At 42.4% G+C, this 144,179-nt stretch overlaps 5 protein-coding genes and 2 long non-coding RNA genes across 14 annotated transcripts in view; 5 read left to right on the forward strand and 2 right to left on the reverse strand.

Moving 5' to 3' along the window:
• adarb2 (adenosine deaminase RNA specific B2 (inactive)) overlaps nucleotides 1-16,974 on the forward strand; it is a 245,050-nt gene extending 228,076 nt beyond the window's left edge. For both annotated transcript variants that reach the window (XM_079489974.1, XM_079489975.1), the window contains 3 exons: nucleotides 828-1,009; nucleotides 12,011-12,192; nucleotides 15,058-16,974. In XM_079489974.1, coding sequence (XP_079346100.1) covers nucleotides 828-1,009; nucleotides 12,011-12,192; nucleotides 15,058-15,234 — 541 coding nt within the window. In that variant the 3' untranslated portion in view covers nucleotides 15,235-16,974. The remainder of the gene's footprint in view (nucleotides 1-827; nucleotides 1,010-12,010; nucleotides 12,193-15,057) is intronic.
• Nucleotides 16,975-32,557: 15,583 nt separating this feature from the next.
• On the reverse strand, nucleotides 32,558-65,064 carry wdr37 (WD repeat domain 37). 3 transcript variants are annotated; one of them, XR_013788455.1, is made up of 16 exons: nucleotides 64,757-65,064; nucleotides 62,771-62,986; nucleotides 56,876-57,001; nucleotides 56,690-56,786; nucleotides 55,752-55,847; nucleotides 52,448-52,512; nucleotides 50,290-50,428; nucleotides 49,504-49,575; nucleotides 48,695-48,739; nucleotides 48,520-48,596; nucleotides 47,607-47,841; nucleotides 44,913-45,054; nucleotides 36,960-37,094; nucleotides 36,321-36,435; nucleotides 34,351-35,855; nucleotides 32,558-34,279 (listed from the first exon to the last, which is right to left on the reverse strand). XR_013788455.1 is itself a non-coding variant. In XM_079489410.1 (15 exons), exons 2-15 carry the CDS (start codon nucleotides 62,912-62,914, stop codon nucleotides 35,724-35,726), a joined length of 1,620 nt encoding a protein of 539 aa, XP_079345536.1. In that variant the 5' UTR covers nucleotides 62,915-62,986; nucleotides 64,757-65,064; the 3' UTR covers nucleotides 32,558-35,723. The 3 variants fall into 3 exon arrangements, 2 of the variants coding, with proteins under 2 accessions (XP_079345536.1, XP_079345537.1); XM_079489410.1 differs by having other exon boundaries at nucleotides 32,558-35,855; XM_079489411.1 differs by lacking the exon at nucleotides 56,876-57,001 and having other exon boundaries at nucleotides 32,558-35,855.
• Nucleotides 65,065-65,202: 138 nt separating this feature from the next.
• Nucleotides 65,203-74,267, forward strand: idi1 (isopentenyl-diphosphate delta isomerase 1). 2 transcript variants are annotated; one of them, XM_079489412.1, is made up of 7 exons: nucleotides 65,203-65,318; nucleotides 66,102-66,253; nucleotides 67,278-67,450; nucleotides 68,421-68,513; nucleotides 71,362-71,492; nucleotides 72,014-72,118; nucleotides 72,655-74,267. In XM_079489412.1, exons 2-7 carry the CDS (start codon nucleotides 66,105-66,107, stop codon nucleotides 72,865-72,867), a joined length of 864 nt encoding a protein of 287 aa, XP_079345538.1. In that variant the 5' UTR covers nucleotides 65,203-65,318; nucleotides 66,102-66,104; the 3' UTR covers nucleotides 72,868-74,267. The 2 variants fall into 2 exon arrangements, with proteins under 2 accessions (XP_079345538.1, XP_079345539.1); XM_079489413.1 differs by having other exon boundaries at nucleotides 65,211-65,318; nucleotides 66,056-66,253.
• Nucleotides 74,268-75,423: 1,156 nt separating this feature from the next.
• Nucleotides 75,424-103,048, forward strand: LOC306913376 (sorting nexin-16-like). Of its 4 annotated transcripts, XM_079489979.1 has the most exons (11): nucleotides 75,430-75,569; nucleotides 77,064-77,249; nucleotides 79,159-79,311; nucleotides 80,075-80,351; nucleotides 82,735-82,821; nucleotides 89,609-89,757; nucleotides 90,354-90,423; nucleotides 90,614-90,750; nucleotides 91,148-91,270; nucleotides 94,881-94,923; nucleotides 97,601-103,048. In XM_079489979.1, the coding sequence occupies exons 3-10, from the start codon at nucleotides 79,175-79,177 to the stop codon at nucleotides 94,897-94,899; spliced, it is 999 nt and encodes a 332-aa protein (XP_079346105.1). In that variant the 5' UTR covers nucleotides 75,430-75,569; nucleotides 77,064-77,249; nucleotides 79,159-79,174; the 3' UTR covers nucleotides 94,900-94,923; nucleotides 97,601-103,048. The 4 variants fall into 4 exon arrangements, with proteins under 4 accessions (XP_079346102.1, XP_079346105.1, XP_079346103.1 ...); XM_079489976.1 differs by lacking the exon at nucleotides 94,881-94,923 and having other exon boundaries at nucleotides 75,424-75,552; XM_079489977.1 differs by lacking the exon at nucleotides 94,881-94,923 and having other exon boundaries at nucleotides 77,066-77,249.
• Nucleotides 103,049-109,603: 6,555 nt separating this feature from the next.
• On the forward strand, nucleotides 109,604-119,077 carry LOC306913109. Its single transcript, XR_013788483.1, has 3 exons — nucleotides 109,604-109,733; nucleotides 110,914-111,031; nucleotides 119,027-119,077. It is a non-coding gene; the product is annotated as an uncharacterized lncRNA (long non-coding RNA).
• A 9,250-nt stretch (nucleotides 119,078-128,327) lies between these two features.
• The window catches only part of LOC306913378, a 131,612-nt gene continuing 115,760 nt past the window's right edge, over nucleotides 128,328-144,179 (forward strand). Inside the window, exon 1 of the long non-coding RNA XR_013788527.1 lies at nucleotides 128,328-128,391. This is a non-coding gene — a long non-coding RNA (uncharacterized lncRNA). The remainder of the gene's footprint in view (nucleotides 128,392-144,179) is intronic.
• LOC306912795 (beta-1,4-galactosyltransferase 1-like) lies at nucleotides 133,886-136,840 on the reverse strand (the record flags this gene model as incomplete). Its single annotated transcript, XM_079489251.1, has 2 exons — nucleotides 133,886-134,551; nucleotides 136,751-136,840. The coding sequence occupies 2 exons, from the start codon at nucleotides 136,838-136,840 to the stop codon at nucleotides 133,886-133,888; spliced, it is 756 nt and encodes a 251-aa protein (XP_079345377.1).

Genomic DNA, 144,179 nt, shown 5'->3' on the forward strand with positions numbered 1-144,179 from the left:
GGCACACAGCTGAGTATGAATCAGGCATATCCAACGCCATCACGACCCGCCAGAAGCCCACCAGCGCTTCTTTACAATAGAAATATATGGAAGACTGGCACTGCCAACTCAAAGCGTGTTCTCTGTGGACTCACAGCCCAGCATTCCCATGGTGCATGCGTCCTGAACTAAACGTGGAGGTTATATTGCAATGCATTGGTCCTGGAAGCCACTGTAGTGCCTTAACCTCACTGACAAATAATGACACGTACACATGATGATGTGTCCTCCTGTGTCCATGAGAGACCTGCATGCTTCGACCTTGTTGTTGTCAGAGGGGGAGGGGTGTGTGTGTGTGTGTGTGTGTGTGTGTGTGTGTGTGTGTGTGTGTGTGTGTGTGTGTGTGTGTGTGTGTGTGTGTGTGTGTGTGTGTGTGTGTGTGTGTGTGTGTGTGTGTGTGTGTGTGCGCGTGCGCGTGTGCGCGTATTCTTGTCAATCCAGCGCTGGTTGCTAACTCATCACGTCCCATTCTGAGATAGTGATCAAATTGTCTCCACCACCTGTCATTGACGCTCTGCTGTCTCCTCTCTCCTCCCCCACAATCTCTTCCCTGGTTTCTCCTCTCTCTCTCCCCCTCCTCTTCTCCTCCTCCTCCTCCTCCTCTCCATTCCGTCGTTCTTTCTTCCTGTCCCTCCCTCCCTCTTCCTTCCTCTGTCGTCCCATCATCCCACCTCTCCTTTCACCACCTGTTCCGTCTTCCTTCTCACAAATCCTCCTCTCTCTCTCTCTCTCTCTCCTCCTGCCTCCCTGCATGTCATTCCTGCATGTCATTCCTGTCGGTCGGTCAGATGGAACATCCTGGGAGTGCAGGGGGCGCTGCTGAGCCACTTTGTGGGGCCGGTATACCTGCACAGCGTGACGGTGGGCAGCCTGCGCCACACGGGTCACCTGGCCAGGGTGCTGAGTCAGAGGCAGGAACGCCTGGGTCCTCTGCCCGCCTCCTACCGACGGCACCAGCCTCTCCTGAGCGGTAAGCTGTCACACACTAACACTATAGACTAGAGCACTGGTTCCCAAGCATCCGGTCGGGACCCATTTGTGGGTCGCGGACACATTTCTATGGGTCCCTTTATGTATTTATTTTTGTTTCTACACTTTGTTTTTAAGTATTATTTCAAAACATTTTAAAAAAACATTCCCCCGAAAAAAAGCTAAATCTTTCATGAATTTAAGACAAATTCTTTTTTTCCAGAAATGTCATTGTGAAATAAAAGAAAAATCTAAGAAATTCCATAAATTAGAAAACAAATGTTTAAGTAGTAGTAAAAAATTAGCGATGTGAGTTCAATGTTTGTTTTGTAAACGCCATCGACAATGAAGGGAAAATGTACGTCATAATTTAACTCATTACGTCATATTGTCTTTATTGTTAATGGCGTTTAATGTTCGTGTTGGCAATTTTGTTTTACATCACCATTACATCACCTAATCAACATGAGTTATTGGCCCCCCTCACTTCACATGGGTGTGATTTATTTTACCCTCATTAGCTCTGAGAGTGTACAAATGGAACCAAATGAACATGTACCGTAAGGGTCCATTTGGGTCCATTCTCAAAGTTACAGACACATATAAGGGTCCATTTGGGTCCATTCTCAAAGTTACAGACACATATAAGGGTCCATTGGGTCCATTCTCAAAGTTACAGACACATATAAGGGTCCATTTGGGATACCTTCAAGGAACACTGAGGGTCCCTGGACCTCGCTTTGAGAACCACTGCACTAGAGGTTCAAACACAAGACATGCATGAAAAACACATATTGTACCGCATTCGGCAGACATTGTGTGCATGCACTCACGCAGGAACGTGCACAGATCTGCGTAGATGCTCAGCATTCCATAAGCACTTTTTCAATTTACTGAAAACTGTGGCTGATGGCATGTATGGTCCAGACGTGACTAAAAGCTTTTTCCCAAATGACGCTATATGAGTTCCTTAAACGAGGTCTGGGAGGACTGGCAAAATGACTGAATCCTACTATGAAGAAAATCACAAAAACAATCTGTCTAGCACTCCTTCTACTCCTACTAGTCTTGTACTTTCGACTGTGGTTGTGATATGGCGATGAATAATGGAACATCTGAATAACCAATATATCCAACCATGTGATAATCTGAGAGCTACAGTATAGCTGATCAAGCAGCAGAGCTGTGATAACACGTACAGTACGCACAACATCGATCTGGAGAACACAGTATATGGAAGGAAGGAAGAAGAAACTCCACGAAAACAAACAAGACTTTTCTTTTCACATTTTGTCCAACATTGCTATAGACTTGAGGATGATGCAACACAGCAACGGAAACTTAGAACTTTGGTCTATTATTTCTCCACTTTAATAATACCAATTGGTATTGTATTTTATATCAAGCTAATCATTGATTAGTCACCTTTACAACGAGGTATAGCTTGTAAGGATCGGGTATTCGTGGGATGAGCAATACAGCTAAACGTGTGGGTAGCGCCTTCAAAACATTTGCCAAAATGTCACCTTTGCTTTGTGTTGCTTAGTTGATTGGATGATTGCACTCTCACACAGTAATAAGGTAAAAAACAACACACATTGGCAATTTTTACACTTTATTAATTTTACACTCAGTAGCGGGTGGAAGATCCAAACGCAGCCGCAGCAGCTTGGCACCACCTCATGCTGGTCATCAACCTAGCCACATTTTGCTGTGGGATGGCATCCCATTCCTCAACCAGGATTTGTTGCAAGTCAGCCAATGTGGTTCTGTTGCTCACTCTAGCACGTACAGCACGCCCAAGCTGATCTCACAAGTGTTCAATTGGGTTGAGGACATGAGGTCTGGACTCAAGGCATACCAACACTCCCACATTCTGGAGTTACGTGATGATCCTGGCTCCGTGGGGGCATGCGTTGTCATCCTGGTGGATGACGTTAGGTTCCAGATTATGAAGATATGGGATCATCACCACTGGTTCCAGAATCTCATCCCAATATCTCCCTGCATTGAGATTGCCTTCAATGATGACAAGTTCTGTCTTGCCTGTGAGAGAGATACTGCCCCATACCAAGCTGCTGTGGCTGCATATATGGATCTTCCAGATGCTACTGAGTTCCCTAACACTGAATGATGCTGTGACGATGGTGGACGTTGGTCGTAAAATCCGCTCATTTCCAAGTCAGCTGGGAGGGTGCCGTATGGTGATCAAGCCATGCGTATATGTATTTAGAATGCTTTAGTCTTCATGCTGAATCAATTAATAGTCCCCGAACCTCAAATAAAATATGTAGGCTATGTCCGCAACATTGGTCAGTACATAAAAAAATGATATATATATAGTCGAAATAGATCATGTATTGCGCAGCTTGCGCTTGTATGCCTATAGAGCGTCGCAGTCCCGCCCTCTACCATGGACCAGGAAATGATTCACACACACACACAGAATGTGTGTGTGTGTGTGTGTGTGTGTGTGTGTGTGTGCTGTCGGGAAGACACCACCTAACTTCAAAATCTTCATTTTTCAGGAATACATTTTTTTCAAGAAGAAAACCATATATATTTTTTAAACAAAGCAGTACTGCCTCATCAAAGTTGGTATTTTAGGCTACTACTTTTCATTGGTTCAATATATTTTTTAACCAACACACAGGTGTAAAGGGTGCACGTCCAATAGCACAGATTTATGAAAAAGAAAACTCAGAAATGGAGTTAGGTGGTTTCCTCCTGACAGCAATATGTCATCATGTGACTGAACACTATTATGCCTCCAATTCTCAGTGACACTGTGAAGGGCATATAGGTTCTCTGTGGGACTGAGTTGCAGGGGACTGCTCTGGGTAATTGGGTGCCATGAGGATGAATATTTTGTGAGGCTTCTCCTCATCAAGATTGATAATTGTGCTGAATTGTCCTCTGGGCAAAATGATAGCCACAAGGAATCTATCATCGAGCGCTATGAGGCCGGCCGCGGTTTCTGCAAACACCACCGGAGGCATTTTTCATGATGTACTCACTGGCTTTGAGGACAGAGTCGTTTAATTTGACTTGTACAGATCGGTTTAAATCAAATGAAGTAGATAATATAGAATGCAGTTAATATGAGATCTTGTGCAAACAGGCCACTTCCATTATTCATGTACAAAAAGCATGCACAGCACAGTAGATGTCACTGTTTGTTTCTAGATAAATGTTACATGAGAGAAAGTAAACCGTTTGTTTCATTGTTCCGGGCAACTTAGTCGGTAGAGCACTCACCTTTGTGGACCGCAAGATCATAGGTTTGATCCCAGGCAGGCACCGCCAACTCAGCCTATGAGTAGCACGGCTTGGGTGTGGCAAGTTGTGCGCTATAAGTATTGGGAGCTGATGGTAGGTGTTGCCCTCCATTCCACCTCAGCAATCCATCTCCCAGGGATGTTTTGTACAGATACGACTTGGCAGGATGTTACCTTATCTTATTTAGCTGAATGTTTGTGCTACTAAAGGAACAGGCCGCTAGGTGGCCCTCACATCTAGAGTTTGGGCTGCTGGGTGGAGCTCACACCTATACGCCACGCCGCCAATCTGACCGATATATCCGAGTCATAATGTGGTGGGCTTTGCCAGAGTAGCCGCTGTAATCGTCTGTCTCTCGAGTCCTATTGCCGATGGGAGGTCCCATATATGCACGACATGACCATAAGAGCATAGCGGATCAATTCTGTGGCTCTGGACAACCCATCTCCATATATGCCTGCACTATGGGCATATTGGGTTTGGTCACGGTTATGTCTGAGTCATAGTGACATACCTATGTATGGGCGTACCGTGTGTACCGTGTGTACCGTGCGTGCATGTGTGCATGTGTGTGTGTGTGTGTGTGTGTGTGTGAGAGAGAGAGGGAGAGAGAGAGAGAGAGAGAGAGAGAGAGAGAGAGAGAGAGAGCACGTGTGACTGTACAAGCAGTACATATTTGTGTGTGCGTGTGCGCGTGTGCGTGCATGCGTGTGTGTGCGTGTGTGTGTGTGTGTGGTGACGTGGGGGGGGGGGGGGGGGGGGGCATGGCCCTACAGTATATATATAATCACTGCCCTTATCAGACAGCCATTCAATGTGAAAGTCCCAGAGAGAGAGAGAGAGAGAGAGAGAGAGAGAGAGAGAGAGAGCATATAGAGGCAGATTGCCTTTCCTTGCATTCTTGTTTGCGTATCTGTCCCTCTCTCACATTTTGATCTCTACCTCATCTCTTTTATTGGCTGTGATGAGATCCTGGTGCTATATTGTGTGACCTATCCTCCTGTTCAAGGGGGCTTATTTAAAAGGGACGCCCAGGGAGGGCTCTGAGTTCCACAGCAGCACGGAGCCCCCTCTCTCTCTCTCTCTTCTCTCTCTCTCTCTCTCTCTCTCTCTCTCTCTCTCTCGCTCTCTCTCTTATCACATGCAACCAAGCCAGCTCCACCTGCCACCGGAGGGCTAAACACATCGATGGCCTTGTCCTTCACTCTCACCCCGCAGTTTGGTGACAGCAAAATGCTGGAGGGAGCAGGAATTAGAACCGTGTGCAAGAATTGTTAATTAGTAATGACCTAATTGTGATTTCTGCCATGTCAAACAGTTTGATGTTATTTTGTGTAGTCCACTGAATGCAGTCACCTTGTGTGGACACGGACAAACATAATACAGGCTTTGATTGGGAGCCAGTGAAGGTGACTTTTGTGATGTGGTCTCTTGAGCGGGTACTGGTGAGTAGGCGGGCAGCAGAGTTTAGTACAGTATATACATGTATACAGGGTGATCTGGTTGACATGGGGCAGGAGGTTAGTGTAGTGGGTGACGACACGACAATGTTGAGGGACAAGGTTTGGAATGAAGCGGGTAAGGGGATCTGGAGTTCAATGTATTGCAGCGTTAGGGTTGAGTGAGGAGCCAGGCCTTGAGGAGGGTGGTGGGGAGCGAATCCAGGGAACAAGCTGAGAAGGTCATACCTGCAACAATGGAGGATATGTCCTCCATTGTTGTCCAGGAAAGAGAAGGAGTGGCTATAGTCAGTATCAAGGAATCAAGTCCAAGTCCCGTGGGTGAGGAGGGGGCAAGCTGGTTGTGGGTTGTATTTATTTTGTTACTTTGAGGAAGAAGTCATATGATGTCAAAACGTATAGGCTATTGATATTTTTCTGGAATACTTCTCCACAAGATAACCGTTGTGGGGGAATTTCAGCAGTGCTGCTGGCTAATCCAAGATTGATATAAAAGTGAAATGCCATAGCCGTCAGTGTACACACAAACGTACATGCGTGCATGTTATGCTATAACACGATAGCACAGCGTACACATTGTAGACTTGATATGAATGTGTGCAACATGTTCCTCCATTTATGACTCTCATAAGGGATTCAAAACTTGAGTCACGCTCCCTCATATCTGCCATATAACAGAATAAAGAATAGAAAGTGATCAAGACTTCAGTAGGGGGAAAAAAATCAAATTGGCTATTACGGAGACAGAGCAGTCAGGTCTATTGAAGGCAAGAAATGAGCCGTGAATGGAGAGAGAGAAAGGAAATGTAGGAGAGGATGAGAGAACGAAGGAAAGGGAGGGGGACAGACAGTAGAGAGAGGGGTCTTTTGTTCACAGAGGTGTACAAGAGAAGAGCGGACAGGCAATAAGAGACTCTGAGGATTGTTATTGTGGCAGACGATTCATTCCAGCGCCGAGCGGCTATAGAAAGGAAGGAATTTGGACAGGGAGAATGGAAGAGTGAGGCTGGGTTAGAATGAATCTGGCAGGCAGCAGACCATCTCATGTATAATAGTATTGTACATCGGCTATAACAAGTTGTCTGTCAGATGGGTGAGATCAAAGGGTGGCTGTTGTTCGCGGCGCATCTTGAAATAATCTCTCTGTCTGATATACCTGCGAAGGTTGCCGTCGCTCATGGCTGATGTCATAAATAAACAGCTTAAACTAAAGGGAAGGTTGAAGCTCAAGAGTCTGATTCTGGTTTTAAATGGCGCAATGAAAAGCTGGTCTGTGGCGATTACAAGTTGGTGTTCGGGATCCTTGAGGGGGGTATCAGGTTAGCCTGGCGCAGCCACACTTCACCCGCCCCTATTGCATATGCTGCATCCATGTAGCCCAGCGCAGTGGTATATTAGTATCGCAACGTGAGGCTAGTATCAGGTCACCAGCAAAATTATTGATTGTTAAGAACCAAATGGGCCCTTATAGGTCTGTAACTCTGGATTGATAAATGAGGGACACAGTCAAATTCGAAACCACCACATTTTAACCATGTGTCTCTGGTTCCACTGGACAAATGGGTCCAAACATGTGAGAATGTGACACACTGTCATTCCCAACTTGCCATAATGGATTATGAGCAGGAACCATTGGTCGCCCCATGTGGTTGTACTGTGTAAACTAGTTATTAGGAATGACTTCTCTTGTGCTGTCTGCATCTCAAATGAGGTGAGACATGTCTCTCTGAATAGCTTAGCTAAGGAGACTTTATTTACTTACTCAGCTGAAGTTATAATTGATTAATTCCTCCCTTTCTTGGGCTTAAGATCAAAAATTGCAGATCCACAATCTCACAACATGGTGAGCAGGTAGATCGGCTATATTCACTACTTCTGTGTTGTTATTCTTGCACTATGAAGGAGAGCATTATGTTAAGAAACAAAACAAAAAGTTGAAATATGGAGATATCATACAAGGTTAGGTTTCTGCTCAATCAGTGAACAACATCGATATAGATTATGAAGCAGGAGCAGCAACAGCAGTCCCAAGTTTTCTTGGAGAAAGTTGGGACTGCTATACACTTCTGCACGAGCAGCAGACACCTTTAATAATCGCTCGTAGACCTCTCGCGCTAACTTGAGGTAGCATCTCAACCCGTGAACTCCTGTCATCTGCACCTCAACGGTGTTACCTCATCCATATGGAGCGACGTGCGCAGGCATCGACAGCGAGGCACACTATAGACGATGACGCTAGCTATAGCTGGTGATACCACGGGGGAGGATGGTGCTGCCCCAGGACACACACACACACACACACACACACACACACACACACACACACACACACACACACACACACACACACACACACACAATCTACGCATGTAGATTCGTGCAACACCTGCCAATACACTGTACCCGCCGTCAGTCAATCTTTTTCTCTGTTGTGCACTATTCATATTTCACTTTCTTTTGCTTCCCCCTCAAGCTCTTTCTGTCTGTCTGTCTGTCTGTCTGTCTGTCTGTCTGTCTGTCTGTCTGTCTGTCTGTCTGTCTGTCTGTCTGTCTGTCTGTCTGTCTGTCTGTCTGTCTGTCTGTCTGTCTGTCTGTCTGTCTGTCTGCCTGCCTCTCAATTTCTATTGCACACACACACACACACACACACACACACACACACACACACACACACACACACACACACACACACACACACACACACACACACACACACACACACACACCGTATGACCTGGCTGTCTTTGCACCTTGCAAAACCTCACGTGTGTTAAGCCCCAAGGAATGCCACATTGGAAGGGCCGATATGGCCGATGTACCCCCCCTTAATACTAAGGGGGGTAGTATTAGTTAAATGTAAGAAGGTAGTGTGGGTCTGCTATCTGAGAAGGAAACAACAACCCTCCGTTCAGTTCTGTAATCAGGGTCATTTGTTTGTGTATTATAAAACGTCTCCCTTCTAAACTGACTGACTTTAATTTGCATGCAGAGACTCAGGTTCTGTTTCCCCAAAGCAACTTGCTCGATTGTTCAGTGGGACCGCTGGGGCGAATGTGACCTTCACGCAAAGATTACTTTGGGAAACCTGTCCTACATTTTAGCCCTGGGAAACCAGAGCTCTTTCCGAGGCACAGCATATTGCATCATATGATACAGCATTTAGGGTGAGGTGGTTTTCAGGTTGGTCCGCACTGCCACACAATACTGTTGTCAAGGTTACTTGTATATTAGGAACCCTCCGGAGAAGCCGAGATGGTCAGGCCATGACAAAATATGCCACGACATGCCATCAAAAAACAGGTCTCCTACAAATAAGTACAGGCCAACGACCTTATATTTTATAAAAAGCGATCAGAAAAAAACATCAGGAACAACCTAAAAAAAAAGTCCACATTTAAGAGTTCTAGCTGGAAAGACCTGGAAACAACCGCATGGTGAAGTAGTCCATGAAGACGACCTACACCAGGGTCAAGCAGTAGCAAAGAAAAGAGGCGAAAACGTCCAATGCATTCTCTCCATGCGCCAGACGTTTGACAGGCTTTCCCGTCAAACGTCAGACTTTCCCAATACCCTGAAGAAGGCAGTTGTATCTGTCCGGAATGCTGCTCTTTTTATCTCTCCGTTGGCACTTAGGCTATGTGTGTGCGGCCACATTGATGTTTTCAGGCTTTCCTATCGTGTCACATGGTGACGAGGCGGAGGAACACATAATTCATGCTTCCAATTGGCTATCGGTATGCAACTCGGACATCGCTGAGTCACCAGCGGACATTGCACAACTCTTCTTCAACGCTTCTCGGCGGTGGCACATCCTTATCATTATTAACAAGGACCAGTCGGAATGGTCATTTTGAAATGTCTTCACAACATTCGGTTGGTTTCAGGTGTATTGTCCAAGATGACTTTTCCATCCTATCTGCCATAGTGTACTGTAGGGGTTTCTGAGACCCAGATACCTTTAGCAGAGAAGAAAGAAGAAGAATCCTAACTGATACAATAACATCTTTGGAAGGAGCATGGCTGCTTGGATACCTAATTATTATAGCTACAGTATGTGAGTGAGCAGAACAGAATGGGCATCAATGGATTGGAAATAGTAAGGATCAGTGAAAGTCTGACACTGAAAGAATATTGCTCTTTTCACAGTCAACCTCTGCCAATCTCGCACGTTACGCACGCACGCACGCACGCACGCACGCACACACGCACGCACGCACGCACGCACACCCTTAGATAGTGTCAGTCCAGCAACAACAACTATAGTGGCTCTGAAGTTTATTTTGAGGTAGAAAAAGATTGCATTTCAAATTGCATTTTTTTTTTTTGCTCAGAGGGGATCAAGTATATAAGATCTAGTATATAACGCTGGGTGACTCCGGTCAGTGGAAAGTAACTACCCGATTTCACCCATTTTCAACCTATATTCATATAATTGGTCCTCACTCATTATAAAATGGTAAAAACCCAACTACCAGTGACATCATCAATGGGGAATCCAAGCTTCCCCGGCGGCAGTGGCTAAGGGGTAGAGTTGCCGGATAACCGCAAGGTCGCCAGTTCGAACCCAGGCTCCCCCAGAGTTAGTGTCGAAGTGTCCTTGCACTGAACCCCTAATTGCTCCTGATGTGCTGGTTGGTGCCTTGCATGGTTTCTGCCGCCATTGGTGTGTGAAAGTGTGTGGGAATGCACAATCTATGTAAAGCGCCTTGGATAAAGAAAGGCGCTATATAAATGCACCATTTACCATTTAAGCTAATATAGTCCAGGGGCCGAGCCAGATTTTGGTACCACCTAAGGTGACCGTAAAAGTGTTGTATTTCTGTATTCCTACATGTCTCTGGTTTATATTATGGTATGGTATAACTCTTAATGTCAGTTATCATCAGTTATATGTGACCACACCATAGACAACTTAAACATTTAAAAGAAATCTCTGAAAAAATTCATCACATCTTGATGTCATCATCAAGATGTGATTCACAATGTTAATGATTTTTTCAGACCTCAAATGTATATTAATGACATAGTAAAATGTTAACTTGAAAATTAGTTGTATGCCCCTTTGAGGCAAAATTATCTAAAATTCATCATAGTTTAAGTAGCATGTGATATGTCAAACTAGGGGGTTTTCATGATTCTGAATCCATTCCAAGTGTTTTGCACAAAAAACACTCCTTGGCCTAAATTCGGCCATAGCCACTTGCCCAGATGTAATGACCTCATCACATTTGTGATGATGGCTGTGGCCGACGGCAAGCCACTGAGGCACCAAGCCACTGAGGCACCAAGCCACTGAGGCACCAAGCCACTGAGGCACCAAGCCACTGAGGCACCAAGCCACTGAGGCACCAAGCCGAAGATTAGTTGTTATCTGTGGATAGACCATAGAGTAATAAAAGGATAGGGACTGAACCGGAGCGATAGCCCCGCCCCCCCGCTATTCATTTCAGTGGAAGTTGCTCAGTGGCGTTTTGAAGCACCCGGAAGAACCGTCTACTTCCGCATTTGCCAAACAAATTTTGGTTGGCAAATGTGGAAGTGCATCCGAGCGCTCAATGTTAAACCCCAGCTGCACAGGGTTTCCTCGTCATGAATCCACGGGTCCCCTGCAGTTCACGCTCCAACCACTAGGGCCGAGTGCTTCAACGCTGGAGAGCCTCACTGGGGGCTTGGGATAGACAAGCGAGGAGACTCGGTGTATGGATCATGGAGGTCCCCCCATACTGGTCAGGGAATATTATCAGTATAATGTCAAATCTTGGAATACATTTCTCACCAAGAATTTCCTCACCAATGCGTTTGTAAAGGTGTCTATACATATCCCACATTGGTTTCTATTCAACCACCCTAGGGGAAGTTTTGACAGCTGCTGAAAGTTGGGGTACCATACAACCATTATAAGGCAAAATGTTCTAAATTTCATTATGCTTTTAAGTAGCATGTGACGTGTCAAACTGGGTTTTCATGCCTTTTTTGGCCCCTTTCATGACGACGACAACAAGCCCAGGAAATAATTCCCCATGCATTTTTCCCATAGACATTTCAAAAAGTAATTAATTTAAAGACCTTTAAAGCCTCTGACAAAGCCTACTCGGATCGTGACAAATCACGACAACAAACACAATATTTTGGGCCGAACAAAATATTATTTCTAGTCCTCTGGGTGTTTGTTGACAGCTGGCTTTTCAAGCCCACCTGAAAAAAGAATACAGTATGTACTTCTTCTGACCACTGCTTCTCTGTGCGTCTCTTTCTGGCTGTAGGTCTGAGCAGCTCTGAGTGCCTGCAGCCGGGGAAGGCAGCGTGTGTGAGCGTGAACTGGACACTAGGCGACAGCCAGCTGGAGGTGGTCAACACGGCCACGGGACGGAGGAGGGACTCCGGGACGCCCTCGCGTCTCTGCAAGCACATCCTCTTCACACGCTGGACCAGGCTGTACCGCAAGGTGAGCCCAGATTTAACCACAGGTGAGGTGACAGATGCTTTTACTGCACCCTATAGAGCGTCGCAGTCCCGCCCCCTAACCATGGCCCAGGAAATGATTCTCCGTTCATTTTCCTCATAGACATTTCAGAAAGTATTTATTTAAAGACGTTTACGCCGTGGACAAAGCCAACTCTTGTCGTGACAAATCATGACAACAAACAAAAACATTCGGGCCAAACAAAGAATTAGAACGGCAGGTTACAACACTTTTGTTGTTGTTTTTCTTCTATGTAATTATTTGTTTGGTCCAAAATATTGTGTGTGTTGTCATGATTTGTCACGACTCGAGTTGGCTTCGTACGACGCTTAAAAGGTCTTTAAATAAATACTTTTTGAAAAATGCATTGTGATTCATTTCCTGGGCCATGGTAGAGGGCGGGACTGCGACGCTCTATAGCACAAGGCTCTTCCTCATAGTGTTTGTCGCTCAGCACCTGCCCAAAACTTGGCTTAGGGATGTGCATGTCATTGCTCTATTTTCCTGAGTCTGAGGAAGAGCCTTGTGCTCGAAACGTCACAGTCACTTATGGTGCAATAAAAGCATCTGTCGCAGTGTGCGAGCGTTTCCTTCATTTTATTCTGTATACTGTTCGTCGCTCTGAAACCACAGGTATACTGAATGCACTGACTTACTAGAGCCATTATGCTCTACACTACAACGCCTATTGAAATTCCCATAAAAACCTCAGCTCAGAACTGCAATCACATCAACAACAACAACAACAACAAAAAGACAGCTATTGCATTATATATATTTTTTACTGTTTACCACCACAGTCTGTCACAGTTACACTAGGTTCAGGCTAATTGAGAAGCTTGTGAACATTTAGGTAAATCAAAGGATCACACTTGTTTTTTCCTTATTACCCCCTTTTCTCTCCAGTCGTTATGCCAATTCATTCCTCCCCACACACATCTCTGTATTGTAAACTGTTGTTGTATCCAACTGACTAACCTGCCAGTGAGGACGTGGAGCCTCTGACAGGGGCCTGCACCAGTACCCTGCACGCGATACACGTGAAGTTCGTGAACTGTGAACTATTCAACTGACGAGTGCTCGCCTTTCTCTTTTTTAAGTTATCCTATAACACTAAAATTAGGTTAATTGGACGGATTTGGAGGTGTGCGTGCATGCACAGTTTCAGTTCCAGTGGTGCCTGATATTAGCTTATTTGTGAGACAAAAACATCTCCCTCCCGCAGCCAGTCCGTTCTGGTGGAGATAACTAGTGCAAGCAGGGTGTCAATTATGCCATCACAGTTTTAATGGGAGCAGACGTCACAGGAAGAACGAAAGGCCAAGCTAACAAGCAAGTGTGATCTACCTCCATGTTCACAAGCGTCTCAATCATCCAAACTCACAGTGGTGGACAGTAACGCAGTACGCTTGAATATAAGCAGACGTCACAGGAAGAACGAAAGGCCAAGCTAACAAGCAATAATAAGGCAGTGTGATCTACCTCCATGTTCACAAGCTTCTCAATCATCCAAACTCACAGTGGTGGACAGTAACGCAGTACGCTTGAGTATAAGTATCCATGTCTTCGGAGTATCAACAGCTGACTTAAACAAATACTATGCTTAAAAGTAACGACAACCTTCACCCAGAGATATGTAGTTGTAGTGGAGTCAGAAGTACACGATTTGTCTTTGTACACACAATTTACTCAAATGCACTCAAGTACTCTGTAGTCTCCCTCTAGCTTGTTCCATTGTTCCACTGTTACTTTTGACCCCAGTCTCCGAGTCCATACTGCTTGTGAGACTACTCTGCACTTAGCTAGCCAGTTTAGAGAGAATATGGAAAGCCTTTTTCATATCCTACAAGCTTGTGAGCTTAGGCTATTTTCAAATAGCCGATGTATATGAATAAAGTGCTCATCATGTGGCCTATATAGCTTATTTTGGGTTTATTTTCACAGACCTGGTTGCGTATTTCTCTCGCACAAAATCTGGCAACACTGGATGAATGTCCTATCCTGCAGATAAGGCTGTGGGCCGTCAGTGCGACAGCAGCTGTCTGCTGCATCTCATCAAAGAGCGGCGGCTCACTCGCTAGCTTTAACGGCGGCACGCAGACCCCGCTGCACTTTCATTTTCATTACCAAACTTTATGTAACAGACACTGGCTGCATCGCCAAATGGCGGCCGTTAAAGCATAATGACTGTGAAACCATAATTATTTGGAGAAGCACTCGAGAAGCCCCCCCGCCCCGCCCAGACACCCCTCCCCCCCGGCCCAAAGTGCTCCCCGCACGCCGCGCAGAGGGGCCACGCTAGAGCAATCGCAGTAATCTGCAAAAGAAACTTCTGCCCTCTCTCTCTCTCTCTCTCTTTCTCTCTCTCTCTCTCTCTCTCAGTATCTCTCTCTCTCTGTATAACTCGTCTCTCCGCCTATCGTCATTCTCCTCCCCCCCACCCCCCACCCCCCCGACTCTCTCGACAATAGGAATGCACAAAAAAAGCACAGAGAATGTTCAATTGCTTGTGAAATTTAAATGGGAAGATTACACAGCTGTTGAAGTTTCCTCCTTGCGTTTGTGCCGGCTCATTCGTTTTGTTTTGCTCCCTCTCTCTCTCTCTCCCTTTATCTTTCTCTCATGTGTTGGGAAACCTTTACCCTCTCTCTGCCCCCCAAATCTGTTTCTTCCCGTCCGGTTTCTTTGTTGCCTTCCTTATCTTTCGTCTGTCTCTGCATTTGTTTTATCTGTCAATCGATTGCCTTCTCTCACTCTCTCTCTCTCTCTCTCTCTCTCTCTCTCTCTCTCTCTCTCTCGTTCTCTCTCTCTCTCTCTCGTTCTCTCTCTCGTTCTCTCCGTCTCCAGTTGGGTGTCCGCGGGTCGGATCCAGTGGACAGACCGCTCATATACAGCGAAGCCAAGATGGCGGCACGTTCCTATCAGGCAGCCAAGCAGCAGTGGTTCAAATCTCTGCAGGAAACCGGCCTGGGCACCTGGATCAAGAAACCTCCTGAGCAGGAGCAATTCCTACTGTTGGACTGAGCGTGTGTGTGTGACTGTGTATGTGTGTGTGTGTGTGTGTGTGTGTGTGTGTGTGTGTGTGTGTGTGTGTGTGTGTGTGTGTGTGTGTGTGTGTGTGTGTGTGTGTGTGTGTGTGTGTGTGTGTGTGTGTGTGTGTGTGTGTGTGTGTGTGTGTGTGTGTGTGTGTGTGTGTGTGTGTGTGTGTGTGTGTGTGCGTGTGTGTGCTCGTGCGTAGGGACTGTTCCCTGGTTTGTTTGTGGTTTTGGATGCTTCTCAGTTTGCCCTCCTCTCCCTCAGCGCTCTGTCAATATAAGTGTGTACACCAATGAAATGCCTGAAGGTGAAGCGCTAAATGGAAACCAGAAGAAACTCACCTTCATATCAACGCTTTGATCGCACGCACGCACGCACACACACATGCGCACACACACACACACACACACTCAGACAAATTACATAAAGAGATCATACTTATTTTAACGTACAAATTTTATCGTAGCAACTCGAGCATATTACAGAGAGAGAGAGGGAGAGGGAGAGGGAGGGGGACCGCATGTGATTCCGACGGAGCATTAGTCCGACATGCGTCCGCATGTCGGACATGCGCTGCTCCTGTGCTTGCGGTTATGGTTAGGTTAGGGTTTGAGGTGGGTTGTCGTTTGTCGGACCAATGACTTGTCTGAACTACGTACTGCACCCGAGAGGGAGAGGGAGATTATAGACACATCTAAAGGTGACACAGAAACATACAGTGAAGTCACTTACGGAGACGTACAGGCACAGACAGACATAGTGAAGTGACATTCTATACATACCGACACATCATGTATACGGGAACACAAAACCCGTGATCTTTCTCCAGGTGTGTCTTGGGCTGTCAGAGAAGATGGCTGGGGTTAACCTTGAGCGGAGTGAAAGGCAGACACTATCTTGTCATCAGCTATTTCCGAGGCCCCGGGGGCCCCCGCAGAGGAGCAGAGCCATGGGGGAGAGGGAGGGAGACAAAGAAAAGAAAAGGGCTGCGTCCAATTACTGGCCCTGTCAGTGTGACGCGCTGATAGAGGGGAGTGAGGGGAGAGAAAGAGAGAATTCGACATGTAATGTACCCTCTTTGCACCGATCATTTCACCTCCCTCTCTGCCTTCTGTCTATTATATGACCAGATCTCTCTCTCTCTCTCCGTTCATCTTTACATATTTCCGGCTCTCACACATCTGACTAACCTTTTGTTATTTCTTCATGACCTGTTCTTTTGTCCCTGCTCTCTCTCTCCCTGCCTTCCTCTCTCGCTCTCTCTCTCTCTCTCTCTCTCTCTCTCTCTCTCTCTCTCTCTCTCTCTCTCTCTCTCCCTCCGTCTCCACCTTCTCTCAGTCTCCACCTCTCCCTCCTCCTCCTCTCTTTTCTGCCCTTGCTAGTTGCTACCTATTTTTATCCCCCTCCCTTCCTCCTCCGCATGTTTCCTCATATCTCTCCCTCCCCCTCTCTCCCTTGAGTTTGACATTGCAGCAATAAGTTAATTCACCCCCTATTTTACCCCTTTCAACCCGATAGTGGGGAGGGAGAGAGAGAGAGAGCGAGGGGGGACGACAACAAGGCAGTGTAACTGCCACAATATGAGCAGTTGAGACGAATAACAGTCTAAGACCATACTAAATATCCATAATGTATGGATTATGGATAAGGGTTCAGGACAGATATAGGCCTTTTCAGGGAGGGGTCAGAAAGAATAAATTATAGACTTAGATGGTTATTCGTCATAAGTGGCTGATGCAGAAAGGGTGGGATATGGGGAGGGGGTGGGGGGCTGGGCTGTGCTGTCCTCCATTTATTCCCTATTTCATGAATCAAACCTTTGCCCCGTCTTAAGCTGTCCCTGGATAGATGCACTGTAATGAAGCTGGCCATTATGCATTGTCTCGATCTGCATGATGAGAGAAGATGTTTAGCGCAGTGGTTCTCAAAGTGAGGTCCAAGGGCCCCCAGGGGTCCTTGAAGGGGTTCCAGGGGGTCCCCACTCAGCAGAATTATATGGAATCAAACTGAATTTGAACCACTTTAACCCTATATATACATTGGCTATTTGAAAAGCTTATCTACAGTGCAAGCTCTGTCAACGTGTAGATATGTATTTTGTTTAATCTAGAAGATTTTGGAATATTTTAGGAAAATACGTTTATTTATTTATTTTAACAACAGAAATCTTGTATGCATGGCGGCTCCCTGGCACAATATATGGCACAATATATTTTCAGATGGGGGTTGGTATGGAGTTCACAAGTTCAAGACACGAAACAAATGGGAAGCAAGCGTCTTCCATCATGGCGGAGTGAGGTTATAGGTCTGTGGCCACATGCATATTCATTTTGGGGGTCCTTGACATGAAACAGTTTGAGAATCACTGCTTTAGCAGGCTGGTGGGACAGTGTTCCTCATGACCACTCTAGTGGCTAATGGACAGATCGACCCCCATGGTCGTGACCACCAAACGCCTTGATGCTGCACTTTTACACCAATACACACAACCTGCACAAGCACTCACATGGAATCGTGGGCAGGCACGTGCACAAACATGCATGTACGCACACACGCACGCACGCACTCTCACCTCATTATGTCATCATAGTTTATTTGCAGAGCAGGACCTTTACCTTGTGCATTTTTACCACATGCCCTGTTTGTTGTTGTTTTTCTTTCATGTGTGTTACTACATTACACAATGTAAACATAGATTATCTGCAGGTGTGTGTGTGTGTGTGTGTGTGTGTGTGTGTGTGTGTGTGTGCGCGTGTGTGCGTGCGTGTGTGTGCGTGCTAAGTATGATATCTGATTCTGAGCAGAACGGGTTACCTCAATGTTATATTCATAAAACTCTTAACTACTCATAACTTTAAAAAGAAGAAAAACAAAACAAAAAACCCACACACAATCCTTTGTGTGTTTCTTAAAAGCATTGAGACAAAATACCCAAATCACCAACGGCATGGGTCAGGTTCCAGAACAGGAAATACATTTTTAAAATTCAAATAAAAAGCACACTGTGAGAGTGACATCTAGTGGTCATGTTGTGCAACTGTTCCTGCTATATTCTGTATTTCTCCCTACTCCCTATCCACCTTTTTCCTGTCTTTGCGTTTGTGTGTGCATAAGTTCCTCTTTTTCTTGCTGTGTTGCCAGTTTTGCAAGAGAAACAAGTGGCCAGGTCTATGGAAACGAGCACAAATGAAAATAGCTGATCTACAAGCTCACAGCCACACATTGTGAGGTTGTACATCTGTTATTTAAAAACACATTGAGAAAAATCAAAATATTTTTAATATTTTTTAAACATTTTAATAAAAAAAGGCACACAATATTTTCAGATGGATGTCTGTGGACAATTAGGCCTACATATTAATCTGGGGTTCCTTGACATGAAGAAATGTGGGAACCACTGTTTTAAACAACATTAGGAAGCAAGCCCAAATAAGAAACTACTGTACACTTTAGTTTAGAATCAAGCCCAAAAAAACACCAACCAGCTCTACCAATAATTTATTTGCAAGTGACTTTACAGAAAAAACAAGTCAAAGGTTGCTTATAATAAGCAGACATGGCAACATTGCCTGAAGGAAGCAAAGCACACACTCAAGGTGCCCCAGTACCTTGGTGGTGAAAAAGGTCACTCCACCTGGCTAGTCTAGGCCGGGTTGCCAACCGTACCCTGAAATATTGAATTGCACCTCATTTGGAAACTAAAATGTCCATTTATTGAATTGATCAAGGGACACACTTTGTTTCTAATTCTTGTGAGAGGAAGCAATCAATGACACACGTACATCTGATGATCAAACAGAACATCTAGGGGAGAAGGGGTAAGATGAGCCAGCGGGTAATTTAACCTTTATCTATAAAACGGTGTTGCCATATAATCTTAAATCTAGTATGTATCTAATCTAATCTATTTTTTTCAGTCAGATTAGACTGACAGGTAGAATGACTGAACAAATCAAATTTACCCATCCAGGTCCAAAAATGTATAGCCTATATCATGCATTTAAATAACCGACATAAGACTATTTGGAAAAGGGAAATGTGTTGTAAAAAATCACACCCGTGTGAACTGAGTGGTGTAAGGTATTATATAGCCTGATCAGCTCTGATCTGACGTAATTAAATCACACCCGGATGTGATTTCACAACTGGCTGTTTTTGCGCAGAGAAAATGACCACGGTTGCTACGGTCATCCAGTTCACCCGGGTGTGATTTAATTACGTCAGAAATTATTTTGAACATAGCAACCATGGTCATTTTTTTATGCACACAAAAGCCAGTTGTAGGAGTGGTTTACACCACTCAAAAATAAGTGAATACATTATCTGTTCAAGTTTAAACTTAAACATTAAAATATCATGTGTAAAGTAAATTACCCCTTTACTTGCATCAATTTACCCCTTACCTGGGGTAATTTGAGACACAAACATGTGGCTGATGTGACTTTTAATAAGCCATATTTTATGGCCCTTTGTCATAGATACTTACTCATAATTTCAATTGATAGAAGACATCCTGAAATAAGGGTAGATCTTTAGATTTGACTGCTCATCTTACCCCATTCTCCCTTACATACTATAGTACAGCTTTTTAACACTTAAACATCTTCTTAAAATAATGGCCGGTAATTCTTTGAAATATATATTTTATATTTTAAATATATTTTTGCCTCAGAAGTCAGCTCTTGATCATGACACTGGCCATCTCTGGTAAAACAGCCTAAGTCCTAATTGAAAAGGATTGTGCTGTTTCGTGCTCTTTTAGTAAAATGAGTGTGACTTAGGTCTAAGTCAAAATAGAAACTAAATTATTTGGCCGAATTAAGTTACCTGACTTAGGCCAAACAATAAAGGCAACAATTCAACAATCACAAATTGGCCGAAGTCATTTAACCCTCTTATGTCACACAACTGAGAGACAGTATTTTATTTTTTATGTCAATATTCATATATTGTTATATATTTTTGGGTGAAATGATTACGACATATATAGTTTGTTTTGTATCAGTTTTTCTGTTTTCTGAGAAACTTCATAAAATGTCTTAGGCCATTATTTTAAGAAGGTGACATCACGTAAGAACAGTTAAGTGGAGATCAACGCGCTGATCATCCATCATGTGATTTTAAACACGTTTCATGGTGGTTTTATCTGCCTGAAGACATGCTATCTGCTTCCCATTGAGGTTAGAAGTATGCTTTATTGCTCTTGGGTAAATAAAGCCACAGTGCAATGTTCTATGTCCACAATGACATTCTTTCTAGAACCTTCCTGGAGTGCATGGACTGTGTCAGGATTGATTCTGGAATGATATTATGGAATAAAGTCGTTAACCCACAGTTTGAGTTGTGGCTTGGTTTGATGTGTCATTCTATAGGGTGCATATTTTTTTTGGTTTGGTGTGGATTCTAGTATTTTATTTTGCACAAGTTTCATAATCACAGTGTTAACTACTCATGGATGTCAGTGGTCAGCAGAGACCCACCCTGTTTTCCCTTTCAGAAGCTCACGTAAACAGATGCTGGTTTACTTTTGGGAGACTTTAAAGAAAGGCATGACTGAATGGAAATATTGTATCTATGAATGTACATATGTAAACAAAAAAATAATAATAATAAAGAAAAGTGTATAAAAGATGTTAAAATGAAGATATGGAGTGATAATGAAAATGTCAAATTATGATGTAAATTACAGTATATGAGTTAATGCTGCTAAGGTCTGTACATTTCACTGCAGTAAAACCTTACAAGTGAATGTTTGTATATGTGAATAAACCCACAAAATCTGGTCTTTTTTATTCTTGTCAAAATATCTGATCTAAGCTTGTAGTTCAAGATTCTATATTTGTGAAAACTATTCACCTGACATGCCAAAAATAGGCATTGGTTATGAATTGATTCTATTATAAAAGTATTGATAATCGATTTTCTTGATTAAATGTTACACCCATAGCAGGTATTGAGCCCATGATAAAGAGGGAGGGGTTAGGGGAGGGGATGATATTGTGATGTCACTATATCACTGTATTTTTTTCATTGACACATTTGACTGTCAAGGTTTCCGCCTCCAGGAAGAAACCCTAAAAACAAAGGGAAGACATCATTGCACATAACAACCACTGCACCAAGGGGTCTAATGAAGTACTGTCACCTCATAAACACATGACAAACTGGAAGAAACACAACAATTACGGGTTACGGCACTCTATCTTTAAGGAAGGGACATGCTGGATGTCGGGCATGTGCTATGGGTGGCAAACTTGCACCGGACGTTCAATGTCATCAAAAACCATGAAAACGACATATAGTATGAGTATGTCAAACTATACAGGGCCCGGGCCGCTGGCATGGTCGTCTGCCGTCCGGGCACCGTGGGCTGTGATGCCAGCCAGGCAGCATGTCACGGGTTGGAGATCCAGTCCAGGAAGTATGTGAGACCATGTGTCTGTGACTGTGAAAAACACATTACCCACATACAAATTCCAGGAAAGTGTTTATTGTCTCATAATTAAAATAAGATCTGGTTGCAAACGGGGTGAAGTTGCTCTTTAATGACCTGGTGGGTGTGGCCACATAAAAACTTTACTGGACCCAAGAGTATAATGGGTTGTTGTGTTCCTTCCATCACCTCCCTCCAGAGTGGATTGTCATTGTATAGAAGAGCCAAAGTTTGTGCTATTTCCATTGAGAATGCATGCAGTTAAATAACAAAACATACATTTCTATTTGGTTTCGGACGGCATATACTATAGCATGTCGTTTTTCATGATTTTGGAGGATTTGAAAAAAAGATGAAAATCATGAAAAAACGACATACTATAGTCCATGGTTTCGGACGGCATACTAGGTAGCCTATAGCATGTCGTTTTTCGTGATTTTGGAGGATTTGAAAAAAAGATGAAAATCACGAAAGAACAACATACTATAGTTCATGGTTTCAGACAGCATACTATACTACAGTATGTAATTTTTTCATGATTTTGGGCGGGGCACTATGTCAGAGCCAGGACTTGAACCTGTGGCCTCCTGATTCCCAGGCAGGCTCTGTACCCAGTGAGCCACTGTGCTTGCTGTGTACAAAAAGCAAAAAAGATAATGATAGAAGAGCCAGAGACCTGTTTCCATTGTGGTTCATAAGCATTCAAACCTCTAGAGATAAACAACAGCACAAGAAACAATAGACAAAATCTCCTGTTATTTTATTTCTTTTATTTTATAAGTTTAAGTGTTGTTACTCAAAGGGAAAGTCAAACTGTGTTGTGGCAGGTAGCAAGTAGCTCTGTGACTTATCACACTGGTTACATGATCTGGAGGTTGTGGGTTCAAACCCCACTCAAATCTTTAATTGCCAATATCTGCCATTGAGCCCCATTGTAAATGTCTCAAATTTGAAAGCACTATATTTCTAAAACGATGAAACATTTCAAAGATTCCTTTTCAGGCAAACATGTCCACCGTAAGATGAACCTAAATAGGTTTGAATGGGGTTTCTAGGTGTAAGTATGTAGGACTAGTAGCATGCCAAAGTTTGTGCTATTGCCATTGGGAATGCATTGGGCGTTTAACTTAAATAACTCAGAAACTACAAAACATTTCAAAGTAAAAAGTTCCAGCATGTGTCTCCACAGTAAGCTGAATTATAAAACGTGTGAATGGAGTTTCTAGGTGAAAGTGATTTTGACGTGCCAATATCTGCCATTGAGCCCCATTGTAAATGTCTCAAATTTGAAAGCACTATATTTCTAAAACTATGAAACATTTCAAAGATTCCTTTTCAGGCAAACATGTCCACCGTAAGATGAACCTAAATAGGTTTGAATGGGGTTTCTAGGTGTAAGTATGTAGGACTAGTAGCATGCCAAAGTTTGTGCTATTGCCATTGGGAATGCATTGGGCGTTTAACTTAATCGTTTACCCGCCAGGAACATAGGAATTTTAAAACGTAGAATCTTGTAGCCTGCCACAAACGGAAAAGCCGTTTTAACAGCGATGTATTCATTAATGCATGTTTTAATACGATCGTATCGAAATCTACCGTCAGTTAGCTTTGTTATGCTTCTGACACAATGGGCGCGGCCATTTTGAAAATGCGCGCGCATCCACTAACACTGCCGGCTCTGTTTTCAGACGGCTTTATCTCACAGAAGCGACATTGCAGAGGACGCTTTGTCCCAGACAAGCGTTTTCAACGGCCTGTAGCAGGCGCTGTGATACTCGCGGTCCACTTTTTCCACCACCGACCGAGAGAACGAGCACCAGCTTCGTCAACACACACGGAATGGTTTCTATAGTAAAATGCGATACGGATATTTGGCTCTTCAAAGTAAGTGTCACGCGTGATTAAACCATGGCAATACGCAATCGAGGGATTAATTAATGGCGGCAGGCTAAGAGTTAAATAACTCAGAAACTACAAAACATTTCAAAGTAAAAAGTTCCAGCATGTGTCTCCACAGTAAGCTGAATTATAAAACGTGTGAATGGAGTTTCTAGGTGAAAGTGATTTTGACGTGCCACTATCTGCCATTATAAATTTATCAATTTAAAGCACTATATTTCTAAAACTATGAAACATTTCAAAGATTCCTTTTCAGACAAACATGTCCACCGTAAGATGAACCTAAATAGGTTTGAATGGGGATTCTAGGTGTAAGTATGTAGGACTAGTAGCATGCCAAAGTTATATATTTTTTCGGACGGCATACTATAGCATGTCGTTTTTCGTGATTTTGGACTATTTGAAAAAAATATGAAAATCATGAAAAAACGACATTCTATAGTTCATGGTTTCGGACGGCATACTATAGCATGTCGTTTTTCATGATTTTGGAGGATTTGAAAAAAAGATGAAAATCATGAAAAAACGACATACTATAGTCCATGGTTTGGGACGTCATAATATATTTTGTCATATTTTCATGATTTTGGGACACTATGTCAGAGCCAGGACTTGAACGTGCAGCCTCCTGATTCCCAGGCAGGCTCTGTACCCAGTAAGCCACTGTGCATGCTGTTCTTAAAAGGCCGAATAGATAATGACAGAAGAGCCAGAGACTTGTTTCCATTGTGGTTCATAAACATTCGAACGTCTAGAGATAAACTACAGCAAAAGAAACAATAGACAAATCTCCTGTTATTTTATTTTTTGTATTTTATTTTTTTATCAATGTTGTACTCAAAGGGAACAGCAGACTGTGTTGTGGCAGGTAGCAAGTAGCTCAGTGACTTAGCACACTGGCTGCATGATCTGGAGATTGTGGGTTCAAACCCCACTCAAATCTTTACTTGCCAAAATCTGCCATTGACCCCCATTCTGAATTTCTCAAATTTAAAAGCACTATATTTCTAAAACTATGAAACATTTCATAGATTCCTTTTCAGGCAAACATGTCCACCGTAAGATGAACCTAAATAGGTTTGAATGGGGTTTCTAGGTGTAAGTATGTAGGACTAGTAGCATGCCAAAGTTTGTGCTATTGCCATTGGGAATGCATTGGGCGTTTAAGTTAAATAACTCAGAAACTACAAAACATTTCAAAGTAAAAAGTTCCAGCATGTGTCTCCACAGAAAGCTGAATTATAAAAAGTGTGAATGGAGTTTCTAGGTGAAAGTGCTTTTTTGACGTGCCAATATCTGCCATTGAGCCCCATTGTAAATGTCTCATATTTGAAAGCACTATATTTCTAAAACGATGAAACATTTCAAAGATTCATTTTCAGGCAAACATGTCCACCGTAAGATGAACCTAAATAGGTTTGAATGGGGTTTCTAGGTGTAAGTATGTAGGACTAGTAGCATGCCAAAGTTTGTGCTATTGCCATTGGGAATGCATTGGGCGTTTAACTTAAATAACTCAGAAACTACAAAACATTTCAAAGTAAAAAGTTCCAGCATGTGTCTCCACAGAAAGCTGAATTATAAAAAGTGTGAATGGAGTTTCTAGGTGAAAGTGCTTTTTTGACGTGCCAATATCTGCCATTATAAATTTATCAAATTTAAAGCACTATATTTCTAAAACTATGAAACATTTCAAAGATTCCCTTTCAGGCAAACATGTCCACCGTAAGATGAACCTAAATAGGTTTGAATGGGGATTCTAGGTGTAAGTATGTAGGACTAGTAGCATGCCAAAGTTATAATTTGTTTCGGACAGCATACTATAGCATGTCGTTTTTCATGATTTTGGACTATTTGAAAAAAAGTTGAAAATCATGAAAAAACGACATACTATAGTTCATGGTTTCGGACGGCATACTATAGCATGTCGTTTTTCATGATTTTGGAGGATTTGAAAAAAAGATGAAATTCATGAAAAAACTACATACTATAGTTCATGGTTTCGGACGGCATACTATAGCATGTCGTTTTTCATGATTTTGGAGGATTTGAAAAAAAGATGAAATTCATGAAAAAACTACATACTATAGTCCATGGTTTGGGACGGCATAATATATTATGTCATATTTTCATGATTTTGGGACAGTATGTCAGAGCCAGGACTTGAACCTGCAGCCTCCTGATTCCCAGGCAGGCTCTGTACCCAGTGAGCCACTGTGCATGCTGTTCTTAAAAGGCAGAATAGATAATGACAGAAGAGCCAGAGACTTGATTCCATTGTGGTTCATAAACATTCGAACGTCTAGAGATAAACAACAGCAAAAGAAACAATAGACAAATCTGCTGTTATTTTATTTTTTGTATTTTATTTTTTTATCAATGTTGTACTCAAAGGGAACAGCAGACTGTGATATGGCAGGTAGCAAGTAGATCAGTGACTTAGCACACTGGCTGCATGATCTGGAGATTGTGGGTTCAAACCCCACTCAAATCTTTACTTGCCAAAATCTGCCATTGACCCCCATTCTGAATTTCTCACATTTAAAAGCACTATATTTCTAAAATGATGAAACATTTCAAAGATTCCTTTTCAGGCAAACATGTCCACCGTAAGATGAACCTAAATAGGTTTGAATGGGGTTTCTAGGTGTAAGTATGTAGGACTAGTAGCATGCCAAAGTTTGTGCTATTGCCATTGGGAATGCATTGGGCGTTTAACTTAAATAACTCAGAAACTACAAAACATTTCAAAGTAAAACGTTCCAGTATGTGTCTCCACAGAAAGCTGAATTATAAAAAGTGTGAATGGAGTTTCTACGTGAAAGTGCTTTTTTGACGTGCCAATATCTGCCATTGAGCCCCATTGTAAATGTCTCAAATTTGAAAGCACTATATTTCTAAAACGATGAAACATTTCAAAGATTCCTTTTCAGGCAAACATGTCCACCGTAAGATGAACCTAAATAGGTTTGAATGGGGTTTCTAGGTGTAAGTATGTAGGACTAGTAGCATGCCAAAGTTTGTGCTATTGCCATTGGGAATGCATTGGGTGTTTAACTTAAATAACTCAGAAACTACAAAACATTTCAAAGTAAAAAGTTCCAGCATGTGTCTCCACAGAAAGCTGAATTATAAAAAGTGTGAATGGAGTTTCTAGGTGAAAGTGCTTTTTTGACGTGCCAATATCTGCCATTGAGCCCCATTGTAAATGTCTCAAATTTGAAAGCACTATATTTCTAAAACGATGAAACATTTAAAAGATTCCTTTTCAGGCAAACATGTCCACCGTAAGATGAACCTAAATAGGTTTGAATGGGGTTTCTAGGTGTAAGTATGTAGGACTAGTACTAGCATGCCAAAGTTTGTGCTATTGCCATTGGGAATGCATTGGGCGTTTAACTTAAATAACTCAGAAACTACAAAACATTTCAAAGTAAAAAGTTCCAGCATGTGTCTCCACAGAAATCTGAATTATAAAAAGTGTGAATGGAGTTTCTAGGTGAAAGTGCTTTTTTGACGTGCCAATATCTGCCATTGAGCCCCATTGTAAATGTCTCAAATTTGAAAGCACTATATTTCTAAAACGATGAAACATTTCAAAGATTCCTTTTCAGGCAAACATGTCCACCGTAAGATGAACCTAAATAGGTTTGAATGGGGTTTCTAGGTGTAAGTATGTAGGACTAGTAGCATGCCAAAGTTTGTGCTATTGCCATTGGGAATGCATTGGGCGTTTAACTTAAATAACTCAGAAACTACAAAACATTTCAAAGTAAAACGTTCCAGCATGTGTCTCCACAGAAAGCTGAATTATAAAAAGTGTGAATGGAGTTTCTAGGTGAAAGTGCTTTTTTGACGTGCCAATATCTGCCATTGAGCCACATTGTAAATGTCTCAAATTTGAAAGCACTATATTTCTAAAACGATGAAACATTTCAAAGATTCCTTTTCAGGCAAACATGTCCACCGTAAGATGAACCTAAATAGGTTTGAATGGGGTTTCTAGGTGTAAGTATGTAGGACTAGTAGCATGCCAAAGTTTGTGCTATTGCCATTGGGAATGCATTGGGCGTTTAACTTAAATAACTCAGAAACTACAAAACATTTCAAAGTAAGCTGAATTATACAAAGTGTGAATGGAGTTTCTATGTGAAACTGATTTTTTTTATGTGCCACTATCTTCCATGGCTCCATTATACATTTCTCAAATTTGAAAGCACTATATTTCCAAAACTATGAAACACTTTTCAAATGGGGCCTCCCCATGACACCAAGAAGAACTTACAACTTACAATCACAGAGAGCTAGTGGCACCCTTGTTAAGATAAAGTCCATGTGAGCCAGAGATTGTGAGTTCAAATCCAGCTGAGTTCCTCCTACTTTCACTCTGCAGCATGTTTTGGAGAATAACATCCAGAAGAACACTAGAAAGAGATAGATAGCTGAGGAGATTGTCAGAGCATGGTGGCACTCTGTGATAAGCTGCTGTCTATGTGAGCCACAGGTCGTGGGTTCAAGTTCAGCCCATGGCCTCAGACGGCATACTATGGCAAGCCGGTTTTCATCATTTTTGAGGATTTGAAAAAAAGACGAAAATCACTCCGAGACCATGGGCTATAGCCCATGGCCTCTTGACTGCATACTATAGCATGCCATTTTTTGAAAAGGATTTGGAAAAATACGAAAATCACTCCGAGACCATGGGCTATAGCCCATGGCCTCGGACGGCATGCCGTCATTTTTGAGGATTTGAAAAAAAGACGAAAATCACTCAGAAACTACAAAACATTTCAAAGTAAAAAGTTCCAGCATGTGTCTCCACAGTAAGCTGAATTATAAAAAGTGTGAATGGATTTTCTAGGTGAAAGTGATTTTTTGATGTGCCAATAGCTGCCATTGAGCCCCATTATGAATTTTTCAAATTTGAAAGCACTATTTCAAGGTTCAAGGTTGTCTTTATTTCTAAAACTATGAAACATTTCAAAGATTCCTTTTAAGGCAAACATGTCCACTGTAAGATGAACCTAAGTAGGTTTGAATGGGGTTTCTAGGTGTAAGTACAGTATGTAGGACTAGTAGCGTGACGACGAGTATAATAAACTGGAAGAAAAGTAACGAGTGTGTGTTCTGGTCCTGTTGATTGAGCTGAGCAGGAGCCAGGTTTCTAGGTCCTGCTCAGCTCAATCAACAGGACCAGAACACACCTGGGCTGGCTGCCAGGATCACATCCACCAATGGGGAGGTCAGCTGCATGGATGTATGCAGTGGTGGAAAGTAACTAAGTACTTTTACTTAAGTAATGTACTTTGAGGTATTTGTACTTTACTTGAGTATTTCCAATTTCCATAAAAAAGTGTGAATGGAGTTTCTAGGTGAAAGTGACTTTTTGACGTGCCTATATCTGCCATTGAGCCCCATTGTAAATGTCTCAAATTTGAAAGCACTATATTTCTAAAACTATGAAACATTTCAAAGATTCCTTTCAGGCAAATCCATGTCCACAGTAAGATGAACCTATAGGGTTGAATGGGGTTTCTAGGTGAGAGTATGTAGGACTAGTAGCATGCCAAAGTTTGTGCTATTGCCATTGAGAATGCATTGGGCGTTTAAGTAAAATAACCCAGAAACTACAAAACATTTCAAAGTAAAAAGTTCCAGCATGTGTGCCCACAGTAAGCTGAATTATAAAAAGTGTGAATTATAAAGTGTTTAGCTGGCAAAACTAATGGAGGTCAATGGAACATGTTGGTTGCAGTTTTTTATCTCGCATTTATGAAAATATTGATAATTCATATGAAGGACCAGGCGTTCAAGCCAAAATGTATTAATAGTTGGAAAACCAATTGAAAGTAATTAGAGTAGAAATTACTCAAGCCAAATATACCAGGCATTCAATGCCTTTATATCCAAGAAATAATTATGTAAATAGTCCTTTAACTTTACTGTTTAGAATCATAAACCTTTTAGAAATAAATACATTAATACTTAATATCTTAAATAGTAGATACTTCAAAATGTAAGAAAATACCCAAATAATTGAAGACGAAGCAATAATTGCAATTGAGTAATTGAAGACGAAGCAATAATTGCAATTGAGTAATTGAAGACGAAGCAATAATTGAGTAATTGAAGACGAAGCAATAATTTAGTGAAGGCATGGTGTACATTTTACGTCAAGTCGTATAATCCGGAGAAAAGGATGAAGTATACATAGCTGTTCAGAAGATGTTTCTGAAAGTTTCACAAAATGGATGCTGTATTTATAATACATGTATCAGAGGTTTACAATAGTGATGATGAGGCTAACCTCTCCAGAGATGATGTCACTTCCTGAAGGACCAGGAAGCAGGGATGGTGGGTAATGAAGTTCTTTCTACAGTTTTCTATATCAAACAGATTGTCACAAGTACAAGGGGCAAGTGAAAGCTGAATCTTGAAAAACATGTTGTTGTCGAAGTGAAGGAATGTGTCAAGGATTAAAAACATAGCCATCTATCCACAACATAGTCTGTAGTATTGAGATAGTTTGGGAGACAGAGGACTGGAATGATATGATAGCAGTGTTCAGAGTTAGTGACTCTAACAGGGTAGAGGATAGCCCTGGTCCAGTGCGTTAGCGAGTCTCTCACTGAGAGACTGGTTGACGCACAACACTCCATTCACAACTTTTATAATTTAGTTTGTGGACACGCATGCTAATAACATTTTGAAATATTTTTTAGTTTTGTTATTTAACTTTTAAAACTTAAGGCCCAAATCTTAAAAGCTTTGCACGTCGCTGTTCCTTCATACTTTAACCTAAAAACTTGATTCACAGTTTAAAAATCCCCCTTATGACATGCATGCTTTACAGATCCTTTTGAAATAATTTTCAGTTTTTGAAATATTTAACTTAAGTGCCCAATGTATTCTCAATGGCATAGTATGTCATCAATTTGAAAACAACATACTATGTTGTTGTTTTTTATTGACAACAAAGCTGGAGGCAGCACGGTGGATTCAAACCCACAACCTCCACATCGGTGGGCAGATAGTTTACCACTGCGCCACCCGAGCTCCACAACATGAGTGTAAACGCCGTTGTGAATGAGGACCCATATGTGTATATGATGTCATAGAATATGGCATCATTGTACAGATTCCATATTGGTCCGGTCTGGACTCCATATTTGGGCATGCCTGACATCTAACTCCATATATGGGCATAAAACGGACAAAGTAAAAACATAAATCTATATATGGACAGAGACAGACAGGCGGGTACAACGGGTACTCTGACAACGGTATTTCATATTCTAACTTATTATTATTGTTCCTGAGTAATCTGGGGGTCCTTGACATGTAAATGTTTGAGAACCACACGACTGTCCTCTCCTATACAATTCCTATACAATTCAACCAAATACAGTTATAGCCTACACCTTGTTAACACTTTGTATCTATCCATGATTTGCGCTCAGAAGCATCCAGACAAAAAAATGTGAAAGGAATCTCCTCCCTTTTTCTCCTCCTCTGCTCTTTCCTCTCCCAGGGGAAATCCACGAGCTAGGACAGAAATGGTTATCTCTGTCAGCCAGGGTGGCAGGTGTCAAACAGAGCAGCCACCAAATTAGCCGGGAGGAAGTATGAAGCGAGATGTGTGTGTGTGTGTGTGTGTGTGTGTGTGTTCTGCACTGTGCCTCCTCAGCAGTATCCCCCTGAGGCTGTGGAGTTGGCTGTCCGCTTTACAATAAACATCATAATTGACAATTTGCTTCAGTGGCTGGTCACACAGCCATCCCGCTATAATCTAATAGACTAGGCCTGGGAGATAACGCTCCATGGGATTCTCTCTCTCTCTCTCTCTCTCTATGTTGTACTCTGTCTCAGTGTCACATTACTCATGTCGTTTTGGAACAGGATACTTCTACTGTACCCCAGTTCTGTACTGGTCTGGAGCTGTATGGGGTTACAGTACATACGTGATAAGAAGAGTTAGACCTCGTGGCAGCGGTGGCCCAACGGTTTGCGGAGCGGTCTTGTTATCGGAAGGTCGCCAGTTCGAATCCCCGGACCAGCACGTTAAAATTACCACCGCTGAAGTGCCCTTGAGCAAGGAATGAACCCCTACCATGAAATGTTCTATGAGCAGGGTCTGGCTGTAAACAAGCATCTCGAGCTTAGTCCATTCACCCTGGGTAAACAAAGAACTTTGCTTTGCGACGTCTCGGTGCGGCGGTTCTTGTATTCTTTATTTTGTTTTACTGAGAATAAGGTTAGAAATGGGGTCAAGTCAAGGAATATGGTTAGGTTTAGGCATAGTTTTACTGAGGTTAAGGTTAGGAAACATAATTTACGTAGGTTACTTTAGGAATACGAGGCTGAGCAATTCCGCCGGCTGTATACACCAGGGGCGAATTGGTAAATGGGCGACTCGTTTGGAATTCCAATCAGGTGGATCTACATCAGGTCAACAGAAAATAGATCAAACACAGATCCAACTAAAAACATGCAAACTTTGGAAGGCGTCAGTCAATTGGAATGGGAGCAGTAGTACAAACTACTAAGTATGTTTTGAAGAAAACTCAAAATGACACAAATGGACGCAGCTTATATGTTGCGTCAACGCTGACCGTTCTCTCTGCTTCCAGAAAGTCAAAAGGTAAGAAAAAGTACTGCGCATGTGCTTCTTAGATTGCTTGAGGTTTTGGCAGTGTGTGTATATTTACAAAGCGCACTTACAGTATACAGATACTTGGTTTATTGTCTGCACTAAGCCGGACGGCTTCATATTTTGGCCTATAACTCTTTAATCGTAGTTTGCACAATCAAAATATTTTTTCCCCTGCATGACTAGGATCATAACGCTACTCCCCATATAGGCCCTGGCCTTTTCTTCAAAACACACCTTTTTCTATTGATGTAGACATCCGACTGATATTCATCTCATATTTAATAACACACAATGAAAGTGTTGTGTTAAGAAAGGTGAGACATGAATGGAAAAGGAAGTCACACATTTTATTGAATTTGTAGACAGAACAAAGACATACCCAATAACTATGCAAAGGAGATCAAATAATGAAGTTTGAGGTGAATACGTTTTGCTACAAAAGGGCCAAGCCTCCTCATCGCTAAATTTGTTTTCCAATCTCGCATGTCATAATTCAAACTAGCTATCCAAAATCATATTTCCACCAGGGTACAATTCATATGTGGGGGGGGGCGGCGTGAATCAGACTTGCCTTTCTAACTGAAGATTAAAAAGATGACATCGATAGCAGTAGGTGTGACATTGTGTTCCCTGAATGAAGTCGCAATAGAAATCCTATGCACTGTATAGTGGAACAGTTACTTAACATGCAGTTGGGAAAGTGCACTGATGCTCGGGTTGGGAGGAGCCAGCAGGGCTAATGCACACGGTAAGGCATTTAAATAAGATTATTCAACTTATGAACTTCATGCTACTGCGTAAAATCGAACCTTGGCTGAAACGACAGAAAAATAAGCAATTACCTACAACTACAATACGTGTCTACAGTATGTACACTGTGCTATACAGCTACATAACAGAGGCCCCGAGTCACAAAAGGCCTTTCCTTCCCATCCACAGCACTGACAAAAGGCCTTTCCTGTCCCATCTACAGCACTGAAATACGTTATTAAAACATCAGACAATCAAAGACTATACAGCATGACTTCCATCTGTGAGATATTGCACAACTGTGAAGAATAAAAGTTAACTATATAGTGTACAGACGAGCCCAGTTCTAGACAAGGTTTACCATCCCCGTTCCCTTGTGTCGAGCCAACACATGGACTCATCCTGTATACTAGAATGAACCCAGTGTGTACTTGTGGGCTGTTGGTGTTACTTCTGCTGTACTTGCGTAAAGAGCACTTTTCATCAGAGGAAATGAACGATCAAGGTGCAATACATCTTGCATCGTCCAAGTGTAAACACTTATAAAACACTTAAATGCAGCTCTTTCTTAAGCACATACAAAACTAGAACACCGTTATGTATCGCAATTCACTTGAAGCTACATGAAAGCAAGTGTACAGGCCAGGCCTGGTGTTGGCAATGGACTGAATTAGTCTGTTTGCATTTGAAACCACACTGACTAAGCATGGTTTTTTACCTTACCACAATGTAAAAAATAAAATAAAAAACATACAGTAACATAAAACAGCAGGTAAGACATCAGCTCTGAACAGAACAAGTAAAATGTACAGATCAACATTTATGCATCTGTGAAAAACAACAATGATGTAGAGCTCTCATTATTGCTATATAATGCTCTTGACACTGTAAGAGAATGATGTACAGTTGAGTTGCACAATATGTAAAGTGTAGGCTTTCAGTCTCACTCTCTCTGGATCTGTGTCTGTGTGTGTGTTCCTTTCTTGTGTCATTACAGTTGGACTCACTGCTAAGTTTCTTGTGCAGAGTGAGAGACTTCAGATTCCCAACCATTCAGCAATAACCAAATGACAGTGATGTAGTAACAGTGATCCTCAACCTTTTCTGGATCAGGGCCCACTTGGAAGTCTCAAAAGCGTTTGCGGCCCACCCATCTGACCACTTAACCCTGCCATGTTAACCCATTTTGACCTGAGATCAGATTCTAAAAATGTCTTCTACATCCTGACAGTTTTTTGAAAAAGCCATGTTTCTATGTCAGTCGTTGTTCGATTTTTCAAAAATAGCAGACCTACAAGCTCATAGCGCGCCACTCGGTGGCGCGCTATGAGCTTGTAGATCTGCTATTTTTCAATAGCTAAAGCATAACATAATGCTTACACCAAAAGGGGTTCCCGCCCAAAATGGGTTAAGTGGACAGATGGGTGGACCACATGCATTTTCCGCGTGCATTTTCAGAACACACATTTTGATGACAAATCAGTGCTCTGGCTTAGATCAATGGAACTAATGTAGTATACTTTTAAGTTTCTATGTGTCACAACTCTGAAAATATGTTTTGCGAATTACTTGGGGGCGCACTTGCAATACCCTCACGGCCAACCAGTGGTACCCACCCCACAGGTTGAGAATAACAGCAGTTGCCTCCAGTGACTCTGGAGTGAAACTGATAGTATTTTCTTACATACAGTAGAATAGATGTCTAACCTTTGGTTAAAAAAAAAAAAGAAAAAAAAAACAACACAGCTATATCACACACAAAATAGGCAGAACAGGTCAACAAACACTTGATCAATGCGGCGTCATGCACACCTACACCACAGAGATCTACAGTATATACTTCATTGTACATCAAATAGAACAAAATGTTAATCAGTTTTTGTTTTTTCGAATGTTTACCCACCGTGACATACCCAGAATAGGGATGCTAGGGTCCATGTGGTCAAAGTTGTTAAATACACTTTAAAGGGTTACAGAAGTTTTCTCTTGATCCACCTACTAGGGCATTGATACAGCATAATGAATGGGATTTGTAAGGTTTTGAAAGATCTTCACATCTTGCAGATTCAAATGCGTAGTTCTGGTTAGTTTTGTTCATTCAGCTACAGGTGTTCTGTGAATAAAAATCACTGCTATGTTTTAGGAAGTCACAAAGAGAGGTCCAACACGCTTCAGCCATGTTGTGGGTGGAAGGGCTCGGTGCTCAACAGTGGGGAACTCAAATACTTGGACACTTCAAAAGCGACTACCAAATACAATAGAGCTCTCTATTAATTTGCAGGGGTGACTGACATTTCGAGTGTTCCATAGAGTCAAATCCCTGAAGAAGTCGAAACATAATTTTATTAGAGTAGTCTCTTTTGAAGTGCCACAAGTATTTGCCTTTTGAGGTTTTAGGAAGTGTTCGTGTTTGCCTAGCTGACAGTGACATTACTGTATTCGCAACACAAATGACCCTGTTGATGATGGCCAATTATTTACACACATTCCTCGTGACTCTGCAGTCCTCGGAAGTTGTATGAAGCCTTACAAGTCTGTATGGAAACACACTTTGTTTTTTTGTAAATAGCTGAACGTTATTCGGGTGTATTTGTTCACTTGCCATTGTGTGTGTGTGTGTGTGTGTGTGTGTGTGTGTGTGTGTGTGTGTGTGTGTGTGTGTGTGTGTGTGTGTGTGTGTGTGTGTGTGTGTGTGTGTGTGTGTGTGTGTGTGTGTGTGCGCGCGTGTGTGTGACAGGGGCATTATTTCTCCTGCAGCAGGGCCATTATGTTGATGTTCCAGCCGATGGCCTGCCGGTCGAAGCCACAGGTGAACAGGTTACACGACTGATTCTCCTCATTCCAAGCTGAGCAGCAAACCATACGCCGATGGCCCTACACATGCACACACACACACACACACACACAAACACACACACACACAAAATGGGGTTTAGGACACACTTCTTACACTTCTGCCATCTTTAAATTAAACATTAATATTAATTTACAAACAATACAAAATAAGGCGTATGCTCAGACAAAGGCATGCGCACACACACATATATTTATGTTATTTGTCATATCTGCCCTGTACAATTTGTGACTACGAAGCCTAAAAAACAGAAATACAAATTGTAACGTTCCAATGTTCAATGAGAGACACACACACACACACACACACACACACACACACACACACACACACACACACACACACACACACACACACACACACACACACACACACACACACACACACACACACACACACACACACACACACACACACACACACACACACACACACACACACACACACACACACACACACACACACACACTTTGTATCGCCCTTACCATTCTGTTGCTGCGAGGAAGTCTTGCCAGCCTCACTCCACTCATGTCAAACAGTCGCACTTGCCGGTTGTCATGTGGCAGAGCAATGATCCGCTGGTTAGCGGAGACACTTATCCTATAGGATCACACACACGTTGTGTCATAAGTGCGTTACTTTCCATTCAGCAAACATGATATTGTGGCCCATAGGTTGAGAAGCACTGATCTCTAGACGACTATAACAACATGCACAAAATAGGGAAACGACAAAAGTCTACAGTATGTCTACGCATACTGTACACACCTGTAGGTGCATACAGCTCATCATTGTTGTGATTGGAGCAGAGAACCTGGTTCTTGTCCAATCATCTTGTTCTCTTCTGCCCTTCTAGTAGTTTGGATAGCATGCTATTGAAACAGATTGTTTACCTGGTATCCTAGGTTACTGAGGCACTGTTATGTTATGTACCTTGCTTATTGTAAGTCACTCTGCATAAGAGCCTCTGCTAATTGCCTAAATTGTAATAGTAAACTATCTTAAATGACAAAAGGAAAATTGGTTCCACATGAGATAATTGTTAGGGGGCATAGAGTGACGGCTCATCATTGTGATTGGAGCAGCCGAGAACCTGGTTCTCGTCCAATGATCTTTCTCCCCACCTGTTGACGGCTGAGTCGGTGCGGATTGTCGTTATGGGCGAGCGCATATTCTTCAGGTCCCACACCTTGACGGTGCGGTCGTCGCTCCCAGAAACCACGTTGTCGCCCACTGTGAACACCGCCGACGTCACGGTGCTGGGGAGGACAGGCAGTGTTATTATTACACGTTGGTCCCACGGTTAGGAGAGACGTGTAAGTAAGTAAGTAAGTACAGTATAGCGTTGCGATCAGGCAACCACCACCAAAATGTGGAATGCCTTACCAAAAGCCATTAAAGACCTGGACTCCCTAATATACCCAAACTCAACACTAAGCTAAAAGACTGGCTGACTCCCTACCCAAACTCAACACTAAGCTAAAAGACTGGCTGACTCCCTACCCAAACTCAACACTAAGCTAAAAGACTGGCTGACCAAAACATACAATTGGGCTTAGAATAACACCCTAGGAACGCCTTGGTAGAAGCATCCTCTTTGCCACCCCTCCTTTTTCTGGAAATACAGCCTTTTCTGCTACGGGAGCTTTTACCGCTATGTATTTGTGTTGCATTGTACGTCGTACTGATTGAGTACAATGGACCACAATGGAAACAAGCCCCCTGAGGATTTTTCTGGTATCGTTTTAGCGTGCCTTTTGACTGCACTACATGTACGGTTAACTAATGTGTTAATAAAATTCAATAATAATATTCAATCAATTCAAAAAAGGCAGAAAACATGTATCTTCTTAAACATATCTTTATGTTTATGGATTTTATTAACGCTGTACCTTGTCGTACAAGAGTGTGGCGCAAGAGTAGAGGAAAATAGCCAATGTGCTTTTTTTTAACCATTTTTGAAAGAGATTGTGACTAAATAATAACTGCATGGGTCCATTATAACAGGTTATTTTTTCCCATTTCCTGAAAAGTAACGATTTTGGACATACGAGAGAGAGAGAGAGAGAGAGAGAGGTATGAGGTATTATGCCAGCCGGCCACGCACGCACACACACACACACAGACTGCAAGGGTACTGCTAGTGGGCCCATGCATCATTGTCAAAACAGTAAGATTTTAATGACAACATGATAACATTGATATAAAAACTAAATTATATATATAAAAAATATGACTCATGTTATGTTGTTTTCTCTTTAAAACCTTGACAGAATGTGTTATAGCATACTATGTTGGACAAAGCCGTAAGAATGTTTCGCCCAACTTTTATAAAAAAAAAATACAAAACATAGATAATCTACAAGCTCCCTCTGTTGTGATTGTACAGGTCAGGATCATCTCAAAACCACGCGTCAATGGCCCGGACAGTTAGCTGAACCGTCTGGGCACCTAGGCTGCTGAGCCGGCCTGGCAGCGTGCCGCGGTTTGACTCCCGATCTGTTTCAGTGTCAGGGTGAGCACTTTAGAAGGGACCCTTTAAGAGCAACGTTTAGCTACATCTAGTTTCACCTTACAGTAGGGGCCTCATACCATGACATATAAAACAGCATGCTATACAGTTTTAGCTAAATAGTGTTTTACCACATTAAGCCATTTTGGGCGGGAACCCCTTTTGGTGTTAGCACTATGTTATAATTTAGCTATTGAAAAATAGCAGATCTACAAGCTCATAGCGCGCCACCGAGTGGCGCGCTACGAGCTTGTAGGTCTGCTATTTTTGAAAAATCGAAGAACCACTGACAAGAAACATAGCTTTTTCAGAAAACTGTCAGGATTTAGAAGCATTTTTTAGAATCTGATCTCAGGTCAAAATGGGTTAAGCCATTTCGGTCTTAATGTGCTGGATTGAATAATCATAAATAAACCAAATGCCTTATTAAAGGGGTTGACTGGGGAGCTGAATGTCACCTGCCTTCCTCTGTGCAGCTCTGAGAGAGAGAGAGAGAGAGAGAGAGAGAGAGAGAGAGAGAGAGAGAGAGAGAGAGAGAGAGAGAGAGAGAGAGAGAGAGAGAGAGAGAGAGAGGAACTGCTCTCCTCAGCATCTCCACTCTCCTTCAGCGGGCCAGCCAGCCATGATGCGGCTCTCCGCCTGGTAGCACTTAGGTCAGACCTAGCCGTTCATTTAATAGCCCTTTAATATTTCCAATCTATTATGTCACTCGCCCCTGTGACTCCCCCCCCCCCCCCTCCCCCTACAAAGAACACTCACTCACTCAAAACCTAGATTACGGATCTTTCGTGGATTTGGTGGAGGAGATTTCCTTCACTTTGGCTCATCTTGATTAAGATTAGCAGGGGGACCCTCTCTACAAATGGGTGCACACACACACGCACACACACACGCACGCACGCACGCATGCACACACACACACACACACACACACACACACACACACACACACACACACACGCACACACGCACACACGCCTGGGCTAACCCCCCTTAATTCAAATTGACATGGTATTAAGGTGTAATTATGGGACGTATTAGAGAGGCCAAGGCTAGGGGAGAGTGTGCTGTAATGGGGCTTGCTGATCAGGCCGACGGATGGCTGAGCTTGGTCCACAGGGCCAGCACGAGTCACAGGTGACGCGCTGCGTGACATCTGTGACCAACTGCAAGTGGGCCTCCAAAAATCATTGGCAAAAGACTACGATTTTTACGATAGTATATTAAGTTAACACATTTAACTGTGGACGACACCATAAAGCACTACACTTGTTTACAATAGAGCGTCGCAGTCCCGCCCCCTACCATGGACCAGGAAATGATTCTCCGTTCATTTTCCTCATAGACATTTCAGAAAGTATTTATTTAAAGACGTTTACGCCGCGGACAAAGCCAACTCGAGTCGTGACAAATCATGACAACAAACACAATTTTTGGGGCCGAAAAAATAATTAGAAAGAAGAAAAAAACGGCAGGTTACAACACTTTTTTTGTTGTTTTTCTTCTTTTTAATTATTTGTTTGGTCCAAAATATTGTTTGTGTTGTCATGAGTTGTCACGACTCGAGTTGGCTTTGTCCGTGGCGTAACCGTCTTTAAATAAATACTTTTTGAAATGTCTATGGGAAAAATGCATTGGGATTCATTTCCTGGTCCATGGTAGGGGCGGGACTGCGACGCTCTATTGGGTACACCCTTTTCAATTCATCAGAATCAGTGATACTATGTTAATTCCACTGATCCAAGCCTGAACCCAATCGATTGATTGATCATTAAATATCCGATGATGGGTGGGCTGGGCATGCTTTTGAGATTTTCAAGTGGGCCCTGATCCAGAAAAGGTTTCACAGTCCTGTTTACCTAAAAGGGTTTATGATCTGGGAAATTAGGTCTATTCTATAGTGATGTATTAAAGGGGAATTTCTTCCTAACCGTTTTTTTACAAAATCATGTTGATAATATAGTATATTGACCAAAAAGAAAATAAACATATAGGGCGCTGGTCCTTTAAGAAAAGCGTAGGAGGGGTAACAGGAAGAGTGCAGCAACAACACTGCATGGACTAACCTGTCATATAATCTACAACAGATGTAAACAAAAACTAAAACAAATCGCGCGATTGAATAAGAGTTTTAGCGGTTGATCCACCCGGACGGTAAATCCGCTAATTTGGTATGGAACGCTCGGCATGTTTTTTTTTCAATGACAAATCGATACGTGTCTTCATATACGTTAAGAAAACAGCTTGTGCGAAACTCTCCTTTAAGACATCCTACAGCAGGTTGCTGTGGATACACATTAGCATCGGCTAAATAATGTCCTCAGACTATTTGGGCACAGAACAGCAAATAGGTTTTAAAGTGCTGTGGTGACATTCACTAGTGCTAAGGGCCAACATACATATATATATATAGAGAGAGAGAGAGAGACTGAAAAAAAGAACTGTTTGTCCCCGTTTGTAAGGCAAGTTCGCTGCCACTACTCGTTTGGTCTCTGCTGCTTGTTAGCTCGCTTGCCGTTGTCATTACTCGGCAATTATGGCAAAGGCGGAGGAGGGAGAAATATTCTGCACTTTTGAGTGGCACACCACGCTGTCGGGAGCGTTAGCTGTATTGCCGGTGAAGTGAAGACAGTGGCTGAGAGAGACGGCTCTGTCTCTCTCTCTCTCTCACTGCTCCTCCTGCTCTGCTCCAGGTCTCTATTAAATCCTTCATGCTACATACATCCTTTCCATCTCTATTCCACGGTCTTATACTGTACCGCAGATTATTATGAACATCATCAACATGCTGTGGCTCATACATGTGCTGGAGTCAGCATCATCTACAGGTTCACGGGAGAAACATAAGCTAGAGCAGTGTTTCCCAGACGCACGCACACACGCACACAGAGGTTAATCTAGACCAGAAGTCCTGTGTGTTACTTTGACATGTTAAGGTTAAGATGATTGTTTCTAATCCACATCCGCAGATTTTGTTCTGTAGGAAGGAAGGAAGACAATGAGCCTGAGGGAAGGCTGTTGTTGGTTGTGGAATAGCGGTGCTTATTATGCTTATTGTCTATGGGAGAGAATTAAAAAGTTGGATCTGTCGGAATTATACATATTGAGGTCGCAAAAGGAACACAAAATAATCCCCCCACCTCACAATCAGAGGTTGAGAGAGGGCGCCAGCCGGCAAGCGCACGCATCAAGTCGCTCAACAGGCAAACGCGTGTGTGGGTGCACGAGTGCACACTTTGCCTAGCTTTTAAAAAAGGAGCCCAGCCAGTGAAATCTGGAGACAAGTCTGACAGCCGTCGTTTTGATACGAGCGTTTTAACAGCGAGCAAAGTGCCAAATTATTCCGAATGGAATCATTTGGCGGGAGGGGGCGGGTGGCTTGATGGTCAAGGTTTCTTTTTGAGTGGTGCAACCACTCAAAAAGAAACCGAGCTGTGTGTGGGTGGGTGGTGGCTGGGTGCCTAGAGCATGGTTGTTTTTCACCACCTGTGCGCAACCTAACACACACACACACGCACAAACACACACGCACATCTTAACTGTATATAAGATGAATTTTGGTGTGCCTGTACAGTACAGTGACAGTACAGTACAGTAGACTAGTAGAGGGACCCCCACACGGTAACTCTGTCATTTCTCTACCGTTTTGGATGCGGGGCAGCTCGCCGAACCGGGCCTGGAACTTCCGGGGACCCCCCCCCCCCTGGGGACCCCCACACAGAGTTGCACCACTCACTTCACACGGGTGTGATCTTTTTGTACCAAAAGCCAAATGTGTTGTGCAGGCGAGAGTTTCAGCAATCCACAGTTAAAAAAACAAGACATGACAACAATACAATATATAAGAACTCAGGGTGTCATGAAAAATGCTTCTACACGCATGTGTAGACGTGTTGGAAAAGCTACTCTAAACCGGTAATATTATTACTTATTACTAGTTACTTTAAAAAAAAATATATTACTTTACGCATTACTCCCTGCCAAAAGTAACTAGTTACATATTACTTTTTTTCCCCTCGCCCCCAGTAATCTTTTGTCCACAAAAGCCTACATTGTAAAATCCTCATTGTTTATTTAACTCTGAAAAGTGCATTGTGTAGTGTACACATCATGATGGGTCCATTTGGTTCTATTTCTACAGCTCATTTGAATTAGATGAACACTAAGACTTTTACTGTGTATGGATTCATAAATTACAGACTAAATGAAAACCACACCTGGGCTCAATATGATAATGAAACGCAATCTTTGAACAGAGTCTCACACCACACTAGCCAGTTTGTTCCGCATTCCGGACGGTTTAAGGCCCGCCCTTCTGCATCCGATAATTCACGCGTACAGACAAGTGCGCATCGTTTCCGTATCTGCTCGAGTCCAGCCTGCAAAGTAACTCCATCCCAACCCAGTCTACCATTATAAATTACTCAACATGTGAAAGTAACTAGTTACTTTACTAGTTACTGGAAAAAATGTATAATATTACTGAAAATAACTAGTTACTTAAGTTACTTTCCAACACTGTGTACCCACACACACGCACACGTAAGTGCCGGCGTAGTGCATGGATGAAGTGCTAGCTTTGTTTAGCAGTACGACAGCTGCAGGTACAAACACATTTCTGTGTCGTTTTATATTCCACCTTGGGGCCACACACACTGACAGTTCTATTCAAAGGATGGGAACAGTGACAGTCTTAAGAATACAGTTCAGCTTACACTGCAGCTATGATAAGTAAAGAACTGATAAGCTTGGGACAGTCTATGACTGTCCCAAGTCCCAAGGTACTTTCTTTACCGTAGCTTTCTACACAAACAGTTTGGTCCATAATTAGTGCATTTTTCTTAAATTGATTCAAATCTGTGATTATACAGTACATTTTGTTTAGGAAATGTTAAACTACAAGAAAGATTTCTCACACCAGGTGACAAACCCATCAATGTCTGGCGCAGCCCAAAGGGGTGAACTTAGGAGTCCTCCAGAGTGAAAAGATGGGTCTTTACTTACAGTAGCATGCTTTTAAAAGTCTCATAAGGTGGGGGAAGACTTGATGCTCAAGGGGAGTTTGTTCCACAACTTTGGTGGCAACACAGCGAAGGCACGGTGGCCCGTCCTTACTGTGGTAGACCGGGGAGTCCTCAAATACAACTGAACTGACTGAGACACGAGTGACCAAGGGGTGGAAGAATGGTCCAAAACGTCCCACAATATAGGCAGGGGCAAGACTGTTAACACATTACTGCCCAGCCCTCTAGGCGAGATCATGGCACTGGTGCCAGAGCAATCCGCAAAATAAGCAGAGAAGAAGGGTCACTTCTGCCCGAGAAGGAAGTGATGTAGTCCGGATGTAGGGAACGGACGGACCATTGCTCCTCCCCCCAGAGCAGCATCATAATTAGTGCGGCTCGGATTAATGTTTTAATACGCTATAAACATGACATTTTATGCCATTCTGAACATAAATACCACTAATAACCCTGTGCGTGTGCACGTGTACCGCAGATTATCATGAAGGCTGTTTCTACAATGTTTCTATGGATGCTAGCGGCGGAAGCTAACGGAGGCAAAAAAAAAAAAGGTAAAACAATATTTTTAAACCATTTTTAATCAAATCTCATGTATCTCGTGGATGGCTCAGATGGAATAAATAACTTTCCACAAGATATCTCGAGGATAGCACGGAATGAGTTAAGGGCAATCAGTCCTAAAGTCATTACGCACCACCTACGTAAACCCTATACTTTGTTGACCGGGGTCCCACAGGGGTCTATACATGGACTCCTCCTATTTTCCTCTACGCCAAATCTCTTTGCCGAAAATAGCCAAAATCATCAAAAGCAAAAATCATCAAAAGTCTACACAAGGCCACGCAGAGATTTTTTACAATTTTGGTTAGTGGTTAATGGAATGGTTGATATATACAATAGAATAATCGCTAAGAAGATCAATAGTAGATAGTTAATAACAGATAGATAACGATAGAGAGTTGTAGCCAACAATATTGACAGAGGGATGGAATCAGAATGGGCCAGCCATGGTATTACAGTGCCACCATGTGGATGAAACAAGTATTACACCACACAGCTTCTCAATGAAAATTTAATTCACAATGTTACAATTAAGCCTTTACAGTAGTAGTTCCTAAACGTTTTAGGTGGAGACCCAAAAGAGAAATGTCCCCGGGACAAAACAATAAACAACAATAAAAAGCTTGTAGATAGACTAGTTTTTCTACTACTATCTTTCTTAATTTATGGATTTTCTTCTGACAACTCACAATGATAGTGGGTTTTGTGTGTGTGTGTGTGTGTGTGTGTGTGTGTGTGTGTGTGTGTGTAAAATCTTAAAAAATAAATAAAAAGGTTTTGTAGGAAAAAAGGGATATTTATTTACTAATGTTCCATGAAAATGGGTTCCGGGTCCAGTGCTTGTGAAATCTTCGTCTTGATGCCTCACCACCGGGGATGAGTAGCATAAGGTGCGTGTGTGTGTGTGTGTGTGTGTGTGTGTGTGTGTGTGTGTGTGTGTGTGTGCTGTGTGTGTGTGTGTGCGTGTGCATCAGACTCACTCTGTGTGTCCCTGGAAGACGTTGACAGAGTGGATGGAGGGGTCTCTGAAGTCCCACAGTCTGAAGGTGGTGTCTCTGGATGAGGTCACCACCAGACGCTGGCTGGGATGTGTACAGCAGTGGGTCAACTCCTGGTCATGTCCTACACACACACACACACACACACACACATTTGAAAACTGCATTTATGTCCACATAAACAGAAGTATAAGAATACCTTGTACAAAGGACGTGAACACTGCCGTGCAGTCAGATAATAGGATAACAGCCAGTTACAAAGTGCCTATGAGGCAGAACATTGTTACATACAATACAGAGTTGATATACTTGTCAGATACAGCAGACATCAATCATGGATACAGGAAACATCGCCTCGTCCAAATTGAGCGGCTTCCTATAATAGCTGAGCAGTAACTTGCTAGTCTCGTGTTGCCAGACTGTTGCCTCACGCAATTTTCAAATGCTTCGTGTCATACAGTCTGGAGAACGGAAGCTCTGATCATGAGCAAGCGATAAAGCGTAAATGAAGTGGAATTGGTAGGCGTCTTTTTTTTGTTGTATGACTTTTGTAATGCTACTGATGTTTGCACGAAACACTCTTGAAAACAAAGTATTGCGTTGTGGGTTTGAGCTGGCAGGCCCCTTTTTTACTATATATATTAGGGGCATGCCATGTGATCTACCTGCACAGCCTTTGTGATCTACTGGTAGATCACGATCTAACTTTTGGGCACCCCTGATATAGCATTTAGAGTTGTCTGGCTACGCAAGACTAGCACCTTGCTAATAACCGTTTGGCCCTCCTTTTGGAGAGTTTAGGAATATTTTTGGTTAATAAGTCCTGTGCATAACTGCAGTTCCCTTTTCCTGTTCTGGGTCAAGGACGGTAAATTAAGGAAGGGACACACTGGATGCCGGCCGAGATTGAAAAGCGAGAAACGCAATCTCCGGTTTACTTCCCGTATCTGTGTGAACCCGTGAAGTGGGCGGACACATTATTAGCAGACCGGAAGCAGGTTGGAGTCTACACATTTCCAATGGGAGAATGAACGTGAACACAGCTTCTGAACCGCTCTTTAGCCCCATGGTCACTGAACTAAATATTGGACCCAATCATCACAAGGCACACAGAATTTCCAAGATGTTCATACTTTTTTTAGCGTGACACATCAGCAGAAAATCTACTTTGTTACCAACCTTTCTTTATCCCAGCAACACACTCTCGCAAGATTTGGGAAGATATCTGAAGAGATGTGCAGTCAAACTGACAACTAGAGGGCTCTGTCCCCATAAGATGTTCTAAAAACTGATAAACTGAGATTCTATGTGAATACAGTAGCTACCATGAAATCAGTATGGACATATTGATTGTTCAGAGGTAAACACCACATTGATATTTGATATTAAATAAAATGTGTGTTCCAATGCTCAATATTATAATTTTCCATGACTGTCTAGGTTGATGGGGTCTGATTTGGGAATCGTTTATTTCTCCTATAACAGTGTGCAAGTGCAATGATGTTCACGTTCACAATAAGGCCATTCACAAATAATAGAAATAAAATGCTTTTCTATATAACAGTAGGATGAAATAACAAAACAATCTGTTGGAGGAGAAGCAAACCACGCCCACTTAGGAGACCAATAGTAGAAATTGTGTACCACTTCGCCTCTAGTGGCTCCAACTGGGATCGATTATCTTCAGTACATTAAAAATCTTTGATGCTGGGCATGCGCCATGATGAATTTGAATTGGAAACACATGTGAAGATGATGTGTGTTTCCGGTTCAAATCTGCTGCTGAGCCAATTAGATGAAGCTATGGGAAACTGCCCCGGAACAGGAGATGTTCACGCCCTCTTCTGGAAAAGAGAACTACATTTATGCATAGGGCTGTCATACTTATTACATTGACTATGCTTGCACCTCTTGGTTCTCAAACATCTCAATGTCACTAAAAACTTGGCCTGGCCCAGACAGCATGCTTTCTGGTCTAGAGGGGCAGGCGCGCTTGGAGCAAGCGCTGGATAATATTGGTTCACTGATCAGAGCCCCCCTCTGCCCCCCTCCACCCCTCCCCTCCCTGGTAGAAAACACTATATTGAGAGCGACGCCCCTCTGCACTGTAGTTCACTCCCACTCCTAGACCAGGAAATGTCTCTCGTTCAACCAGGCTTTCATTTTTTTAACCGTAGCAAACGAAAATAAAAGCCTGGGTACAGAGGCTGCTAAAGACTAAGCTACAAACCTCCCAAAACAAACTAATTTGACTACTTCTCGCCCAGGGCCCATCTTTTTGCAACCCATTTTGATAGTCTAGGTTGGCTCCGGGTAGAGAACAGAGTTAAGCGATCGAAATTGGGATTGACATTTAAAATAGTAAATGCAATGCAGCTTTGTGACGTCTTGTAATTATTAAGTGTCAGTGATTTCTTTGAATATTTATGTTATTTGTCATATCTGCCCTGTGCAATTTGTAACTACGAAGCCTAAAAGGCAAACAGAAATACAAATTGTAACGTTCCAATGTTCAATGACACACACACACACACACACACACACACACACACACACACACACACACACACACACACACACACACACACACACACACACACACACACACACACACACACACACACACGTCTATTGTCCAGCCCTCATGTCCATCATTGTGGAAGGCAGCGTCCCTACCAGTGAGTGTGTGGACCAGCTCACAGGTCTCCACCTCGTACAGGTTGGCGGCTCGGTCCCAGGAAGCGGTCACCACTTGCCTCCCTCCCACCAGCCAGTCGCCCGCGATCACCACGCCCTGGTGGCTCCTCAGCGTGGCGGTGGCCACTCGGATGGTGGGCACCTCACAGGGCCCCTCCCCATCCACCTCCCCCTCCTCTCTATCCGACGAGTCCTGGTCGTCGTCACAGGGAGCCTGCATGCGGGAGCACGGAGAAGAGGGAGGGATGCTGTAGTGTAAGGGTTTCCACTGCACTGTCTGAGGGTCAATTTGTTTACGGTACTACTAGCCATCAGTTATTTAGCTGGGGACCCACTGGAACAGCCTCAAGGACCCCTGGGGGTCTCCACTCTGAGAACCACTTTTGTAAGACAATTCTGCTTTGATTCAGAAATACAGAGAGAGAAAGAGAGAGAGAGTGCGACAGAGAGAGAGAGCGTGAGAGAGAAAGAGAGGGAGAGAGGAGAGAGAGGTTGCAACTCAAGGCTGTTTTACTAAGACATGCATTTGCATGCATGAATGATAAAACAAAGGAACACGAGGGAAGAAAAAAGGCACCAATTGTTTAAGTGAAATGAAAGATGAAGATGAAGCCAGGATCAAGAGCAGAGAACACTGTACTGGGTAATGGACACTGTTTTGTCTCACTAAGCTATTCAATGAGTTGAATGACAACCTGACTGACTGACTGACTGACTGACTGACCAACCAACCGACCGACCGGCTGCCTGCCTGCCCGACTACCAGCTGAATTATTGACTGACTGGCTGGCTAGATGACCAACTTGATTCACTGACTAGCTGAGGGAATGCCTGACTGGCTGGCTGGATGAGGGGGTGGTGTGAGGGTAGAACAGGAGGGAGTGGTACTCACAGTGACGTCTGGCGTGGGCTGGGGGGTGGGCAGCTGCACCTGATAGCGCCAGATGTGTGCCGTCTGGTCCCCTGAGGCTGCGCACACGCACACACACAAATTAATATGCATACTGTACATACCATTATGTACCTATGCGTACACACAAATATACAAATAAGCCATGCCTACATACCTGTGAGGGCCATCTGTTCTGTGGGGTGAAACTTGATGGAGTTGACTGTAGATGAGAAAGCACACAAATGTTGCTTCTATTAAATAGAACATGTTTATTATATTGGTACGGTGAAAATAATATTTATTTTGTGAAATAGGCAGCTTATTTGCATCTATTCATCCTTCCTTCCTCTTCGATGTCTCCCTTTTGACTGATTCCTGTCCATTTCTCAGTTCTCAACAAGCCCGAAAATTAAGGCCTGGCCCTACCTGGACCCTCATCCAACCCTGTCAAGACACTTCCCCCACTGCCACCCTTATATCTCCATATATGGAGCTGACCTGTTCTGACATTCCATATGTTGATCTGACCTCATCAAACCATGTACACACAAGACACGCTCCATATATGGCCAGTACAGAATTCATCTTTGTTGGTTTTCTGCTTTATATGTAAAGTGTCTTTTGTTAAGTGTTAAGTGTCACAACTTGTTGTGATTTGACACTTAAATAAAATTGAATTGAATTCCACCCCCCATGCCAAAGCGCCAGTGCTCGCACAGTAGTCTGCTGTCACCCAGGCGGATGCGTGCACATGACCTGAGGCGTCTTACTGGTACTATGTATAAGAAAATAAATGCATTGAATTTGTTATTTATTTTGTGGAGCTAAAATTCTTGTTTTGTTTGTTTGATGGCCGTTTGATGACCCGACATTTGGCCTACGTTCACTCAATAAAAGGTACAACACCCAAGGCCAAGTGGCCGCCTTGCTCCTGGTTGTCACCAAATCAGATTCACACTGAATTACTGTCGGAAGAAACATTACCTGATCCTGCATGGCCAGCGTATCTTAGCAGACATTTTCCTGTCTCTATGCTCCAGAGCAGAGCTGAGTGATCTAAGAGAATAGAAAGAATGAGAGTGTTACGATGATGATCCACCAGTGTTGCTGAAGCTAGCTTGAAAGAATAGCTTTACAAGCTAACCTTTCATTCACACTAGAAGAACTACTGCAAAGCTACCATAGGAAGACTAATAGGAATGACTAATAATAACCACATTGAATATGTTAACACTAGCATGTCTGAGAGGTCATTTTGACCGTTTTTGAGATTTTGTCTTTGCCCATGAAGCTTTCAGGTTTCCCTTCCATGACCATCATCATCCATCACCATTCCATCATCTCAGAAATTTTTGACATCTGAAAAAAATTCTAAATATGGATGTAAGCACATGCTACTAAAGATTTTCCTAGAACGTGTCACAGTGTTTAGATTATAAACAGAAGAGCATGTTAAAATGCCATGAATGCCATGATTGCATAACTAAATTCAGGACATGTGCGCTGTGCGGTGCAGTGAATGTAGACAGACACTAGTTCTGTCCGCCTCGGCAGGTTCTGTGTTCTGTCGCTGGGTCGGCGGCAGGTTTCAACGGCAGGCTGGCATCGCTGTTGCCAGCTAGGGTGTTCTTGCTGGTGGTGGTTTCATTGTGAACAAGTAGCCTAAGCAGAGTACATTACTGTATGCATACCTGGCGGGTGAAAACAAGCCACCAGATTAGCATTTGAATGCCTGATCTGCATGTGTACAAGAGGACAGGCAACTGGTACCTGCAGAGGCGGTTCCGAGGACCACGGGCTGTGTCCGGGTTACACTGAGGTCCCAGATGCCATCCCTATGGCCCACATACTCCTTCACCAACTGACACACAGCCCTGGAACCCGCGTTGGCTTTGAAACTAGACACAATCTGGAGAGAAAGAAGAAAGAGAAAAGGAATGATTAGAAACAAGAGCAGCAGAAGGAGAACAAGAGAGGTGGGATTCTGCCTATATACCTGTACCAGAGCCAAACAAAACCCATCTGTGCTACAATGAGACCTAGGATGAACTTCAAATAATATTGTATAATTGATGTACAGTAATTATACATCAACTCTTAACTACTGTAGGCTACTGGATTATTTATGCCGGGAGACAGAGTGAAATGGAATCCCAATGTATCCATCACAGCCTGGTCCCGTCACAGTACTGTACTGTACTGTACTGTACTGTACTGTACTGTACTGTACTGTACTGTACTGTACTGTACTGTACTGTACTGTACTGTACTGTACTGTACGAGCCCTCCTCCCTGGCTGTGTGTGTCTGTGTGTTAGGCTGTGCAACAGTGACACTTGGTGGTGAACAAACGCTATAATGCTATTTTCGTGCTTGGACAGACAGACAGACAGACCCAGAGACACACATAGCTGTGGTTGCATCACTAAAAAAATGACATGAATGAAAACACACTGTTGTTCTACTGTCCATGCTGCTGAATGCTGAACAAAGCAGTAAGCTACGGTTATTTGACGCAGCTGCAAACCATCTAGGTTCTCAGTGTCTTCGTCAGGTATCCTACTACACTGTGATTCTGGAGTGAGTTTTGATGTTCGGAATGCTAGTGAGTCTTCTTGACCGAACTGTGAAAAGAGCACAAAGGCCAACCAAAACATAACCGCAGACAAAAGACTAATTCATACTTATGACCTAGTTATGGTTTGTGTTTTTGGGGGGGATTGTGTCTAAACTGCCATCTAAAAGGATTCTATGTCAGGGACCACCATACAAGATTTAAAAGAAATAAAAAAACACAAATATATATTTTTAAATAGCAAATCTACAAGCTCACTGCAAAGACAGCCCATTCCGGTTAAGGTGAAGGCCAGGAACAGGCAAACCCACAAACCCACAAACTTAAAGTTAGTGCAGATCGTTTGCATTAGTGCCACGTCCCTTAATTAGTTTGAGGTCATGTATCTCAACCAAATGACAAGTAACAGTTAGCTGTACATTATTAGCTAGTTTCAACAGGAGGTTAATCCGTGAAGTCCTCTCTTGAACCCTTGTATCCTCGTTCCTAACTTCCACAATTGATTCCTTTCCTTTCCCTTTTTTGGCTGAAAAGGAAAGGACAATATTTATACTTTTAAGAGAACATTTTTTTTGGTCATGACGAATGTTCAATCACCCTGGGGACCCTTCTAAAGCCTGATCTAAAAACTCTGACTGTGATATTGAATGCCTTGTCATAGTGCTAATAATACATCTCCAAAATAAGAGCAACAACATCCTTATTGACTGTATATTGAATTCAGTGTGGTATTTTTTATAGTCATTTTGATTGTATGAAATTGAGAACTTTAGGGAAAACCCTGAACACTGGTGACAGATATTCTGGTTAAATAAAGAAATACTCCTTAACTTCAACTAAAGTCAACTGAAGTCAGTCAGATTGCTCTACTAGCATGTGTGACTTTCTTTTAGGAGTGGTGAGAAGAAATATCATCTTTCTAGACAATAGGAACATAGTCGTTCCAAATCACTTCAGAGAGGGGGAGGAGACAAGGAGTCAAGGTCAGACTTCGATCAATAATTCAGCGCGTTCCCATCATCTCCCATCATGCTTAGAGACAAACGGAGCTCCGTTCAGTTACCCATGAATCTCCACCCAACTTCAATGTGGCCACATTGAAGTTGCAAGGTCCACCTACTTGGAAAGCGCACAAACACTATGTCGGCGAGAGATTGAGAGGAAGAGGTCATTAAAAAGGTGTGTTTTTACTTTCATAAATCAATTTCCCTGGTCCCTCCTTTGACTGAGCAACAAAGGGGCTTTTGATGGCTTCTAATCATTACCACCGGCCCTGAATCCAAAACAGCTCAAATATTTACATAGACAGCTAATCTGGTTAGCTCTATGTGCTTTTACAGCGAATCCCAGTTACCTTGCTGGTAGAAGCCTTGTATGTCGTCTTTAGCTTCTGAGAGAGTTGACTGGTGCTGTGGCTAGCTGTGTGGTGAGACAAAGAAGAATGAGGGAAATTCACCAGCGTCACATACTTGTTCACCAGCTTCACACAATGTTTTACTTGTGTGGTTTTAGTGGAAGTCTGGTAACGGTACTAATGGCTTAATAAACATTAAGACAGGATTTTAAACCAGATACACTCTCACAATGCAAAGCATTGTCGTTTGTTTGCAGTGAGTTGCATTTTTTGATTGATTGCTTGAAAATGTAATTAACAGTTTGTAGGATGGGTACAGTTCAGGGAAAGTACAGTCCAATACAAAATCTGCTAAGAGGATAAAACCAGAAGAGCAATAAGACTTGTTTACTTGTTTTAGGGTCCTTCATTTTCAATTCATCGGAACATTTAAAGACATACAAATATACACTTTTATGCAGAAAAGAAATGATCATATACATGGTTAGAAAAAAGGGAAAACGTGTACAGTATGGAAATATAGGGGGGCAGGACTTTATAACTTTTTTACAGGGGCCAATTTCGAATTGCAGCCACCCGTATAAGTGCTCTTTAAGAGCGGTTTTGAAGGAGTCTAGGGATTCTTTTCTTTCTTAAATTTGTATCCCACAATTTTGCAACCCATTTCTTCACCCAGTGTCAATTATCTAATGTAATCCTGGGCGCTACACTTCCTCTGCCAACCTGGGGGGGCAGCGGACTGACCTCATGCTTCCTTCTATGCATGAGGAGTCCAAGCTTCCCCGACCGGACGTAGTGCGTGGAAGGAACTGTCGTGGATTAACATTTCTTAACGGCTGTTGGTAGGGCGTTCCACATTTTAGTGCCATAGGAGCTAAATTAATTTAACCCCTTGTTTGAGCCGAATCTGGATTGAACGTGGTTTGTGGAACTCCCTCTGGTGTTGTGATACATGTCAACTGCAGACTTTTATGTATACACCTGCATGGTGCTAATGCTCCAAAAAGGACTTGCACAACCTGCATACGATGCTAATGTTCTAAACATCATGTACAAACATGTTACTACACACATCCATACATACATTTTATTTTAATCTCCTTTAAAGCTCAAAGAGGTCTTGCCCCTAGCTATATCGCGGAGCTCTTGTCCCCTCACGACCCTCCTTGCAGCCTGAGGTCTGTAGGCAAGGGGCTCCTAAAAATCCGTACCGCGAACTACGTCACAAAGGGTGATCGGGCTTTCGCCATCCGAGCACCAAAGCTCTGGAATGAGCTTCCAGAATTAATTCGCCTCACTGACTCCCTCACACGTTTTAAATCCCTATTAAAAACCCATTTGTTTCAAAAAGCATTCCTATAAATAACTTTTTGTTTTTCCCTGCCTTTTACTGATCTTGTGTTATCTTGATCTGTTTAATGTGTGGGTATTTGTTGTTTATTGCGTTCATTATGATAGATCATGTCACTTATTTGTTTTTTTCTATTTTCTATTGTGAATTTTCTTGTTATTCCTGTGCAGCACTTTGTGGCTCATGCCTAGAAAGGTGCTATATAAATAAAGTTATTATTAACCACACACTTTACACCTATAGATGTGATGTGACAATAAGGGTGATTGAATCTGAACATGCATTTAATGAAGTGAAACAGTGGGCACTGAACAGAAAAGTTGGAAGCTATCTTAGTAGGTAATGTATAAGTGTAATGGTATCCGGAGAACTCGCCAGTTTACCAACCCGGCGCGATTTAGACTCGTGCATTTTAGTTTTACTTCACCTTCATTTAAATTGCATTGAATTGAGAGAGAGAGAGAGAGAGAGAGAGAGAGAGAGAGAGAGAGAGAGAGAGAGAGAGAGAGAGAGAGAGATGATAGTTGTTTAGAGTTAACACTAGAGAAAGTAGGAATGCTAAAAGTTTAAACACCAAAGTACCGAAACAATGAAATTAATTAGTAAACATATCCTGAAAAGGTAGGCCTACTTATCATTGGTATTCAGATACTCACCTTTTTATCATCATCTAGCTGACCATTTAATTGCAAAAAAATAATTTGATCACTTTGGAAATGAACTATAAGATCTGTGAGTTTGACATACTACACTGATGAAGACAGCATGTTAGCATAACGATGAAGACATTGATGAAGAATTTTCGCCGCGGCGACTTGGTAAACTGGCGAGTTCTCCGGTATTCAGTGTAATGAGTGTAGTGTAAATTAGAGCTCTTCACCAGGGCCCCCGATTCCGAAAATACCCGAGTGAACCCGAGACCCGCACGGGAAGTTCTGTTTAACGTGTCATACTTTAGACTGACCTAGGATCAGGTTAGTGTTGCAGACACTACTTGTGTGATGTACCACGCAAGGCAAGCGTGCAATTCTACTTTATATCACAGATCCAACAGTGTTGACCTCAACGAGGTGAAAGCAATTTAATATAAGAACAGCAACCATGGCAACTCGCCTGCGTGGCCCCACTTCGTGCAAATCGAGGATAAAGAAGAGAGCAAAGTTGGAGCTGTTATAAGTGCATTGAGTGTGGCGCCTTGTTAATATTCCATTCAGGCAAGACCGGTACATGCATCTGATAAAACTCTGATGATTGTGTAAAAAACAATGATCCGTTTGGTTAATTTTAAATGCACACACATCACACAAAAGACAAGTCTTCCTCCCTCTCACCCTCCGCTGCAGCCTGCAGGGAACCTCTCTCTCTCTCTCTCTCTAATTGGTCAATACATCCGCTACAGTATATTATTTCATAAAGTCCAAACTTATGTCTGCCTCCTGGCTGGGTCGGGTCTCTCGGAATGTCGGAAATAATCGGAACTCTGACGGGCGCGGTGCCACCATTTGAAAGAAATCTCGGAACAGGTCGGAATCGGACGAAATAGTCACGGATACATTCGGGCTTGGTTTTGCTATATGAAAATGTTTTCAGAACGGGTCGGAATCTGTAAAATGTCACAGATTCATTTAGGATTTCAGGACCATTTCTTTTTTACCCGTGAAGAGCTCTAGTGTGAATATGTATCCTGTATACCCTATTTAAGCACTAGGGAGTCCTATGCAGTATGAAAATGAACAAGAAATAAAATAGAAATGTAAACAAATAAATAATAGTCTAATACAACAGGGAACATTTTAAATTAATATTTATAAATATGTCTATAATTAATTATAATGACCATTGTTGAAATTCTGCCAAAACAAGAACCTCCTGTTAATAATATACACCTGAATAGCATAGCAGCGGATCGAAAGAACAATACAATTTCTCTTGGGAAAGTAAAGTGCACTGTACCTTTTGTCTTTAGAGCCCCCTTGGCGGGGTCTCCCCCCTCAATGTTCTGCCCATCCCCTGTCAGTCGCTCATTCAGGGTATCAATCTCACGACGCACTGGAATATTAGCACAGCAAGAGAGGCACTCAGTAGGTCTTAACCCATTTAGGCCCGAGTTAAAAACATTCACTTTGAAGGAATATATATTCAAAGATTTGCGCCACATTTTTATGATTTTTCAAAAATAGCAGACCTACAAGCTCGTAGCGCGCCACTCGGTGGCGCGCTATGAGCTTGTAGATCTGCTATTTTTCAATAGCTAAATTATAACATAATGTTTAAAACACCAAAAGGGGTTCCCGTCCAGAATGGTGTTTGCCTACTCAGTAGGCAAACACCAAAGTGTGGTCTGAGGCTGACTAGATCCAACAATCAGTCAACACTCAGATCAATACACTTGAATGGTAAGGGGTGTACCCAACAAAAGTATGAAGAGGTGAACTGAAGAGGGGATTTTTTATTATTTCCAACCACAGTTCCATCACCACTAAAACATACAGTACAAAGGAGCTATTGAAACAGGATTCCCTTGCTGCAAAAGATTCCTGTAACTTTCTTTTAGGGGCGCAGCAGTTCATCGAACAAATTGATGTAATACATTATTAAGAAACTATCCATTTAATTCAAAAAAATACCAACAGCACGTCACTGTTGTATGTATTGCAAGTCAATAAAATAGGGCTTAAGGGCTTAATAAGACTAATCAATTTAGTTAAAACATCTATCAAATGTTTGACATTGATTTGTTGATATATATAATGGCTAAGATGATAATTGATTGTTGCAGCCCTATTTTTGTATGGTCAAGACTTTGAAAGGAAAAGTGGCTGGCAGATTTTGATGTCAAGTAGTCAACCATAAACAAACAAATGCTTGCTTCCTTCAAATGGCTCACTCACATTCTAGGTTTTCGATGTACAGATTCTCAAACTCGCGTTCGATTTGGCCAAACAGATCCAAGAGATTGTTCCTTAATGATGGTGGCAGCTTGGAATCCTACAAATAGAAAGAGAAAACTGTTGAAATCCATGTAATACAATTCATCTGCGTCTACAGATTTGACAAACAAAACACATTATACTTACCACCACTGTGCTATTGTATAATTGTCTCCACCAGGCCGAAGGCATGGGGAGAGAGTATGTTTTGCACTCCGTCCGTCCGTCCGTGTGTCCGTCCGTCTGTCCGTCAATGTGTCCGTCTGTGAACAGCTAATCTCTGGCACTGTTAACCCGGTCAATGCTACATTTTGCACACACACTCCCTGGATGCCAACGATGAACCTCTGCCCCAGAATTTCCAGAACGGCCTGTTATAGCGCCACTAGGAGACCGCTTTGTGCAAAACAAGTTTTTGGACAGTACACCTACAGATTTTGGCCAAACATCACACAAATTGGTACACAGTCTCTCTAGAGCCATTCAACAAAACAGGTCTTTCAGATTTTCTAATATTACTCCTTCAGATTTTATCCAAATTTCACGCAAATCAGTACACATGCTCTCCATAGTCATGTGATCAAGACGGGTTTGTTTGATTTCTCATAATCCACCCTCATTGGCTACGATTGGCTTCTAAACTTTTCAGGAGTAGCCCGTGTTGTACAAATCGCCACAACTACTCAACACAGCGTCCGATTGCGGTCAAACTGTGCATGCATATTCCCACTAGGCTGAGGAAGAAATGCCACTTGACAGTTTTCAAATCAGCCTCATGGTGGCGCTACAACAGACCAAGCCGCGTCACACACACACACACACACACACACACACACACACACACACACACACACACACACACACACACACACACACACACACACACACACACACACACACACACACACACACACACACACACACACACACACACACACACACACACACACACACACACACATTACTCCTAAACATTTTGCCAAACATCACACACACACACTGGTGGAGACCTGTGCCCAGAAGGGCACTTTTTCTAGTTTAGAAATGAAGCAATTGTGTTGGAAGGGACAGAGTAAAATAAATAAAGAAAATACTAGAAATGTGTGCTCCTCCAGGTCAGGATGCCTACCGTGGGCTGTGTTGTGACCTGTGACCTAGTTGTAGTGCCACCATGAGACCGATTTGAAAGATGTAGGCCAGGGTTCCCCAATTAATTTTCCTCGAGGGCCATATTTTGACTAGGGTACCAGGCTGGGGGCCGAGTCTGCACGCGTGAGGTCGAGGTCTTGCCCTGAAAATGAATTTTCAGGGCAGGACCCCATTTGAAAAGGATGCCCAGTTTGACATGCATAGGCTACTGACCCCCATTTAATGCCATTTATATCTGGGACCCCAGGGGGCGCTCCGCGGGCAACCCTGATGTAGGCAGTTCTTCCTTGGACTATGTGAATGTGCTTGCAAAGTTTCACAACAAACAAATGTTGTGTTCATGATTTGGGGCATTTTGTGCAAAACTGGCCACTCCCGCAACCTTTGGAAGCCAATCATAGCATATCGGAATTGAACATGACAAATCGGGACAGCTACATTGCGTCTTGATCACATAACTACAAAGGTTTGGACAATTTATGTACTGTAGGTGTAGTAGCCAAAGAAATGGCCTCACGGCGGCGATACAACAGGCTGATTAGAACACTTTGGGGTGGGGGTTCTTCCTTGGCCTCCCGTGATATCTGTTCACAGACGGACAGACACTGACAAACAGACTCACAGGAGTGAAAACACAATTCCTCTCACCTTTGGACATTCTGGCCTGGTAGTGTCAGTGATAATAATAATAATCTGTGCTCTGTGCTCTGTGCTCAGTGTGCTAAATAGAAGGATGGGCTTAGTCATACAGTGACTAACATAACTTGCAAACCAGTGACCACAAAATAAGAACACTTCATTAGACAAAGGGTGAGATTTAGACAATTTAGGCAAAAACCAGGTGGTATTACAGAATTTGCTCAAACCGTGACCTCAAACCCCGTGCTGAATGCACACACATATGGCATACCACGTTCCTGCATATTTTAGCATTGGGGGAGTGTCCAAAAATATTTTGGGCCAGTGACCCCCATGACAGATTTGTGTGTGTTTTTTTTTAAATAATTTTTATCCCACGATTTTGTAACCTATTTTTCACCCCTGTGTCAATTATCTAATGTGATCCTGGGGTCTACACACCCTCCGCCGACATGGGGAGAGCAACGGACTTGAACTCATGCTTCCTTCATGCCCGAGTGTCCAAGTTGCTCCTTTACACCTGACAGGGGGGCGTTTCCCTGGTTGGACGTAGCGCGTGGAAACAGATTTGTGTTTTTAAATGTTTCAATAAAATGTTAAAAAAATATTCACAATTGTCACTTTTTTCCAAGATTCCTTTTGAAAATAGCAGATCTACAAGCTCACAATGCATCACATCGCGACACGTTGTGAGCTTGTAAATGGGCACCAGTGCCACATTGGCACAAAGGAGGGTGACAACTGAGTATTGTCGGTTTTAACATTCTGCACAGCACATTCTATACATTCATTAAAACTATGAACTCTGACTGCATGGGGATATATTATAATGATCATTATAACAAAAGAAGGAAGAACTTTATATTTGTGGACAATCAAAATATGAAATTGTAATGTGGTGTCATTAAAATTAATCTTGATATGGCACACTGACTATCTAGAAAATAAAAACATGGCACTTGGGGTTGCAGACCCCTGGTATATAGGCGCTTCTTTTGGGATTACTTTTTAATGACCTATTTACTTATTTCTCTGAGACATGGCAACAGCTCGCCTACTGCCTAAAAAGTTGAGATTTGAAACGGCCAGTTCTCTCATTCCTCAACCTTTTTTAAAAATTAAAACATCCTTCTACCCTAATAGACAGGGGGTACACAAGCACATGGCCGTTTATCCGTGCTCCTTCTCCTACCAAACCACACTGTTAACACACATCTCTCCATGCAAAAACAAATCTGCACGCTCCCAGAATCCAACTGCACTACTTTGCATCCACGCAACTGTCATATTTACTGTACAAATATTACTTTTGTCACTCACACTGTTATTGTGCAACATTTCACTTTAGCCTTTAGATCGGCCAATGTTGCCCCCCGAATATGGATGCTGGGGTTCAAGTGGTTATGACAATCCATCCGAGCTAGACCCATTCGACCTACAAACTCCTTATTCTCCACTGACTTACCTCCATAGTGACCTCCTACACGTTCCCAATAATTGGTTGGCTGGCAGACTACACAGCACGCAAAGAGAAGTACAGTGTAGGGCTCCCATCAAAACAATGCAATCAGAAGTCTGGCTCTGACCCCTCATTTTCTGCAGCCAACCACGAGGAAACTGAATACTACTCTGTCGACCTGTATTCTGGCGCACGCTCAAGAGCAACAGTGACGCCTCTCCATTCTGTCAGAGCCACATGTCAAACACACCACTGAAAGAGGGCAATTAGCAAACAACAGACCGCCCCCTTATGTATTCTAAGCTGCTCAGTCCATGCTCAAATAAACCTACAACCAGGTCACCAGCTACCATGCATACTGCATAGGGATAGCCTTGAGAGAAGGGGGCGGGGGGGTCCACCGGATGTAATCTATATGGGTTTGTTTATCTTTTACGTGTGTGTGTGTGTGTGTGTGTGTGTGTGTGTGTGTGTGTGTGTGTGTGTGTGTGTGTGTGTGTGTGTGTGTGTGTGTGGTAAGGGGATAGACTACTGTATGAGCTATAAGCCAACAGGTCTTGGCATACAAAACAGCATAGTGAAAACTGAAAAGGGCTAATCAGACCTGTACAAGCAGCCCATATTAAAAGTTGATGAGACCACAGCCCGGTGCTACTGTTCAGCTCTGCTTTCACAAGCCGATAGGTCAAAAGGAGAAAGTAAAAGGCGACAAACTCTATTGGAAAAGCAAATGATGAAAACAGATAAATGGCTCTCAAGGATAGTACCTACAGCAGATTATATTAAATGTATCCTGGAATTAGTTTAATTAATTTAGACCTAGTTAGGGCATTCACTTCTAGTCATTTTTACTAGTTGACTAGTTGCCTAGTTTACTAGTCGACTAGTCGACTAGTTGTTAAACCACCTTTTATGTTTAAAGAAAAAAAAAAACGTTTTTTTTTTTTTTTTTGGAAATAATATTTGTACATTTAAAAACTGTGTACATTGGTGACTATAACTATAATCTACCTGATATTGAGGCCTACAAAATCGGTAAAAAAAAAAAAAATGAACTTTTTTTTTTTTTTTTCTTATCAACTAGTCGACTAGTACCATCAAGGTCGACTAGTGGATTTACTAGTCGACTAGTAAACTAGTCGACTAGTTGCTTAATGCCCTAGACCTAGTCCTATAGCCTCCCCAAACAAAGAGAAATTGGCTTCTGCCTAATCTTTAACACACAATAGTCCTACTCACCAATGCAACTTCTACATAACTTATCTCAACGAGACATGACATTTTTATTGTGTCAACTCCCAAACGTTAACAACCAGGAACCAGGCTCTGATCAAACATTAAAGAGCTTTTATTACAGCATCTTAGTCTGACAGCTGAATACAGATAGATCATGAATCCCGATTATCAATTATAGCCTATAGCATGTTTTAAGCAGAAGTTACAAAGAGCAAGGTAACAGAGGGGTGACTGATAACAGAGCACAAACGAATTATAACAGAAAGTAAGACAAGAGAGATCCAAGAGAAAAAGCAAGACAAATACAGTGATTAATGGGAAGGCTTTTCTGAACAAGTGTGTTATTAGAAGTGATTTAAACGACAATGCAGAACTAGCTCGTGGGATAGCCTCAGGTGGAGCATTCCAGAGTCTATGAGCGTGGACAACGAAAGCCTATATGTGATCTCGCGACCTTTAGGTGAGCAGCAGACCTCAGGCTGCAGGGAGGCTCATAGGGAGACACGGTATAACATTGGGATGCAAGATCCTTTTGAGCCTTAAAAGTTAGTAAAATAACCTTAAAATCAGTTCTAAAAAACAACAGGGAGCCAATGGACGTGGGGTGATATGAGCATGTCTGGCAGCAGCCTTTTAGATTAGTTGAAAACTGGAAAGTATTAACTATTACATTAACTATTTTAAGTTGGGGAGGGGGGGGTGAAAGTACAGAACAGAGCAGAAAAATGTAAATATTATCAAATTATTCTGCTGAACCCCGGCCTGGACTGGCGTCACGGTACCCACTTTGAGAAACCCTACACAACGTGGGGATTGGGTGAATAGATTACAACTGCATCGGTTGGAAAATGCCATGGAGAGATGCGGGACTGTTGAACTTTATCAAAAGAATAATCAATAAAATAATATGCTCCACTCAATCAGCAGCCAAATTAACACATTTTGCTACAGTGTTAATAAATACCACTTGTCTAAGTTCAACTCAGTTTAAGTAAATAATATCCTAATACGCTTCTCATATTCCTTGGGGAAGTACTGTACTCTGCTTAAAGTATAAACACAGCACAGCAATACTGTAAAATGTGAAAGGGGATGTTGCAACACCAGAGATAAAATACAATGCTGCTTAACCGGTTAGTACTGTACTGTACTGTACTGTACTGTACTATAGTCTCTCTACTCCTCAATAAATAACTGGTTCGTACTGTACATGAACAGAAACAGAAACAATCAAAATGCAAATGGGAAGACATTGGATCTAGGAACATGTTGCAGAGAGCTGCCTGGAAGATGGCATGCAGCAGCATTGGATGTTGTTCTCACTGTAGAATCCAGGCTGTTAACAGCTGTGTATTTGCGTTAACCAAAATATCTTTACAACAATCTACTCTTTGGGGGGGAAAAAATTGTATTCTGTGGTCTGTGTATCCTAAAAACAAACGAGTTTGGTGGTATGTATGCCTGTCTATTCTTGCACCACAAACTTGGATATGTGCTTATCTGTGTGTGTGTGTGTGTGTGTGTGTGTGTGTGTGTGTGTGTGTGTGTGTCCTCCTCACCTGTCCTTCCAACATGTCTCCTCGGTGTGCGCTAGGCAGCCTTTCTTCGATGCTGTTGCGGCGTATGGACAGGCTGTGGGCCTTGCGCTTCTGCTTGGGATGACGGCCAGAGGCAGAGCTGTTGCTTCCGCCCTCCAAAGGCATCCCTCCCCCCTCCTGCGTTCCGACGTGGTGGTGGTGGCCCCGCCCCTACTCACCTCCTGCTCCAGAGGTAACCTGGATAAACAAAGGCAGGTGTGCTGGTTGGTTGGTTTGCCTGGTTAAAAGATATTGCTCAGTGCTCATCTTGACTTGAGCATGACCTACGTCAGTGCTAACCTGGAGATCATGTTCACAGCCAGTGTAAACAGAGGTGGACAAAGTAAATACGTCCGGTACTCAAGTATTCAAAAGTACAAAATCTAATTATGACGTACATTTTTTTTTCTATTTTGCACTATATTTGAAAAATGGCTTGGATGAGTTCACCCATTTTCAACCTAATTTTTCATATAATTGGTCCTCACTAATACTACGGAGCCCTTAATGGCCATGCATTCAAAATATATTTTATCTTGTCCGTACAAGATATTATCTCGTACACACAAGATATTATCTTGTACGTAGATAATTATCTCGTATGTACAAGATAATATCTTGTACGGACGAGATATTATCTTGTACATACAAGATAAAATATATTTTGAATGCATGGCCATTCAGGGGCTCCGTACTAATGCATAACATAACATGGTACAATTTTTGTGTATTCACTCTCAGAGGCGATCTGTGGACGGTTCAGAAACCCGCCTATATACATCCTCGGTAGGCAGGTTTGGTCATTTAAAAAATATATGTAATTCTATATTTATTTATTTGTATTATTTATGAACACGAGACAAATTACTTCTATTATAGCATGCTAACTGTCCAGGAATAGAAAGCCATCAGTCTCTATTAGCTTTGATTCCCCATCGATGATATCACTGGTAGGTGGGTTTCTGAACTGGCCAAAGCCCTCCTTTGAGAATCAAACATTTTACCATATTATAATGAGCATTAGTGTCAGTGAGCATTTAAGTGTCCTTAAAGTGGTTAATTCACAATATATTTTTTGCTAAATTTGGGTGGTTCCAAGAGTCCCTTTCAAGAAATGTAGTGGAGTCAAAAGTACAATGTTTCTATTTACAATGTAAAAAATAAATGAAAAGATAATGAGCTTGTTAAGAAAACAAATACTCAATGTATTCAAGTACAGTACTCAAGTCAATGTACATAGACCACCACTTGTAAACACTAATCAAGGTGGTATAGCCATTAATGCAGAATCATAGACATACAGTCATACACTGTAGGTAGTAGAAAATCTATAGAATCGGATGCGCCAATTATAGAACCTGACAGTGACAGATGAATAGTTAGCATAGTGGTGCTGTGCATGTATACTGAAATGTAAATATATAAATCACAACACTGGCTGCACATTGTTTATTCTCAGGTGTAAAGCATAGGTTAAAAAGGTGAAAGGTGTTTCAGACAAAATATTATATTTATTGAGGAATCGCTACGTCTGGGATCTATATCACATTTAATCCCAAATCAGCAATATTTTTAACACTTCTTCAAAACAAAGTCACAGTATACGATAGTGTCAGAAGTCTGACATTAGGGTCATGTGGCCTAGACATGCAGAAGGGCTTCATTTACTCACTCAAACAAGTACAAGCAGGCAGCTAATGTTGGCGATATGCTCCACAGACTGCTAACAAATAGCAACACAACAAAGATACTGTACAATCAAACACGTACAATGCAGGGCATTGCAGGCTTTACAAATACATAGCTAAAATGATACAAACAAAAGATTGAACAATCTAGAAATGCCCTTGAATAGCTGTTGCTTGCGAAGAGCTTCCATCGCTCACGGACTAAAATAGCATTAACAGATTATAGATCGAGACATCGCCATCTATACAGTGTACTGAAGGCATATATATGTATACTCACTTTAACAATCGAGTGAATCTCCAGGTTATTCTCAGATTCTGTATACAGAAACTGTCAAGCTAAAGGATTTATAGCTGGCATACATCACCTTCCCTGCGGTGGGTGGGTGCCACTCAACTTTCACACTGCTGCTGCAGATTAACGACAATATTTCTGGGATTAATCTGAACTGCAGTCCAGACTACATCATTGAACCATCGGTAGGAGTTAATTGTTCAATGTGTTGACGTGTGAATTCAACAGTTTATAATGATATTATACCGTAATTAATTCCTTTCGGCGTCAAGAGATTTTCGATCATATTTTTTTTTGTTTGACACATCATTTATTTATCTTGGGACGCCGACTTCCGTGTCACGTGCGACGTGTTTGCGTTCTGCTCGGCCAATGCGGTCTCGTCGTGTGTTACGTAATGGCTGGAAGGAGCCAATTACAAACTACTGTTTGCGGAAGTGGGCGGGCTATATGAGGGGATTGCCGAGACACACTTGTGTTCCGGGTTAAAAACACAAATAGAATCTAAAGCAGCTGTTTAGAATACCTGAAATCCGAACATTCATTAGTAAGTATTTGTAGATTGGTTCCGTGTTTTTTCTAAATTGTGTCGAAAGATGAGATGAGAGTGAGTTGTATGCTTTTGACCATTTGGTTTAGTCAAAGCTGAGGTCTGCTGCTGCAGGCGGCTCTATGGGGCGATGGCCTGTTGATGACTGAGTAAAACGCGACATGGAGTCTGTCATTTTGGAACGGAGTGAAATACCCCACTGCCCCAGGGCCAGGCCCAAGAGACAGAGCATGACGTCCCTTGAGAGGGGCCCAGGGGGATCCCCCAGCAAAATGAGCTATAGTTATTATGCTAAAAGTTGTCCATAAATTATCAATAATTAATAACATGTTTTATATACGATTCAGAAGAATCTGAAATAACCATTTTCTGCATGAGTACCGTTTTTCTGTACGAGTTTTAATAAATGACATTAACTTTTTAGCCATGGTTCACATGACGGCAGACATGTTTGAGGGCTAAGGATTTTTGTGTTATCCTTTTGAAAAAGGAAAACAAAACTCCCACAAACTGTCTTCAAATGCAGTTGAAAGGTTTAGCCTAAACAACTTTCAACTGCATTTGAAGACAGTCAGTGTGCAGGATTTTTTTCAAAAGCAAAAAGCATGTACAAAAGCCTGAAATGCAAATCCAAATAGTCAATCAGTCAATTCCAAATAAAGTGTTCAAACTTGTAGCCTATATTACAGAGTATTTCACTGGCCGATCCGTGTCCCCACTCCGTGTTTTTGCAGAAGCCATAATCTTCAGCCTGTGCGATTGGTCTTATTTTTTGGTCAGGCGATGGTGCGGGCAGCGTGGGCGGGGCTCCGCATGGCGTGCTGTCACAGTGGCAGTGTTCTGTCTTTGTTCAAATCAAACATACCTGCTGCTGTGACAGTGAGGAGGACACTTTATCCACCTACGTCTTGGTCTTTCAGGACTGCATCAAGGTAAGTGGTTGTTGCATTTTTACAAGTTCAGTAGCTATGTTGTTGAGTTCAAACAACCAAGCCATTCCCACTGCAAATCCTTGTCGTCCTAAGCTGCTAACCTGTGGAGAAGATCCACCGTTTGTGCTATTGATAGCTGGCTGATCGGCAGCTTGCTTAGTATTAGTTGGATGGATGAGTCACTTAAAGGCTGTCATGATCATAACATTATATTTGACGAATAATTGGCATACAACAAACAAGTTGAAACACCATACAATTTGATTGTGTTTTGACAAATAACTTTCAAAGACATGCCTGACACTGACTGGTACCAATAATCACAATAAATAATATACAATGACAATACCGTACATAATGATAAAAGTGTATTTGTTTATTTTCTCACCCTCAAAAATAGCCAATCTTCCAGCTCACAACTCAGGCGTTCACTTGACACTAGTTGCCCACCTGCCCATGGCAGGTAAATAAAACCTTTGGCCAGTTGGAGTTTGTTTTCAGGTTGCCCGAACAAGTGCTCGCTTGAAAGGGGACACAAAACGAGATATCTGTCGGCTTACAACGCCTGAACATGGCCAAAGTGCTCTATCTTCTGGTCTGTGAAATGTAAAAAAAAAAGCATGGTTTACCTACTGGTATAATGTGCTGTTTTCACTGTTGCTACAATTAAAAAGTGTGAACCCATATTCATAGCTATGTAGGTATGAATATGGGTTACCTATCATTACCATCATAATGTTATAATGGGCGTTGAACGATTTACGTTTCAGGTAAGTGGGCATGACCTTTGGGCAAGTAGAACATGACCTGTACTTGCCCGATGGGCAACCCCTGAAAAAAAGTTGTGAGCTTGTTAATCAGATATTTTCGGTGAATGAAGAGCCACTGTCAAATACACCAGTATTGTCTGTCTGACACTACTAAATCAATAATGTAATGAATAGTTGCCAGCTGGCAAATGACCTGATACAAATCAATCATTTGTATAAGTATAACTGATCATTGTTCTCTAACACTGCTCCAGTGAGGCAAGGGACCTTCAATCTTCAGTCAGAATGCCTGAAATCAACACAGATAACCTTGATGAGAAGCAGGTGAAGCTCCTGGCAGAGATGTGCATCCTCATCGACGAAAACGACCACAAGATCGGAGCAGACACCAAGAAAAACTGCCACCTGAACTCCAATATTGATAATGGTGAGCCAGTTAGTACCTTCATCTACTATCATTAACCCAATCTGGGTACTCATTGGCAAAACAAAGGAATAACAGAGCCCTCGTTTCCTTTGAGTCAACAGTGTGTCTCGAAAGACTATCATTAGCCTAGCAGTAACTTGCTGTAATAAATAATGCAACCATGCACAAGTGTATTTGAACCCAGAGAATAATTATATAAGTGCAACCACAAAACAAGCTTCAGTTCATCATAGATCACACAATGAAGTTGTCAGAACATTGACTTTGTAGTACATTGAACTTAAAGGAAACTGAGTGAATTTTAATCAGGTGCTACAGTTTACTTTGTGGCTTCACATAACTTTAGAAGAGACAACTTAGATTAGCCTATCCCTATCACAGGTCTATATCTACTGGTCTCTAGTGTCTCTATGAGACTATTATCCAGAGTGACCGACAATAAGAATAATCACATTATTGCAGCCATGCAGTAATCTCTGATTCTCCATCCATATTCCTTTCATGTTTTCATAAATTCATGCTTTTGGTGATTTTGTACTTAACATTGAGTGTTGTGCAAATGTAGCACAAAAGGAGATACAATAGATCTATCTACAAGGTCAGGTGTATTTCAGACTTTTTTATTTTATACATGAATGTTGAGTACTGGTGTTGTTGTTTTGTCCTGTATCTGTTTTGTAATTGTTATGTATCTGTTGTTTGTCCTGTCTCAAACTTCAATAAAAATACTTGAATAATACAAGGTCAGGTGACCTTGTACTGTAGATTTGCTATTTCTGATACTGTTGAATCTTGTTGCCATTTTGCCTATAATGGCATGCCCAAAATAGAGATGACACTTGAAAGTGGTTAAGAGCTTGAGATTAAATTATCACTACATTGGATCCATTGGAACACAGTTGTTTTTTTTCCATTTCCTGGAAAGTAACGGCATCAATAATATTATTGACCTTGTCCTGTGTTCCACCAGGTTTGCTGCACAGAGCCTTCAGCGTCTTTATTTTCAACAGCGAAGAGAAGCTGCTCTTGCAACAGAGGTCTGATGCCAAGATCACGTTTCCAGGTGAGCACAGCTAACCCTTCAACTCCATGTGTAATGCTTATCAGAAACGCATGGTATCTACAAGCTCACAATGTGATCGCATTGTGACACGTGAGCTTACAGATCGGCTGTTTTAGCAGAATGTTTTCCTATTATGACATACCCAAGCCAAGGTGTACAGCAGGGGTGCCCAAAAGGTAGATCGCGATGACCCTAAACGATATATACATTTAAAAAGGAAAAAACTAAAGGAATATGCCACTTAAATTAAGGTGACTTCATTGATTGACATCAAATAGGTCCTGTCAGCTCAAACTCAAACCCACAATGAAATACTTTGTTTTCAAGAGTGAAAAAACAGTTCCAATTTCCCCCTCTATATCTCATTCTGAGTGTGTTTGTCTTATATGTAACGCCAGCACCGCTATTCAGAAGCCCCTTCAGGTACATTTTTTAACTTTTCAGCAATGGGATATTTTTTTGGTGGGTAGATCTTGATCTTGCTAGTCATTTTTAAAGTAGCTCTCAAGTAAAAAAAAGTGTGGGTACCCCTGGTGTACAGCAAGTCAAAGCCATTGTTTTCACTCTATACTCTGTGGCCAACCGTGTAGGACTGTTGTTGTACTGGGCAGCCAACAGGTGTAAAGGATGTGTTACTACTAGAATTTCGCGGGCCTTCGGCCCGCTCATCCCAGAGTTGCGTTGCCCCGCGTTGCGATACAGAAGTCCACAGATACAGAAGTCCACAGTGACACGCGTTTTATGCAGCTGTTTTGTGTTGCAGCGCGTGCGCGCGCGCGCGTGTAGTGTTGTTCTTATCCATATATGCGCCTCGGTTCGTCCCGTTTGTTCCACGCCAGGTGTCGACGCAGTTGTTCGTGCGATTTGCGTGTTTGCATTATTTTAACTGTGTAGGCATACCATATTCTGAATTTCCAAAAAGAGGACACATGCGCGCGTGCATGTGGATGTGCACATGCGCGTGCACGTCGTGCATGTGCCGTGCGTGGGCGGTTCTGTTAAATTGAGATGTCAAAAGAATCTATAGCCTAACAATAAATGGATCAAATATGCTCTATATTAGTTATGTATTTATTTGAAGCAGTGGCTCTGAAAGGTGTGATCCAGGGAGCCTCATGGTTCCTTGAGGGGGTTCCAAATGGACCCATTATAGGTCTGTAACTCTGAGAGTGTAACACATGGACCCAAATGGACCCTTACAGGTCTGTAACTCTGAGAGTGTACAAATGTAACCAAATGGAGTCTTTTATAACTTTTAACTCTGATACTGTAGAAATGGAATCAAATGGGACTGTTATGGGTCCATTTGGTTTGACTGTCAGAGTTATGGGGGTCCTTGAAATTAAAAAGTTTGAGAACCTGTATGCAATGGCTTATCTGTTGTAAAAAGAGAGACCAGCCTATTCTCCAAACCATCATATCTTATGCTTTGCTAGGTTGTACAAAATAATATTGGGTCATTATAATTTGCAGGACTCACCGCGCGCACAGCTGCCTTGTCTGTGTTGACATGACATGGGCTTGCAGGACAGAACTTGTATTTGTGACAGACACATAGTTCCTTTGCAGACAATACAATGTGCTTGTCATTGGTCAGTCACAAAGGTAAGAAAACAGCAGCCTACTTTGTCTGCATGTCAATGATGAGATAGTTCTCCGCTGTGTGTCTATCTGCAGACAGCGGAGCAGCCAGCGAGCGTTTCTCTGATCTGCGGTCGGGACCAGTGGTAGTGGTGTCAGCGTGCAGCGCATGCAGAGTTATGAAGAATACACATTCCGGGGTTCGGGCTGAAAGTCCACCTCTCACAGTGTTTTTCCACTACGATCCATTGAACGTGCATTGTAATACACATTGGTGTGAATGGTCTGTGAGCGTAGCGATACACTACAGGCGATACGTGTAAAACCCCGGACATTTGAAGGAATTTATAAAACCACCCGGACTGGCCGGACAGGCCCCCAAAAGAGGACGTATGGTAAACTGTGTATGTAATCGCGGCGCTGTCCATCCAAGTTAGAATGTGTGTGTGTGTGTGTGTGTGTGTGTGTGTGTGTGGCTGGCTGCCCTGTGTTTTGCAGCGTGGGGATGGCCATGTGAGGGGGCTAGCCAATAAGGGCCCTGTGTTGCATGTGGAGAATTGTGTAGGTTAGTGTGTGTGGTGTAGCCGAACGGGGTGGTGAGAACATGAGGGGGATGTAGCACAGCAATCGGTGACCCCTACATTAAGCTGTGTTGCTCCCAGCATGCAGTGCAAATGCGTGTTGTAGCAACCGTAGCCAATGGGAAAACAGGATGCAGTGTTGCCAGGTCCGCGAATTGTAAGCGAGTTGTAAGTAGCGTGTTGAATGGCATTTTTTCTGGCCTTGTTTTCATAGACCTGGCAACAAATTAGGCGGGGGTGTCGGTGCTTGTGGCGTGTTTGTGTTTATTATTGATATTGATGTTGTTTGTGAGTGTGGACGGGAGGCGGCTTTAGTGGCAGTGCAATGACAGTTTTTACGCGGGTGTTGTTGAATGTGGCCGTGCGGCGCGACATGAGGAGATAGCCGTGGATCGACGCGGAGGGTAAGGCTGTGTCGTGTTAGTGTGTTGTTGCAGTGTGTGTTGCAGCGTGTTGCAGCGTGTCAGTGACGTAGTAGCTGGTGACTTTATTTTCCTGGTGTGGGTTTTGGGCACACCTTCTCAATTGACGTAGTAGCTGGTGACTTTATTTTCCTGGTGTGGGTTTTGGGCACACCTTCTCAAATGTATAATAGATATGCTGTAACAACACATTGGCTGATAAAGAGCATTCGTGCTGTTGAGTAAATAAAGGTTTAAAATAAATGTGTGTGTGCATGCACACAGGCTGTTTTACAAACACATGCTGCAGTCACCCCTTGCACACCGACAGTGAGCTGGAGGAGAAGGATGTCATAGGGGTGAGACGAGCTGCTCAGAGAAGACTCAAAGCTGAACTGGGAATCCCTATGGAACAGGTACAGCCGTGTGTGTTTGTGTTGTTGCAGCCCATATACCGGTATACAAGAGTCACGTTGTTGTGTGCATGTATTAGGATTTCTTTAATAGAAAAATTCCATCCAGACACATTCCAGTATGACTTCAGCCTTTCATTATTTTCAAGGGAAAAAAACAAACCTTATGTCATCGACTTCACCCAGAGAGACTCTGACTTCAATGTGCGAGGGGGAGGGACTGTTGCAAAGAAAAACATCACTTTGTGGGAATAAAATATAGGTGTTTAATCTCTGCATAAGAAATACAATGTTATGCTTACATCGCTTCAGAAAATGGTCTCTGCTGCCATCTAGTGCTTTAATTGAGCTGGAAATAAGTCAATGCTTGAATTAACTCATGCCACAGTAATGTCCTGCATGTGTTGGTTGTATCATGTACGAGTGAGAATGTTTGCATTTCCACTAACATGGCATTACACTTATGGAAAGACTGTTGTCTATGAAGAGTGTAACTCATCTCTGCCCTTCCTGTGGCACTTCAGGTGACGCCAGAAGAGATGACGTACCTGACCAGGATTCACTACAAGGCCCAGTCAGATGGTGTGTGGGGAGAACATGAGATTGACTATATCCTCTTCATGCAAAAGGTAATGCATCTGCAGCTTTTTTATGGATATGCCTGTGTTGGTATGTATCTTTGTGCATGCCTGTGCGCCACCAACTATAACACTGGCGATACATTAAGTTATTTGTATAGCACCTGTCACATAGAGAATGGGATTCGAGGTCTTCACAGAATCAAAATGAAAACCAATGGTGATTGAAAAACAGTGGTGATTATTACTAAAGGGAAGAAGTGTCTGTTGTACAAGTCAGAATAGCTTTTTCCGGGACTTACAGACCCGAACATGTGCTCTGTGACGCACGCTCATGCTTCCGCAGGGCTTCGCAAGGAATCTCGGGAAAGTTTTGCCCTCCCTTGAGCACATACGCTCCAGAGCCGGAAAGGGCGTCTACGTTGTCTATGTTCATTAGGTCTGATGCAAGTTATCCAGCACCTGTTCAAACTTATTTTGGATTTGCATGCTTTGCCTTGGCGTTGATAAAAAAAAATCATCAATGCACCCCTGTGAATGTAAATACGTGTTACTTAGGGGTACATTTTTGTTTATCTAATTTCTAGGATGTGGAGGTGGATCCAGACCCCAACGAGATCAAGACACACTGCTACGTCACCAAGGAGGAGCTGAAGGACATGTTGGAGAAGGGAAAGCGTAAGGAGCTGTTGATCACGCCGTGGTTCAGTCTCATCGCTGAGACCTTCCTCTTCAAGTGGTGGGACAACCTGCACAACCTGAAGCAGTTCATGGATCACGACCACATCCACCGCATGTAACCCCACCCGTGTCCCCCAAGCACCACCAGCCCAAATGCTTTGTTGGCATTAGTGTGACTGTGCACAGAAGATGAAGTTGTTGGAAACTCCTAGTGGTCAGTCAGGCGAGACTCATGAAATGCTCAAACGTAATTGTTCTGCATAAATAATGATGTCATGGCTGTCAAGTATGTTTGTTCTGTTGTTAGAGTGTAGGTTTTCTTATACGGAAGCTGCTATGACTAGGGGAAGTAGTAGTTGATATTAAGAATACATGTTTGTAGCACCGATGTCATCCCTCTACACCAGGGGTGTCGAACTAGTGGCCTGCAGACCAGATGTCACCTGAGAAGGTGTCAAATATGGAGAAGAAAAAAATGTGACAACTTGATTAGCCTCTACTGTATAGTATTTCTGTACGAAAGCTGATCTCAGGCCATTCTCTCGCTGCTGTCTCTCATTACTGCTGTCTATCAGGAAGCTTTGTTGTGGGTACTTAAGAAAACAATACACGCTAGTTAACCACTGTGTGCCACTTCACTCAACCACAATTCTGTCCCAGCAAGAGTGACAATGTGTTGGTCCTAGACTAGTAACCCATACACATTTCTCCTCTTTGCTCTCTGTATCGCTAATGGGAATAATTACAATGAACATGAACTGAATGCTTTGTGAAATCTTTAGTAGGTGAGAGACTGGGACACATGATAGCAGGATGAAAAAGCATGAAAGCAATGTGTAAACTGTTTAGGCACATTCACAAGTCACATTTACACAATCAAGAAATGCTTCATAAATGATCAGATTAGATGATCAGTCAGACCACACAAGTTGTAAACTACTAGGTTTGCTCATTCTTTGCAAGTCCTCAAGAGCGTGAAATGCAGGATGCAGTTTAAATGTTTTACCTGCATCCAAGTCTCATCATTTAAAGCTGCTATAAGCAATAATATGTCAACATTTTAATGACTTTTTTTGCAGACCAGCAATGGGTAAAATGCTCCCCAAAAATGTACATTCAAAGATTTTCCTAGAAGCTTTGTCATTGGTCGATTTGTCTGTCTACTTCCTGATTGTTTTTTTTTCGACAGAGACTACATTTTTTGGGGGAGCGTTTTATTTTACTCATTGCTGGCTGTCAAAAAAAAAAAAAACATTACATTTTTTGCCATTATTGCTTATTGCAGCTTTAAGGCGAGTGCTTTATTATTAGGCTCTTTGTGATTAAATGGGATTTTAATTACTGATTGTTCCAAGAAATGTAGATAATATTTTTTGTATGAAAGCTGTACAGTAAGTGCCTGAGCTAATGTCATTACGTTGTGATGACTTGGGTACAAGTAGGGTGACCTGCCACAGTGTATGATTCTATTGACATCAGACTATCATTATCTTTTTTTTAAATAAAATAAAAATACTCAGTTACTTTGTCGTCATACTAGTGGTACCTATTTTTGTGCATGCATAGATAGATGATAATGGCACTACTAATTGGAAGATGCAATACAAATGCAGTTTCCTTATCTTACAGGAGGTGGCAGCACATTCCTGTTCAACAGCATAAAAGCTTGGAATACACACTTACACAGTATATGAAAATCCCCAATACTTGTAAAACAGCATTTTGCCCACATAGGCCTATTATGTAGCTACTATTAAAATTACTAAGAACAAAATCTTATTTGGCATTGTCTGTCCCCTAAATGTATGTGATTTTCAACCTTGGTGGAGCAGAGAATTAAATTGCTGAGATAGTGTTTACAGTGTAAACACTAGCTCAGCAATTTACACTGTTGGTGTAAACTTTACACCAACAGTCTTTGGATCACTTTCCAAATGTTTACAAATGTAATCATTGTTCTTATTTTTTTAAAGATATTATTTGGGTCTCCTATTTGCTATAGGTACAGCTGACCATAATGTCTATGCGGCTGACAGCAGGGGATGGGGGAGATACATGGGAGGCCGTCAGGATCAGCCTATAGGTGCCCTCTCCAGCTTTTTAATACATAGAAAATGTATACTATGGGGGTTGCCAATTTCAGTGTATCAATTTTGTCTGCTCACTTCTTTGTGTCATCACTTCACATTTCACTTCTTTAGTACAGTATCCTAATGAGTTCTCTGATAATGTATGTATAACTTACTGGGCAGGATCAATAAGAAATACGTGCTATATCTATCCTATGGCTGTATGGCATGAGCCCTTTAATGCAATTTCATATTTGCACCTCCTGGTTCACTAACATCACAAAGAAGTCACTAAAATCAAAACCTTCTGTATTGTATATTTGTATTTGCATTGTTTTGTATGGTATGAATACAATTAATGGAACAGTAATAATGGACTTTTAACAACCTTGTTAAAGTAATCAATCAATCAATCAATCAATACGTCACATTTCGTTACAATATCAATTACTATGAGTGCCTACACTAGGGTTACAGATGTGAGAGGCATTGCGAGCATTTATACATTATTCCATTGGCATTGCCACCGGTGGACGGTGGTGATCAATAATAGTTCAGTTAATTAAGTTACTCGAGTCCAAAGCCTAAGTGCGCCCTCTTCTGGGTGTTTGGTATATTTATTATTGTAGTGTGTGTGTGGATGAGGAATGTACATGAACAGCGAGGAGAGAGCTCAGAGCATCACATATTGCTTTACACGTGTACATATAATCAGTGGGACTTCTAAAGTAAAGCGTGAGTGTTGCTGTTCAGTAAGTATTCTATATACTGTAATATAAGCCATTGTGTGCGTTGTTCTCATGGGGTTCACTTTAGCTTTGAACACTGTCTGATCGCCTGTCAGCCCATATGCCTGATGTCTGTGCTTCCAGCTAGCTGGCTAACTTACAGCTAGCTTCGTTGTTAGTCACCATAACGCTATAAGTTGGGATGATTTATGAAGCTTGTACGTGGGGTTTAATATTGCATGTCATTGTGTCCATGCTGTCTGTTCTCTTAGCTTTATTTTTTAGAACACAAACATGACAACGATACCTGTTTATAAATAGCTCGCCAAATATAGTCACTTCCTCTGGGGTTTTGATCTACCTGCTGTTCCTTATGAGCAGGATAAGGATGTGTGGGGGGGTACTGTATAGTGAGAGTAGTCATGCAATTTACCAGCATTTGACCTGCTGATGTCATCTGCTGCAACATTAGGGATCTTTCTTTGTAGTTTATTGCTGCTAGCCTTATATATTGAGACACAATTTTGATAAAGTAACTGCACTCCGCTCAGCTACACACCTCACGCTCACACTAATGGCCAATAATTAATATTTGCACAGTTAATATTTGCACAGCTGCCTGGCTACCACACTACAGTCTACAATATCTGGCCAACACAGGGTAAAAAATCAAGTCGACTACTAGTTCTTCACATGAATTCATCAGACATCTGCTTGCTCCGCATTAGACCTTCTTTTGAACAATGGATACAAATCCATGAACTGTTTGTGTTTGCTATATCCTTGGTGGATTGTACTCATAAATGCACAAAATACATCCATTATGAATGACACCATCCCTATGGTGTCATTCAATAATTAATCTGCCCTTGCAGTGTGTTCTGTGTTGGCCTTATTTCAGGGCAGTATTCACTCAGTCTCCTTCCATATGGTCTAAGACAAGTCGTGGGTCTTCAACAGACGGTCTGGGACCCCTTTACTTACTAGGGGGGATCTTTCTTTTTCACTTGAAACCCAGCATCGCAGCAAGCTCTCAAAGCATCGCATTGTGGTGTGTTGTGTGCTTGTAGATCGGTTATCTTTGGCAAAGAGATTTGGTGTACTATATAGAGAGGTTGTGAGTTTGAATTCACCGTGGTGCATCCGGCTTTGTCGGGGATCTATGTGAACACAACTGGCCAGATGAGTCATTGGACGTACTCCTGCGGGCTGGGGGTGGCACCTGTTGGGCGGGAGGAGTGGAACGACGAATGCCCTGCGTCCTCCCCGTGGGGGCTCCTCACTGGCAGTTGAGTCAGTGGGACACAACAGCAGTTTGACTACACAGAAATGTGTGTGGGAATTGGCATAATGACTATCTATGAAATCTATGAAAAAGTTGCAAAACTGTTGTGTACAATATCTAGTGGGGGTCCCTGTTTCATCTCTCTCTAGGCAGTCCTTGGCCAGTTTAGCTTGATTCTGAAAAGCCCACTATAGGGATACAGAGAGTTGACGATCGTCTTTTATTGTGTCCAGAGATCCCCAAGTCTGGTGTGTGGAGAGTCGTGCTTCCCCGTGGCCATCATCATCATCATCATCAAACCCCCTCCCTATGCTGAACATAACAGCCAGGCCCCTCTATCTTGCAGCAGCCCCTGAAGGAAGACGGGCGGTTCTGTGTCACTACAAAGAACATTGGTGACAACTGCACAGAGGAGGAGGGTAAGTGAAGTTATTTATAGCACTTCTTAGAGAGATCTCATAAAGAGATCTCATAAAATACATACAGTAAGATAAAGTACAGTAAGATTAAAAACAAAACGTTTAAAAAAACATTAAAACAACTACAAACAACAGAAACATACTGTACAATTCATCTTAAAGCAAGACGGCTGACAAAATACATAAATGGAGAATAAAATCAAGTACCATCCGCAAACGCTTCTTTAAGCAGTAGCGTTTTAACCCATTCTGGGTGGTAACCCCTTTTGTGGTTTTAAGGATTATAATAATAATAATAATGAACTTTATATAGCGCTTTTCTGAGTACCCAAAGATGCTTTACATGGGGGGTCTTTACAGAGGTAACAACACAAATAAAAACAACTTTATTAGAAAAAAAAGAAATAAACACTAAGCTATAAAAACATTAAAAGACAGTGAAAAGGGTTAGCTAGGGAAGGCAATGTTGAAGAGGTAGGTCTTGAGGGCGGTTTTGAAGGTTTGGAGGGTGGGGGCATCTCTGAGTGCCTTAGGGAGGGCATTCCACAGCGTTGGGGCAGCAAAGGCAAATGCTCTGTCACCCCATGTCCAGAGTTTGGTCTTGGGGACATCGAGGAGGTTTGCATCACCAGACCTGAGGGAGCGGGAGGGGACATGATGTTTGAGGAGGTCACAGAGGTATGGGGGAGCCAGTGCTTTGTAGGTGGTCAGGAGTGCTTTGAAGTGGATTCTTTGTTTGACCGGTAGCCAGTGGAGGTCATGGAGGACTGGTGTAATATGGTCTCTGGAACGGGTATTGGTAAGTAGACGGGCAGCTGAGTTCTGGACATATTGCAGTTTATTGAGAACTTTGGAGGTGGTGCCGTAGAGGATACTGTTGCAGTAATCAAGGATGGATGTGATGAAGGCGTGGATGAGTGTTTCAGCTGCGGATAATGACAGAGGGTCGGAGACGGGCAATGTTCTTGAGGTGGAAGAAGGCGGTTTTGGGGACTTGGTTAACATTACTTGGTCAAAAATGATGCCAAGGTTGCGGATGCGGGTGGAGGGTGTAACAGTGGATCCATCAATATTTAAATGAAAAATCTTGGGTGGAATTGGTGAGGGAGTTGGGACCGATGATGATGATTTCCGATTTATTGCAATTGAGTTTGAGAAAGTTATTTTGCATCCATGTTTTTATGTCTGTGAGGCAGGCAGTGAGAGTGGAGTGGGTGGTTGGGTGATGGCTTTGGTGGAGAGGTACAGCTGTGTGTCATCGGCATAGGAGTGGAACTGAAGTCCATGGTGGCGGAGGATGTGACCTAGTGGGAGGATGTATATGATGAAGAGGAGGGGACCAAGTACTGAGCCCTTATGTTATTCTTTAGCTATTGAAAAATAGCAGATCTACAAGCTCATAGCGCGGCACTGAGTGCTGCGCTATGAGCTTGTAGGTCTGCTATTTTTTAAAAATCGTGAAAATGTGGCACAAATCTTTGAATGTATATTATTTCAGAGCAAACGTTTTTAACTCGACTCTTTGCTTCTGAGGGGTTCCTGGAATAACATTTTCAGATGGCCAATTACATATCATTTTTGGGGTCCTTGACATGAAATATGGAGCACCACTGACATAGAAACATAGGTATTTCAGAAAACTGTCAGGAATTAGAAGACATTTTTTAAATTCCGACGTCAGGCCTAAATGGGTTAAGGTTATCCTTAAACATATCCACAGAGGCTGTAGTTCTCAGGACCTGTGGAAGTGCATTCCAAAGTTTGGGATCTACAGCCTGAAAGATAGTCTGTCACCTTTGTCATTTACGGGGAACGACAAGCAGGCCCTTTTTGGGTCCTACTGGGCACATGAGGACGTTTTCAGCAGGTCAGTTAAATATTCCAGGGCCTGACCGTGTCATTTCCACAGTGCTCGACTCGGGAGGATGGCATCACCCTTCGTGCCTGTCCCCATGCCCTTGGACAGGACCTTGTCCGGGGGCAGCAACAAGCTACGGCGGGCGCAGCGAGCGTCGTCACTGGGTAGCGTGTCCAGGAGCTCTGATTCTCTTTCTCCATCCAGGTAGGTTGGTCACAATGAATTATTACATAACTGGATCAGCGCCAGTGCTATAGTGGCCGCTAGCGTGCCAGTGCCAGACATTTTTGAAAAATGGCGGGGCATGGCATCCATTGCAAAGGTGAATTAATCTTGGTTTCTCGGGGCCGGTGCGGAAACGGTTAATCGCCTGTCTGGTACCGGCCATTGTCAGTTATGTCTTTGTTTGTCTATTGCAGTGGTTCCCAAAGTGGGGTCTGGGGACCCCCAGGGGTCCTTGAGGGGGTTCCAGCGGGTCCCCTGCTAAATGATAGTTTGGAACCAAATGGTCTGTAACTCTGAGAGTGTACAAATGGAACCAAACGGACACTAACGGGTCCGTTTGGTTCCATTTGTTAAATTAACATTGATTTTACAATCTAAATTGGGGTCCCAGAGATAGAAATGCCATTCAATGGGGGGGTCTCACCGTCTGTAGACTAATTCCTGTCAAACTGGGAGTCCTTGAAATTAAACGGGTTGACCATCACTGCTAGAGCCGTACACATCTTCTCTTATGGGGGTCCGTGGGCTAATTAGTGTCAATGTGGGGGTCCTTGACATGAAAAAGTTTGGGAACCACTGGTCTATTGAAGCTATTTGCTAATCTCTAATCTAATCTAAACAACATTTTTATTTTCATTTATGTTCCAATGTCCCAAATCCCAATGCCAAAAAAATATTATTTGTATGACAATGAATCGCCGAGTAAAATGTCATGACCGTGACAGCCCCTGTCTCCATCCAGGAAGGGCCGGGGGAGGGGTGTCCAAGGCGAGGGGTCCCACCAGCAGCACCAGTCGCGGTGCCTGGAGAATGGTGCCAGGAGCCAGACGCCGTCCCCTCCCCAGAGTCCTGTCAGTGTGACCAGGGCCAGGGTGAACGGGGCCCTGGAGGCCTCGGTGGAGTATTCCAGTTGCCCTCGCGCCACGCCAGACTCTCTGGAGGGCCAGCAAGATGCGGAGAGGCCCATCACGCCCACGCTGCTGGGCTATGAGGTCATGGAGGAGAGGGCCAAGTTCACGGTACGAGACACGGCTGTATTTCTGGTACTTTATAGTGCAGCTTAACCATCTACAAGCCTTCTCATGTGAGCTTGTAGATCGGCTATTTTTGGCAGGGAGATTTGGTGTAGAGGGGGAAAAAAGAGCCTACTAAGTAAAGTTGCGACATACAGTAGGTCTGACCTGCAATGTATAAGGCTTTAACAGTTCTACTGCGTAACCCGCTATTTAATCCATTTGTCGGTGCTGCGTAATACGCTAAACCCGCTATTTGTTTAATGTGTTTAATTCGCCGTTTTTGAGTGGTGTAAACCACTCCTACAACTGGCTTTGTTAGTCTGTCTGTCTGTGCAAAAAAAATGAGCATGGTTGATGCTGATTGGTTGCTGCTGATTTCATTACGTCAGACATTACATCAGAACACAGCTGATCAGGCTATATAATACCTTACACCACTCAGTTCACACGGGTGTGATTTTTTTAATAATGAAAAAGAAAGGGCGGATTTGTCGCGGACCTGGTGACGAGGCCGTCGCGTTATGATGATGACGCTGGAAATCAAGCCATGCTCTGGGCTGCTAGGCCTTCTGGGAAAATGAGTTCAATGCAAGTGAACGGCTGGTTTGTTTGGACTACAACATGCTGTGCAGGCTGTGTTCGTTTCGCATCGTAATGGCGGCATCTTTTTCTCTTCAACAACAAACCATGGGACTATTTTACGCCCGATTTTCGTCGAGCAAAGCTGCAATCCAATCCAATTGGATTCATGTGCAGGTTAAACAAGGAGCATACACTTTACTTATTCACAATGTTTTGGTCGCATAGATGACATCATGATGTCTGATTAGCATTTCTTTCTGCAGCTCCATGGTGAAGTCGTACACTATATCTTGTATAGGCTAAATCACAATTTAATCTCATTGGACGGATCACAGATTTCCAATACATGTTTGACAACAAAGTAAGTGTTTTTGAAATCATGTGCTGTTTTTACACCTTTGCTGTTTTTTACCAATGCGTTTCAATCCTGTAGCACTTAGAGATATTATTATTATTATTATTATTATTATTATTATTTTGAAGTAGAGCAATAGGTTGGTTTGGTTCACCACCAGTGTAGGAGATGAATTCTGATATGTGGGAGGATTTGAGCAACCGGGGCATGAGATAGGATTTGGAGCTCTGTGTACTGTCAAGGCGCTTTGTTTGCCCCCTGCCCCCTCCATTATGTGTTGTCACATACTGTGTACACACACACACACACACACACACACACACACACACACACACACACACAGTCACACACACACACAGAGAGAGAGACAATAGGATTTCACATTAGCAGTGAACATGACCACGGGCGTTGTTGGAGAGACAGAGTTCAGGGTCAAGGACATGAACAATTTAGTACCAGCCAGCCAGGCTGTGTGGGATGCCAACAGGAAGCCAGAGCAGAAAAGGATCAGAAATGATTGTGCAAACTGAATTATTCTAATATGGCCTCTTTTGCACTACGAGGGTGGAGCCAGAACTTTCCATACTCTCTTGGGAGGTCAAATTATTTATTTATACTTAACCCATTCTGGGTGGGAACCCGTTTTGGTGTTAGCATTATGTTATGCTTTAGCTATTGAAAAATAGCAGATCTACAAGTTCATAGCGCGCCACCGAGTGGCGCGCTATGAACTTGTAGGTCTGCTATTTTTGAAAAAATCGAAGAATACATAGCTTTTTCAGAAAACTGTCAGGATGTAGAAGACATTTTTAGAATTTGATCTCAGGTCAAAATGGGTTAAACAGAAACACAGCATTTGTACTTGTGATAACAGTACTGCATGTTATTTAAAGTATCCTAATGTCCTGCTCATTGTGCGCTGCCAGATGACACTAGGAGTAGGTTTTACACTTGACTCCCAGGAGGCGTTGCATTGCCAATGATGCTTGTTCCAACTCTTCGGTCCTGATTTAGAGAACATCCTTCAAATGCTCTAAATCATCTCTTGGTTGACTTCCCTTTTACTGAATAACATATTTCTGTCAACATATTGAAGCGATTCAAAGGTATTAATTTGACTTGAAATGATCTAGGGCCTGTGGTTCCCAAATCTTTTAGCTCGAGATAAAAAACATTGTCTCATTTATTTATTTGTAAATCTTATGAAATCTCTTTTTTTTAAATTCATGAATAGTTTTTATTTGTTTTAGCAATATATTGACTTTAATAATAATAAGTGTGTGTGTGTGTGTGTGTGTGTGTGTGTGTGTGTGTGTGTGTGTGTGTGTGTGTGTGTGTGTGTGTGTGTGTGTGTGTGTGTGTGTGTGTGTGTGTGTGTGTGTGTGTGTGTGTGTGTGTGTGTGTGTGTGTGTGTGTGTGTGTGTGTGTGTGTGCACGTGCGCTCTGAAGGTATACAAGCTGCTGGTCAGAAAGACTCAGGACGAGAGCTGGGTTGTGTTCAGAAGATACGCAGACTTCTCCAGACTCAACGACAAGGTGTGTGATTGTGTGCATGCGTGTGTGCATAGTGATAGTCTCTGTAAAGTTGTCTGATGGTTAAGGCTCCAAGAACAGTTCAAAGTCCAGGAATGCAGGGTTTTTTTATGTTTATTTCCCTCCACAAACACCTAATAAATAGCAGTGCAGCATATACACAGTGGGCCTAGGCAGACAATGATGATAACAAGAATAAGGCTAGCCAAAAATCTGAAATGAACTTGAGAAACTGTTTAAACAGGCCAAACCTTACACATGAAGGCCCTGGCAGCTCTCCCTTAGGCCTGGGCTACACCTGTATGGATCTTTTTCCAAATGCACATTTCTTTGTACGTTTGGGCCTTTCAGCCACACGCAAACGACGTTTTCGGCCACTCAAACAGGTTTTTCCAAATTATCCGGATCAGTGGATCTGTGTAGTCATGCGAAACGGAGCTTTTGAGAAACGATGACGTCACCGCTCATTAGCGCATATCATTTTTACTATAATATAGGTGAGAAATGCAGCTTGCGCCTGGAAACTAACACAGATATCTATCCGATTGTTCCTGTTTTTAATATCACTGCGTTAATAAGTAAGTTAATAAGTTATCATTGTTGCATCAACTGCACCACATCACCAGCGAGCAGTCCAATATAAATAATAATATCAACAGTCCGCGGTGGCCACCAGATGAATTGTATTGGTGCGGAGGGCGAAGCTTGAATAATAGGTTAATTGCGGACCTACAGAATCTGTGGATAATGCGTGGAGTGTGCATATTCTTGTGCGTAAAGTTAGTCTGACAGCTACACCAGCGCACGCCACATGGATGTGAGAATCATGCATTTCCTCGCCTAATTTGTGACATCCCCTACGACGTGTTCATTGCGATGAAACATGACGGTGAGAGAGAGAGAATCAGAGAGGGAGAGAGAGAGAGAGGTGTGAATGCAATTGCATCAAATCGCGTGGTTAGTGAGAAGAAAGTATACAGTGGGTCATGACCGTCATGTCCAGTCACCTTGCTCATGAGTCATGGCACATCTCTCCTGTTTAGGTTATAAAGGGCGCACCCTGACTGCATGCATTCCGTTGTCACTGTGCCTGCCGACCAACGCTGTTCCCGAATATGTCCTTTATAACCTACATTATAACGTGACATTTACTATACACCTTGAAAATATCCACTCTACACGCTCATTGCGGACGCGACACTTCTATAGGTCTGACTCTGGTATTATTTTCTGTGCAGTACTTGCCAGAGCAATGATAAAGTGTCTATCATTGGGTGTATGAATCAGAATCATATTTTTAAATTATATGGAGAGAGAAGATCGAGTGTCAGGATTTGGAGATTCACGCACATAGCATGACATGCTGACAGACGATGCAAGAAGCATGTTCCACTTCCACTCACAATTTAGGTGGCTTTTAAAATGCGGTACTTTCCTTGTATTTAGCACCAAGTGTAAAGCAAATAGCCTACAATTGAAACCTGCTACTGCAGTGATTTTCTCCTGTGTTCAATGCGTTTCTGCGTTTGTGTGTGGACACAGATATCTTTGTCGTATGGGCAGGGATGTTTTTTAAAACGGAAGACGAAAATATCCGTTTTGCAAAAGATCCATATAGGTACAGTATAGCCCAGGCCTTAGTGTTGTACTAGTCTGCTCCAAGTCACAACTGAGAGTCCTCACCTGAAGCCTCCCTTTTATAACGGGTGAGCCACACCCAGAACACAGATTAGCAATTTACTGTCAATTAACTAATCTCATATCTGATATCCTATAAACAGCCATACCATTATACCAAAAAGTTGAACAACACATATACATCATATCATATTTTAGACTTTAGATAGCAATAATACACATATACCAAATACACATAATATTGCAAACAGCTACACCCAAACAGACACTTCCAAGCTGGCCGGCATGATGATCATCAAATGGAAGCAGCTGTAAGTTGTGTGCAATGTCTCTACTATTGTCCATGGGGCACGGGCTGCCCCGTGACAGTCTCGTTACGTGTTTATGCATAGACTTCCATCACAGCCCCTGTCCTTCATCTATGGAGACCCCTGATAAGTGATAACCATGCACCTAATGGCCAGCGGAAACTCGGTAACACCCTAGGGCGCTGTCACCTTCATGAAATGTTACGTGCCGATTCATTGTCATACAAATAATTGCGATTAACAATTTAACTTTCTGTTTGGCTTTTAGGCTTTGTAAACCAATAACGCACAGGCAGATCTGAGCATCTTGGCCCAGGGAGTGACCCACGGGCCCGGAATTAGAGTCTGGAAATAGTATTGATCTAAATTGAATTTATATAAATGTAATTGCACGCAGTCAGAAGGGCTGTTGCAAGTAGCATAACATACAGAAGACGCATAAACAGCTTATATCAGTTAAAAATACCACATGGGAGGGGTGAAGTAAGGAGGAGAGAGAGAGAGAAACTCTTATCTCCCAGTGCCTAGCGCTTTCGGTGACCTTGATGGAGTACTTAGACAAAAAGTGCCATTTTGATGATGTAGAATCTTTAGGCAAGGGCCTGCACTACCGTACATGGCTATGTATTCCATAGTAAGAAACATATATCACACATAACTGGCATGTACTATGCTTCTAATAATGAGCCTGAAGGTTATGGCCTGGTCATCCTACAGCATTGAGCTAAAAACCCCAGAGATAGCTCACCTAAGGGAGGACAGTAGACAGGGACAGATTAACCCCCACGAGGGCCCCTGGGCCGGTAATGTTTTTGTGGCCCCCATAGCGCGTTTTTTTATCATCTTTTAGACCTACATTTAACTAAATCAATGCCCAATTTCAGGGCTCAAACCCAGTTCAGCGCGATCCAGTTTCCTTTGCCACGGCCCCACTGGCCCAATGGCTAATTTGGCCCTGACGGTAGATAAAGAACAAAAGGGTACTCAAATAATGAGATTACATATTGTGAAAAGTACATGGAGATCATGAATACGGTACATATATGGAAAATTCTCCGTCAGTATGGAATTTTAAAATTCCAAATGTGTAGGAACCCTGTAATCGTGACAGGCCTAGTTAGCCAAACCTCACTGGTGTGGGCGCTGCGTTTGTAACTGTAAAGGCTTTTTACCCTCCGCATTTTTCCCATTGGTTTTTGGTGTGCATTGTGGAAGCCATTATAAGCTGCACAAAGAGCCACTGTTTTCTCTGCAAAACAGCCCACGGAGCCGAGCCAGCTGGAGGAATGGTCTCTGATGATAGAGGAGGGGTACATTTGGGTCTTTCAGAATGCACACTGTTGCTGTCGGGTTGAAAACTCACATGTCCAAAAGAATAGAAATACTTCACAGGATTCAAATTAAAAAATGGCAAAATAGCAGCTGCGACAGCCAGGCTTTGAGCTTGTAGATCCACAATGTTTTGCTGCTCTTGTGTTACACTTCAGTGTGACGAAGTAGGTTACAAATCTTTACAAAAAAAAAGAGTTAAATGTGGAGTTAAGAGGCTTCTGCCTGACAACAACGATGTTAAAAGCAGATGCGACCATGGCATGAACAACAGAGCGTGATGGTATGAGGGTGATTATTTATGACGCATTGTGCAAATCATGACAATCGCGACAACAAAGCCATTCCGTGGGCCTGCTGACAGACGCTCGCAGTTTATGAGAAACACATTAAATAGTAGGAAATCTCGTTATCGCAAAACGCAAGCCGGAACAGGTGGCCAAGTCGTCTAAACGTGCAACGGTAGCTCCGGGCTATGCATGAATTGCAAGAACTTGACAGAAGACTGGAACACCCTGTCTGTCATAAGTACTGGTCTCGCATGAAACAGACGTGCTGTCATTAACGGCTCATGGTGGTATGAAGATGGTGACCGTTTTATAATGCACTGTGAAAATCAATGTCGGGCAACTCCATTTGGAGGAACTCCTCCCTGGAGTAGTAGTTCCCAAACCCTGCGCGGGGACCCATTTTGGGGGTCGCAGAGTCGCGGGTAAATTAAAACAAAATATTTTTCTAAATAATTTCTTGAATTTGAATTTTCCCAGGGAGACATCAAATTTCTCTTTGGGGTTTTTGAGCTAAATGGTTTGGGAACCACTGCCCCTAGACCGGAGCACATTAACCCATTTTGGACTGAGGCCGATTCTAAAAATGCCTTGAAAACCTGACCTAAGTTTTCTGAAAAACTTCAAATATTTATATACCAGCATCAAATATTAAAACATTTTGAATACTGTACATACTGTACAGAACCCCAAGAGGGGTTCCCGTCCAGAAGGGTTATAACACCAAAAGGGGTTCCCGCCCAGAATGGGTTAAACAACACATTTTGTGCAGTGACAACACTGACAACATAAAAAAGACACTTTCAGTAACGGTATTCTTTTTATGGCAAATAAAAGTTATTAGGAAGTGTCATTAACTCGAAACACAGCAGCAAAAGGTACAGGTGGAACGAGTCTAAACACACAGTAGCTCCAGGCTAGCAGAATTCTGGCGCATGAGAGGAGAGGAACACCCAACGTTAAAGAATTGGTCTGGAGACGCATGCAGGGTGTGGACGTCCTGTTCCTCTGGCTTTTCCATGGTTTGAAAGGAAACTGATCAGGTCTCAGTTAATGGTCCTTTGCCAATATGAGGTGTAACTCGAGACTTTTGTCGGTAACACCTCCACTGGTTGGAGAGACTATGCAGAATATGAGCGTGTGAAATAGAGTTTTTGTTCTCAACGGACATAGTACACAGACATAGTAAGTAAGTAGGTCGGAGAGGCTTATCAGCCGAGAACGCAGGAGTACCGGTATGTCCCTGTTGCAGTGTGCCAGACCCCATGGGAGGTGGATTGCTGAGGTAGAGCGCAACAACCTACCATTATAGCTTCCAGTGCTTACCACACGACTTGCCGCGCCCAAGCCGTGCTACTTCTCGTACACTGAGTTGGCATTGCAGTTGCGGTTTGCACGGGATCAAACCAATAACCTCTTGTTGACTGAGCCACCCGGATGCAGACATAGATGGGATTGTCTTCCCTGTCAACGGTGACAAAGATGAGAATAGACATGTTTAACCCATTTAGGCCTGACCTCAAAATTAAAAAAAATAGCAGACCTACAAGCTCATAGCGCGCCACTCGGTGGCGCGCTATGAGCTTGTAGGTCTGCTATTTTTCAATAGCTAAATTATAACATAATATTTAAAACACCAAAAGGGGTTCCCGCCCAGAATGGGTTAAAGCTGCACACATTTTTCACTTACATTAATGTACTTGAACCCTGAGCAGTTGAGACGAATAACAGTCTAAGTCCACACTAATTATCCATAATGTATACATTATGGATATGGGGTCAGGACAGCTAGGCCTTTTCGGGGAGGGGTCAGAATAAATTATCGACTTCGACTGTTATTCGTCTCAACTGCATACTACAGTACCATGAGCATCGACACCTATGCGCAGTGGGGATGCCAGTAATGGCTAGGCCTGTCACAAGTATTTATTTGAGATAATCACAATTATTAGTTATTATTCTGCATAATTGTTTCCATTCCAAAAATGTTCTTACATGTTTCCAAAAATAGAGCTTGCTTGCAGATTGGCTATTTCCTCTATAATAAATATGTCATTCATTTCTTCATATATTTTAACTTTGTCATACAACAGAAACAGAAATGTGATGTTCACTGCCCAATGTTCTATGTCCAAAACGCAATTAAATCGAAATTATTTGTATGACAATTAATCGCCAATAACATGTCATGAACGTGACAGCCCTAGCAATGGCTTGTGCTAAACGTTACGTAGGCGTTTAGGCTCTCTCTGCAGACGTGACCACCGTTCATTCGTGCTCTACCAAGTATGAGAACATTTAAGCACTTTTAATCATAACCTCCTGCTCCTGCTGTGCATACGACTCTCGTTCATTGCCACTTGCCACGGTGTGAAACTGTGAAAAATTCCCCATAAATTGCTGTGGCCAAATCCCATGAAGTTTATGATAAGTGTGTGACAAAGAGGTTAATAAGCACTTGGTGTGGGTATACTGCTGAGTTCACTTCAGTAAATCTGGTTAAAATATAGTTAAAAAAGACAAAAGAAAGTGGTGCTCAGATTTCTTACTGTAGTAATAAGCCTATCTCACAGAATTTCCCCGCCCCCTTAATACGCCCCCTTTCGGGGTTAGTGGTGATAGCGTGACGTCACTCCATAGACGCTACATGTTAACAGAGGTAATTTAAGAAGTCTACAACTTTTGTTTTCTCAAGGTAAGGTTTGTTCTATCTGTTCGAGCTGATTTACCATCTTGTTTGCTTCATAATAATATTGGTCTGTCACATTTTTACATTAGAAAATGTACTTAGATTCTCCAGAGAAAAAAACGTGTAAATGCTAATGTTAAATTACACCACTATTTACCGGAAGTGGGCGTGGAAAGCGGGCTGTGAGATAGGCCTATTGTTGAAGATCGCTAGCTCGCTCGCAGAAACTGTGGCCTTTTCATCTTTCAACCACCTTTTGGTTGATCTCAAGCCAGCCATTGTCGGATAGTAAAAGTTACACAGGTTAGGTGGTACCAGCTCAGTAGCCATGTCGTAAGATTGTCCGCCCTTAGTTTGGGAGGTTGAGCTTCAATCCCCTGGCCGGGTCATACCAATGACTATAAAACTGGGGCCCAGGAGGAAACGGGAGATGGGCTCCTGCGCTATGGGCCACATGGGCTCGGCAAGGCTTACTTAGGTTAGGTGGTAAATTGTGTGTGTGTGCGTGCGTGTGTGTGTGCGTGCATGCGTGGTCCCAGCTGAAGGAGATGTTCCCATGTTTCCGTCTGTCGCTGCCTCCTAAGCGCTGGTTCAAAGACAACTATGAACTGGACTTCCTGGAGGACAGACAGCTGGGTCTGCAGGCCTTTCTCCAGAACCTGGTCGCACACAAGGACATCGCCAACTGGTACTGTACATACTGTATAGCAACCTTTTTCATAGCAAGGCCCATTATTCTTTCTCCATTTGAGCCACGGACTACCATTTGATGACATTTAGCCTCTCAGACACAAAACTAAAGAATATGTTGTTATCGTTGTGTGTGTGTGTGTGTGTGTGTGTGTGTGTGTGTGTGTGTGTGTGTGTGTGTGTGTGTGTGTGTGTGTGTGTGTGTGTGTGTGTGTGTGTGTGTGTGTGTGTGTGTGTGTGTGTGTGTGTGTGTGTGTGTGTGTGTGTGTGTGTGTGAGTGAGTGAGTGAGTGAGTGAGTGAGTGAGACTGACAGACACATGCCGTGTGTGTGGCAGAGATACTGATTTAGTTTGATCTCCTCTGTCAGGCACCGGTAACTTAGACTTTTGATGTGGAATTTCGGGCCTAATCCCAGTTATCTTTCATTACCGTTGCCTTGTGCCTGCAGGCATGTGCACACACTCAAACGTTTAGAACTAGGTGTGGGAACCAGATCCAGTTCCAACTTCCACCACATTTGCATTATTAAAACAACACATGCTAACAATTTCCCAGATTTCTAAAAGTCTATATTCTTCCATTCCCCTTGACAGCCTGGCAGTGAGAGAGTTCCTCTGTCTCGATGATCCACCTGGTCCTTTTGACAGTCTTGAGGAGAGCCGGGTGAGTGTGCGCGATGTGCGTGTGTGTGTGTGTGCGTAGGATTTTATAAATATCATCCAGCACATTGGCTGCGTTGTTCTCTCTCTCTCTCTCTCTCTCCCTCTATGTCCCTCTCTCTCTCTCTCTCTCTCTCTTCTTTCTCCTCCTGTTCCACCTCACCGTCCCACTCTGACACTCCCTCTCTCCCCAGGCGTTCTGTGAGACTCTGGAGGAGAGCAACTACCGTCTCCAGAAGGAGCTGTCGGAGAAACAGAAGGAGATCTTGTCTCTCAGAAGGAGGCTGGAGGAGCGGGAACAAGCCATAATGCTGCTGGAGAGACACTTCAAGTCAGCATGCACACACACACACACACACACACACACACACACACACACACACACACACACACACACACACACACACACACACACACACACACGACACGACACCTATTTGTACAACAGGGGTTTTCACAGATCCAAAAAGTTGGGCTCATTCTGGACCCTTGGCTTTGTTACCGTGCATAAATTCATTATTTCTTTAACCACTCTATACATACAGGTAGTAAACTAATACTTGACCCTACTAACCCTAACATGCTCTGTACTTCCACTCTTTTCCTCCCCTTAAATGTACAAGCTCACACAGTATGAATTATATATACACACACCAGCCACTTATCTCTCTCTCTCTCTCTCTCTCTCTCTCTCTCTCTCTCTCTCTCTCTCTGTCTCTGTGTCCCAGTGGAGAATGTGTGAGTCCGTTGTCTCCATGTGTTCTGTCGGCTCAGGGCAGCGAGAGCAGTGTAGATGTTGATGTGGAGTCGTCCAATGCAGAGGCTGACCAGGACATGACTGCAGAGGACGGGTAACGCATAAACACACACACACACACACACGTGTCAATGCATCATGTGGGGTCTGTGGAAAGGGAGTATACTGCCTCAGTCACGTATAAAAGACATCTGTCTTCTCAGTGTCTCTTGTGTGTGTGCCTCACGGCTGCAATGCATTTTCAATGGGAGTTTGCCAAGACAAGCTTGCTCCACGGCTGTCTTCTGGCCCCCCCTCCCCCCACAACACAGCCGTGGAGCAAGCTTATCTCGTCAAACCACGCATTGCGAGCCGCGTGACACACAGAAGACACAGGAGACACCGAAAAGACAGACGTCTTTTATATGTGACTTGAGGCCCAAGCGAACTCTCCAGTGCAAGGGCTGTCAGCCATGGGTCCATAGGAGATGCAGTGGAGTAAAAGGGCAAGCGAAACATTCAAGTGTCAGCAGTGCAGGGGGGCAGTTCCACAGGCAGATGCGGCCGAGCAAGCTTGTAGTAAAGGGGGAGACGTATGCAATGGTGGGCAGTTTCTGCTACCTTGGAGAACGCAGATATGGTGGGGGACCTAGCGGTCACTGCAAGGGTACAAAGTGGTTGGAAGATGTTTAGGGACTTTTTTTTTACCATCCAAGGCCCTATACCTGAAGATGAAAGGGCAAGTGTACTCAGCCTGCATCAGAAGGGGCATGGCGTATGTAATGGAAGTGAGACATGGGCCCTGAGGGTGGAGCATGAAGAGATGAGGGATGATACGATGGATGTGCTGTGTGTCACCGAGGGTAGAGAAAGAGCTGAGACGGAGGAAGGGAGTGGAGGCCATAGTGGATGTGATTGTAGTAGTAGACTGCGATGGTGGTAGGGTGCACGTAGAAAGAGAATGACTGAGTGAAGAAAGTAATGTCGATTTAACATGGAGGGGACAAGACCCACTGGCCGACCTATGAAGACCTGGCAGACGACCGCGTTGGCTGATATGAAAGCACACGGCATCGGCCATGAGGTGGCCATGGACCGTTCCCGGGGGAGGAAAGCCATATCTATAGGATCCAGTCTGCGTTCACACAATACGCAGTGAAGCACACTGTGTGCATGCATAATGCATCGTTGACCCACTTTCAATTATATATGTCTGTGCTCCTTGTAAAGGGAAAAAACAACAACCAAAGCCCACTGGACCCTGTCTTCTCACACTCTGCCATTAAGTGAATGTCCTCATGAGAGCAGGACCTATCCCAGAGCCCTTTGTTATTGACATGATTAATCTTAGACTTTGATGGGTTTTTTTGTATTTTATTTGATCTGCAGCAGTTCTGTTTTCATAGGAGTCTTATCATATTGAGATGTGTACTGTATGTACCGGTATGTGAGGATGCTTTATCAACCCCAGCCTCTACAAGTAATCCAATCACATTAGAAGGCTTATTGATGGCAGGCGGCGCATGGCTCCGTGGACCGTGGCCAGAACCACATATAAGGAGAGTGCTGCATTTAATTTCTAACGCATGCAGTCTGACGCACATAAGTATAGAGTGCCAAAGTCCTGACGTCACTCGCTCATCCTCTGGTCCATGGAAGTAATTTCTCTATGGAGAATAACATGGGGTCATCTTAAAATCCATCCATCCATCCATCTTCAACCGCTTATCCGTAGTCTGGTCGCGGGGGCAACAGCTCCACCAGAGAGCTCTAGAGCAACATTAGTGACTTCCTCCTGGGGGATCCCGAGACGTTCCAAGGCCAGCGAGTCGATGTAATCCCTCCATCTGTGCCTTGGTCTGCCCCGGGGTCTCCTCCCAGTGGGACGTGCGTCGAGGACCTCCCTAGGGAGGCGCCCGAGAGGCATCCTAACCAGATGCCCGAACCACCTAAGCTGGCTCCTTTCCAGGCGAAGGAGCAGCGGCTCTACGCCGAGTCTCTCCCGTGTGACTGAACTTCTCACCCTATCTCTAAGGGAGATCCCAGCCAGCCATCTCATAATAAAATACATGAGTCATCTCATCAATCGTCTCATATAAGCATTGTGGTCCAAAGACAAAACTGTCTCGGCAAAATTGACATGGTATGAACAATATTTTTTTATTGCACCATTTATTTATTATCATATCGTTACTGTTGGGCAGAAAACGTCAGACATAAATAACAGATCTACAAGCTCAAAACGTGTTGCGATGTGACACTGTAATCCCTCCATCTGCGCCTTGGTCTGCCCCGGGGTTTCAAAACGTGTTGCGATGTGACACTGTAATCTCTCCATCTGCGCCTTGGTCTGCCCCGGGCAGAAAACGTCAGACATAAATAACAGATCTACAAGCTCAAAACGTGTTGCGATGTGACACTGTAATCCCTCCATCTGCGCCTTGGTCTGCCCCGGGGTCTCAAAACGTGTTGCGATGTGACACTGTAATCCCTCCATCTGCGCCATTGGTCTGCCCCGGGGTCTCCTCCCAGTGGGACGTGCATCGAGGACCTCCCTAGGGAGGCGCCCGAGAGGCATCCTAACCAGATGCCCGAACCACCTAAGCTGGCTCCTTTCCAGGCGAAGGAGCAGCGGCTCTACTCCGAGTCTCTCCCGCGTGACTGAACTTCTCACCCTATCTCTAAGGGAGATGCCAGCCAGTCATCTCATAATAAAATACATGAGTCATCTCATCAATCGTCTCATATAAGTCCAAAAGTAAACAAACTGTCTCGGCAAAATTGTCGGGGAGGTGTCTCTGTATTGTTTACGACAGTCCGTCAATCATATTTGATACAGTCTATTTCTAGTGAAAATGTAACTAATTCAGCAGCAGTAACAATAGCGTTTTCTCTCAGTCAGTTGAGTCTTCATATCCATATGAGTGAAGCGGCCTGGATGATTTGTTTATTTTTCAAACACAGTTCTTATATGAAGCGATCTAAAATCCCCCTATGGGGATTACAATGCAAATAAAAAGTACATGAATCTGTGGACTTGGCGCCCTCTACCGATATTGACGACAGACTTCGGTGCTCTATATCCCCAGCAAAGAGTCAGTCTGTTGTCTTTCTAGGGAAAGGTAACTAACATACTTGTAATCTTGTGTAACAAATGGAACGTTTCAAGCCATTTGTTGTCTTATTGATTACATGTGGTGTACCTCGGGGCTCAATTCTGTGGACGATGCTGTTTTCTTTATTATTTAGTAGTCGACTCTCACACTGATAAGCTGATGTTAATGTTATTGTTGTTGCGTTGGATTGGTCAGTCAGATTTGATGGCTATCTAGTCGATGTTAATTAAGAAGTGAATATGGACAATCCGACACTGGTATAATTCTTCTTATTGACTGTTGTTGTTTTGTACCTGCCATAGCACAATACAATATTATTTTTAGAAACATGATATGAACAATATATTTTTATTGCACCATTTTTTATTATCATATCGTTACTGTTGGGCAGAAAACGTCATACAAAAATAACAGATCTACAAGCTCAAAACATGTTGCGATGTGACACTTTTGAGCTTAAAGATCTGATATTATTTTTTTATGTAACCGTTTAGGACATTTGAGGATTTCAACCGACAATTTGTCATTTATTTCGCTTTCCATTGGCTGACCTTTTGTTTTGTTTTTTATAACCGTTTTATAATCTGTTTTCCCCCTCATATTCCACAGCATCATTATCCCAATGTGAACTAGAGGGCCTGTAATGAGCGAGGTACATTACTGCACACCTCTGATGTACTTGTACACATCTCGTCGTACTTCCCACTGTTTCTGACTGTGTCTGGTGGCAGCAGCAAGGCTGCACAATACACGTTACACATGGTGATGGTGATGTACAGCAGGGCAGGGCTGGATTCAGTTCACCCCTACGTCGTTCATCCAAATCAGGACCATTTAGAATTATCATGTATTTTATGTATTTATTCAGTCCTTGATGGGGGGTACAGGGGTCACCATCAAAATGAGGGACAGCTTGAACAATTAAGCCCACTTTTATTTTTAGGCTATTCGAAAATAGCCAGTCGACAAGCTCACAATGCATCACTATTAGGCATGTAACGATATATCGTATATCGATATATATCGATATTAATCCCAACGATATGAATCGATTCATTGAAATTAGAAAATTTGGGGGGGGCTAGTGTGTGATGTGAAATGTGAGCTTTAGTCATATTCCATCATATTCAAGTGCTTTTGGAGAGAAATGATAGTCACTTTCAGTAGTAGAGCACTGTAGAGGGGAGCTGTGTGTGTGTCTGTGACTGTGCCCAGGTGATGATGGTCGTTGATACTCATCAAGGAAGGCAATTATGTTTCTGCACTGTCAAAAGTAATGCTACTTTTTTTGCAATGTAGTTAAATAAAAAATCTCAGGGGGGAAGATAAATTATATAAAATAAAATAAATTAAGTAATTCTTCTTTACAATATATATTTATTTTAATATCGTGAAAAATCGTATCGTGAACCTCATATCGTGATACGAATCGTATCGTGAGTTGAGTGAATCGTTACATGCCTAATCACTATATGTGATGCGTTCACAAAGTGTGGTCATTGAGACTGTTTGAATAGTCTAAAGCAGTGGCAGTGAACTGAGCTCCATCCTGCTGTGTACTAGTTGTACTACAGTGCATTGTGCTGTGTACTAGTTGTACTACAGTGCATTGTGCTGTGTACTAGTTGTACTACAGTGCATCCTGCTGTGTACTAGTTGTACTACAGTGCATTGTGCTGTGTACTAGTTGTACTACAGTGCATTGTGCTGTGTACTAGTTGTACTACAGTGCATTGTGCTGTGTACTAGTTGTACTACAGTGCATTGTGCTGTGTACTAGTTGTACTACAGTGCGTTGTGCTGTGTACTAGTTGTACTACAGTGCATTGTGCTGTGTACTAGTTGTACTACAGTGCATTGTGCTGTGTACTAGTTGTACTACAGTGCATTGTGCTGTGTACTAGTTGTACTACAGTGCATCCTGCTGTGTACTAGTTGTACTACAGTGAATCCTGCTGTGTACTAGTTGTACTACAGTGCATTGTGCTGTGTACTAGTTGTACTACAGTGCATTGTGCTGTGTACTAGTTGTACTACAGTGCATCCTGCTGTGTACTAGTTGTACTACAGTGCATTGTGCTGTGTACTAGTTGTACTACAGTGCATTGTGCTGTGTACTAGTTGTACTACAGTGCATTGTGCTGTGTACTAGTTGTACTACAGTGCGTTGTGCTGTGTACTAGTTGTACTACAGTGCATTGTGCTGTGTACTAGCTGTACTACAGTGCATTGTGCTGTGTACTAGTTGTACTACAGTGCATTGTGCTGTGTACTAGTTGTACTACAGTGCATTGTGCTGTGTACTAGTTGTACTACAGTGCATTGTGCTGTGTACTAGTTGTACTACAGTGCATTGTGCTGTGTACTAGTTGTACTACAGTGCGTTGTGCTGTGTACTAGTTGTACTACAGTGCATTGTGCTGTGTACTAGCTGTACTACAGTGCATTGTGCTGTGTACTAGTTGTACTACAGTGCATTGTGCTGTGTACTAGCTGTACTACAGTGCATTGTGCTGTGTACTAGTTGTACTACAGTGCATTGTGCTGTGTACTAGTTGTACTACAGTGCATTGTGCTGTGTACTAGTTGTACTACAGTGCATTGTGCTGTGTACTAGTTGTACTACAGTGCATTGTGCTGAGCGTCGCCTTGCATTGTCCTGAAGCTGTTCTTCATCCTGTCTGTCTGTCACTCTCTGCTGCACTACATGATATACTGTAGTCAGTGTAGTGCACTCACTATGATATGGTGCTGTGTGTGGCTGGTTGTCAAGTCTTCTCTCTCTCTCTCTCTCTCTCTCTCTCTCTCTGTTGTACTGACACAAAGGGAAATGCCTTTTGGTGTAACGAGGCTGAAAGCAAATGGCTCTAATAATGTCTTAACGAAACATGTAGACCATAGAACTTTCACCTGACTGACCGGTCAGGGCTGCTGTGCCGAGTGTAACGTGTCCCGCGCTTAGACAAGGCATGGAATAACTTCCTGATACAATTATCGATTAAAAAAGTAATAATAGGTTTGATTAACTGTTACAACAGCACTAGTGCATTTCCCGACCCATCGTCCAGCAGGCACTGCCAGGCAGATATGGAATGGGGGAGAATGGGACAGAAGACTTGACGCGCGTGCGTGTGTGTTCAGTGGAGCTGCAATAGCTGGAGTCTCTTTCTGCCTTGTCCTGTTCTGTCTTTCCAGCCTCAATTAAAATGAGCTCATTTTGATTGAGATCCATGAGATCAGTGTTAAATAAATGAATGTTATAATAACAAACAATAAAATGTAATCTTCCTCCTTCTGTTCCCTCTCTCCCCTCCCTCCCTCCCCTCCAGGGGCAGGTGTGAGGTCCGGCCGGTGCGTTCATCAGCATGTTGGTGTGCACCGCAACTCAGTCGCTCTCCTCCAGTCATCCGAATCACCCAGTTCTACCAGCAGCCCTGACAACCTCCTCCTCCTCCTCCTCCCACCACAACCTGTTATATACCCCTTCTTATGTTCATCCTTCCTTCTTATATTTCATCTAACTTCTCTTCTCTTCTCTTCTCTTTCTCTTTCTCTTTCTCTTCTTCCTGACTCTCATATTCCCTGCAGTGGGAGAACTAAAGAGGTATGGGTGGTTGAGGGCAGCAGTTTACTGTACAATATCCTCTCTGGATTGCCTCTGCCTTCAATCCTGTGGATTTGAAGCGGTCACTTTATGCTGCCACACACCCTTTTCCAATTAATGGTGGACTCATCTCGGACGAGATTTGATCGGTTAGCGGACATTTTACCGATTTAATTTGTTCAACATTTTGTGGTGTTTGTTGTGAGGATTACATCTCTCAGTAAAGACTGTTAATGAGGAGGAACAAAAGGAACTTAAAACAACAGGGAGACTTTTCAGTTCCTGGACAGTTCTGAACCTGCCTGCTGTAGAAGCAGCTCCCTCAATCCAGTAGTCTCTATGCCAAATGTTGGTTCCATTTGTACAGTGTGTACACGGGCCCAACCAAAATGCCCACCCATCTGACCACTTAGCACGGTAGCCATTCGGCTACAGGTAAGTGGTCGCGTGCATTTTCGAGATTTTCAAGTGGGCCCTGATCCAGAAAGCCTGCTCGACCAAAAACTGCAAGAAGTTCATTTGTAAGACTTCTGCGAGATTGAGATATTGGACAAAATGGCGCTCTCGCGACACTCGTGTGACAATCCACGTCGAGCCTGTTGTCTCACACATCTGTCACACACTTATCGTGTGACAGTGAGAGTGAGTCCTTTCACTTTTACTAGATGATGATTATTATTATTATTATTTATTGTCCAAGGTGGAAGTTTACTGTAAATGATGGACGGGGACAGAAAACTGCAGTGTTTTTTGTCTCACTCCCTCTCACCCATTTTCTGGCATCCCATTTGTCTCAGAGCTGCCCCCTTGTGGCTGTACATGGCACAGGCCAGGGTGACAGTGCCCTGAGGACAGACAGTGTGTAATGTGGACGGCTCCATCCACAGTTGTGGACGGAAAACGCTCGGTCAACAATGAATCTATGCATCTCTGGATACCAATGTTTTCTTTTCTTTTTTTCCCTTTTTTTTCAATGACCCCCAGTTTGATATTCATTTGGCCCCCCGTTCGACATGACTTCTACCGGCATCTCTTAGACTGGGAACCTAATCTACAAAATCATCCATGATAATTTGTCAATTTGCATTTCCATGTGTAAACTAACCTGTAACGGTCTATTTGGTTCCTAAATGATGCCTTTGTCCAAGGCGCTTTACGTAGATTGTGCATTACATTCACCCATTCACACACACATTCATGCACCGATGACAGAGGAAACCATGCAAGGCACCAACCTGCACATCGGGAGCAATTAGGGGTTCAGCGTCTTGCTCAAGGACACTTCTACACTAACTCTGGAGAGCCTAGGTTCGAACTGGCAACCTTGCGTTTCCCATCCGGCCACTCTACCCCTGATCCACCGCCACCCCTAATATAAATGCACCATTTACCATTTATAGTTTGGCCACCAGTGATCCGAGGCCATCAACCGTCAGGTTCTTGGATGTAACTACAGTATGTTCCTTGAGAAGCTCCACTGAGTGTATCATCTCTGACGCGATGGAATAGCCCACCCTCAATTTAATGTAACACATCTCCATGCGTTAAACCAGGTAGTTTAATCAAAACACACCAACGCACTAAGGCCTAATCGACCATAACGAGAGGATGGTCTGTTGCTGTTCAAAGAAGGGCTGCGATTAACCCATTTTGGGCGGGAACCCCTTTTGGTGTTTCAAGCATTCTGTTATACTTTAGCTATTGAAAAATAGCAGATCTACAAGCTCATAGCGCGCCACCGAGTGGCGCGCTATGAACTTGTAGGTCTGCTATTTTTTTTTAAATCGTAAAAATGCGGCACAAATCTTTGAATAGCTATATATTCTTTCAGAGGGAACGTTTTTTTTATGTCGACGTCAGGCCTAAATGGGTTAAATCCCTGCTGTTCACTGGAAACCTTGAATATCCCAAACTGTTACTTTAAGAAAGGGCACCTTTCGGGGAGACAAATGTAGCGACACAAGGTTTCTGACCGACACAAATCATTTCATTTCACTCCCACATTCCAGAGTCTCTGATTTACACCCGCGAATGTGGCTACAAGCTCCCAGCCGGTTGCTTTTCTATAGGCATAGATTTTTTATGCAATAAGAATGCATACATATTTACGCTTATAACGATGCACATATATTTATTTACCTCCTCCCGAGGCAGTCGGACCGTCGCTACGCATGATGGTTCAAATCGGTTTCCCATGAAAATCCTCTCGACGCCATCATGGTTCAGGCAATCGTAAGCACTGTTGATTGTAAATGTAATCCGATTACGCGCTGCTTTGACATGTGTCATCCATTTATCAATAATTAACCTCAGTTGAAGTGTTTGAATACAGCGTAATGGCATTGCCGCCGTCAGACACGGAAGTCCTGGTTTTGCCAGACTCATCAGATGGCCATCACGTCCATCACATGGTGGCAAACTATAGGCTGTCCCGTTACAGGGTCATCTCTACGTACCCAACTTACCTTTTATGTCAAACTATCTACTGACTGACTAGTGTCAATGTGGCCAGACAAGCAGAGATATCTGCTTACTTGATATGTCAGGTGAATGGTCTAAAATTGGGTGTCCCAAGACCATTCTATTCTATTCCCCCATATACGTATCGGTAAGCGGAGGTCTCTGGTCGTCCGGCTACGCCAGACTAAAGGCATATTCATAGTCCAGTTTTCGGTGAATAGGTGCCCACCGAAACGGTGGTTGGTAAAAAACAGATGTGTTGTGTGAGCGGTGACCACCCCCGGGCGTGACATCATTTTGTAGTTTTCGGTGGTCAACCTCTTCACCGAAAACGGGACTATGGATTGGCCTTTAATCAAGTGGGCATGAAGATGAGGTGTACGATGTGAGGATGAGAGCGTTCTGCTTGATTTACATAGGTGGGGTTGGGATCCGGAACCGCATCCAACATTGATTTACATAGGTGGGGTTGGGATCTGGAACCGCATCCAACATTGAGGAACCGGAATCGGGTCTGTCACATTGGGAACAGTTCCGGAACTTTTTGTTGTTTTTTTTCCCAAGCTGTCAGAGCTGGTATGTGGACTTCATGTCTGCTTTACAATTATACAATTACAATAGCGGTGGTTCTCAAACGTTCTCATTGTAAGTACCACCATAACCTTGAGAGTGTACAAATGGGTCCATTTGGTTCCATTTGCGCACACTTTATGACCTGTAAGGGAACCCTCTCCAGTAACGCAGAGGGTCACCACTGGACCTCACTTTGAGAAACACTACACTAATATATGTATGCAATACTGCATCTATGATTGAATTTGTGTCCATAATGAAAGCAAAAAAATAGATGTATATTTTTAAATGTATAGGGATTGTTAAAGGGAATGTTAAGGAATCAGACCGTTAAGGGGGAATTGTTAAAATCCTAAAGGATCCCAACCCTAAACGTAATTGACTACTGCGTTGCCCCCCAAAAAAGCCATAGGTCACATAATATGTTAACGAGCACTGTGTGATGGCGACGAGCTCTAGTTCTAGATGTATGTCTCACTTTAATTATGTTACAATGTCGAGCTGTTTCAAAGTTGGCCCGTCAAGGGCCGTGTGTTGCACTTTAAGGACAAATGGAAATGCATAACGTTTGCCTGGCTTTCTACAGCTTTGCTCGTTTGAAGCAGAGTGTCTTTATCCGACATCGAGTTTTGGTGCTCTTGCTTTTCATGTCGGGATGCCCCACTCGTTGCTTCACTCCGTCTTGCAATCCGCCTCCAAACATTAAGTGCCTTGCATTTGTTTTGTTCATTGTTTTTGGTGTGTTTCTTTGCGTTGTTGCTATAGGTCTACAGATTTAGCATACAGCATTTTAAAAATGTTACTCAGATGGTGAGAATGTTTTAAATGACACGTGTGTGTGTGTGTGTGTGTGTGTGTGTGTGTGTGTGTGTGTGTGTGTGTGTGTGTGTGTGTGTGTGTGTGTGTGTGTGTGTGTGTGTGTGTGTGTGTGTGTGCACACAGAGTATAGCTGCTTAGGATGAAGTGAATTTAAAACACTGGTTTTGTAATGCATCTGGTTCAGGGCAGCACTAGTGGAACTGTTGGTTTCCTATCATGCAATCATACCTAATTGAATTCATCTGGTATTTCAGATCTAAAGTTCAAAGAGTACTAGCGCACATCGGAACTCTTGAAGGCATGGGGGCCCCGAAGTGAACTGAAATCCAAGAGTATTAAGCCGTGCACTATTGTTGCTCCCTTAGTCCATTTTCTTTTATTAAAAAAAACATGTATTGTTTTTTGTTTTTTTTATCGCAAGTGAACATGCCTTCTTTAGTCTGAACTTCTTTAGTCTGAACTAGACTACGGGAGAACAACAGTGTGTGCGGCTCAACTTTGTACTCTTTGTTTTCAGATCTAAAGCCCAGTCACCACCAGTGATTTGCAACGCAACAAGCTGCAACTTGCAACCATTTGCAAACGTAATCCCCCAAACTGAGCGACCTGAAACGTGGCAATTCAGACCGCTGCCATTTCTCTGCCACATATTATTGTCACAGGTTTTGTTGCATCGCGAACCATTGCCCTGGACTGTGTTTGACTCATGCCTGATTAGACTGCCCGACAAGGACACCAGGTGAATGCCGTTATTTTCACACTAGTGGAGTGGTTCTCAACCGGTGGGCCAGGAGGGTATTTCAAGTGGGCCCCCCCCCCTGAAATCATTGGAGAAACTCCTTACTTTTTCTTACAACCTAGAAAACAAGTTGTCATTGTGATTGCGATGAATAGGAACTTAGTTCCATTGATCCAAGCCCGGAAACACAAGTTGTTAGATCATTAAAATAAATTATGCTCTGCAAAATGCACACGGCCCACCTATCTGACCACTTTCCAGATGGTCTGGCAAGTGGTTTGGCCTGGTCCAGAAAAAGATGGGAACAACTGTCCTAGTGGCATAAAACAGGCAGGATCTTGGGTTTGGGAACCCCTGCCGAGTACATACTGTAATGGCGTGTAAATGATCGGACCTACAGTTGCACTACAGAAGAGCTTATACTTAACATTTATGATTAGCATTATGATTAATGTGTGATTGCCATTATTATTATTATTGTGGGTATAAGGGATAGCTGACATAGTCTTGAGTCTTGACATGAATATGCCATAAATCACAATGAATTATTGTAAGAAAAATTAAATGAATCATGTACAGGTATTTTTGTTGTTTGAATATCACTTTGTTCTAGTGAAATGGTGAATGGTGTTTTCTTAAAATACATCACATCACACAGACACAACATATCACAAAAAAAACGTATGGAAATATACAGAGATGTCCCGACACGGTATCGGGAAAAGTATCGGATCGGCCCTTATTTGTCATATCGGGTCATATCGGTGAATATGCCAGTCTAACCACCGATCCGACACAGGGGTGTAAGGGGTTGACACTATGGCAGGTAAATAAAATGTTGGGACATGTGGAGTTTGCTTTGGAGTTGCCCCAAACTGCAAGTGCACATTTGAGTGAGGAGTCTGCTATAAACACAACACCAGATATATAGCTAGATAGCTGTTAACACAAGACACGATCACAACACTGGTATCGGTATTCAGTATCGGCTAACACAGAAATCGAGGTATCGGGATCGGATCGGAAGCGTAAAAAGTGTATCGGGACATCCCTAGAAATATATTTTGGACCATAAATATATTTTCACTAATAGGCCTATATTAACATATAGTATATTTGACCACTTAAGGTTTCTTTAAAAATATATTTACACATCAACCATGTTTGTCTTCTCTGGGGTCTAAATGTGGGGTTATTTATCAGGATTATCATGCAGTCATTACAGGTGTGAATAAATATTTTACATGAAAAATCCTCTAACATTAATAGGCCTTTTTGTTTCAAACCCAGGGCTGAGTTACAAAAATATATCTAGCTTCTCAGCATAAATGTTGTAGTGTTTGTCAGGTTGTGGTCCCTATGCAGTTCAAATAATGTTTATTTTGGTGGGTCGCGGCCTGATGACCGCTGGTTGGCACATTTTCAGGTGGGCATACCAATTTTATCCAATCAGGAGAGCGTGCATACACGAAATGGAACACTATAAAATTGATGCTGATAAATGTACTCTCCCCTGAGAGGTAAAAATGAAATTGGCAACCCACCTGAAATGTATTGTAACGAGGGATCAACTGCCATCCTATGCCCTGCTACTATCTTGCCACAGCCTATTGTGTGCGTCTTTACTGTAATCTGTTTTCTGATTGGATCTCAGCCTCAGAGGGTTCTGGGTACATTCTGTTCAGAGCCATCTTCTGTTCAGCCCGCCAGTTTTAGTTAGTTGTTTTCCGGTTTTCAATGTGTATGGACGTCTGAGTGATTCCTCCTCCGTCTCTGCCCGAGAGACGGAGTGACCACATCAAACAAGAGGTGGATGCTGGGAAATACTGCGGCATGGTCAAGCTGGACCTCCAAAAGGCTTTTGACACCGTGAACCACTCCATACTGGTTAACAAGCTAAAAGCAGTTGGTTTTGATGGCACACTGATAGCTGGATGCAATCCTACCTGGAGGGGAGAGAACAGATGGTGAAAGTGAATGGAACACTGTCCCCTCCCCTCCCAGTGAGCTGTGGCGTTCCACAAGGAAGCATACTAGGGCATTTACTGTTCCTAATTTATGTAAACGACATGACATCAGCTTGTGACTGCAACTTGTTCCTGTTCGCAGATGAGTCATTACTGCTGGTCTCGGACAGGAACAAACTGCAGGTTGAAAAGGCCCTCAGCTCTGAACTCTGTAGAATCTGCACCTGTCTCACGGCTCACGGAACAAACTATCCTTACACCTGGGGAAAACTGAATCCATTCTTTTTGGATCAAGCAGTAATCTCAGCAAGGCAGATGGCTTCTTGATTAGAGTGCGTGACAGTATTATCACACGAAAAGAGGAACTTACCTACCTAGGTTCCATCCTGGAGGCAAATCTGTCAGGTGATAAAATGGCCAACATAATCAAAACAGTCAACCAAAGAACAAGATTCCTATACATGATCTCCTCACTGGTCAACAAAAACACCTTGAAGACCCTAACAGGAGCCCTCGTACAAGGTTTCTTCGACTATGCATGCATCTATTGGTACGACAGCACCTCAAAGGCCCTTAAAACCAGGCTCCAGACATCCCAAAACAAACTGGTCAGGCTACTTGGCCTTTCTCCCTGAACCCACCTCACCCCTGCCCACTTTGACAGGCTGGAATGGCTTAGGGTTGACGACAGAGTACAGCATCTTGCAATGGGTCTGGTCCACAAGATTCAATACACTACCAGATACCCTGATGTACCTGTCTAAATACTTCCTTAACGTCAATGAAGTCCACACCCACAACACCAGAGGGAGCGCAACAAACTATGTGCAACCCAGATCCGACACTAACAAGGGACTAAATTAATTTTGCTCCAATGCCACCAAAATGTGGAACGCCCTACCAACAGTCATTAAGACATGCGAATCCCTTGACTCCTTCAAAACCGCTCTCAAAGGGCACCTTGAATTGAAGGGCACCTTGAGGGCACCTTGAATTAAAAATGGTGGGCACCTTGAATTGGAAATGGTGGGCCCTATTGTAAACAAGTGTAATGCTTTTATGGTGTTGTCCACTCACAGTTAACAGTTTTTGTATTGAGTTGTGCTTGAAATGTACTGTAATTCTGCAAACTGTTAATAAATACTTCAATCAATCAATCAAACCACGGACCGACAACAACCACAAAAGGACTATATGCAAAGTGAGTTCTGTTTACCTGCTGTTATTGTGCCAAGTTCTGCCAGCCTGACGTTCTGTCACTGCCGACGTTTTGCCAATTAAGTAAACACTTAATTGTGGCATCATCACCACTCGCCTCCACCACAGTATTTTCTGTTTAGTAGAGAGATGGAGAGACCCATGTTACTTAACAAACTTTTAAGACCCCCATAGCAAGAGTGTACAAATCAGTGGTCTATTTGGTTTCATGTGTACAGTCTCACAGAAATACAGACCTTCGGAAGACCCCCTAAGCTAAGGAACCCTTTTTGTTTTTGTTGCATTCCTAAGCCAATATTACTACCAGAGACTCCACCAGTCATCAAAATATTTCTTAGGAATGTGACAAAAACAAGCTTTTTAAGGGACACAGACAGACAGATAATAATGTCATTTATTTATATTTAAAGCGATCCAATTAAACTCTGGTGTGTGGACTTCCTGTTTCTTGTATAGGCCTAAAACAAGATTAGATGGAAAGTCCTGAGGAAAAAGGTGGTCACTCAACAAATGTTTCATGTTTATGTATGTTTCATTATCATAAAATCTGGTGTGTATAATGGATGCATGCATGCATCACTACATCTGTGTTCAATCATCTGTCCAGTGAAATAATCTGCATGTCCACGCCAGAAAATAGTAAAAGCTCAGTCTAGAGTGGACCACTCTTTCCTTTGGGAAACAGTTGTTTCCTACATTAAAAGATTCATACGTAAACTAGAAAAGTGTGCTCCTCGCAGCACAGGTCTCAGCCAGGACGGGTTGCCTAACTGAAAAATCTAACTAAATACACCTTGATCACATGTGTATAGTTTGACCAAATCTAGCAGTAGCAAAATAGTGTGTTTTGAAGAAAACACACTATGGCAGAAAATGTGATCTTGCACGGTCATGAGTCATGATGACAGTAGGGCAAGCTACACCAGGCTTTTCTCGCGCGTTTACCCTAAACGCGCGGCCCGCGCGTGCATTTTTAAAATAGGACTGGACCTAAATTAAACGCACGCACGGGGGTAAACGGAGCGTTTTGTGCGCGAAAAGCCTGGTGTAGCTTGGCCGTCAGGTGTCATAATTGGAGAGAAAAAAAGAGATGTTGATTGTACAACCGGTAACACTTGCTGATAAGGTTCAGGAAGTAATGATTAACTACTCAGAGCAGACTCTGTCTCTCTGGAGGTTGTTCCTGGTTGTCCCCATGGGTCATTTTTCTCAATTCTATATGCCCACGATGAGTGCTCAAAGGTCGGTAGGAGTCTGTCCGGAGGTCTCCCTGGTGCTTTATGGATCATTTTTGGACTCACCCATTTTGGCCAAATCTATACCCAGGATGTGCGGGTATAGGGTTAGGCCCGACTCACACCTTTGCATCTAGCATACAACATTGATGCATGCTAGATGTATGAAAGGGTGTGTTTACATCTTGCCCCAATGCATTTCCAATGGAAGTCACATTGTTTGACACAACATTTGTGTTGTACGGCTTTTGGCTGTGTTTCGACTGCCCCCCACCCCCTCATACAACACAAATGTTGTGTCAAACCATGTGACTCCCATTGGAAATGCATTGTGAGCTTGCATCAGTCAATAAGTCTCATACAACAAGCATACATCAATCTGTTGCGAAGGTGTGAGTCATGCCTATAGTGAGCCAACTCTCTTTGGAGGTTTCCCTTGTTGTCCCTCCAGAGAGACCGAGTCTGCTCACTAACCCTACCTACAGTATGAACACTCATCGTGGGCATAGATTTGGGTGATAAAAAAAAATAAATTATGACAGCCATGAATCATGGTTAACTAATCATGGTAGCCTCATGATGAATTGATGATGAATTATGAGGAAGTAATGCTTAACCAGTGGTGGAAAAAGTACTCAATTGTTTTACTTAAGTAAAAGTACCAATACTGCAATTTATTAATCAAAGTAAAAGTGCGGAATTGAAAATGTACTTGAGTAAAAGTACAAAAGTGTCGGCATCAAAATGTACTTAAAGTACTAAAAGTAAAAGTACTCATATTGCAGAATGTCCCGTTTCACAAGTTCAAAATGTGTAGAAAATCTATTGAAAATAGCCGAAATGTATAGGGTTGAAGTGGTTAATGTATGTTTTTAAAATCGCCAAAGTAACTAGTAACTAAAGTTTTCAAATAATTGCAGAGAAGTAAAAGTACAAATTTTGGCTCCGAGATGTAGTGGAGTAGAAGTAAAAGTACTGGAAATTGGAAAATAAAATACAAATACCTCAAAATGGTACTTAAGTACAGTACTTAAGTAAAAGTACGTAGTTACTTTACACCACTGTGTATTAGTTCATAAATACAAAAAACCTTAAGAAGAAAAATAGCAGATCTACAAGCTCTTTCTTCTCTTTCAGGTCTTGAGCTAAAACGTGTGGGAACCACTTGTCTAAATAATGTAGAAACTCAGAGGCAATTGCCTCAGAATGTGGGCTTGTATATTCCAGCATTTATCATATTTTCTTTAATGGTACATAAGTGAGAGTGAGTCTACCTTGATTTGTATTGACGTGCCGCCCAGAATAAATCCTCATGGACCATTGGTGCTGGAGGCGTTCTATCCTTCAAGAACGTTACTGATCCCACAGCTGGAGTATTTGCCGTCAGTCTGGCGCCAAAGCTGCCTATGCTGGATTCAAAAGGAGGACAGCTTTTCTGCCAGCCTGGCCATGAATCTCACAGTCGTCGTCTCCCCCCACCCCCACCCCCCACCCCCGTGACTGACCATTACATCACCTATTTCAATGGTTCTCGAACCTTTCCATTTGAAAGACCCCTGGTTTACTATGCATTTGATTAGGGCCCACAGTCCCCACTCCTATACACCCACAGATCTCCATAACTCTTGAGTGTGCAAATGCACCCTTAAAGGTCAATTTTGTTCCATTTGTACAGTACACTTTCAGACTAAACAGCCTCAAGAACCGCTGGGGCCCTGGGGGTACCCTGACCCCACTTTGCGAACCACTGGCATAAGACAAACAACTTGTGATTCCCACCACAGACCGTCCTTCCTGGGAATGGTAATGTGTGTTGTGTGGTCTTACAGTAGGCCTATCTACCTCACATCAAAGAGGTATGTCTAGTGTTTGGTCCAGACATGTAGATATTCAACATAATAGTAGGTTCCAGAAATGTACAAGGCCAACATTTTATTCTGGAAACTGGTTTTGATTTAACCACTAAATCACCTAGCTGTGAATGTGTTCCAAGACTTCCAACACACGTGGGCATGCATATGCATGCACACCGCTAACCTTACTACACCTATGCTATGAATGTGTGCCAACGCATGTGAAGCCATTTTTTATTACTTTATCTGATGCCTGGAACTTCTTTACTGAAGCCTCGGGAGGAATCCAGCATTTTTGCACAACTTTCGCAACCAAAGACATTTTTATAACCCTCACAGCAGTATCGGACATAGATAGTCATCATAGGCTTTGTGTAAACCATTCACCATTCTTTCAAATAATAGCAAAACAGTGCCAGAGAAAACTATTATGTTATTGTTAACAATACCTCTCAAATGTAATAAAGAGTTTGGGTACTCAAGCCATATACGTTTGTGCGGGCCTATACTGTACTTCCAAATGGGTGACATATTTTAATAGCACTCATCATGACAGTGGATCCAGTTAATGGTTAATGTGGTTAAACGCTAACGTGACATGGATGCGTTCCAGGTCTCAATGGATTAATGCAGTTATCATGCATGTGAATATACAGTTTGACAAAATACAGTATTCTCGATTAGTTGCACAAGAAACTGAGCTACTGTAGCCTAGTCCTATTTGATTTTTTTTAAATTTCTCTGCGCCTGCCACACCCAATTCCCCTCCACCACTCCCTTTCCCCAGTTTGATTGCCCTTAGTTGAGTCACCTGTGAAGACCACCTGAGACTGATCTGGTTGCTCCACAGAATTTTTACATGTTGTCTGGCAGTGGCCACAGTTGCTTGGTTATAGTTTAGGTTCTCGGTTCTTTCATTGTATTCAACTCTTTGTATATTCAAATTTTATTCATCAGTCCGATACAACGGCCATGGCGCTGTCACAGAGATGAGGTAAGATTCAATTCAACCATCAGTGGTTTTATTGACAACCACGCATGGCACAATACACCCAACTTTGTCAATAACTCCATTCATCAACAAATGGCTGGCTTTCCATCCAGTAGGCAACCTCTGCTGCAGGTAGACTACCTAACGGTTAACCAGACTATGTTGTTAGGAATTACACCCAAATGGTTATTAAATGGGTAAATGGTGCAATTTATTTATTTATTCACACACACATTCATACATCGATTGCGGCGGAAGCCATGCAAGGTACCAACCAGCACATCGGGAGTAATTTGGGGTTCAGTGTCTTGCCCAAGGACACTCGACATGTAGACGGGAGGAGCCGGGATTCGAACCGCCGACCCATGGATCATTGGACGACCTGCTCTACCTCCTGAGCCACAGTCGCCCCTTTAATTCAGTCACCCATTAATTCCTAACAACATAGACATGCCACACATACACATATATAAATGAATGCCCTGGCCCCTAAGCGGTAAAACAATATTCAATCAAATCAATTAATCCATAGCTTTGTACAATTATTGTAACTCTTAATGGCCATTCCTATAGTGTCCAAACAACCAACCCAGGTAATGGAACCCTGGTGTGAGCGTCTAGCTCTGTTACAATTTCACAACAATGCTTTGGCACTGACAACATTCTCATCATGCCAATGAAGCCCCATTGAATTGGATTCATCCTAGTCTGTTTGAGGTTGGGTGGGAATCGCTGAATGTCCCTTCTGAAATGTCAGTCAGTGTTGCAGTGTGTCAACCTCCATCTGCAGATATTTAAATGGCACCTCCAGGACAGCAATCATAGTAAAGTGATGACATGCGCGGTGCCTCAGCCTATAATGTGAGCAGGGTGTTGAGACAAACCCGGAGGTTTAAATTACCATACATACTTCAGAGTGATCAGGAACAGATGAGTAAAAGTCCAAAGCGGTAAATTACAGTAGGCTACTGAATGTCTCGTATGCCTGAAATCCAAACCAAAACAAGTATAACTTGGTGAAACTGATGTTTCTATTGTAATAATCAGTGATGTGTCATGTTCATGTATGAAATTATACGATTTACAACCTAAATGTCAATGCCTATCTGTTACATATTATAAAATGCCTTTACCATAATTTTTGCTCTTAATTTGTACCATAATTTGATGGTTTGCTAAGCAGGAGTCACAGAGGAAGACAGAAAACAGATCCAGATGGAAACAGATCAATGTTCCACTGCGGCAACCCCAATGAGAATTAGCCGAGAGTAGGTTCCAGCCCTACATACTACTATCATGAGGTATGTGGGACTCAACCACGTCGTATGTGGTTCATTAGCCTTTTTGTCATCTTGTTTTCTACGTTTCTATGGAAGTATTTAATCAGATTTATGAAAAAAAAGCGTACACCTGTTGTTCATCATGAACCACGGTGTCGCAAAGAAATCGGTGTGGAATTAAATGCACATGTTAAAGTGCCACACATCCACCAACTCTCGTGTTTATACATGGTTAGAAAACTCATTAACCTGTTAATAATTAGTCTAAGTTCATTAATGTACTGTAGGTAAAGCATGCCAGAAATTATAGCTGAGAAAACAAGGAAGAAAGTAACACAACTTCACAGATTATAAAGTAAAAAACATCCGACCCGTCTGATGAGTGAGTGGTGCTGTACTGTAGGCGACTGTACAAGCCCACCTCCCTGGCCTGTGTGTGTCTGTGTCTGTGTGTTAGGCTGTGCAACAGTGACACTTGGTGGTGAACCAACACTATTTCCGTGCTCGGACACACACAGAGTGGTTGCACCACTCAAAATTTAGGTGAGAAGGTAAGTGAAAAACAAAATGACAAAACGCTGCTCATCCACCATAGACTTGGGTAAGGTGCTGGAGCCAAGAGGAAACCAAATTAACCAAACAAAAGCCAGCCTCGCACACTCAAAGCTGTGCAATAATCCGATTTATTTAATTGCATTCCAAACTTTCAGTCATATTGACCTTCTTCAGGCATAAAGCAATCGGTGAATGTGACAGTATTTGAGTGTTTAGGATAATAATAAAAAACAGATTTGTGTGGAGGCTGCCTTTTATTGTTTAGATGAGGTGGTAAGCGAATGAAAAACAAAATAATTTGGTGGCCTGTATTTTCATTGACTCATATGATGCCATAAAGCGTGTTGGTCCAGAGGAACACATTGTGGGAAAATTAAGCTTCAAAGGGAAGCCAAAATACGGATCAGTGCCCACAAGTAAAGTGTCCGTCTCTGGAGTCTCTAGCTGCAAGCACATTGGCTCATTGCCTGAACCAAACAGCTGGTAGTGGCATTGTCACCACTGTCCAGGGAAAGCAGTGATGACAATGGGCCTCATGCGCCTGTTGTGTCCAGGGAAATGACAGGAAATGAACTGGGAGACTCAGGCAGTCCAGCGAGGTTTAAGCGTACATACCGGTAGGTACATTTATTGTAAAAGTTAATAAGTTGAGGGAACAGAATGGGGAAAGGGTATAGGTGGGTTTAGGTTTAGGTTTATTTATTTAGCACATGGTATAAGAAAAATCACACCTGTGTGAACTGAGTGGTGCAGGGTCTTATATAGCCTGATCAGCTGTGGTCTGACGTAATGTCAGTGACCATAGTAACCATGCTCATTTTTTTGGGTCCCACGTACAGGTACACACACGTACAGGTACACACATACATAGACACAAACATAGATACAGACAAAGCTGGTTGTTGGAGTGGTTTGCACCACTCAAAAATAGACAATACATATCAATGAACAAAAATACAATGCAAGGAAAGGAAGAGTTAAGCCAGCTGGCTTATTTGGAATCCGTTCCTGTATGGAAGAGGTCATTGATTAAGCTGATTAAAAGTTAATTAAGAACAGTACAAAAGACTAAAAGTTGACAAAGGGAGCAGCTGTGAAATAAAGAAATAAAAACAGAGAGACTGCACAAAAAGGAGAAATAAACAATACAAAAACACAAAAGAAAATATAACACATCAAACTAAATCAACAGAAAATCTAACACAACAAACTAAATCTACAGAGAGGAATAAATAAATAAATAATAAATATTTCGGTGGGAAGAAATGTAAGAGGAAAAGTTAGGAACTTATTGGCGCATGAGGCCCATTCTGTCACTTTATACTGGGGCAATACATTTCTGAAAATGTATGTGCACGTACTGGTCCAGCAACATTAGTGTGTGTGTGGACTCCATTGTTGGTGTGTGCGTCCGTACTGTCCAATCAACAGTCTGCGTTAACCCGAAGTTGTACATAATTATATGGAGTCTTGTAACACGTTTATTATCGACATCAATTTATTCTCATCCTCATCTCAGCTAATGTTACCTAATGTTGGGATGGATTGCCCATATTCATATTTTTTTTTCAAAATCACAATTATTGATTGAATTGTATTGTCTATTGCTCTCATCAAGCTTTGAAAACGAGTTGAAAAGTAATTGACTCACTGATTGAGGCACGGCATGCATGCTGTTTTATTGATTTAGGGTGGAGACCACAATCCAGAATGATTAAAATCCACAGCTAATCGAGTCTAAATCCTTCCAGAACATCAACTTACAACAATGCTCAGCAGTGATGAATCATAATGTGGTTCTTCTCCACAACATGGAATGAAGCTCTGTTGAAAGCATCTCCCCAAATGTGTCGGTTAATCTAAGGTTTTGGAGCTATGCTTTGGAGTCCTTGGGCTAAATCACAGCTGGAATTCTTTGTTTGTTACATTTCTTGTTGCTTAAACTCGAGCGACACACTATTGAAAAGGGACTTTGCAAAAACAACCCACCTCCTATCTAACAGCAATGGGGCAGAGCTCAAATGAAAGCTTGCCAGTGATATTACATCTAAAGAATATACAGAAGGTTAAATAAAGCGCTAAAACAAAATACCTTACAGTAGGTGTTGCTGTCGGGTGAAAACATTGTAAAGCCATTCCTTTTTTATGGGGCACTAGCCCCTCCTATGCCCAGTGTTCCGGGTTTCTGTGAACACAAACATTGGCTTGTGATTGGCTGATCACTCCATAGCGATGATTTGATTGGCTGAGCAAAGTACATATTGAAGTGAAGACTCCAAAATAAGCGATTGGCCGGAATAACATTAGTCACAAGGTTTCTGCCCGACGATCAACGAGGACCGAATCTATAGAAAATGATTCACCAGGTGAAACCAGCTTATCTATCGTAAATGGTTTCGGCCTTGTAACCGAAAGGTACAAAATGAGTGGAGGTCTTGCAGTAAGTCACAGGGTTTGAGTGAGTTCTCAACAAAAAGGATGACAAGAAGGGGTGTTCCACAATCATCCAAAACTTGATTTATATAGCACTTTTACTGCAATCAAAAGCAACACATAAGTTATAAAATAAGAGCCATTACTCAGTTCCAGTTTTCTAAGTAGGCCTATAGAGACTTTAAGTGGTTCAATCTTTATTATATTTTAGTGTAGCCCTGTTCCTACAAGTAATTGACTAACTGGGATTCACCAAACGTGTGCACAGCCATGATTCATGGTTTTCAGATGGTGATTCCCACTTGTTCATGAAGCAACATGTGAATCATTTGTGAATCATGATTCACATGTTGATTCATGATGTGAATCATCATGCCTTTTACAACCATAAAAGGCATGCACTGAAGGTCATGTGCAAGTGAAACAAGAAGAGAGAAGCATTATTCTCATATAACTAATGTGTATTTGGCAATTGTATACAAGTGAGTGAGCGAGCGCCAGGGATGGAGACTAAAATAAGGGGGGGAAAGGACCTCTTCAGTGAATAATGGACAGAGTACAGCGAGGTAAAGAGAACTTCAGTGAATAATGGACAGAGTACATAGCGAGGAAATGAGAACTTCGGTGCATAATGGACAGCGGACAGCAGCAACAGCTGGCTGCAGCAAGGGAGCCATGGAACTGCTCTCAGCGTGGCTGAGGGGGGCACACTGACATTGACGGGAGGACTACAGAAGCTAGTAAGCAACATTATCGTTTATGAGATCAAACAATACCTGACCAGGGGCCCGTTTCACGAAACTTGGATTAGAGATTAAACCGGGATTTAACAGATATCCTGGTTTAATATATCCTGGATCAGCGATTAACCGGTTTCATGAAAGCTGGTTAATCTTGCCAGATTAAGTTTGCCAGTTAATCTGGATATGTTGAGTTTTGATTCAGTTCAAGCAATGCCACACTACTACACTAGTTACCATGGAAACTAATGCTGTGGACTTAGCCTGCTCCGGACCAGGCTAATAGCCAGGTTTAACCTAATCCTGATGTCTTTACTGTTCATTAAGCAGTCAATCTGATCACAAACAAATGATTTTTGCCACACTTATTCAATTATTATGGGTTTATGTTGCCTTGTTTTAATCGGTCTACATTAAAGGACTAATAATAAGCACTGTACGGGTGTAATAAAAAAGATGCTCCTGTGCAGCTAGCACAACATGACAAAGAACGCCTGGCTATTCAGAACGGCAGCACTCCGGTGCGGACGTGACTTGCCACAGCCCCCCCCCCCCCTCCCCCCTTCCGACCTTCCCCAGTCAGAAAGACAGGGAAGCCTCGAAGGCGCTGAAGCGTATCTACTCACATATGATAACGTGCAATTCTGTGTGTGCTGCATTAAATGTAAATGTTCCTTTTCATTGTGCAAGCTTAATAAAAATTAAAAACGCAAAACAAAACTCAAACCAAAAAACAACAATCCCAAACCCATATGAACCCATCGCTGGGGGGGCCCGGTCGATGGGGCAACAAGTTAGCAACGTGACGAGTGTCTCACTCGCCACGGGCTGGCAACGTCACGGACAAAATTCCTCCCCACCGCGCAAGGCGACACATTGTGGGGAAGGCTGCCTCACACAGAGCCAATACAACCGTGTAGTTGCCAACCCACGTGCGGGCACCACAGCCAACGAGCCTGCAACGAGTAGCCAATCCACTAGCTCAATGTTTGCCACAATGGAAACAGTGTGTAGTGTCAGTGTCGAATCGTTCTGTATATAAAATGTAGCGTCTCTGAATCGCATCGTAGCCCATGCGTATCAATACGTATCGAATCATCTTGTAAGGGAGAGATGCACACCCCTAATAGACATGTTATGAGCTACGTTTGGTCAATAAATTCCATGCAGGTGATTATTTAAGTGTTAAGAGTTTGGAAGCGCTCGTTTTCAATAACGCAACATCCTCCTGCTGCCTCCTGCATTATGTGCAATTTAGAAACAGGTCTTATGCAAAATCGTTGAGCGCTTCCAAACTCCAATGCTCCATGCTGCTCAATGTTTTGCCACTCAGTCTAGATGAGGGGGGCGTGTCCTGGTGGAAAAGTGACGCATGTGTATATACACTGACACCATGGCGCGTAAACAGCGCTTCAAACTGTGACTCCGCCCACAACCGGGGGAAGTTGTGATATGCGCTCGTTCACTGCAATGCAATTTGCGGCATTTTCAAAACAATATTGAGCAGAGTAGCGATTATCAAACGTATTTGCAATGCCATTCGTTGAAATATCTGTTGCCCGTGGACAAGGCACGCTACCTCCGCAAGTTAGATAGCATCGGCATAGATGTTTGTCCGTATGTGATTAAGGATTGGACCAAGTTGCATTGGCAGCCATAGAAAATTCTTACCCCAGGCTAAAACCGGATGTGACGTTTTTGGGCGTTCCTGTCTAGCGTGGTGTCAGTGTATTCTCTATACAGAAATCTCCATATATGGGCATATCAGCATGTCCATCAGCATGATTGACAGATTCAGAGCTCTCCATGTATGGTCATAAAAGGGACAGGGATTGACAGATATCCATATAGGCTATAATCGTCAGTCGGATAGGCAGTACAACATAGGTGTGTGAATCGTGAATGCTCAGAACAGATCTGGAGACTGATAGACTTGATAAACTTGTTGAACATTAGTGCAATGCAAATATTTACATTTCATAGTATGTTTTCTTACTATTAGATAAATTGACTGAGTCATATCATGGCTAACACTTATTATTCTGGGTCATTTGATTGCGCCCTTGCAGCAAACCAGCTCAGTTGTCTCATGGTTAGTGTCCGCCCTGGGACTGGGAGGTCGACGTTCGATCCATGGCCGGTGTAAAATAGCTCGAACCAGTGCTGATTATTTTGTTAGGACCCGCTACAGTGGTGTTCGATACGAACTTAACCGTGATGTGGAAACCTCTACTTCAATGCTCTACGAGTTGCTTAGCCATTAGCCAGTTATTCTGTCTCATCTAGAAGACTCGTACCCAAGGTAATACAAGCCATTCAAGGTATATGGGTTGTAAAGCCAGATACCTTAATTCGTATATGTTGACCTGTTGGAGATACTGCGTGCGTTGCCAAGAATCTCAGGTTTAGAAGCCATGGGAGCCGCCTTTTATGCTGTGCAAGTCTAGTGTTATGATGTCACCACTGTGTATATCCATCTTTGGAGTTTCTACATTAATCTGATGTCAGCGCTGGATATCGCTGTTGTCTCCATATATGGGACTATGGGTTATCCCATACATGGAACTCTAAGTGAAAGCCTTCGCAACAGCCGGGTCATACCAAAGACTCTGAAAAATGAGGCCCCAGTGCCTTCCTGCTTGGCACTCGGCATCAAGGGTTGGGTTAAGTCCCTGTGACATATTAGCGTCATGTCCAGGGGGTGTACTTTGTACATCAAGCTGCCTCACAGTAGGAAACAGGAGGTAGGCTCCTGCCCCTATGGGCCTCATATGGCTTGGCAAGGCTTTCTATATGAACTGTGGCTGAGCTTATGCGTCCACTAGACTCTTTTAGCATATTTTGACAGGTAAGCACAGCTGAAAGTAATTAAGTCTAGTGGTTGTGTCATTTAAGTGATCTTTATGGGCCGTCTGCTATAAAGCTCAGCCTTGCACGTATTGTTGACTGTCTTTAGGGACGTCCCATACTAGCGTCATGTCCAGGGGGTGTACTTTGTACATCAAGCTGCCTCACAGTAGGAAACAGGAGGTAGGCTCCTGCCCCTATGGGCCTCATATGGCTTGGCAAGGCTTTCTATATGAACTGTGGCTGAGCTTATGCGTCCACTAGACTCTTTTAGCATATTTTGACAGGTAAGCACAGCTGAAAGTAATTAAGTCTAGTGGTTGTGTCATTTAAGTGATCTTTATGGGCCGTCTGCTATAAAGCTCAGCCTTGCATGTATTGTTGACTGTCTTTAGGGACGTCCCACATCTCGTCTGATGGGCCCGGATCTCAAAAAGAGGGGGAAAACATCACTATTGGGGGGGTGGGGCTTAGCGATCGGTCCATATATCATCCTCATTTCCTTCTCTTCTGTCTTTTTTATCGGTATCCTTTGTGTAGACCCTCCCACCGAGGAAGCATGGGGAGGTGCAAGTAAAGCGTGTGAGCTTGTGAGGAGACGTCCTTTCATTGGCAGTGTGTTGTGAAGCCATGTCCATTAATGAATAATGTATCGACAGTGTGTGTCTATCGTGGGTGTTATATTCAAATCAATGCCATTGCCTACAGTAGACCCCACCCAAAACAGATCAGATTCCTGATATGAGTAGAGTAAAATGACACGCATGCACGCACGCGCATACATACATACATACATACATACATACATACATACATACATACATACATACATACATACATACATACATACTGTACATACATACCTGCATACATACATGATAGACTGAATGATGTAGATATAATCATTGCAAGGAGGAGGGATTACTAGTGGAGGAACCTGATGGAAGACTAATCTGTCAAATCATTATTGGGAAATGTAAGGATGTGTTTTTGTGAGAGGAGTGTCTAGACTCAAGATCCTTGCTCCAGTGAAGCCTGGTGTTCGAGTGAGAAGAACACGATTGTTTTTTCTTTGGGATTAGGCTATTACAGTAGTTCAACATGTAAGACCTTGAAAGGCAGTGAATGTGAGTTGATAAAGGTAAAGCGAGATAGACTGAAAGAAGAGGGAGCGAGAGTTTGAGCAGAAAGCTATAGAGAGAAAGATGAGATAATTTCAAATCATGTTTTTACAGATTCCGTTTCAAATCAACCAAACTACTTAATTTTCTATGTGATCGAATAGGTGACCGTGTGAGTTAAGGGGGGCGTATACAGTTCTTGCTCTTAAATTCGTGTTGTCTGAGAATAAGTGACAGAATAAGAAGAGGACAGGTTGCTGGAGAAAAACTAACAGAAGACAATATGAAGATCACGGTTGTACTTTTTTTCATTCTCCAAGTGGCACTTGTCAATTCAGTCAAAGATTCAACCTCACAGAGAAGACCTGCAGGTGAGTGCTTGTTTATTATTAGGCTATAGGCCTATGTAATTTTATCAGTTTAAGCTGATGAATGTTGACATTAATTTCAGTTATTTTATTTAAGTTATTGTTTTAATCTTATAAGGCGAGACCTGTCGGTAAAGTACTGTAGGCCTATTGTTTGTGTAACAATTTGAATAAAACTAATCATTTTTGTTCATGATTTGTGTTCATGATAGCTTCATTTATCACTGTCCAACACACCTGCATCTGAACGAAGTGGATGTGTGAATATTTTCTTGGCATTGCTTATCATAAAGGTGAAGCAAACCAATTCTATGGGAGATTAACTTTGAACAGAATTGGGCTACAATAAAATACATTCAATTAGTATGAACCTAAACATTTACATTTAGTCTGACTGACTTAAGATTATATAGATAAATATAAATAGATGAATCTATCACCAGTGAATAATGCATGAACATACTGTACATCTATCACCTATAAATGCATATATCTGCATTCTAACAGTAAATATGAGATTGATGTACTGTACAGTGTCAGTGCTACAACCGTATGTATCTGGATAATATAGCTACAGTCTAACAACAGTAAATGCGTAACTATAACATTGATGGTATAATAAAGGATGAAACCGTTACACAGTTATCATTAAAAGGCATCTGTTATTGTTCTGTAGAACACATCCCTGCAATTCCATGTAGAAATGTGCTTTGGTTCTTAAAAAGCTAGGGCAATTCTAGAATTGCTATTTACAGCGAGGAGCCCAGGTCTCTTTTCATAGTTAGTTACTGTGAATATCCGACACCTTGTAAAAACTGGTCGGCTCTAAATTGTCTTTACTATACAGTTCTTCTGACATGTCATATTTATAGCGATATTCAGAGGCATATGTTTGAGATCAGATGACGCACCAAATTGAAAGCAGCCGGAATCTTCTCACGTTTTCATATGGTCCTCCGATGAGATGAATAATAATACATATTCAAATTCAAACTAAAGAAAACAAAGCATTTGTTCCCTACTTTTCAACCTTTAATTGTATAAGTAAGGGCTATTTTGTTTCAAATATCTTCATTGTATAGCACAGGATAATTACATATAGTTAAAATTCATACACTTATGAAGTGCTATCCTATTTTCATTTTTCAAAAACAAACATAAACAGACATAAACACAATGAACACAATGAAATAAACAAAGACAAACTGTAGTCAAATATTAGCTCTGGTCCATAGCCTTAGGAGAAGTCCTTAAGGCTATGGACCATGCAGCGCTAGTCAAATAAAACCCAATAAAAATAGTCCCCCGACTCCCCCACAAAAGGTAACCTCTTGCACGCAAAAATTATGGGTTTTACCCAGAAGCCAAAGGGGAAACATTAAAATGACCGAACAATGTCTCTTGTATTCAAACAATGTCTCCCTTTAAAATCTTTATCAGACTATAAATCATATCCATAATAACGTTATGGTGTGCAAACAAAACAAAGCATACATGCCAACTGTTCAGACTGAGACACATCTTTAGAAATCAGATTTAAATCACATTTGAAACCACCTAGGAATGTAGTTCAAATATGATTTGCAAACATTTGTTCTCAATGTTCAAAAATCAAACCTTACAGACTACACATTGTTGCCCACAGAGCCTGTGATGCAAGGGAGACGAGCACTGTTTGCTAGAAGAAATGTGAATGGGATTCCGAAGCAACATGTGCCTGTAAGTTGTGATTTGCACACGCACACATGTATGTATATGCAAATTATTGCAGCAGGTGTGACCCGATTCAATTCAAGGGAGCATTATTAGCAAGAGAAAACATAAGTTTATATTGCCAAAGCAAGTGTCAAAATATAAAAACTGTTGAAAATGTGGAAAGTATATACAGTTGAAGGGGTTACAGCATTTTGTAAACGGCTATGTCACATTGCATCGTTGTATGTTATACAGGGTATAAAGCTTTTTTGAAACAAATAGCATTCTTTCTCAAGACTATTTAAATAGTATACAAGATGTGTTTAAAGGTAAGCTGCTCTGTTTACATGCGCAGTAGGTGGTCTACTTGGTACAGATAGTAGTCCTTATGGTGGTTGTATTCCATTGGCTAACCTTATTTTCACAAATACAGTTCACAAATATTGCACATTGTTTGCACATTGTTGTATTTCTCCCAATAGGTATGGGAGTTTTTTGTCGTTGGTCATAGTTTCAAACTCACTTTGGGTGTGTGAAATCTGTGGGAAGTATGTGTCTCTGATGTCTTGGTATAGTGGGCAGGTGGTTGGAAGGTTATTTTAAGGAACATATTGCTCCTGATTACGCATTAGGAGAGCATCTCTGATGCTAGACAGATTAGCAACAGAGATGCTCTCCTATATGCGTAATCACTTGCAAATGTTGCATAACTTCCAGTTTAGCTCTGTTTCCACCAAACGTCTGGTTCTGTAGCTCTCTAAATCTGTCTCTCAGATGTCAGAAAGATGAGGTATTTTGTTTTTGTTTCACATCACAAAACACTGTTGACATTGTCCCATTTTGTCTCATGTTGCCTCCTTCTCCGTCTCTTCTCTCTTCAGAGGACCAAAGCAGCCCCTGCACCCCTGAAGTTGCCCCCTCCGGGCCCTCCTAAGGTGATGCCAAAACCAAAAGTCAGCGCAAGATGCTCCATGCCTGGGGATACCTGTGTGCCCCACACCCGTTGCTGTGGCCCATGCATCAGCTGCCACTGTCACTTCTTCAACGCCATCTGCTACTGCCGGAAAACAAACAAACAATGCAGGAAGAAGAAGAAAACGTAAAGAATGCAACCGCACTTAGATGCAAAGATGGACGTGCACTCAGAAAATGCATACAGTAGTATGTGTGTATATACACAGGACCCCATTTGCAGCTGGTTTCAACATGTATTTATTTGAATCCATGATAATGCAGTACAATTCAGATGTATTATATAAATTATACCTAAGCCTTGGAATACTGTATCATTTTGTATATACATAATTGTCTCCACCAGGCCAAAGGCATGGGGAGAGAGTATGTTTTGCACGCACATGTGTGCGCGTCCATCCATCCGTCCACCGTTGGCCCGATCCATGCCACACTTTGCACACACACTCTCTGGATGCCAACGACGAACCTCTGCCCCAAATATTCCTCAACGACCTGTTATAGCGCCACCATGAGGCCGATTTAGGCAAAACACATTTCTGTAGATTACTCGTACACATTTTATCCATACATCACACAATTTGGTATACACCAGTCATGTGATCAACACGGATCTACACCATTTCCCATCTTCCATCCTGATTGGCTAAGATTGGCTTCCAAAGCATTTCGAACAAAATGCCACAAATCACAAACGCAGTGTGCAATTTCCGTGAAATTATACACGCACATTTCCACTAGGCCGAGGACATGCCACTAATTGTTTTTCCAAATCAGCCTCATGCTCATGGTGTCGCTATAACAGGGCAATTCCTGTTCTTACCTATAACTGCATCGATCTGTACAGGTATACAACTTATGTATGCGCACTCCCTAGAGGCCATGGAAAAACATTTTCCCTGCATCCCTCCACATCTGCCGGTTATAGCGCCACCATGAGGCCGAATTCTGGAAAACACATTGTTTATGTTAGTCGCACAGATTTCATCCAAATCTCACGCAAATCGGTACACATGATCTCTGTAGTCATGTGATCAAGAAGAGTGTTGGATTTCTCAGATTCTACACTGATTGGCTAAGATTGCCTTCCAAAGTTTTCAGGAGTGGCCCGTTTTGTACAAAATGTCCTGCTCATCCAGAATTCTATCCTCAGAGATGCTATGAGTGATCTGGATCTGCATTTCCTCAACAAAATGAAGTAAATTGTTGCAAAAAAAAAAAAAAAGTTTATATTACTCCTAAACATTTTGCCAAACATCACACTCCTATCCTCCTGGTGGAGACCTGTGCCCAGAAGGGCACTTTTTCTAGTTACTTCTGATTATTTGGTGTCAATAATGTTGTTGTTTTTTGTCAAATAGGTTTTTATTGAGAAAAGATTATAAATTATTGTATATTAAACATTGTGATATGAATTACATTTCTTTTATAGAAAACAAAAAAAAGAAAAAATACAAGGACAAAAAAGAGAAAACCCTCAACCCTCCCACCCATACTGCTCAGTGACACCGCATACTATAGAATAAAATAGTAATTTGAAAAATGGAAAACATCTGAAAGAAAAAGTCATACAGTCAACCATATCAGTGGTATCCTGTCTATTAATTGTTTCTACTCAAGTAATGGACAAGGGGCAGCCAAACCTTATCAAATTGTCTCTCCCTGTTTCTCAGGAAATACCTTATTCTCTCAAGATGAAGCGTACTAGTCATTTCATTTAGCCAATGCTTAAATGCAGGAGCCTCCTCCTTTTTCCAGTGCGTCAAAATTAGTTTTTTTGCTGTAATCAGACCATATGAGAAGAGCTGTTTCTGTGCTCGTCAACCTAGGCATGGAGTCTGACAAACCCAGAATAATTAGTACAGGATCGGGGTCAATATGAATACTCAAAATATCAGAGTGTCTCAAATATCTTAATCCAATATCTTTGTATGCGAGGGCAAAGGGCGAAGCTGTGAAGAAGATTTGCATCTATTGCATTACATTTGTGTCAATAATGTTTTAACCATATTATTTTTACATGTTTTGTTACATATTTGTATGTGTAATAAAAATAAAAGTATATTCAGTGTAAACACAACAATCAGATATGTTTTATGTTGTCTTCATTTCCTCTTCCTGTACCTCATCCAGAAAATCCTGTAATGCTGTTATATGGACTAGAATCCACATTTTGCTGCTGGCATATGCTACTGGCTGTTTGTGGAGTAGCTACTTTATATTGAAGTTATTGGGGTCCATTAAGGTCGATGCCAAACGGTCCTGTTTTTACCTATAACTGCATCGATATGTGTACAACTTTATATGCGCACTCCCTAGAGGCCATGGCAAAACATTTCCCTGCATTTTCCACATCTCCCAGTTATAGCGCCACCATGAAGCCAATTTCTGCAAAACACATTTGTTTATATTAGTCGCACAGATTTCATCCAAATATGTTGGATTTTTCAGATTCTACACTGATTGGCTAAGATTGCCTTCCAAAGTTTTCAAGAGTGGCCCGTTTCGTACAAAATGCTGCAAATGTAGAATTCTATCCTTAGAGATCAAGCCCCCAGTGAGGCTCTCCAATGTTGAGGCGCTCGGTCCTAGTGGTAAGAGCGGGAACTGCAAGCGGACCCATGGAGTTATGACGAGGAAACCCTGTGCAGCTGGGTTTTAACATTGAGCGCCCGTTTGCACTTCCTCATTTTGGACAGCAAATTTGGTGTCCAAATCGGAAAAAACGCAGAAGTAGACAGGGGGGGGGGGGGGGGGGGCTTGATACTCTGTTAGAGATGCTAGTGATCTGGCTCTGCATTTCCTCAACAAAATGAAGAAATTAAGAAAATTGTTGCAAAAAACACAAAAACATGTTTATATTACTCCTAAACATTTTGCCAAACACCACACACACTCTTATCCTCCTGGTGGAGACACTTTTTCTAGTTATTTTTTTTTTACATTAACTCTCAGCTAAGGGGTCCTTGTCCTGAAAAATGCTGAAGACCCCTGCACTCCTCTTACCGCCTGTTGAACTGGGAGTGATAGCGTGTGTCTCTGCATAATGTTATTGGCTGGCGAATCCATACTGTATTAATTTGAGGAGACTTTGTGGTTGTATGCTGGACCTTGATGGTTGTCTTCCCCCCACACACAGGCCAGCGAGGGAGGAGGTTAGCAGGGACCGAGAAATTGTGGAGAAAATTGAAGAAAAGAAAATAACAAGAAAAACATGACTGAAACAAAGTATTTTTGATTTAAATGATTACACACACACACACACACACACACACACACACACAGTCACACACACACACACACACAGTCACACACACACACACACACACACACACACACACACACACACACACACACACACACACACACACACACACACACACACACACACACACACACACACACACACACTTTAAAATGTCCTGGTTATTCTACATTTATGTAGCATGTGGCAGTGAACTGAAATCTTGACAGCTCTGCCAAGGGATGAATTGTATCAACCACAATGTGCACAATCCACAACTCTCTACTGGGTACTTATGTGGCAGCTGATATTTCAGCTCGGTCTGGTAGTCATTTGGATGGCTGTTGTTCATGCTGACAACCCAGTCAGTGTCTGTTTTATTATTTAAAAAATGTATAATGTGTGAATAATTTGGCTCATCATTAATATTGTAATGCGCATGAATTATGAATAATATGAATTTATGTATTATGAATATGTGAAAGTATGGTATGATCTTCTTTTTTTAATTACCTACCAGTATATAAATACTGTAAAAATCAACTAAAAGCTAGAGTGAAGAAGTGTGACATGTGAGCTTGTAGAGATCTAGCCTGGCTAATAAGCCAGACCGAATCAGCTGTTGGCAAAAAAAAGAAATTGCCTGCCGGTGCCACTTTCTCACTTTCAGACACTTACAGATATAGCCTCTGTTACAGATGTACTGTAGCCTATAGTGTACAGTGTAACTTTCATTCTTGTTTTTTGTTCATTTATTTGCATTTGATGTTTTCAAGGCAAAGAGCTGTGAGCTTTTATTGTGATGTTGTACTTTCTGTTTCCTCTTCAGCAAAGTAATCAACTCAACCAAGATCAGGTGTTGATGAAGAAAACAGAACTCAGATGAATCACGGCTACGTCACGTGACTACTATATTTTGTTCTTTCCAAGAGGCAAGAGCATCGTCGTCGGTATGTTTGCATTGAATGTTTCACTGATATAGTGTGTCTTGTGTGTGAATATTAGCACATTTGTTGTTTGTACAACATTTGTTGTTTGAACAGCATATGCTCACGTTGCTGTTGATTATTGCTGTCTGTGTAGTGATTCTTGCTGTCAACATGTATTCCTTTCTGGCAGTGGTGTTTATGAAGGAAATTACTTTATAAGCACTGTCTTGTTTTTGTGTTGTAGTTTAACCCCTTTGAAAGCCAGCTAAACATGTTGACTACAAACAACGTCTCCAGAGTTGTGGTTGAAGAATCTATCTGGCTGTTTCTTCCTGACAGCAATTATATTCTTGTTGCTCCATACTGTGTGTGTGTGTGTGTGTGTGTGTGTGTGTGTGTGTGTGTACTAAAAATACATAGTATAGAGGGTATGCACGTGACATCATCATCATACCTAGCCCCTTTCGGGACCCTCGGTTACCTTTTCTGAATTTGTACGGCCTTACCCTAGGGTCCCTAGTTGGTTATTCCACCCTCCATAGGATGCAGATTTACCTACTGTCTGACCTGTGCTGTCGCTTGAGTGTTGGTGAGATGTTTCAAAGATGCATAAAACAGCTTTAGGACAATGGAAACGTGTGCGAAATAGGGGTGCAACGGTACAGTTAGCCCACGGTTTGGTTCATACCTCGGTATGGGGGCCACGGTTTCGGTTCGGTTTCGGTACAATTAAAAAAAATAAAAATAAAAGAAAAATCGTTGTTTCCCCTATCCAGACACATTCCGGTATTCCTGGCTTTTCCTTATTTTAAAGGGAAAAAACCCCTAAATATCGCTATTTAATGTGCCTCATCATTATTATTCCCAAGGGGGAAAGAGAGGAGAGGAGAGTGGCTCCCGGGAGGGGAGGGCTAAGCTTCCCACAGCAGAGTGTGTCCGTGTCGCACAGAAAAATACTAAAGTTTACAATAACGATCTTTGCATGAGGATTTAAGGATATTATGCTTTATGGGTTTCTATCTACAGTCATGGAGTATTTTGTTGGGACTTTTCTGGCGGAAATTTATTTTCCTGCTAAGGGTGGAGTGGAGAGTGTTTGCTTTCCCTCAACGGTGTCTGTAGCAGTGAACAGCGAGTGCAGAAGCAGATCTGAACAAACTTACAAAGACAGTGCTTAGAAGCCGGTTGACGCGAGGTTACTCCGCTATGTGTGTGTGTCTGTGTATGACGATCAATAATTATTCCACAGAGTGGTCTTTTCAAGAAAGACGTTTAAAGACGAGGGCTGGGTTCTGCTCATCATGCCGTCTCGGTTTAAAACCGTAAACCGTTGCACCCCTAGTGCGAAACAGCGCTAATCGGAGTAGCCGTTAAGTATTTTTAATTTTTAGTTTTGCTTCGCTGAAATTCTCTCTTCCTCACTTCCCATGTCCCGCCTCCCACAACACAACAGCCAGTCTCGGTGCGGGAGGTGGTACAATGGGAAGTCAACAAGGAAGTCAAGGAAGAGAGAGGAGAGAGAAGTTCAGCGAAGCAAAATTTCAAAAAAAGATTAAACGGCAACTCCGATTAGCGCTGTTTCGCACACGTTCCCGCTGTCTCCTATAGCTGTTTTATGCATCTTTGAAACATCTCACCAACACTCCAGCGACAGCGCAGGTCTCCGTGAACAGACAGTAGGTAAATCTGTGTCCTACGGAGAGGGAAATAACCAATGAGGGACCCTATGGTACCGCCGTTCAAATTCAAAAATTCAATTCAAAAATTCCGTCCAAAAAAGGTAACCGAGGGTGCCGAAAGGGGCTACATAATACCCAGAAGTTATGCGGGAACGCCTACTGAGTGGCCTCTATTTGAGGCCTGAGCAGCGAAAACAAAATAGCCACCAGAATTCTTCCCCAGAAAGGGGAATTATGAAAGAGCTATTATGTTGGTTATAGCACGGAATTACTTATTTACTGGCTGCCTTTCTCAGAGATGGTTTGCAGCAGAGTTATTTTTTTAATTTATTTATTTATTTTATTTTTAAAAACAAGGACCAAGAATTTTAATCTCATGCACTCATACACAAGATGTAACAATTAAAACATGTTCAATCTTGACATGCATTTCCCATCAGAATTTCCCATCAGAGCTTTAAAAGTGTCAAAGATCGTTTGGGATCAGAATGTGCAAACTGGTTATGGCTCTCGACTGTTTCCTTTTCATAAACATGATGAGGGGTTACGCCTGATTTATACAGTGATGTACTACAGTGTCACTGTCACATGCCATAAAGAGCCGGACGACGGACGTGATGACCAAAATATTGTGTCAATTTAGAATTAACCTTTTTTTTTATGGTTTTAGATTGTAAACGAACCATCTACATTTTAGAATGGTTTGTAATGTAATGTAATTTGTGTGTTCCTTAGGCTATAGATCAAGAGAGAACAACAATAACCTAGTTGACTGAGGACATCCGGTGGCTGAAAAAGGTGATGCACACACACACACACACACACACACACACACACACACACACACACACATTTCTAAAATAGTGGAAACTAGAAAAAGTGCCCTTCTGGGCACAGGTCTCCACCAGGAGGCTAGGACTGTGTGAGATGTTTGGCAAAATGGTTAGGATTAATATAAACATGTTTTTGAGGCATTTTGTTCCAAAAATGTGTTTTGCAAAAATCAACCTGTTGGTGGCGCTATAACAGGCCAATGTCAAAAGGGTGGGATATATTCCTCAGCCTAGTAAGAAAATGTGTGAAAGATTTCACGTAAATTGCATGCTGTGTTCATGATTTGAGGCTTTTGTTCAAAACGGGGCAATCTTGCAAACTGTGAAAGCCAATTATAGCCAATTAGGATGGAATATGAAATCTCTGACAGATCCGACTTGAGCACATGACCATAGAGATACTGTGTAATGATTTGTTAGATTTTTGGACAGAATCTGGAGGAGTAATATCAAAAAATGTGTTTTACAAAAGTCGGCCTCCTGGTGGCGCTATAAAAGGCAGATGCGGAAAATGCAGCTCAAAGGTTTGTCCTTGGACTCTAGGGAGTGTGCATGCAACGTTGCACGCAGATCGGTGCAGTTTAGGTAAAGAATGTGAAAAGCTGCCTCATGGTGGCGCTATAACAGGCCGTTCTGGAAAATGTGGGGCAGAGGTTCATCGTTGGCATCCAGGGAGTGTGTGTGCAAAGTTTGGCATCGACCGGGTTAACGGTGCCGGAGATTAGCTGGTAACGGACGGACGGACGGACGGACGGACACACACACGGACGGACGGACGGACGGACAGACACACACACGGACGGAGTGCAAAACATACTCTCTCCCCATGCCTTCGGCCTGGTGGAGACAATAATTTGAGAGCTTGTAGATGGGCTATTTCCACTATTATATAATTAATGTTTTTGTTTAAGTATGACATTATTATTAATACATATAATAATTGTATATTTAGGTTAGTTGTCATATCTGCCCTGTGCAACTTTAAAGCCTAAAAGCCAAACGGATATGTAATTTGTATTCATTATGGTCCAGTGTTCACGACAAAAAACATAATCGTGACAGCCCTACACACACACACACACACACACACACACGTGCGTGAGAGAGAATGATATGATATACTTTTTCATTGAATTGGTTATCAGATTGATTGCATGCTAGTAGGCCTAGGCCCTATAGTGTTGTCATACAGTATGTTGTTGTCTGTAAATGAAAAAAATATGCAGCATGGTTTCACACGATGTGTGTATTATTGTTTTGTTTGAGTCGAATTGTACAGTATTCTTTCTGTTTTATCCCCTGTTTAGCTCTTTCTCACTGTATGTAAAGCACTTTGTGAGATCTCTGTGAGGGATGCTATATAAATAAAATGTACTTACTTACCATCATCCATAATGGCTGCTAGACAGCAATCTAAAAAATGACAGATCTTTACATGACAGAACTGCGACATTGGAGTGAGACATGTTCAGCCAGGCTATACATTCTCTCTTATACTCTCAATACTTGACCATTGGCTCTGTACCTGGTCTTCTCTTTTTTCCCTCTACAGCAGATCTACAGAGCTTGTAGATCTGCTATTTTCAATAAATGTTACTGCCAGAATATAGGGACTCTACGGTAAATGAATAAATAAACCTCTCTCACAAAGATTTGGCACCCCCCATGTAGTAGAACTAACTGAGGACGTAAACACAATCTGTCTTGTCCACTCTTCTTCCATTTGTGCAAGGCATGCATGCAAAATTATCCATCGTGTACATTTCACTAAAGTTAGGTTATCCAAAATATATGGTGATGTTGATCCCCTGTGTGATAGGTGTCGTTCGGCCCCTGCCACGTATATACATATGTTTTGGTCATGCCCTTCTTTACGTAGATATTGGACTGAGATCTTTGACACTATGTCAAGGAGTGTTAGGATACCGTTAGAACCAAATGTAATGACGGCTATTTTTGGAATTTCTCCCCCTATTACTGCCAAAATACAACGCTCATTTGGTGGCCTTTACCACTCTCTTAGCTAGGCGTCTAATTCTGATGAAATGGAAGTCCTCTGCTCCCCCAACCCATCTTCACTGGATTAGAGATGTACTCCACTTTATTAAATTAGAAAAAATTAGATGTACCCTGAGAGGCTCTGTATCCAAATTTGAAGACACATGGGGCCCCTTCCTCGCACTTGTAAATGACTTGCAGGTCCAAGCTATTCCAGATTGAATGAGTTTAATCCTGAATCTGAGCATACTAGATATATGATTCCTGACGCAGCTGGGTTGTCCAGTATATTTATTATTAGGAACCATGTGTGGGTGCACTGCCACGTCCATTATGTTTTGGAGGGGTGACCAATGACCATGCCGTCTTGTCTTGTCTTGTCTTGTCTTGTCTTGTCTTGTCTTGTCTTGTCGTACGTTTGTGTTTTTGTTTCAAAACTTGATTCAGGTTATGTGGTTTGTAACTATCATCACTTCCCTGTTAGCATAGGACTATACAATTTATTTTATGCTACCACAATATTTTGCATATAGTGGTCACAACATTTATATGTACATGTTATCTCTTTGGTATGTTCCATATGGGTGTGTCACATATACTGTCATATTATTTGATTTACTGTATACCCTGAAATCTTGAATAAACAAAACTGTGAAAAAAAAATAGATTATTAAAAAAATAGAAAAGTAAAGAAATATATATGACTGAAGCTGTGTCTTATGTCTATGACATGTATTAGAACAGTATGAACCTTTAAAGATACAGGCTCTTGGCGCCACCCAGTGGTCCAAAGGGTCATTGCTATGCTGGCTTGTGGTGGACGTTTTTGTCAGTATTCTATTTTTGCTATGGACATGCAGAATGAGTACAAAAACACATAAGGAGCTAGGCCCAAATGACCATTACCAAGGTCTGTAACTCTGATAGCGTGGAACCAAATGGACAAAATAAGAACATTATAATGGTGTGTAAAAAGTTAAACAAAATTTAGAATTTGTCACGGACGAGGCCAAGTCTTGCCACGGACACATTGGACCGTGTACGGACACATTGATGAACGCTGGTAAGAGCACAAACCATACATCTCACGTTGGATCGAATTTAGTCTTGCATAGCCAGACAACTATTCCAAAATCTCTGAATGCTGTACAGTCTGGAACTACACCGAAATCCGAGTAATGGAATCTGGCATTTCCGTTCATGAAAATATATCTTTAGGGACAAGTCGAAATTTAGAAAAGGGGGCCCTGGAGGAAAATAGGGGAGGGCCATGTCTTTTTAATTTTAGTCAGAGGGAGGGTGAGCTAATTTTATTTCGAGTCCAAGGGAGGGTGATCCAATTTTGATAATAAAATAGTCCGGGTTTTATATATATATCTAATACTACAGCTTTTCTGAATTAAAGTACAACTTTGGTCAACGATACCCCTCTGTTGCTTTCACTTGGTTCTTCCCAACAGGACCGGTTTTCATTGTTCCCCCTGTCATTGTGCTTGGCCTATCCAAGTGTGTAAGTACACACTACAACCCCCACTTTTCAGTAGCTTCCATAGCTTGCCGTGTTAGGCGTTAGACTACGAGACCATTGTCCGCGTTGGCCGTGAGTTAAAATCTCACAGTGGACAGTGATTTTTTCGCGGTTTTTGCAGTCACTTTATTTTCTCACATATTAAAAACGCTAGCAGATTAAAGTTAGGAATAAATAATACTCAGGTAAATGTGATATTAATTAATAGGGGAGGGTGATTCCTTTTGTTTAATCACCTGGGGAGGGGACTGGATTTTTATTTTCATTCACAGGGAGGGTGATGGTATTTTATATCAGGACACATACATTTCCTCCAGGGGTACCCCTATTTAAATTTCGACCTGTCCCTTATATATTTCTTTATTTCCAATTCTGCTAAGCATCAAGCTATATGGTTAGATTATTTGGTTTTTTATTAGGATACATTTACGCAACTGTTAGACCAAACGGAAGTGGGGAGGAGGTTTCACATTCGCTTTTACGCTTTATAATATTTTACTCCTGATCAGAGCTTCCTTACTGCAGATCGTATGACCGGAAGCATTTTTGTGCAGTCTGGCAGTCTGGCCACATGAGACTTGTTCAAAGTTGTATTTTTTTCATTTTTCCTGCCTTTATTGATAGTTACAGTGAAGAATGACATGAAAGAGGGAGATAGAGGAGGGGAGAGACATGCATCAAAGTCGTCATGAACGGGACTCGAACACGCAACGCGCTGTCAGGCCAGAGCTTATATGTGGCATGCGCCTGGACCACTAGGCCAGCGGGCGCCGCCTTGTTCAAATTTGACCTGAGGCTCTTCACCCCCCCCTCTCCCCCCTGTCTTTCTTGTCTTTGTTCAGTCTCTTAAATACATTATGAAATGAAAAAGTGTCTTGTTGGTTTGAACCTCAGAGCCAATCTTTGTTGGGAAAGTTAATAATTATGAAACATTCAATGTGCCTTTCTAAATACCCGAGAGTGCACCCTCCCCAATACTCAACAATACCAACAAAGTGCCCATTATGAGCATAAGTACCTTTTGATCTGTATTGCTATAGTGGAGTTGGTCAGTGGTAAGCATGTACAATAATGTTTGTATAGGACACTCCCATTTGTGAATGGGGCATAGTTGAAAGAACATGACAAAGCACACAGCGGAAATATAACACGTGCACTGTACTCAGTGGACCCTGTCTAGATAAAGAAAGCTTTATTTGTATTTTAGTGGATAGTCTAGGCACTACATAAAATGTATCTTGCACAGTTAGACAAGTAACATATCCATAGCAGCAGAAGGTATATAAAATCACAGTTTCATATTCATAGTTAAAAGTGACATGAATAAATGAAATAAATAACATAAATGAAAAACAGATCACTGCTTATAAACCTCTTCAATTTGGCACAAGTCATACATGTTGCCATTTAGTATTACTATAGATTTCTCACTCTGCCGTCATCATGGGATACACTGATAACATGCACACATGTTTATTACAATTTCCCTCTGTTCAGGCCCAGGGCATGGCTGCATTCTACAGCAATATACATGAGAGAAGTTGATTCAATGAGCAATTTGGCAAGATATGTGTGCCCATTTGGAGTGGGGCAGTTCTGGATAACTGGCAACTGCTCATCTGATTGACTTCACACTCAACACTGCACTTTCTTGGGGTCTCAGGCTCAGCAATATACATTTCTTAGATGTTTTTTAACTTTTTAGTGGTGTGATGATTCTTCTTTTTTATTTTATTATGCATTTGCTTATTGTAGCACTCACGAATGTAAAGTCTGTTAATACAATCAAATCCATTATTATTATCCCAAGTGTGAGGCCAATCGGATGAATGGAGATATGAGTAGGACAGACAGACAGACAGACAGACGTACAGACAGAGATTCCTGGAATGTATTGATAGATACTGGGTTTAGATAGATTGCGGGGTGTCATTTATTTGGGATGCCCAACATCCACAGTGATGAAAGTATAGAGTTTATCCTTCTCAACGTTCGTTACGTTGTATGCGAGGGAGTTGATCCCATCTGCGTCCATGGTCCATTTAGTCCTGGAGAGCATCGCAGCGTTTCGGTGACCAGGCTCGTTGTGCACGTCTCTGTCGTGCTTGATCATTTTGTACCTCCCAATCACCAAGCTTGGCCGAGAGACGGCCATGTTCCTCAGGAGGACTCTCTGGTGCATGTCGTCGTCCTCTGCGCCCCAGCCCCAGTAGTTGTTTGGAAAGCCGTTGATCGCCATATACTGCTTTTTGGAAAAGGACGCAACGCCTCCAAAGAAGGTGTGATAGGGCATCTGGAAATTGAATTTGTCCATGGCCACAGCCAGGTGTCTGGGCTTGCTAAAACAGCCATAGCTGTTGCGGTCATCCATAGGGATGAGATCCACGTCGGAGAAGACAAAGCAGCTGTAGTAGTCCTCCTTCAGCGCCTCGACGACACCTACATTTAATAGTTTGGCCCTGTTGAACGTTCCGTCACCGCCCTGGTTAATGACGTACACTCCATAGTCCAACTGCTGCCGCTGCAGAATGGGATGGAGGTAACGAAGCCAGTGGATCAGGTGGGAATGCCGATTGCGGAATGGGATTATGATTGCCACCTAAAGAAAAAGAGGGAAAAGTAATAATCGGACAGTGATGAGAGACACGAAAAGCAAGGCGGGAGAGATGGAGAGGGAAATTCATGCAAAGGCTATTATGTATGACTACGTACATTACGTACAGTATGACTTAACAGTATCACACCACTCTGTCCTCATGTGAAAGGCACTGAAGTAAACTGCAGTATTTTATTGTTATGGCATCATATTTTAGTTATTCTTTATTGACTACAGTCCAAAAGCCTAAAATATATATTGTTCCAGGGAGCACTCCTGGTTAGAGGTCAAGCCCAAAGGGAGTAGACCACTTTTGTTTTCATGAAAATTCTTAATTTTAATAGTTTTGGCAGTTCTGAGCTATTGTTCTTCACGAAATTCGGGGCCGTGAGGATCCCTCAGGAGCTCACACTCATTCGTCAAAAGACCTCTGACCTTTAGATCCCCCGATGAGTAAATTGTTATGATTTGCTCAATCCACTTTTCAGCCTTTTTCGGTCCATTGTCAAAGATAACCACTCAGACTCTATTCACCACATGTGAATAGAGTCTGGGCTCTGGTTATGGTGCTACAGCGTTGACAGACAATTGGTTGAGCATGGAATGTGATGTATGATAGACCAGTCCCCAAGTCACTGACCAAGTCAGTGGAATTTTGTTGAGTGTCCCCTGAGCCATCTTAAGTTGACACATTTTTTTCTATGAACACAGGTGTCTTGAAATTTTGACTTGCACTTCCCTGCTGTTTCTGTTATTGTCTCCCCCAGGCCGAAGGCATGGGGGAGACACACTCCCTAGATGCCAACGATGAACCTATGCCCTAAACTTTCCAGAACGGCCTGTTATAGCGCCACCAGGAGTCAGACTTTTGAAAAAAAAAAAAGTTTTATATTACTCCTCCAGATTCTGTCCCGCAAATCGTTACACACTATCTCTATAGTCATGTGTTCAAGCCGGATCTGTCCGATATTTCATATTCCATCCTAATTGGCTAACATTGGCTTTTAAAGTTTGCAGGATTGGCCCGTTTTGAACAAAAAGCCTCAAATCTTGAACGCAGTGTGCAATTTACGTGAAATCTTTCACAGACTTTCCTACTAGGCTGAGAAATATATCCCACCCTTTTCACATTGGCCTGTTATAGCGCCACAGGTGGATTTTTGCAAAAAACATTTTTGGAACAAAATGCCTCAAATCATCCAATTTACAATTACAATTCACAATTTAGGCATTTAGCAGACGCTCTTAATCCAGAGCGACTTACATTAAGCAATAACAAAAGCATGGCATACATCACATATATAAAAAGTAGTTATCATGAATCATAAACTAAGAACGTAACAGTGGAGTATCTATGTTAACTATACATACTATACTATATAATATATTATACATGTGTACTATAAAGTGCAATTCTAGAGCTGTCTACGTTTTGCCATCCAAGGCATAAGAAGAAATGGCACCCTTTTCACATTGGCCTATTATAGCGCCACCAGAAGGCCACAACCTGCCCTGCCCTGGTGGAGACCTGTGCCCGAGGGGCACTTTATCTAGTTTTCAGTATTCTTTGGCTGGTTTTTCACTAGAATGTTGTCAACTAAGCTAGTTACATAACGTGCTTGGGCCTATTTCCAGAGGGTCCCTAGAAAAATAGTTAATATAGCATAAAAATCCGAGTGATACACAAAAAGTACAACTTTATATTTAAATCCTCAATATTATTATTGCATTTTATCTATGTACAATAACTACAACTGCTTACACATTTTGGTTGGTAGGTCAAAGCTATCCACCATTGCACACTACTAGCTTTCTTAATTTTTTTAAGTATTTGTTTTTCTTGAAAATAATTAAAAGGCATAAAATACTGGGATGTGTCTGGATAGCTTTTATTGCTAATAAACTGAAAATGTAGATTTCCTTTTTAATGTACCGAAACCGTGGCCCCCATACAGAGGTACGAACCGTACCATGGGCTAACTGAACCGTGGCACCGCTAGTAGTAGTAAGGTTATTATTCATTGGAGCTTGTTTATTTAAACTGCTGCATTTATTTTACAGACTGTCTTCTGTTTTTTTTTTACCCCATCTGTTTCTCTTTTTTTAAATAGTAGTAGCAGTAGCAGCCTTCCATTGAACCACTTCATGATTGATTAAACAATGTATTTGTCGTGTATCCCTCCATTGATTCACCTACTGTACCTTATGGAGTGAATTGCAGTCTGGCGGTGTGTATCTTCCTCCCACCTGTAGAACAGGACTCAACTCATTCCTTACGGTCTCCAAAGTCATGTTCCAGTCTATCTGTATGTGCAGTGGACCCAGTAGGTGAGGAGACGTGATGGGACAGGATGCCAAAGGCAGCATCGTGGTGCTCTCCTCGATTAGTGTAACCGATTGAGGCAAATTATTGAACTGTTTCTTCAGATTCGGATGCCAAATTGCCATGAGGAGAGGAGCGTTGCTGTGAATGCAGTGCAGCCAGTATGTCATGGAACACATACTTAACAAAAGAAGAAATAGCAGCAGCCTATTCTTTTCTGACATAATGTGATTCTGTGCCTTCTGCTCTCTCCGCTATGACTAAGGAATCTGACACCGACCCGCGCGGCGGGACCCCCTAAACAAGCGTTAATAATATAGTACGACCTATAATTCCCTTTTGTGTCCCATATTCATGCACTCAGTCTTTACACGAGCTGTGTCAGTTGAAGATGAATGCAGGGGTATTTCCTTAGTTGAAATTACATGACAAATAAACTCTCCTCTGGATTGCCAGGCAGTGACTGATGTACCACTTCAGCTTCCTTTCAGGTCTAAGGTGAGCCAAGAGGAGGGGCCCTCTCAGACAAAATAGCAGCTGGATGGAAGGGATTTGTTCACGCTGAAATGTAGCTAGAGGCTACCGTGTACAGTAGGTGATGGCATCGAAAATTGGCACTCATACAATAGGCTATTATCTATGATTGACGTGGTAGCAAGTTCTATATGCCAATCTTACACTAACTACTTAACTCCCATTAAGCAAATGTGTATAGCCGCTAGCATGAGATCTTTGGGGCAAAGCATTGCTGGTAATTCCAAAGTCCAGGTTAGAAAACAAAAGGAGACCAGGCTTTTGTGGTTAGAGCTTCTATAGTTTGGAACACCCTGCCCCCAATTTGGAAATCGAGTCACTGACTTGCGTTGTTTTAAATGCTTTCTAAAACTAATACAATATCCTTCATCACCCTAGATTTTCTTTACCATGTTTTTATAAATGGTAAATGGTGCATTTATATAGCGCCTTTATCCAAGGCACTTTACATAGATTGTGCATTTCATTCACCCATTCACACACACATTCATACACCGATGGCGGCAGAAACCATGCAAGGCACCAACCAGCACATCGGGAGCAATTAGGGGTTCAGAGTCTTGCTCAAGGACACTTCAACACTAACTCTGGGGGAGCCTGGGTTCGAACTGGCAACCTTGCGGTTACCATCCAGCCACTCTACCCTTGAGCCACCGCCGCCCCATTTGATGTATTTTTTTGTGTCATGCCTGGGCCGCTGCCCTCATGTTTTCGCCCTTGTTCCCTGGTGTTTGTCTCTCCTCCCCCATGCTGCTGTGATAGACTTTCCACCTGGGAGCGTGGCTGTGCACAGTTGGACTAATTATGACTTTATTATATAAGTGCCCTGTTTCTCTGACTCAGCTTAACAGCTGTGTTTGCCCCTGCTTCCGGGACGATTGTTTGCTGTTCATCCTATATATTTCCACGTTGGCATTCGTGACAGTCTACTCAGTACTTCTCCTGAATTCTATACCCTAGAAAAAAATCACACCCGTGTGAACTGAGTGGTGCAACTCCCCTCTCCCCCTGCCTCTCTCTCTCTCTCTCTCTCTCTCTCTCTCTGTAATTAGCAGGCAACAGTGCAACACTATCTCTCTCTCTCTGTTTCTGTGCCACTTTTGCCCTTACTGGTACTCTAAACGGACATAGTCACATCCTTGGAGTGGTTGCACCACTCAAAAGTTTAACCATTTTCAACACGCTTTTGTAGTTTGACCATATGAATAAGTATTTGGCTGCTTGCCACTCTGGAATCTCTTTTGTGTGGCCTCCTTAATGAGTCATTTTAGATCATGTTTTACAGGAACTGTTTTGCTGAAACTTTACCCTTGTTGCAGGCTTGCCACACTGGAATCTCTTCCGTGTGGCCTCCTGGCACACACAGCCTACAGTAAGTAGTTGGCGGCTTGCCACCCTTCCGTGTAGATAGCTCAGATTGAGGTGGATTGAACAAACGACAATGTTAGGGGCTCAATACTAAATTGTCAATAGTTGTTGTTTCCTTTAAAATGACAATGGTTCATAGTCCTCTCCAGTGTGACAGCACATTTTAACAGCGGGCGAAGAGGCGATAGTCGAAAAGTGGGCGGAGGAACGCCGAAAACATGAAAATATTTTATCTTTTGGACGACATCGTCTGGCGATAGGGTCAGTTTGACCATTGGCTAAACAGTTTGATTTCCTGGAACGCCCACTAGGAGATTTTCATTGCCCAGGCGAACAGCGGCTTTAAATCAGCCGCTGTTCGCCCGCTGTTAAAACGTACTGTGAGAGAGGTAGGTAGAGCAGGTCCAATGATCCGTAGGTCGGTGGTTCGAATTCTGGCTCGAGTGTCCTTGGGCAAGACACTGAACCTCACATTGCCTTAAAGAGTCGATCGGTGTAGCTCGCCACACATTTAGTGCCCAGCCTAAAACAAACATTAAAAGTCCATAGACTAGACTTGGCTGCCACATGACATAATTTCAAAAGCCAGGCATTGGAAGGGCTAGCGTCCCTCAGAAATGGCTGATCTACAATGTTAGATGTGAACAGTTGTGAGCTTGTCGATTGTCTTTTTTTCAAAATATTGTTTTGAAGTACCAACTTTGAGAAAAAAAAAAATCCTACGTCTCACTTTACTATCTTAGTAAACATTAAATAAAATAAAAAACTTCAATACAGACAGCATTTTAGTAAATTACGGGTCCATTTGGTTCCATTTTTCCAATTTACACAGTGTAGGGTCCTGGGATACGTGGCCTAATGCACATACAACTGGGGGTCCTTGAAATGTAAAAGATGGAGAGACGTTACTATGGCTCTTGGGACAGAGGTGTAGCGATGCTTCCCCACACCACCCTGGCCTTGTTTTCAAATATGGTCACTTATGGCTGCTAAAAGCGATGATGGCGACAGGCAAATCCAAGATGGCTACGGTCAAAACCCTGAACTGGACTACAAATTGGGACTACTCCACAAACCAAATCAAAGTCACAATTATTTCAAACCGTATTTCTCAATTCACGATTAATGAACAATAATTAACACATTTTTAAAATAGCCAATCTACAAGCTCACAAGGTGATGTGAGCTTTTTTTACAAAACTAAACGATTATTAGATTAACCTACATGAGCAAGATTATGGGCTCTATTTTCGTCACCGCTAAACCCCTTATCCCTAAACTTCTTTGCGTTTTTTACTATTTTGAAAAACATTTTTGAATAGTTCAACTAGCCAATCTACATTGACACGTTGTGAGCATGTAGACTGGCCATTTTAACGATTAAAAAATGTTTTGCAAAATAGTAAAAAACGGCAAAGAAGTTTAGGGATAAGGGGTTTAGCGGTGACGAAAATGGAGCCCTAAGTCTGTTATTGGTTCAAAATATCTGTTTTTGATTAATTGCCCTTCCAGCCCTATTTACATCCATTCTGTATTCACAATCTTGTCTGAAACCTGTTATGTGTTGACTTTTGTTTTCTTACCTCTTTTGTCACAACCAATATGTTGTTGGTCTAATTCTGTGAATCATTGACAAAAACGTGGCCAATCTTTCCTATTTGTCCTTTGTACTATTTTCTTTAAAATGTTCTGTCAAGTAGTGATATATTTAGCCCAGGCCTTACACCCCGGCCATTACATGTGTATATGCAAACATACGAGTCAATGGAAAACACATGGGTACATTTGCAGGCCTGCAGCCGCGTACTAAAGAGGGTGGGAGGTTATGAAATAAGCAACAATATCCCACGGCACCCAACTTTTTCCCAGGACTTGGATAGAGATGAGTCTAACTCCCCTCCGTTTTGGCCTGTTTAAATCATTATTGACTACGGTTCATCATGTTAGCCTTGGGGATTTGATTGTGTTTTCATTGCCGTTTCAGATATTCGTCATGCATGATTATGGAAGGATAATGTGTTGGTATTGGCCCTCATCCAAACAAATTCTTACTCAAGTTCTCAGCGCTGCATCATACCCGCAAGTACCAGCCTATTTGTTTAAATCATAACTGTCTGTGAGTTGCCCTGATAAGAGCCATGGAAAATGACTTTTACCCTTTAAAAAAACAATAATATAGGGGTATTCTCTCTGCCACAAGTATTTTATTCGTTTTTTTTTGTGTGTGGTAGACATAATTATGAAGAGACAGGAAAGTGAGGGGCCATGATTACTAATGCATAATCCATAAGAGGTCTTAGAGGTCTTTTAGAATGACTTTATTTGATGCATTAATATCTGGAGACATAATGTCCACATCAATTTGCAGCTAACATTAATACCTGAGTAACACGTTTTGCCTAACTTTTTTTTGTACACTCTCAGAGCAATGGGGGTCTGTGGGCTAATGCATTACCACACTGGGGGGTCCTTGACTTGAAAATGTTCGAGAACGATTGGTATAGACCTGTGGTTTTCAACCAGTGGTCTGGGGTCCACCAGTGGTCCTTGAGGGGGTTCCAGGTGGTCCCCAGCTAAATGAAGGAGTGGCGATAACCAATTCCTCTAATGAAACCAAATGGACCGGTTTCATTTTATACTCAAGAGTTACTGAGAGGCTAAATCTCATCAAATGGTGTTCCTTGGCTCAAACCAGTGGTTGAAAACCACTGGTATAGACCACTGGTTCCCAAACACCAATTTATATAGGGTCCCTTAAAACATATTAAAAATAAATAAATATATATATATATATATATATATATAAAAAAAATTTTTTTAAGTGAATGGCTGGAACATGGAAATTAAGAGTTTGCATAGTACACATGCATACACTTTCCTTAATAATTATATCTTGTGTCAGTATTTATTTATGATGTATGTATTTTCTCTATTATTAAGGTTATTGTAGTGGGGGTGGGAGGAGGGGGGGGGGGGAGTCGCGAGACATGGCCAAAGCATTTCCCCCCAGCCAAAAACGTTGAGAAACCCTGTTATAGACTCTTCAGTGCCAAGTGTGGTTGTGCCACCACTAGGGGATGCTGTTGTATAATGACGAAGGAGTATAGGTTAATGGCATACACGCTTTAATGTGTTAGATGGGAGGGGAACTCTCTCTCTCTCTCTCTCTTTCCTCTGTCTCTCTGTCTCTGTCTGAGGTCAACCAGGCAGACCATGACTAAGCCTTATGAGAATGAGGAACCCTTGCTGTGTGTGTGTGTGTGTGTCTGTGTGTGTGTGTGCGTGTGCGTGTGCGTGTGCGTGTGCGTGTGTTTTTTTCTGAGAGGAAAAAATGCATTCTGTTTTTGGATCAAGACTGAAACCACATACATTTGGGCACACTGGGATTGCTGTTTGCAGAGAAACCTGATCTGGTGGTGACTTTAGAAGATGGCATGCTACTTGGTTGGTTTGAAGACGGAGGAGGAATTCAACTTATTTCATGGTCTCCTCCCCTCCTTCTTATACGCCTTCTGTTCCACCAAATAACATGCTGAGAGACAAATCTCAGGAAAAGCCCACCTTACTTACTTTTAGGTTTATCAAAACTTTGACTTTATTCCTCGTATTTGGCGCTGGCTGGAGTTCAGTTAACCCATTTTGGGCGGGAACCCCTTTTGGTGTTAGCATTATGTTATGCTTTAGCTATTGAAAAATAGCTCATAGCACGCCACCGAGTGGCGCGCTATGAGCTTGTAGGTCTGCTATTTTTGAAAAATCGAAGAACCACTGACAGAAACATAGCTTTTTCAGAAAACTGTCAGGATGTAGAAGACATTTTTAGAATCTGATCTCAGGTCAATGCCAGGTTTATGCCATGGTTCTGTAACTGGCAAGACGTCTACAGATTTCTTTAGGCCAGTGGTTTTCAGCCAGTGGTCCGGGGACCACCAGTGGTCCTTGAGGGGGTTTCAGGTGGTCCCCAGCTTAATGATGGAGAGTTGGCAACCAAATGGACCCTTTTAGATCTTTAACTCTTGAGAGTCTGTCCATTTGGTTTAATTTGACGCTCACAAGAGTTAAATTATTGTTAAACATCTGCAGTACTTAATTTACTAGAAGTCTACAGAACTACAAGTCCACAGAATTAGAGAATGTAAAATTGTTTGCCTGTTATCTGTCATATCGTATCAACATCAACACAGCATGGAATTGTGGACTAAATCTTATCTAACATTAATGACGAAATATTCTTTTGTTTTGGGCCTGAGAGGCTAAATCTCATCAAATGGTGGTCCGTGGCTCAAATGCTGAATTAATAATGGACCTTGAATATGAAAAGGGTTGAAAACCACTGCTTTAGGCTATATCTGTCCAGGGCTAATCTCAGGAAAAGCCCACCTTAGCACACTTTGCTTACTTTTAGGTTTATCAAAACTTTGACTTTATTCCTCGTATTTGGCGCTGGCTGGAGTTCAGTTAACCCCTGTTTTATGCCATGGTTCTGTAAGTGGCAAGACGTCTCGCAAACCACTGGAACTTGGCACTTCTTTTGAAATAGGAAGTATTATCACTTTGGATTTAACTTATTTATCCTGTATGAGTTTTCTCTCCTGATTGGATAACCATCATAGGTGGTTCGGGCATCTGGTTAGGATGCCTCTCGGGCGTCTCCCTAGGGAGGTCCTCGAGGCACGTCCCACTGGGAGGAGACCCCGGGGCAGACCATGGCGCAGTTAGAGGAAACGCATCGACTCGCTGGCCTTGGAACGTCTCGGGATCCCCCAGGAGGAAGTCACTAATGTTGCCCTGGAGAGGGAAGTCTGGAGCTCTCTGGTGGAGCTGTTGCCCCCGCGACTCTACTACGGATAAGCGGTTGAAGATGGATGGATGAATGTATCCTGACCAGAAAATGTATTTTCTAGTCTATCGTAGCCTATCGTCTTAAGTGTTAAGTGGTCAGATGGGTGGGTCGCATGCATTTTTAGAGCATGTATAATTTAAATGATCCATTGATTGTGTTTTCCGGCAACATGTACTGTATTTAACCAATTTAACCAATATTTATTATAGAATGAGAATACAAGTGTGCATATAATATTTTACATTGGCTCGTTCGGCTCTGCTACATTTTTCTCTCTGATTGGCACAATTAAACAATCATTAAACATTAAGAGCATAGAGTATATCTGACTGAACTAACTCCGCAAGTTACGTATCATTTATTATTATTTTTAAAGACATGCTGTGATTGCTCCTAAAACATGATTATACTAGGAGGAAGATTTTTTTTTAAAAAGTGTACAGAAAGTGTTAAAATTATTTTATGTGGTTTTCACCTTAGGACCACCACCCACCTGAACATATCATATCATGATATATCATACAACAACCTGTTGTTGTATGATAATGAAGGAGGGGTTAGGG

The sequence above is a fragment of the Electrona antarctica genome (assembly GCF_951216825.1).
Source record: "Electrona antarctica genome assembly, chromosome: 20".
Taxonomy (NCBI): Eukaryota; Metazoa; Chordata; class Actinopteri; order Myctophiformes; family Myctophidae; genus Electrona; species Electrona antarctica.

Excerpts from the sequence above, each read along its gene's own strand:
- wdr37 (XM_079489410.1), bottom strand. The coding sequence starts at position 62,914 with ATGCCTTTGGAGGGCGGAAGCAACAGCTCTGCCTCTGGCCGTCATCCC. Across the intron at positions 56,787-56,875 it reads TATACAATAGCACAGTGGTG|GATTCCAAGCTGCCACCATC; the intron begins GTAAGTATAATG and ends TTCTATTTGTAG. Across the intron at positions 35,856-36,320 it reads TTCCTCGCAGCAACAGAATG|GGCCATCGGCGTATGGTTTG; the intron begins GTAAGGGCGATA and ends GTGCATGTGTAG.
- idi1 (XM_079489412.1), top strand. The coding sequence starts at position 66,105 with ATGGTGCGGGCAGCGTGGGCGGGGCTCCGCATGGCGTGCTGTCACAGT. Across the intron at positions 66,254-67,277 it reads TCTTTCAGGACTGCATCAAG|TGAGGCAAGGGACCTTCAAT; the intron begins GTAAGTGGTTGT and ends ACACTGCTCCAG. Across the intron at positions 72,119-72,654 it reads ATATCCTCTTCATGCAAAAG|GATGTGGAGGTGGATCCAGA; the intron begins GTAATGCATCTG and ends TCTAATTTCTAG.
- LOC306913376 (XM_079489976.1), top strand. The coding sequence starts at position 79,175 with ATGGCATCACCCTTCGTGCCTGTCCCCATGCCCTTGGACAGGACCTTG. Across the intron at positions 89,758-90,353 it reads CACAAGGACATCGCCAACTG|CCTGGCAGTGAGAGAGTTCC; the intron begins GTACTGTACATA and ends TCCCCTTGACAG. Across the intron at positions 90,751-91,147 it reads CTGCTGGAGAGACACTTCAA|TGGAGAATGTGTGAGTCCGT; the intron begins GTCAGCATGCAC and ends TCTGTGTCCCAG.